Below are 144179 nucleotides of genomic sequence, written 5' to 3'. Positions count from 1 at the left end.
CAGTAGGCAGTTGTAGCCTTTGCAATGCAAGGCATTGAAAAAGGATTGGGAGCACCGCTAAGGGGATCAAAGGTGATCTTAGAGTGCCAGAAACTCCACTTATGCTGAACACACTGAAGTGCTTTTTGCAGAAGTCATTCTGAAATAGTCTAGTATTTTAACATCAAACGCATTTCTAGACTTCGATAAAGAGTGGTTCAGACAACAGACATCATGATGAAAATATCAGAAATAGTTTGATGCAGCTGAAGCAAATGAGTATGTACTCAAGAAATTCCAAACAGCAAAAAGAACATGCACCAGAGAATGCTGACTGCCTAGACTTTGAAGCTTTGACTATGCGTGGCACTACGTTCATTGGTTTTATAAGAAAGTGTACAGCACTTTAATTGGCTGTGCATCAACCTTTCCTTTCATGCAGAAAATGTTTTTCTAGGTTTAAAATAGCCACATCGACCCTTCATAACATACCTGACATGCCACGACTGCTGCTTATAACCCCCCATCCCAAACTCAAGCCAACCATATCATTACTTAACCCCGAATGATTAAAATCTGCCCCTTTGTGTTTTGCTTCAATGAATGAACGTGGTTCATGCAACATTTTTATCAAACAGAAGGACACTTGTAGTGTCTTACAGGCATGCATATTTATTATATACACATTGGCCCTTTTATTTACTTGCATTTTTATTTATTAGAGAGCCATTCTCAGAAAACTTCCTGAGAGGTTGCTGCAAGGAGCTGTTCCATGTCAGGCAGACATATGAGCTTGTTGAGTACGTGTCCAAGAACAGAGGCATCAGCCCCTCCAACTTCAGATAGCCTCACAGCCATAAGTTCTTGATGGAAGGACAAATGGGTGCCCAAGTCCACTGAAAGGGCTACAGTACCAAGAACCAAGCGGACACGCCCGGATTTCATCACTTGCAGCTTGCCAATGTATCCTTCAGGAAACTGTCTCAGCTTGATCTGGCCATTTTGTGACTGTTGTTCCTCCTGCACATATGTGGACCACAAGCATTGATTAAGGTTGTTTCCACAATACTGTGATCCCAGTAAATTAGAGGCATGAAGAAAACACCTCCATACACAAGTCATTTCAGTAACTACAGCCTCCAAGTATTGAGAACAGGGCATTCAAACAGGCAATGATAACTTTTGATGGCCAAATTTCACAGCAGTGGTAGGCATCAGATTTGTGTGGAAATCAATAAAAATGTTTGCTAACTGACTTTCTAATTACTCTTTTCAGTACACATTTATACTAATTGCAATACTGAAGCCTATCTGTGCTGCAGCTAAATCTACATGTAGCAATCCAGAGACTGGCACCAGTTTTGTACGACCATCCTCAAACTTCCAGCAAAATGACATTGGCATTTTATTCATTTTCATGCAAAGCCTTCATTGGGCCATGCAAAAAAAAAAAAAAAAAAACGACATGGAACACCTATGAGGCCTATTTTATGATAGATTCTAGAGATGAATATCCCAAAAATGGTGCTGTTGCCTGAATTCCGAAGTGGACATCGTCATCAGCACTGACCAGCTTCACTTCTGCTATTACAATAAATGCAACAGTTTCAAATAAATGTCAGAGAACCAGGCGCATTAGGCAGCAGCAAAAAAAAAAAAAACTCAGACATCCCAGAGCAGGAGAGCAGCCACCTGCACTGAGAGGCGAGAATGCATGCTATAGAAGGTAGCGACGTGACTGCAGTGATGCAACAGGCAGGCCGACAAGTTTCGGATGAACCATATATACACACGAGCCCACTTATAACAAATATCACCGTCACGCAAGATGCATTAGTTATAGCCGGGCGTTCATAATAAGTGGACACGCAAGAATAAGCCAACGAAATGGCAAAAACGTTCACTGTTTCGCTTCTTCAATGCCAGCCCAACAATTGCGCTTTCCAAATTGTTAAAAGCAGGCAAGTGATCATCAACAAGAGCTCTGCTGCAGATGAGCTGTTTTAGTGATGCAATGTATACTAGGCCGCTGTTGACACGCTTACAGATGGCGTTATCGGTATTGTCGTTTCCTCACTTCATCCAATTCACTGTTAACGATGTCTTTCACCTCACAGATGATACTCTCGTGTGTGCATGACTCTGCGACCCTGGTTTTATCATCCGCATTGATATTCATGCCAACTAATGTCAGCAGCACTCTACTGTGCTTCAACAATGTGCTGCCGTAAGTCTACAGGCGAGTTGTCATTGCTTCCAAGCTCTACAGTTTCAGGCTGTCCTGCCCAACACAAAAATTCAGCCTTGCGAAAACAGTTTTTGATCAAGGTGCTGTAGCCTCCATCCAAGAGCACTTTAGACAGTGGGCATGCAAGGTGAGTGGCACCTTCTCAGGAAGCTGAATGGGACTTCCACGATCCCTCCAAAGGAGCATGGAGCTATGACATGTTTGTTCTCAGAGGGGCTGCCATAGATCGCTTGAAAATTATGATCGTCATGCTATTTTTGTTCATAATATCCAATCATTCATTAGAACTGGTATTGTTATAAGTGGGCTCGACTGTACAGTCGAACCTCAATATAACAAACACGGGCATAACGAATTATCGGATATGAAGAAGTAAATCTAAAATTTGGTTGGCTATTCTTTAATTCAATGGGGTATTCTTCTGCTATCATGAAATCAAAAATGCAGCCTTTGACATGGTGTTACTTTTAGTGAAGCAAAGTTTCACTTACACAAGCCTCAAAATATATATTCTGGCACCAAAAATGTCACATCACAGTAATATTTCGGTAAACAGAAATCGCTTAAATGGAATTGCCGCTTAAACAGAACCGTGTCTCAATTGGCTGGTTTTGTATTTAGATAATGCAAAAAAAATTCCGATAATCGGAACCAAAATTTCCACATCACTGTGTAAATGGAAGCAAAAATGGAACTCAAATGTTGAAAACAGTCATGCTAGTAAGACCAATCGCCATGAGCATCAATTTACTTGTAACCTAGTAACTTCACTGGCGTTCACCGGCGAAGTTACAAGGCCCAGCCCCCACTGTTTCAATGGTGACAAAGAAGCGCACACACCATGCAATTACTTTGTAAAAGAAAGTGTAAACATTGACGACTTCGAAAGAGGCCGTTATACGAAATCGGCGCTCGTGATGAAACATGGGGTTCCGAAAAGCAGCTTCACAAGGAGTCATGAAAGTTCATGATTCGGGCCTGAAAGGAAAAGACTACGACTCGCCGGCCATGAAGAGCTTTGTTCTTCAGCTTGGGATAGAGGCCTTCTCGTACAGCGAAGGCTGAGTGACAAGGTTTAAAAAAAAAAAAAAAAATGGCCTCATTTTCTGCACCATTTCAGGGGCAGCCACTGTAGCTGACATCACTGCATGCCACGACTGGCGTGCACAACGGCTTCCGGAGACCCTGCACGAGTTCAAGACAGATGATATCTACGATGTGGATGAAACCCAACCCCTTTTTTTCAGCCTCCAGCCGTTGAAATCTCTCACCTTTGAAGGTGAGGGGTGCACAGGCGGAAAACTTCGCAAAGAGAGTTCTTGTCGGCTCGAAAACATACCTGGCAGTGACAAGTTGAAGCTTCTAGTCATCGGGAAGTCAAAGAATCCCTGCTGTTTTACGGGTGTTACAACCTTGCCCGCATGTACAAGCTAAACACAAAAGCGTGGATGACACAGGTACACTTCAAGTGAATCCACAGCGAGGACGCGTGATTTTCGAGGCAGAAGAGGAAAGTCCTTTTCCTTGTTGACAACTGCTCTGGACATGGAACTGTAAATGGACTGTAGTCGATTCAGTTAAGAGTTCCTCAGGAGATAGCTACCACAGAAGAAGCTACCACACTTCCAGAAGCAGAATTAGCTGTGCAGGCTCTCAAAAATTTGAAGAAACCAGGATCTGAAATGTTCACGCAAAGCTTGCATTTTATAGAGAATGCAATCATAAATAAGCAATGGCAAGGACTGAAGCAAGCAAAAATTGATGCATTCCTTAATGCATAGCGACTAGTAGTTGCATAATAAATATTGTGCTTTGCCCAAACCCTTTGCAACTTTCTCTGCTTTTTGAACAACTATCAACTGCATTCATCTCCTGGTGCTTACTATTTCTAAAAACAGTATTAAGAGGGTGTATGCACATAGTACTGCACCCTTCCTCATTTTTCTCAGTAAACAGAACTCCTGTTAAAAGGAAATAATTTCTTTGGTTCCTTGAAGTTTCAATTATCAAGATTCAACTTTAAGTCACCAATCGATTTTTCAGACGCCTGATTTTTCAGACCTGCACGATTAATCGACTTCCAGGCAGCACCGCCACTTAACTCAAACACCAATGAACACAGTGATGCCTTGTCATAACGAAACAGGATATCATGAATTAAATAAAGGTCCCCTTAAAAATCTTTCCTCTTTAAAATGTATTAAAGAGGAAACTTGTTTTAATTAAGTAAAATTGTCTTGCCTATGAATATAACAAGCTACATTTGTCGCCAAAACAAAAAATAGCCGAGCATATAGCTTTCTGCAGGGTTCAGCACTCGTTTGGCGGGGCAGTTCAAAACTCTCACATCCCGTTGCACACAGCCGTGCACAAGCAGCGGCTCATCATCACCATTGCACTTCTTTCTTACTGTGGTGCCACGCACGCTGGCGTAGCCTCTGAAATTGCACCGGTGCAATCTTGGAGGCAACACGTAGCTGTGCCCAATCTGCGCAATGTGTCACAGTGAGAGAGACAAGTGCTATGGTGAGTTGCTCCTTGTGTGCGACTATGCAAAAGACCAGTGCATTCACTTTTTCTCTCTCACTGTGTCAAGCCGTGCAGGCTGGTGCAGGTAGGCATGGCCTTCAAGATGGCATCGGCGCCAGTGCAACCTCAGAGGCCCAAGCGGGCTAAGCTAAGCCGGAATGCCAACGTTTGCTGGCCTCCTTGTTCACACAATGGGAGCCACGTGAGAGCGGCATATCAGCCTGGATCAGCTGCGTAGTCGGCACGCAATGTTGAGTGCCACATGCTGCTCAATTACGAAAGCTATACTCCATCTCACAAGCTGTTGACAGCCCTGTGGAAGGTAGTGGCACCCCAAACCAATCATGATAGAGCGCACTACATAATTGCATTCCTACGCGCCTGTCACCTCCGTGAAGTTGATGGTGGCTCCACCTGTGTGGAAAAAGGTGTACTATTGTATTTAGCTTTTTATTTTCGCAGCAGGTGGCGCTTGGTGTCTTTTTGACTTTTTGGTTTGTTTTTGGACAGTTTTTGCCGCAGTCTCGTGACAGGCGGAGGAGTATGCTGAAAAACTCGGACGCCAGAACTGGAATCAAGTGTGCGACCAATTACAGGGAACCCTAAGCAACTGAAAGACCTGTGCCATTCTAAAGATCCTTCTGGCCAAGACGGAATCAAAAACTGTCACGGGCAACACATACAAAAACTTATACACAACTTCCAGGGCACCAAGGAAGAAATGCTCGAAGCCATCACCGAAAAATACCTCGGAGACAAGCAACAACGAAAGGCGCAGCCCCGACATTCACGCGGAGTAGGAGGAGGAACCCTATCCGGATCTAGACCAACCTTTCACCAAGTTGGAGATTGTGGCAGCCTTAAGAAATCTCACGAGAAACACGACGCCCAGCCGGGATAAAATTAACAGCCGGGATAAAATTAACAACAAGACCCTTCATAACCTGGACGACGGGGCAACGGAGAGCTTACTAAAGTATATTAATGAAAGCTGGGAGACCGGCAGTATGCCGGCTTCCTGGAAGCACGCGGACATAACGATGATCCCGAAACCCAGCAAGCCCATCAAGCTACAGAACCTGCGCCCGATCTCTCTCACATCTTGCGTGGGAAAACTCTTCGAGCACATGGTCCACAACCGACTCTCTCCCTACCTGGAAGAAGGCGGGCACCTGCTGAAAACTATGTTCGATTTCCGGCCTAACCTTTTCACCCAAGACATTCTACTTCAGCTAAAAGAAGAAGTCATCGACGGCCTCAGCACACGCCACAAGAGTGCCATCCTGGCACTCGACATGAAGGGAGCCTTTCACAATGTCACAGATGAAGCAGTGCTAAACAGCCTACAACATACCAACAGCGGACGGCGGACATACAACTATGTCCGGAACTTCCCGATGGGTAGAACGGCGACCATAGGCCTGGGGAACCTCAGGACCGAGAAGGTCCTAATACCGCAGAAAGAAACCCCCCAGGGGTCGGTGATCTCCCTGTTGCTGTTCAATATAGCGATGAGGGGATTGCCGAACCTCTTGGAGAACATCAGGGGTATCCGTCACGCAATGTACGCAGACGACCTGACTGTGCGGACGTGCACGGGATCTGCGGGCAAACAATAAGAGGCCCTGCAGGAAGCCATCGACGGGACCTAGCATTATCTACACCGCTGTGGTCTTCCACGTGCCCCGGAAAAGTCAGAGCTCCTGATCCTCAAAAAGAGGACACGAGGGCGGCCTCCCCAGGAGACACCGGACCCAACATTGACCCTACATGGAGTCAACATACCAAAGGTGGACGTACTCCGTATTCTGGGCCTCACTTTCCAGAAGGACCGCTTGCCGCCATTAAAAAGCTGCAAGCGGCAGTTACCCAAGTCGCGCACATGGTGCAAAGAGTGACGAACAGAAAGCACGGCCTGAAAGAGCAGGACACGATCAGATTAATACAAGCCCTGATAATCAGCAGAGTCACTTACGGCACCCCGCACCTGGGTCTCAAGAACAGCGAGAGAGACAAATTGAACACACTAATACGAAAGACCTACAAGCTGGCACTGGGGCTTCCACCGACGACATCGGTGGAGAAGCTACTCAGCCTGGGCATCCACAATACCTGGGAGGAACTAGCTGAGGCCCACAAAACGAGCCAGATAAAGCGACTCAAGCTCACCAGCACAGGCAGGGACACGCTAAGAAGACTGGGCTACTTAGTCGAATACGAGTCCAGAAAACAGTGGCTTCCTCTACCCCTGTGGGAGAAGATCACGGTGGCCAGCATCCCGAGAACAATGCACCCTGAATACAACAGAGAAAGGAGTCGAGCGAGAGTGCAAGCTCTACGTAAGGCCTACAAAGGACCAAAACAAGAAGTCAGATACACCGACGTGACAAAGTACCAGAACAGAGTGGCCCACGCTATCAGCGTGATCAACGGCCAAGGATAAGAGGTAGCAGCTGCCTCGGTAGACACTCCAGACATTGACTGCGCGGAAGAAACGGCGATAGCCCTCGCGGCCACTAAAGGCAAGCAAGAGGAATATCACATCACAGACTCACAAACAGCATGTAGAAATTACCAAAAGGGCCGCATTTCCAAACAAGCCCTGAGCATCCTTGAAAAACTAAATAATTTTCAAGAACTGTACATTGTCTGGGCCCCGGGACACGAGTCCCTGGCTGGTAATGTAACGGCTAACGCTGCTGCCCGAGATCACATTCTCCACGCTATCCCACCGGGTTCACGAGCCCCGGTAGACCAACATGATAGCGTCCCCAAAAGATACGCCGATATCCTGAGTCATTACAGACTGGGTAGGAGGATCTACCCACCCCCACATCCCAAGCTGAGAAGAGAAGAGGCGGTGATGTTCGCAAACTACAGACCGGCACAGTCTCGCTCGGCACCCTGCTACACGCCATGTATCCTACAAGCTACATTCACAAGTGCGCCTTCTGCTCTGCGCCCAATACCCTCTACCACATGGCATGGGAATGTGGGCAAAACCCATCGACACCACCCATCACCGGACCAACCGTCGAGCAGTGGGAGGCCCAGCTCACAAGCCCGAGCCCTGAAGACCAGCATCGCCTGGTGAGCAGGGCCAAGCTATCGGCGCAGGCCCACGGCATCCTGGACTAGGGACGCTGCCCACCTCGGGCTATTTTACCCTCTGCTCATTTCTGTAAATAAAGTTTATTCCTCCTCCTCGCCACCTGTTCGTGTCAGCTCTTGCCACGTCAGAGTTTTTTTTTTTTTCCAATGTTTCTGCCACGTGTATATACAAATACTTATTTACTTCAGTGTGGCCATGGCCCAAGGAAGTTGCGTCCAATACAGGCCGGGGCAGCCATATGTTGATGGAGGCGAAATCAATCAATCAAACAAAAAGTTTATTTTCCAACAGTTGGGGTTTTCTTGTTCTCATTCTCGCAACTCTCGCTGCAACAGTACTAAATTATCCCGGCACACATGTAATGAGTCCCATTAACCCCTGCGAGCGGTTCACATCTCATTGTCCTCATCACAACTCGAATTAGCACTGCTCATTGTTTCGTCCTCCAGGTTGACTACGTACGACAGTTGGACCATGGTCAAGAACATCGCGATGATGTGGTCCAGTTTTCTCATCGCATCTTCCTCATTGAGAACATGCTCCACATAGCTCTTCGACTTTTCAGCAGTCACTTGCATGATGCCTTTCCAAACCAGAGGCTCCACGTCTCTGAGCTTAAACAAATCTTGTTTTCACTCGCCACAAAGCCCTTGATGTCACTCCAAGCAAGCTCTATAGGGTTCAAGTTGGCAATGGTAGGGTGGTAGGCGCACAACGTGGCCAGCAGCTTCAGCGATGCAGTCTACACGGTATCGGTCCAGTATGTGTTCACGTTGTCAACAAGCTTCATGAACTCCACCTTCACCATGTCGCTGCTCCACGCAACACCTTTTGCGGACAGCCAAGCCTGTATGTCCTTTTTTTCGAGGCTACTCATGCGCGGCACTTTATCCTGTTTCACAGAATGATATGGCGCGTTATCCATCACTATAACACTGCCTGATGGTAGTTGTGGGAGCACATTATGGAAGAACCACTTTTCGTAGTGGTCCCCGTTCATTTCCTCGTGGTAGTCACCTGAGCTTTTCCTAGCGCGGAGAAATTCCCCTGCGCCTTCGACGAAACCATGTTTGCTGCCGCAATGTGTAACAATAAGCCTGCCTTTGTCACTGGGGTTTAGAAGACCAGTCGACAGACCGGATCGATGTGCTTCGTGCGCAGACTGGATGGTGGCGTCAATCCACACCCGACTACACGTGTGGCCGGCGTTGACCCACGTTTCGTCGGTGAAGAAAATAGGCCTACCTTGGCGTCACATCTCCGCTACCTGGTGCAGGTACCGGCGGTGACACTGCACAATGTGTGTCGCCTCAGTGAGCATGCATTTCAACAGCGTTTCTTGTACTGGAAGCCAAGCTTCTTCAGCATCCTCTGCATCATCAATGTGGACACACTTGGTAGCATATCGTCCTCGTCGAAATGCTGCACCACCTTGGCGATAGTCGGAATTTCTCCTCTCTGGAAAAAGCCGTGCACCACCGTTCGCAACACGTTCAGGTCAAAATCCTCCAGCTTCTTTGCCCGCTCACAGCCTTTTCCACAAGAACGCTTCATCGGTGACAGCACTCTGCCCGCCTCCTCCGTCTGCTTTGTCCACCGGTAGAGCGTTCGCTCGCTCACCTGGGTGAGTTTTGCCGTCCTCGTGATGAGCGAACTCGGAATTGTCCCCACACTCGACGCGAAGTGCTTTAAAAACGTTTGGACGAGAGAGCTCTACCTTTCACAGTGCTGTCAACAACTTGTGAGATGGAGTATAGCAAGCTGTTTTCTTTAAATGCATCCCCGTTTCACCGCTAAATTTATACGACCGCCACATTCAAATGCAACGTAAGATGCAGGAAAATTACAGACTGACGACGTATCAAGGGGAACTTAATACATGGAAGTAAATATAGGATTTAGGTCGGGATCGCGAAAATGCGACGTATCAGCCGGGAAAACGCAGCAGCAAAGAACGTATCAACGGGGTTCCACTATTAGGAATTTTTTCTGCTAAAAATAAAATCATTTTTTCTTGATTTTGTGTATGCTTTGATGATACAAATATTTCACACGACCCTGCGAGATTCGTATCACCGAGGTTCAACAGTATTGCGCTATCACCATCAATGCTTCGCCTTTCACGAAAAACTGCTCAACATTTTAGTAACTTCGGATTATACATTTTTTTTTAGTACATTCCTTGTTGCTTTTTTTCTTTTTGAACGTTTGAGGTTTATTGCATTTAGGCAGATTTGGAAATATAGTTGGCACGAAGTATTTAAAAAAATATTTCTACTGCATAGATTCGTCAGCCCTTTAGATGGCCCGCTCCCACCTTGCAAACTGCTCTTGTATGCCAGTGCACAGAAGAGGGACACTTTCTTCACACTCTATTTATAGCCAGAATGGCACCTTGGCTCAAAGCCCTATCACCGAGTTTCTTTCTTTTTTGGTTAATGGTAATTTTCAGAACGTGGCCACGCTGACACCAGCATGCTTTGCAGAAACATATGCAGTGGCAAACAAAACTGCAAAGCAATTGTCGTCTCTGCACCTGGTTAATCTGTGTCCCCCCACGTATTTCTGACCCCTCTTTGATGGCATTCCTGCTTGCACCCTCCTGTCTCACCCTAGCGCAACAAATGCTCAAGGCGACCTCTTTGGGCAAGGGGAATGCTCTGCATTCTTCACATCTCAAAACCACCCTAGTTACGGTATATGCCAAATACAGTACACCCCTCTAATACGCTTTCATGAGACTGACCTCTTTGGGCAAGGGGAATGCTCTGCATTCTTCAAATCTCAAAACCACCCTAGTTATGGTATATGCCAAATACAGTAGAACCCCTCTGATACGTTGTCATGAGACTGCTTGAAAAAATTGTAATATCCAGCAAATGTATTACATGAACATGCTTTAAAGGGCCCCTAAACCACCTCAGATATTTTTTGAACATTTCAAGTAAACACGCGCATCGAGTTCAGAATGCAGTCATGATCAACCATGCTAAACGCTGCAGCGCTACACGCCACGGGCGCGCCACAAAATAAAAAAAAACAATGCCATCCTCCTCTCCTGGCCTTTCCGGTAGGTATCTCCAGCAGTCATCACGATGTCACCAGGGAGCATCTGGTGATGTCAACAGCGGTGACGATGTCCATTGGTCGAACAAGAACCCACGACTTCCGGTTTGTCTGCTAGCAGGTACGCGCGCTCCCTGCTCTAGCTCATCGTGTTGCTCGCTTGTGCGCACTTGTGAATAGGTAATTACAGCCCACAACACAAGTGCCAAATTGGTCACATTTGAACACAGTCGTGCTTAGCGGTCTGATTAGCTGCGTGAACGGAGTCCGACGGTGTTCGCCTTTCTACGCGTGCGCGCAACACAGGGTCCATAGTGGCACGCTTCGCATTAGCACGGGCCGACACAGCAGCAACAGCAGGTGGCCGAGAAGCGCCGAGTTACTGAGTCGCGGCTAAGGCCCGTCCATGTTACCGGCACGGTAACTCGCCGCATGCCATTTGCCATTTGCGGGCCGCCGTTCGACGGCAGTTTTGCTCGCGAACGGCGAGATTTCCTTGCCGTAGAGAGGATGATACTGGGACCCATTTGTGCGGCAGCCTCATCGCTGCTGATCGCTCGACGGTGCCGATATCGTCGCTAGGCCTTTTCCAGTTCACTTCAAAGCTAAAGCGGACGGTGCTTTGGAATAAATTACCGATGCTCACAAGCTGCAATATTTTCATATTGTTGTTATCGCTCTTCGCAATAATTGTACACAAAGAACAAAAATACGCTGATATTAGCGGTGCCGTCGGCTGCGGTGCGAGCACAGCCGAGCCGATCGTTTCCCGTCGGTAGCCGTGCACTGCAGCTGAGCTCGACAAGTATCGGAGCTCTCGTTCATGTTTAACATATTATAGTGGATATCGCTTTTCATAAAATGTACAATTTATGCATCACTTTATCTAGCGGAAATTATTTTGCTTGGAACAGAAGCTGCAGCCAATGTATTCGTCGCCAGCGGTCGTCGACTGGCCTGTTGATCGTGCTGTGGGCGGTGCGCCGGCCGAGCCATCTACTTTGGAGACCTCTCGTGCGGCAGACGTTCTACGGCACTGTAGGCCGGTTCACCATCGCTATATTTGCCGCTAGCATGGACGTGCCTTAACCGGAAGTGGACAGTGTTTTGAGAAACGCGTTGGCATTGACGTATATCATGTGACATTTGGAGGAGCACTCAGCGAGGAGGAGAGACCAGCCGATGAGGAGAGTAGCGAAGGAAAGAGCGAAACGAGCAAGGGCCGTGTTTCAATCATCAAACGCGTGTAACTCCGCTATTACGGCACCATTTCGAAAAATTCTCGCGGCTACGTGTTCGTTGTAGACTCTGTGCACAACTGCAACACCACAACTAAATTTCACCCTCTGGGTGGTTTAAGGGCCCTTCAAGTATTAAAACAAAGACACTATGCACAGCTCAGCCTCTAAACGATTTACAGTCACTGACAGCTAATTCGGACTGGACAGGGATGTGATGTCCAAATAATTGGGAGTCCAAAGTATCGGATTCGGCAGACAATGGGCGACTTATTCCACAAGAGACCGAAAAATATGTCACATTCCCGGATGATCACTTTCAGCGACACCTTCTCTCTCGCAAGATTTTGCTCGACTAGTGCCAGACTCATCGGTGCCAATGAGCGATGGCATTCTTGGCACGGTGCCAAGCCCGCTACATTATCACAGTACCAGGATCGCTTTCACCGTAGTATGTTTGAAATTGATTGTCAGAGAATAAGACCCAAATTCGTCAACACGTTGTTGTGTGCACACATGCTTGCCTGCAACCTAGTCAGTCTATATTTCGACCATTGTCAATGCTGTCACTACAGATAGACGAAAGTAGAGTCAATGCATGCAGCAAATCATCTCCTGGCAACACAATAGAAGTCGACCGAGTTGCGATAACCGAATTATCGCAGGTTTCGTTGCAACAGTCATTGTCTAGCGCTTCCCTCACTTAATCACTGCCCTCGTCGGTGCACACATTGAGAGTGAAGTTGGCGCCACTTCGGACTGTTTGAAGAAGTTTCCCAAGACCATGTTGCTATGTGACATGTAAATGAACACACCCTGAACACGCGGAGCTCGCTTGACAGACAGAAAATGCAGCCGATGCAGCCTTTCAACAAATTACAGCTTTTGTTGGCCTGCCCTGTGGTTTGCGTGTGGTTGACGACTACTGGATTGACGAAGCTTTCCTAGTTTCGGTTTTGAGGAGGTGCCAGTGACACATTAAAACCAAAATATCGCTATTTTTGCTCATTTCTGTGGCCAAATTGGCCCGCCGTGCAGGAGGAGTCTGAATGTCGAACAACGAGCTGTAAGGTGTCACAAATTTCCGCCAATACCGTGGCACCTCAAAAGTGCACATTCGTGCTGTTCGGATGTGCGCAACCAACGTCCCTAGTGAGATTGACGTTTTTCTTTCAGATTTTTTAAGTTTAGAAAGTACACTTGATATTATTACACGTAGATGATGTACAAGCCTATTTACAACATATAGGCTAATGGTGGCCAAGATGGCAACCCTATACCAATTGGGAACACATAATCCCTTTTTACTTCTAAAATACTGCCTTCAAAAATTTCCTAGTGTCTACTGCATTTTTGACACCAAAATTAATTTCCGCCAATACGAGAAATAGCAATACGCGGCATGTTCCACGGTTTCGTAATAAATCTAGCCTACAGTCACAACATAATCTACCATACATTTTAAATAAATATCAAAGTATATATATTTTCTCATCCAAGAACTTCGAATGCATTTTTTAAACATGTGATTACTGATTGTTTATCGTTTATCAGAGCCAATTGTGTTACCTTTTTGTAACACACACACATTTTTTTTCTTCTGATGTAACGAATATGTTTACTCTTAGTCTCTATATTATTTTCGGTCTTGTTTTTGTGCATGTATGTAAGTAATTTTATTTATTTTGAGTGTGTAACAATGTTACTATTTTTTGATGCAACCACCATGTATGTCTTGTAACAGACCATAGGCCCAGTCAAGCTATTTTTCCAACAGCTCTTAGCCTATGGTATCCACCAGAACTCTTGTATTTCTGGAAACAAATCTGTATTGTATTGTTATATCTGGCAAAACTTATGAACTAGGAACATATCAGCGGGGTTCTTTTATAATGTGGCTCTGCGCACTGCAGAGAAAAACAGAGGGCGCTCTTTCCAGCACTACCCCCTACTTGTGGCCCGTTGAGAAGACTGCATCTTTGAGAAACTTTAATACACCATGTGCAGATTGGTTGATCATCAGTGTAGTGTTTCAACAAACACCAACCTAGTATATTAATTTTTAAAACTTTAATATCTTAGACGGTTGAGGTCCTGGCCGCCGCTGATACATTTCTATAAGCTGAAGCTTTCACTATTTCGATCCTGAAATTGGCCCCCACTGGATAATTCGAACTTGGCTGGTCAGCATGGATGCACCTGACCCCAAAATCATCACCCCAACGGCTACAATGTCTCGACAGCTACAGGGGACAGTGAATGCATCGAAGACAGGTTATCTCTAGCTGAAAACGCCGACGGCCTTCAGCAGATTTCTAAGCAAGAACAGCAGCTCACAATCAATCATTAGTATCTATCTGATTCTAACACAGGCATTTCTTACAAGAAAATTGTTCCAAAAATTTCCTGCACCCTTAAAGTCCCATACGAAACCAATACCAACGTCGCAGCGCTAGCATCAGCATACCGTTAGAGCCAGTATCATCACCACTGTCATCAAAAAGTGGAACCAGAACAAGTTTTCTCGAAGAATGGCGATGACGACACACCATTTTCAGGGTATAATTATGAAAGCTAATTCAAAATATGTTATTTTACATGCTATGCTAACGGCAACAGAGTCATGTCGCATGTTTTCAGCCCTCAGGACTTGCACGTATTGCAGGACAAACTGGCAAACAGGTTAGTCTAGGCGTGGGTCACCATCCCATTTGAGATTGTAACGGAGTGTTTTGAGAAATGTGAAACATCAAACGCAATTAACCGCAAGGAGGACGACATGTGGAGCCTAATAGCTATCAACAGCTGTCTGAGACTAATGACGGACATTAAGTATAAATAAATTGCCATTCTGTGAAGGTAAACTCTGCAGGTTTCATCTCATTTCTGATTGCCAGAATCGAAGGCATAGCACTAAAAGTGCGAGTGCATTAGGTTTAGGTGCAAAATATTTTTTACTATAAACCCACAAAAACTTGGAATGCATTAGATATGGGTGCACATGAGAATCGTTTAACTACTACTCTGCCAAACAAAGCAGTGGTATGTTTGAACTTTTTTTCTGCATCTTTCTTTTTTACCTGCCAGATAATTTGATCAATTCCAATGGTCCCATCAAAATTGAATTAATGTAAATTGACTGTAATGAGATAGAATACTAGCAAAAAAAAAGCAGGTGTAACTTTTTTCAGGCCTGGTTTGCAACGAGCAAACACTAGTAGCTTCTGCTTTCATTCTTGAAAACGCAAGCTATGAGACTAGACATGCAGTGTTTGCTTTCACATTTGCCTACTGTGATGGTCTGCACCTTCCATAGTTATGTTTTTGTGGGCAGCACATGTCCCATAGTCATTTATTCCATGTGAGAAATGTTTGTGGGAAACGAAAGCAGACAATGCTGATTGTGGAAACACCTTGCCACTGGATGTGGAGTTTAGCACAAGACAATAAAAAAAAAAAAAAGTGCAGCAGAGAGTTGTAGCATGTGGTGTAATACTCGGGTGGAATGGCATCCCTATAATCACATTCCCTGCCAGGAAAATTGGGTAAAGGCACACACTGCTGAGAAGATGTGATGACAAATGCACTGCTCTGCATCATTACTTTACATGCATAGTGGTTTGGGTGTGTTGGTACTAATTCCCGATTTGGCGTAGGCAAAAAGCAAAAAAAAAAACGAAAGGAGAAACCTAAACACCATCGCGGGATGAAATCCCAGCCACGGCAGCTGCATTTCGATGAGGACGAAATGCAAAAGCACCTGTGTCCCGTGCATTGGGGGCACGTTAAGATCCCCTGGTGGTCAAAATTATTCCACAGTCCTCCACTACAGTGTGCCTCATAATCAAATCATGGTTTTGGCATGTAAAACTCCAGAGTTCATTTCAAACCAAAAAACCATGCAGAGCATGGTGTCTGTGTTCATTCATTTGACTTCATTTTTCATGCACTACCCGCACCTGAAAGAGTTAGCCCTTTCAGTTAGGCATCTCCATATGGAGACGTGACTTACTCTTAAATGTACTGAGTAGTGACAAGAAAAAAATCCTGAACATGGCACTGAATATAAATGTAACTATCTGCTAGCCAAAAACAATGTCGTAAGCCGCTTTAGTATGGAGAGTAATGAAAAACAATTGTATTTTAACAAGTGCACTACCAGGTTTGACGAGAAGCTGGACTTGTTGCTCTGTATCGCTGCTGTCATTAGTGTTCTTTCTTGCATCAAAAGACATTATACCCAGTAATAACCAGCAGATCTATTTGTATCGAATATTTCTGTTTGTTTCATGACAGAATGCAATATCTATAATAAGTCAATACCTGTAATAAATTATTTTTGCAATTATGACGACTGTTCTGATCCTACTTAAATATTCATGCTACAGGTCTGAAACTTTTTTTCTGCAAGGTTCGCACCTTGTTTCCAGAAAAATACACACATTTGAAGGCCCCCTTGGGAACACTCAGTCATAATTTTAACGGAAGGGGCTAAATCAACCACTTCAACTTTTATATCACTGAAATTCCACTATTACTTCACCTGATAAAAAGTTTTTGCAGAGGAATGTTCATTAAACAGCGCCTTGCAATACTAAGCAAATTTTTATGCTGTGAGTGATTTAGGGCCCCTCTAAGCTGAATGTATAGGACGGATGTCCATAGTCAATTTTTGTCTACTATAATTAGGCGAATAAGTGACACCTGCTATTACCACTGTGCGCTCTTCTAATGCATTCCTGTTTTGCACAAGTTCTACATAAATGCCAGTAGTATTGCTATGTGTTGTTTCATAGGGTGCCTTCTGCTCTACATTCTCGGCTGAGACAACCAATGCATATCTGTAAAACAGAATACAACCCATATAACCCATAAAGGTTTTACAAGTTTGAAAGATATAGAAAAAACAGAAAGAAGAAAAATTCATTACACATGTAAAATGGCACCTACAGATCAAGAACAAGTGTATGTTGCTCTATTACTGGCAGCTTGAATTCTGAAACCTCACTTGATAAAAAGAATTTTCTTACTTACAACTTTCACAATACTGCCTGCAGCTTCTTTTTGAGATGACTCTGCTGGAAGTTGAAGGCCAGGTAAGCTATCTGGAAGCTGAAAGAACAGTAGCTGTCCAATTTCTGCAAAGGGCAACAAAGACAAAGATATGCTCAGATAAAAGTATCTTGAATGATTTCTCATGACTCAATTCTTCTTTGCTACACAGAAACTGGACACCACTGAACAGTCAAAATCCAAAAGACAATTTGTTTAATAAAAAGTCACACAGAAGCTAATAAAACCTTAAGAATTAATTCCACAAATACAATTATTTAGAAAAACAGCAATGCTGCCTTTCGTAGAGCTTTACACCATTACCTTTAACCTTGTAAGGGCCAAGTGATTCCAACTGTAATCATTACATCTGAAGGACAGTGGAAGGCTTCAATACAAAATTTAAATCTTTATTGACCTTTATTTGTCATACACATTCTCTATTGCACCTAAGCAAATAAATGCTTGTGGGTAGGTAGGCAGAGCAGTTGCATCAGACAGAGATCTGCAACAAACAAACAAACAAACAAACAAACAAACAAAAACAACAATAGAATACATATACAGGATGTCCCAGCTAACTTTAGCCAGTTTAAAATATGCCGAAGCACTCTAGGAGGATGCAACTAATGTCGTTTGCTGCTATATGGAGCAAGTCAATATTATTTTTTTTGTATTCTGCTTAATTGCACTATTAATCACAATTATTTACCCTCTTGGTAAGTATTCACTTCAGGGCAAAACTTCCTGAGCGCTCTAGGAAACATCTAATAAGGCAGCGTATAACTTCCCACTTGTTACGTAATCATTTTTTCTGCATCCTAAGGAAAGCCAGCGAAATAGTGTGAAAAAAAAAAGAATGTGACATATACGACAGAACATTGCAACTGCAGTGCTATTGCGCTAGTTGGATTTTATGGCAATTAACTTCTTTACCAGAGAGAGAAAACAAACCATGTGATTTATGCGACAGAACATTGCAACTGCAGTGCTATTGTGGTAGTTGGATTTTATGGCAATTAACTTCTTTACCAGAGAAAACAAACCCACTCAATCATAAGGTCACAAGGTCATGCCCATCTTAGTTAAGTACTATATCCCTTGCGCAGTAATCAGTAAACCTATATTCTCAGTTACAGTTGCTTGCCCTTTCTAGTACCTTTAAAATCCACACCACCATGCATGGCTTCATGCAGAATTTTGCTTTATGTGCATGCACCATGGCAGACTTCCACAGGCTGGATTTCATCATGAATGCCACAGCTCACAGGAAGTAAAGCTTTGAAAATGACATGGCAAATGAATTAAATGCACAGGTCCCACATTTAAACCAGCAGCAGTAGTGGAGGCACAAGGTACATTATAACGAAAGAGAAACAAGTGAAAGTGCAATGCTTTACCAAGAGGAGGAGCATCACAAACATTATTGTACAGTACACTTCTGTTAATTTGATTACGGTTAAGTGATGTCAACCGAAAGTCGCGGCTGGACCCATACATTTCTATGAGCCACAGTAAGTTTTGCCAATTCAATCCTAAAATTGGCTTTCGCCACATAATTTGAACTTGACTGGTCAGCACACAAGTGTCTGACCCCAATAATGAATCCAGTAGCGACCCTTTAGTGGCAACGCCCATCTTGGCGGAGCTTAGGGTACAGTTAATGCATCGAACACATCATCCCCACTGAAAACGCAGATTTTCAGCCTGCCCTATGAAGATTTTAAAGTGGGAAGCGTAACTCACAATGAACTATTATAGTATTCACCTTACTCTAAAGCATGCCTATTTTTTTCAAAGAAAATTTGCGCGAAAATTGCTGGCATGGTGCTATCATATATGAAACCAAAACCATGTTCGCAGAATTTGCAACAGCCTACAGTCAGAGCCAGCCTAGCATGCGTCATCGCCATTGCCATCTCAAGATCGTGACAAAAGTATAGTTCGTGTAGCGCGAAACGACAACCGCTAACCTAGTGGGTGACGCTTAGCACTAACCTAGCAGCAACAACTTGTATCCCGTGCTTTTGCCGTTCCAGAAAATTGCACACATCGCAGAACGAACTAGTGAATTCGTTAGTCTAGGCGTGGGCCACCATGTTGCTTGCGATGGTGTGGAATCGTTTTATAAATGCAGAATATACACGAGAGCACTGACGATGTTCACCTCACTGACCTAGAGGATACAGCGTAGATTCGGGCATTGTGATAACAATGCGACAATACAAATTCCATGCTGCATGTCCCTTTTTCTCTTTTCTTTTTACACTCGTTCGAAGCATGGTACGCGCCGCTTGGATAAACTTCTTGCATTGCTGCCATTTTCACAAATTTATCGATGGCTTTTCCGAAAATGAGACATCGGAAAGCATCCGAAGCAGCTTAATAAGAATGGGTGAAGATGTTTTTCGTTACAATGTGCAGTTTGCGAATGGATTGCAAAGTTACAGGAAAATTTTTATCTACATATAGATACGAGGCCGCTGCAGATAGGTGCCGCCTCAGCGTGGCTGCAGTGAAGAGGAGGAAGACTAAGTGGTGCCAATCTCTTTGACCGCCATTTTGATTCCGCTTGCACTAACACTGTAAAGATATCTCGTAAATAGCTTTCTGTTGGTGTTTCACATAACATCATTGGTGGAGGTGCGCGTTAACCACACCCGCATAGAACTTCACAGCAGTTCCGCTTTTGGTTCCTGGCGACGGAACATCATCTACATCAGCTGCAGTTACTATCTTCGTGGTGGTTGCACAACCTCTCGATCCTGGAATGTTCACCAGCATGGACAGTCCTGATGTTGCCGACTGGCTGAGCTTAACGAATGTGTCAGCACCAATGACAGGTGGGATCCGACGGTGATGCTCGCCAACATTCTATTTTACCTCGGCGGTACTCCATAGGTGTGGTTTCAGACCCATGAAGAAGAGATCATACACCAGGATCTCTTCAAAGAAAACCTCCGTAACCTTTTTGGTAATCCATTTGGTCACCACCTTGCTACGAAGGCCTTTGCTAACTGGGTACAGACATCGATCAAGCCCTACGTCTCTTACATTCTCAATGTTGGCTCTGTCACAAAGCCAACCAGCACATGTCAGAATAAGATGAGGTTGCCCACATCCTAAAAGGGATTTTTGATGATGCCTTCAATTTACTGGTGTTCAACAATGTCAAGAGCACCGACACCATCCTCAAAGAATGTCGCCGCCTGGAATAAGCAAAAAGCCGCCGAGTCTCTCAGCCCTTCACATGCCTCCAAACACGCAACATTTTTTATCTTGACAATTGGCTCTCGGGCCAAACTTCTGTCGTGAACCATCATGTGAATGACATGAAGACTCACTGGCGATGCGAACCTGATTCACCGACGGCGCTATCGTGTTTGTGTGTCAGAGCGCTTGGCTATCCAACAGCAAGTAAAGAAGATGCTAGCAAAGGATATTATCGAGCCTTCCTCTAGTCCCTGGGCTTCTCTAGTCATACTCATGAAAAATAAGGACGGAACATGGCACTTCTGTACAGATTATCACCACTTGATCAAATTCTCAAAAAAGTTGTTTACCCTTTGCCACCTACTGATCACACTCTGGGTAGCCTGTACGGTGCAACCTATTTTTCCTCCATAGACCTATGATCCGGATACTGGCAGATTGCTGTCGATGACATGGACCAGGAGAAGACCACTTTTGTCACCCCTGATTAGCAGTTCAAGGTGATGCCCTTCAGTCTCTGTAACGCATTGACCACCTTCGAATGATGGATGGACTCCCTGCTTCATGGTTTCAACTAGTCAATGTGCTTGTGCTACCTGGACGACGTGATTGTTTTCTCCCCTATGTTTTACACGTATGTAGATCGTCTATCAGCAATTCTTGATGTGTTCCGCAAGGCCACTTGCGCTCCACCAAGGGCCACTTTGGTAACCGCCAAATCATCGTCCCTGGGCACCTCGTGGACACAGCGGGAGTAAGACCCAATCCAGACAAAATTCGCACTATCAAACTTTCCTGTCCCGAAGTCCACCAAAGATGTTCAGAGTTTCATAGGGCTGTGCTCTTATTTCCGCCATTTTGTGAAAGACTTTGCGACCATTACACGCCCCCTTACCAACCTTTTAAAGAAAGACATTCAGTTTTCCTGGGGCCCTGATCACGCCGCCACTTTTTTGCAGCTCACCTCTCTCCTTACTACACTGCCAATCCTGGCCCACTTTGATCTATCAGCCTCAACCAAAGTTCGCACTGATGCCAGAGTCCCATCATATATGCAGTGTTAGCCCAACTCCAGCTGTGATATCTGGAAAATGCCACGCCAGCGCTGGTATGGTGAGGTGACCGTCGGGCTACCCGAACAAAGAGAAGCCCCAAGCACGGAGGCACCAAGTGAGAGGAACGAACGAGACGCTTACAAGGTTTGTGGTGCGACTCCTGGCCAGCCATGTGATCCTTTATAATATATACAGAAGGGTTACGCCACCGTGACGTCGAGTTACACACAGTGGCCAGACTAAAGTTCTGGCTTAAGCAGAAGTGAAACCAAAACTGATACACCACGATACAACACCAGCCAGCTTCTGTCAGCCACTGAGCACATTTTTTCGATCACCAAGCACGAGTGCCTCACACTTATGTGGGGAGTCTCAAAGTTGCACCCATGCTTATACGGACGCACCTGTGTGATCAGAGATCATTACGCGCTCTGCTGGCTCTCCTCACTCAAGGACACGACAGGCCAACTAGCTCTCTGGGCTTTACGCCTGCAAGAGTATATTTACTCAGTTGTATACAAGACGGACTGCTTGCACCAAGATGCAGACTGTTTGTACCACCAGCCCATGGAAGAGCCGGCTGATACCGATGCAGTGTCGCAGTTGCTTCAGATCGGCGCCGAGCAATGCTGCGATCCTTCTTTACGATTTTGATTGATGCGTAGTTTTTTGCCGCAAGGGCTAGATATGGCCAAAGAGTGCCATGCACGTAGTGATGAGTTGTCAATGAATTATTATTAAAATGAAGAAATTAGTTGCAAATAATGGGTGTAATGTGGCTGAAAAAACGACTAAAAATCACTGACTGTAAATAGCGTACAATACATAGTACATATTACAATAATACCAATGATTAATAATGTGTGCTATGACAATCCTTCTTTACGAGATCTGACTGGCTAATGTAATGCCTCCTTCCAGATGTTCCTCCTCAAGGATGGGACATTATACCGCTGTAACTATCACACCTACTTTCGACTATCTTCCGCCAACTTCACGATGCTCCCATGGCCGGGCACTTGGGCATTTCCCGCACGTACGACCACGTGCGCCGTCATTTCTTTTGGCTTGGTCTCACCCGCTCTGTGCATTGTTACGTTGCCGCCTGTCAGCTCTGCCAACGCTGGGAAGAGCCTTCTGCACTGCCTGCCAGGTGTCTGCAGCCGATCAGCACGCCACCCAAACCTTTCTTCCGAGTTGGTCTAGACTTTCATGGCCGGTTCCCTCTCTCTGCCTCCAGAAAGAAGTGGGTTGCTGTCACTACCGATTACGCCACACGGTATGCAATCACATGAGCACTCCCAACAAGTTGCGCTATAGGTGTGGCGGACTTTCTCCTCTATGACGTGATCTTAGTGCATGGTTCTCCCCGCCAATTACTCACTGACCACGGCCATAACTCCCTCTCTACGGTCATCGATGACACCCTGCACTAATGCTCAACCAAGCATAAGTTGACCACATCATACCACCCATAGACCAATGACCTCGCTGAGTGCCTCAACCAGACCACCACTGACATGCTCTCGAAGTACGCTGCAGCCGACCACCATGACTGGGACCTTCATTTCAAAATTTTCCATATAACTTGCATATAATTCATTGCACCACGACACTGCTAGCTATTCATCATTTTATCTCATGTACGGCCGAGAACCTGCCTTACTCTTGGACACCTTGCTGCCTTCAACTGTACCTTCTGCCAACGAACATGAGCGCGATGCCATCGCCCATGCTGACCCCACACAGAAGCTTGCCCATGCTCGCCTGCATGTCTCTCAGGAAAATCAGAGACCCCTCTATGACTGCCGAAATCAAGATGCACACTTTGCTCCGGGTACTCTCGTGCTTTTTTTTTCATCCACCCGCCACGTGGGGCTTTCCGAAAAGCTGCTGTAACATAATACTGGTCCATACCGCGTGCTGCAACAACTCACTGATGTAAAATATGAGATCGTCCCTGCCAGTCCCTCAGCATCATCATCAGCAATAAGTGACATCGTTCACGTAGCAAGGCTCAAGCCTTATCACACTCCATCAACCACTGTTGGATTGATGATGTACCGGGATGGTGCTTCTACCGATGGGGCTCATGATATGGGACCGCTGCAGATAAAAGCCGCCTCAGCGTGGCTGCAGTGAAGTGGAGGTAGACGAAATGGTGGCAAATCTCTGTCGATCGCAGTTTTAATCCCACTTGCACTAACACTGTAAATATATCCCGTAAATAGCTTTTTGTCAGTTGAATCCAGCTTTCTGAAATCTGGACTCAACACACTCAATTCATCTGAAACACCCAAAGGGCCCCTCACCAGGCCATATAGCAAATTTTGGTTATATGCTGGAAGTTGTTACGTGCACTCTCGGGAGCGTTCTACCGCAAGAATTTTCCAAATTGGTTCATTAATACCTGAGATAGAAATATTGCAATGCCGCGAACCCATGATTTCAGGAGGCGAGTGTCACCGCCAACATAGACACTTTCTCCATTTGCCCCCGTTTAGCCTCCGCAAGCAAAATTCCTTCCCTGCGTTCTCCCATACTGTGATGGAGCTGGAGGATCGTGTGATGCATATGTCACAAGCCCCGCTTTTTTTTTTTTTCTCCCTCCCTCTCTCTCTCTCTCCTTTTTTGCTGTGTGGCACACCTCCGCTGACAGTCTCGCGCGCGAGCTGTTGCATTTGTCTTGTTTCACACAGCAGACGATTTTGTGCTGGACAGTATAAGTCAGTGCTACACGAACACTGAGGCAGACGCAATCAGATCACAGAGCATGATCGCGCGCTGAAACAAGCAGACGAAATAGAAGTACATCTCTATACGAAGTAAAAAACACGCAGAAATTCGATTTGTATGTTTGATTATTTCTCTAAACTTTAATTCGTCTACTGAAGCAACAGATTAAACAAATAAGTGCTGCTGCCTTGAATAATTCTCAAAGTCACGAGTCACTATGAGCGACGTCACAGCACTGCCATGTACACCCGTGAGCAAAAGTATACGGACCACAGGGTCGCCGAAAAAAGTTAATTTCTTCGTAATTAACAACCATAAACTGGAATTGATAAGTATACTGAAAAGTTCGCAATGCCAAGTTTAGGCTGCAGTCCTCAATTTCAAGGTGTGTTCACAGGCAGAGGAAAGAATCGGCTTTTTCGTGCAACCCCTGGTCCGTATACTTTTGCTCACAGGTGTACATAGGCACAATTGCCAATAGACGTCAACTCTCCGGCTGGGGAGCACGGCGACCGCAAGGAGAAGGGCAAATGACATTTGGTTTGAAATTTAAGCTCTTTTAGCAGCGCACAGCAGTGTAATACTTTGCAGGCACAATCGTTAGCGCAGATTGTATACACTGAGCTTGTCAGTTCAAAATAGCCAGACCTGGTGAGGGGCCCTTTAAGGCCCATCAGTGTAATGGCTGCCAATAGAATGAGGGCTAGAGATACCAAAAGGCCGGTAACTTTATGCGTCACGCATTGTGACGTGATGTTGTGGCAAGCAACATCAATTGCAAATTGTTATGTGCTCTGTTTATCCCTTTCAGACCCCACTTTATCCTGTTTATTGAAAACTTACTTTCACCTCACTTTTTGCATCTTCAGAATCATAGAAAGTGTACAGCTGCCGAAAAGAATGAGAATTTTCAATTCTTTAGTGAGTTTTGTCAAGTTTGCAGAATGTGGACTCCATGCGAAAACTCTCGACAGCAATGAAAGAAGTGAACCCGCTACATACAACAACATACTGGCACCAAGCCATAACACTTAACAGTCTACCTTCCCACTCATTTTACTAAACCATTTTGCACATGTTATTTAAAATTGCAGCACGATTCCAATCATAAGTGTTTCAAGGTACTATCTGAGACACATTTTAAATATCATTACTTTCATCAGTGTTTTTGCTGTAGATGCACTATCTCGGTGTACACTACTGTGTACACAGCGTCTGAAGGGGTTATGTTCTAACCCAATGCAATGGGGTGCATTGTGATGAGTGTCATGAATTAACATAGGTCATGTAATATTGTCTAACAGACCATTATTCCTGCCTGTTACGGTGGAAAATTAAAATTCAATGCTTACAACGCTTTCACAGCAGTGCACTAACCACTTGCCAAATGCGCACTGGACTTTTTCCAGCCTGGGGCATGTCCATTCTGGCACGCTGCAGTTTTCAATGGATATGAGCTGCACCTTAGCAGCTACAGGGGGCGACTTGGCACAACGAGCCTCAAATGGGAAACGTTTATTTTTCCCGCCTAGAAATCACGTTCAAAAAATTTTGCCATTCAAAAATAGCGAGATGTTAGATAGCACAGCAGAGCCTCACAAGCTGCTATTACAGGACAAGAAGACTTCTATGGAAGTTCGTCGTCGCACTCCTGCGGACTATGCTTGATGCACCGAACTATACACGGGGCAAATTTTCGCCGCGCCTGGCGACGCCGACGTAACAACGTACATATGCGGCAAAAACGCTAAACTATATTCTCGTCTTAACTGTCTGTGTGACCGCGATACAAGCTGCATGTGGTGGCTCCTTGGGAAGTTCTGCTGCTAATTATTCTCCACCACTCACAAAAAGTACGCAGCATTAAGATTGCCATTATGCTATCCCATTATTGCTTTTTCCTAAATAGAGACCCACACTAAACAAGAATTTACCCCCCCCCCCCCCCCCATCCCCACCTATGCCCGGAGCTTTCTGCTTCTACTAAGGCAGCTTTGTCTACTCTTCGCCTACTTCTGCGAAGACTATAATGGCTGTCAGGGTGACAAGCCAGCGTGAATAGGTACCGTATTTATTAGATTATAAGGCGGTCATGACTATAAGGTGAGGGTGCAGCTGGGGGACCCAAGAAATGATGATATATGGAGTTTTGTGGTGCAAGGGGGGGACCCAAGAAAAAGAACTTATGTAGGCACACTAATATCAGGCGATAAAGAGTAGCCAATGGATTCATACTCGGCGGGGATTGCCGGAAATACTAATTACTAACACACCCAAAACGAAAAACGGCAACCATGAAATAGGGGGGAAGAAAGCTTCAACACGCGGAGGCAGGGAGAGGGTGGGATTCTGTAGGAAAAGAAAAAAAACTGGATGGGTGAGAACTTTCCCTTGAGATGTGGCCACAACCCTGTGAAACCACAGCATAAGGCGAAATTTGCGCTGCCGCAAAGCCACCCCTCAAGGCGAAATTCACATATAACCCGCACTCCATATTTACTGTTAACTTTTTCGAATTCTCAGTGCAGGTTATACAAGCAAAAATACAGTACTGCCCCACCCCCCCAAATTGGTTGGTACAATTTGCGCTGCTGTTTAACATCTGGATCGCCAGAAATTTGCCCCTGCTGCTGCCATATTAAAACAGTAACATACAGCTCAGACCACTTATAATGTAAACGCTTATAGTGCAGGAGCGGATATATAGCGGTATTTTCTGACTCCCACTTATCTTCCAATAGAACTCAATGTATCCGCACACTGCTTAAAGTGCAGCCACGCAAGACCAAATACTGGTTATTATGCAGCTGCCAGAAAATCCCACACACAAGCGAGGCAGCGCTCACACTTCTCAATGTGGTACGCCGGACAAGGGCGATGTGGAGGAGGAGACGCAGAACGAGCGAACGAACATGAAACAGAGGGAAAAAAAAAGGAAAAAGACCGCGGTGGCAGCGTGCTGGCTCAGTAGGCACACAGGGGTTGCCTAGGCGACAGAGAAGCCTTTTGCTCCAGCCGCTAGCCAACAACACACGGTCTGTACTGAACGCGTGCGAATTGTCGCTCTTTGGATCTTCAGTTTGTGTACAGAAACTAAATACAATCGCCGACTGATTTTTTTCAGACAAAATTTGGGTTGCAAAAATGGCTGAATTATTGGGCAGGCCAGAAAAATTAATTTCAACGGTAAAATCAATTTGTAGTCTTTTTTTACAACTCCAGCACCATGGAAAAATCGGTCAAGGCTGCAAGTGCGTTTCACATCCGCACATCGTGAGGTGTGTCTTTGCGCAGTGCAGATATCACGCGTGCAAACTTGACTCTGCGATACTGTTAGTTTTAACTGTGTTCCCCAAATTCCTTAGTTTGGAACATAGTCCATGTGCGAGCTTTTGCCATTCCTACCAGCACACGCACATACAAACTTTTGCTATGCACATTCGGGGTAGTTGCTGGCAGATCGCCCGCGAACTCTTTTTTCACGTGCGTTGCCGTCAGTGCAGCCTGTGCACGTGCTCTCACACCAGATTAACATGTATTCACCTATGGGTACAATTATATATCAAGAGCGAGGGTCCCACGATGGCATATCGCCGACCACACCCACCGGCTAGGCCTAACCAGCGCCGTCTCGTTGCAAGTCGGCGGCCTGTTTGATGCAGAAATAATAAAATGATTTGCAGTGGCTGTACGGCACTTGGAAAACGGACGAACCACCTTCCCAACGAAAGTGAGGGCACTTTCCGATCGTATGCTTCGATTCCCGGACACACGCAGCTGCTTGGCCTACATGTTTTGCACGTGCAAGAACAGCCTTTGAAAAATGTCAGCTAGGTTATAGTGCCGGTACCGCTTACAGTGGGGATATTCACGCCTCCGGTGACTTGCATTAATCGCATGTTCCGTAGACTGTCACGCTGCCTCGCGGCCATTGGCGAATTTTTTTCAATGAGTATCCGAGTAACCGCAGGTGGCGCGTCGGCAGCGTTTGCTTGCTTTCTTCGTAGTGGCCAGGAGGCTTGATTATCTGTTTTTACGCATCGTTTGTGCAAGATGAAATTCAAAAACAATCGCATGTGCTGCGTGCCACAAAGTGGCAAGTGAAGTGAGCCTCCACTTGTTCCCCAAATATGTGGCAAAGAAAGAATGGGTTGTCAAGCTGCGAATTGGCACACTGGTCACACCACCGATGAAAGTGTGCAGTGTGCATTTCGTCAGCAGTGACTTCTTCGGGAGCCACGTAGGTAAGAAAACTACAGTTTTTTGCTTATGTGCAATATTTTGCTTTTCTACAGAGAATCGATGCGTTAGTTAGAAAACTAGAGCCTGCGACAGTGTATTGCAGTAGCACGAACAACGGCGTAGCTTTGATCCCGAGTAGATGTACGTGGGCGAGCATTGGAAGTATTTTCTCAGGTTTCGCCTGCATCAACTTGTAGTATGTGGTTGCCGCGGTGTCTCGTGCCGCCAGAAACGCATATGCTTACGTCCTGAGCTGCACCCTGTGTGCCAATGCGTGGCCAAGCTCGAGCTGCGCACTTGTGGCCGGCGCAACGAGAACATATGAGTATTTACGGCAACAATCAATATGCTCTAGAAAGATGCTATGGCTTGGAGGATACAGAGACCAAGTATTGTGTAGTGCCGAATATCAATAGTTCATTAACGCCTTCAACTATTCTTGTAAAGAATGCTCCTCAGTGACACTAATTCGTTTTTTGGTATGCAGACCCACAGGTGTGGAAGCCTGTTAGGAGACGACTGACTAACATATGTGCCTTCCGAATGCTTACCTGTACGGCCTCATGACAGAAAGAACATGTCGAGGACGCAAGCAGCCCAAGAATGTAATAAACGTGCATCTGCAAGGCATTCTCAAGTGCAACAAGCTTCTGTCGTGACTCCTCGTCACTCGAACGCTACTACAACTGCACCAGTGAAAAATAAAACAACCGACATCTTTTTTTTAACATCTGCATGCACTAGCATAGTGATGCAGAAAAAATATGCCTGAGAAATCGCAGTTGTGATAACCTTAGTGATATCCTTCCTTTCAATTATCTAATATAAATATCTGCTCATAACAACTCATCACGTGAAAGGAGCTCGAGAACATCACAGGGCAATAAAATTACTCTTTGTCGCAAAACGGCAGTGCGCGAAAAGCAGCTTTGCGGGCCGTCGCGATTAGCAGGAAGAAAAAGACAAGCTAACGTACCTTGACAGAACCTTCCCGGTCATAAATAAATTACAGCTCGTGTGACTTCTGGCGGACATGCGACGTCTGCAGGCAAAGCTATTTGCACAGCGACAGACAATGCGCTGCAGGCCTTCACGCCGCAACAAATAATGTGCTTGGGGTTCATGACCTCTTCCCCTTCAATGAGGCACCGTATTCGCGTTTCTGAGGCGTCTATGTGGTGATGATGCCATTAAGCGGCAGTGATTGTGAGAAAGGTAGAGCCAACTTCAAGCGCTAAGCCAAATATGAGCTGACATGAAGGACGCGCATGTACTCGGGGGTTCCCATACTCTCTGTGGGCGCCATATTAAGTCACCTTGCACGCCACCTATAGGCGACAGAACTTGTGGATAAGCGGTCTATGCTGTATTAAATCAGCCTGGCATATAAGGCGGGGGGTGACTGAGGCTCAGGATTTTAAGAAAAACCTCTCCTTATATTCGAATAGAGGGTATTTCTGTCAGCAAGCATTTCTGCTATTAGATCGTTTGAGGAACCCAAAGATTTTACGAATGCCCACTCAAGGCATGAAATAGAATGTGCTGATGCCAGGTTCAGGAACCCATTGCTGTCCATTCACAGGATGCGTTGCCTACATGACCACTCACCAGGCAGGTTTGGGTCCATGCATAGGTCAGCCAGGGTAAGTCTGTTCACAGCTGTACTTGGTACAGCCTTATCCAGGGCAGGCCCATCCAATGGCTCCTGCTTGATGGCTGGCCCCCCTTCGGCCTTGACCATAGGCTTCCGCTCAGAGGCCGGAACAGACGGCGTTATCAGCGGTAGGGTGGTTGGACACAGACGAGGCATTTCCACATGCCCATCATCTATGAACTGCGGACAAATTCCCCACAAACAATTAACATGCAAAACTACCTGCCCCACATTTAAACATATTAATGCTGACAGTATCTATATGAAAAGGCATGATAAAATGACACTTCTTTGTGCCATGTAACATTAGTGGTGCATTGCATAAAAGGCTTTATAGCAATACAGAGTGAGTATATTTTGTGTTACTCAGAAATGCATATAAATTTTTGTAAAAATTATAGTACCTCAAAAAAGAAAAAGTAACGAAAGGTGCAACTGCATATATTAACAGGTGTTTTTTTTTTTTAGATTATACAGAATATTTTAAAGATTGCCAGTGGCAGAGATAGCCCAATTTTAGTCCTTGAGCTAGATTACTTGATGAAGTGGACATTGCTTGAGGCGTACATGAGGTGGACATTACAAGAACACGGTGGATGTATTTGCAATAGAGTTTTTAATGGCCGGGCCAAGATGGAGAAGACAGTCTACACAATCAACTTTATCATCTACTCAACCTCTCATGTCCTCATGACCTGCAATGCAAGAAAAGGAAGGTGATTTTGCCCACATTGTGCTTTTTGCAGAACAAATTCCACTCTCTTTGAGAGCTGCACTTGTTTTAAATCTGTCAAAACAGCGCCGTTTCGAATTTGCCAGCATTAAATATGTCCGACGGCGCGAGAACTGAGTGAGTCTCCGTTAGGAGAAACGCACTTACAGGGATATGGCGTGGCACAACATTCTATATATAAAATGTGGCGGTGAATGGGCATCTGATATAGTAGTGGTACATCGCTATGCAAGGGAATTTTACGACTGTTCGATATAGACAATAATTCAATATATCTGGGATCGACTGTAGCAAACCTGTACTAGCTGCGAAGCATGCCTTTGGTATTGTGGAGCAAAGAATTAAAAGTGAACACCCTTTTATCACATATACCAGACCACGGCACTAGAGGAGTACAATGCAACTGCTGCTGTAGGTTTCACAAGTCGATTTCATAGCAATTATGCAACAGGATATTTATCCAGTATGAATGTCAAAAATATAAATGCAAAAAAAATGCAGCAGGAATGGCTGAAAAAGCACTTTACCACTATATTCTATTCAGCTCATGGTGCATATGCACATATGCACCTGCCACTTACCCTTAGCTGCTGTAGTGCCCCTAACAGTAACAAGCCCTATCTCAAATCAACCTATCTCAATCTTTGGCAAGAGATTAAAGAACAGCATAAGCATTGAAGAGCTCTGGCAATGCCAAGCACAGAAGCATGATGGGACAACTACATAGGACACACTTCCCATCTACTTACAGCATAGGCATCAATACCCTGCATCCTAAATTCATGGTTCCTGGTTCATAGCAAAATTATTACCTCACATTGATATCAGTTGTGAAACACTCACATCACTCCTAAGAAGCAGCTCCAGTTTCTTTTCATCCTGAATCTTCTCTTCCGCTGTCTGGGTGATGCCGCTGGGACCCTGGTACTTGGGTCTCTCAACTGGTGTGGACTCGCATTTGTTCCATTTGACAGATGGTGCTGCAAAAATCCTCCAATAAACATAACCTCTTCACTCAGTACTGCTCAGTACCTCATAATTACAGTACAGCTAGCAACTAGGAGCATCTTCTTCTTTAAGGGGTTTTACGCGCCAAAACCTGCTCTGATTATGAGGCACACCGTAGTGGAGGGCTCCGGATTAATTTGGACCACCTGGGGTTCTTTAACGTGCACTACAATGCAAGCATAACGGGCATTTTTGCATTACGCCTCCATCGAAATGCAGCCACCGCGGCCGGGATTCGATCCTACGACCTCATGTTCAGCAGCGCAACACCTTAGCTAAATCAGCCACTGCAGCGGGTCACTGGAGCAGGCCACTGGAAGCAGCGACAGTAGTACAAGTACATTACCTAAAATATCCTTTTTCAGTGGGTGCACTATGCCTGCTATCAGAGCATCAACAATTCATGCGCCTAATTTGGGAATTGCCTATCAAACAACATAAAAGGCTAATGCACTGTGATTATACAAAACTTCATTAAAAGGAATAAAGGTAACAATGGGAAACTTTAGCTGGCCAATTTTTAAAACTTGAACTTGCTCTAAACAATGCATTATTCAAACGCTGTCACAGCACCACAACACCCTTCATGCAGACAACATGCAGGATGTTTCATTTTAGCTGCACCAAATTTTTAAAAATTGCCTGTGGCAGATAGCACAATTATAATCCCTGATCTAAGCTACTCGATGAGGCAGCCATTACTTTCACGAGAAGTCAAAATGTCTAATTGAATAATTAACATAATTACGCTAATTAACTTTGTTAATTATTTTACAGCACATCTTTCAATCTACAAATTATAATCGCTGAGTTCACAAGGCGTATCCACTTGGAATGAATTCTCAGGACTGAACCAGTTTTGAGATATTAATTTTCAAATTGTCCGACGAAATGTACGGGTGTTCCAGTTAACTTTGTGCTTCAATGCATAAAACAGCGTTTTCCTCAAAAAGTTAACTGGAATGCCCATGCATTTCGTCAGACACTTTGAAAATATCTCGAAACTGGTTCAGTCCTGAGAATTTGTTCCAAGTGTCACCTTGCAAACTCAGCGGCTATACTTCGTAGATTGAAAGATGATTGATTAGTGTGGTTTATTGGCGCAAGGGCCAGATGTCGCCAAAGAGCGCCAAGGCAATGATAATGTCTTCTCGTGCCGTAAAATAATTAATTACAAAGTTGATTAGCATAATTATGTTAATTATTAGCATAATTATGTTAATTATTCAATTAGGCATTTTAATTTCTCATGGAAGTAATAGCCGCCTCATCGAGTAGTTTAGATCAAGGATTATAATTGCACTATCTGCCACAGGCAATTTTTAAAAATTTGGTGCAGCTAAAATGAAACACCCTGTATACTGGCAACGAAGAATTTGTAGAGCTTGCAACAAATTTTTGAAGTTTTTTGGCAATACCCACATGTAATACATGGCTAATAATATGTCCACTCTACATGCACAGGACAAGATAGCCAAACTTTGTATGGTGACGCACTTGTTTTTAGCTTCTTAGTACAGTTGACCTTTGTTAATTCAATCTTGGTTGATGGAACTTTTCACTTAAGGGGGGACCTGGGTCTTGGACTAAAAATTTTGTATAATCTTTATTCTTTGACATATAGTGCTGAAAACTTGTACATATATGTAATGTTATGTGCTTATTTCCAATATAAGGTCCGTTTTCGTATATGTCCTTTGGTTTCAAATTTTATGCAAGTTTCCTTCGCCAAGGTTGGTCTTAAGGTAAGACCAACCTTATTGCTCTGCCTTATCTAGAACATGAGCTGCGAGGTTTTGAAGCTGGAACTCGAAGGAGTGTTTTTCTGGTGGTTAACTTTGAAGTCTCGCTACTCGTGTTCCAGTTAAGGCAGAGCAATAAGGTTGGTCTTACGGCATTCCTTGAATCATACAGAAGCCAATGACACCCTATTTTGAGAAATCTAAGCATAAGATATTTTGCAAACCTATGCAAAAAATTATTTCAAGGAAGCTCATATAAAATTAGAACCAGAGGAGATAACCAAAAATAGACTACATATTCAAAATAAGCACATATCATTGCATATATGTACAACTTTTCAGCACCGTATCTTGGAAGAGTAAAATTTTTTTTTTTCTAAAACCCACTTCCCCCCTTAATTCGAATGCACTGGAAAGCCCTGGCGAGAAACCAAGCATTGCTATAAAGGAAAACACATTTAGTTCGAATGAGAAAGCATGTCGCTTCATTTAATTCAACCCCGCACAGATGCACCCTCATGAGCAGAGCGGCTATTGACCCTTTTCGCCGCGATCCCGTGGGTGCTGCCATGTTTCATCACGTGGTGACACGTCCATTACTTTACTCAACTGCCTCCGTTGCCTCCTTGTTTACAATGGAAAGTACGACGCCCCAGCGTGGCTTAGAAAACCTCTGTTTCGGGAGATATCGTAGACGGTGACTGGGTGGACGACACGAAGCTTTGGCCACAGCTTCAGAGAACATGTGAAAGCGCTTTCGGAGCTGATTAAGCTACGTCCAAACAGCGTGAGCAGCGTATTGGTGCTTGCTCTGAAAGCGGGGCTAAATATGCATTTCAAGCTATCCAAACTTTCCGATCATGAATTGAATCAGGATTAGCGTGTTTTGCTCTTCGTTCTTTATTCGGCAAATATTTTGAAGCAGTGGCATGTCAAGTTTCCGACTCAGTAAGGTTCCTCGGTGCGGTCACTATCTGATCATTTTCTGCCTAATCACTCAAGGGTGTGCTCAGTTCCGTTAGATTTGTTCTTGCTGCACACAAGGCTTCAAACGTAGCTGTTCTGCACATTGTAATACCTTGTAGCAAATGCGTATTATGCGAGTAACTCGCTTACTCTTCTGGACCGTCACAAAACATTCAGCTTCAACCATTCGTGCGCTATCGGTGTAGTACCATCACTTATTGTGCATATACAGTGGGCATATATTCAAGTGTTCGCCCATTCACTTATTCTTGGCACGTAGGCGAAAGAGTGGGTGTCAATGTTCGTGCTGGTTGGGGTAGATGTGTGTAGATACCGTGAGCGAAACCTACTATGACAGAAAGCGGCACTACTCCCGTTATCATTGTTTATTAACGAGCGGTACTCACTCTTGCCGACGTACCGGGGCTGAAGCCCTTTCATTGAAGGTTAGCAATACAACGCTGGTGGATTAGCAAATTTGTATTCTCGAAGAAAGCCGTACATCTCGAAGTGCCGGAAACATGTACGGACAATTGCAGCAGCGGTCCGCGAACTTGGCCCCACATATTCATTACATTCCTTAATATGCCAGTCACTATTTTTGCAGCCAACTACTGCACACATCTTCAATCCACATGATTCAAACCTGCATGAATGGAGCACAGTGCGTTAGCGAAAACTCAGTTGCATTTTCGACAGCTCATCGTACAGAAGCTAGGTAGAAGCGGTAATGGTTTCGTATTCGTGCGCGGTCGCTGAGGAGACGTATGGCGCGCCGCTGTAAGCGCCATCTCGTTTCTCTACAACAAACTGCTCCGCGAAAAGGGTCAATAAAAGTTTGAGAATGCAAGGAATTCAGTAGACGGTGCTACTGGTTCCCTAGAGGCCTAGACAATGACAGTGATGGCAGCAACCTGTCCTGCAGTGATGATGACAACATGCACTGTGCCCTGGGCAATGTCTCTTTTAATGCTTTTGTCAGGGATGACAATACTGTTGAGGTCTGTGGGCCACTGACCGATGACGACATGTATAGTTATTATAATAATACTGTATTGAAGTAGCCTGTCGATGACGAAAAGCTACTTCAAACAATAAAAAAGATTTCAATCCTTTCATTTTGTTGCCGTTCGCTCATTTGGTTTTTCGGAGAATTCGTGCATAACTTAATCGCACTAGGGTCAAATTAACGAGAGTTGCGTGTACTGCTGGGTGCCTGGCGTTATAGCACAAATCAACACAAAAAAATGCAGGTACAAGTTTGGCTAACTTGAAAGATACCCCTGCATTTTACATCTACATACCTGCCAACCTGAAGACTACCAAATTCGTACACTTGTGACGGAAGGAGGGGGGGGGGGGGGGGTAGACGACAAAAAAAAGATTGCTTTCAAGGTCTTTTCCTTTGGGCTTTCACAACCACATGTTCAATTTCACTGTCTCGTTCTCCTTATACAGCGATAAAGAACAGTCCCTTGTGTAACTATTTTTGCAGCGATTTTGCTGTTGCCGACTTAGCTTGCTTTAGAAACTTCTCTGTGTAATTTTGTTCAAAGCAAGTTCCACTCTGGTGTCCTTTAACCATCAGGAGACTTTCAAGGGAAGTGTCAGTGACAGATGAGTGAAACTCTGTTCGCGTCTTGTTCACTGTGCTGAATATTCGCTCGCACTCAGCATTACTGTGGGGAATCGACAGTATCTCCAGCATAATCACTGAAACTCTTTGGAACCTGAGCGTTCCATCAACACCTTGAATGTTTCCAACTTTGGTCCACTGCACGTCACACCTAGGCTTGTTCAATATGTCTGAAGGAAGCTTGTGTGCTTGTAAGGTGGCAAATTCGACTTCGAGTGCGTCGATGGCTGCTGCTCTTGATTCATCGCTCTGCCGAGGCAGCATTGCAGGGAACAAATCAAGAAAATAGCGTATACTGCTGAATGAAGCAGTTTCTAACGACTTCACTTGGGCAACTTCAGCCATGTTAAGGTTGACGTCTTCAAGTGGAAACTTGTGGCGAATATAGTCCCATGCCGTTGCAAAGTAAAGACGTACGGCAGAAAAGAACTCTCTCTCAAGAGCGCTCAGCTTTTCAACAACGGAGTAGGTTGTGCTGCCAATTAAGATGTTTCTATCTTCTTTTTGGTTTTCTGCAGCTCCATAGACAATAGAGAGCAATGATTGAGATCCCTTGACAACACCTGGGCGCACAAATCTTGTCATAAAATCCTCGAGAAGTTGGTTCAAGAGGCCCCTCAGTACATGAATCTGAGGAGCCTGTGCCTGAAGAAGGCAGTTTGTCTTCTCAAAAAGCGGCACTTTACTTTGCAGGAAAAGACAACACGCCCTGCTGAGCTCTGATGATAAAAAATAAAACAGGCATTCCTCACGGGACCCATGGCTAGCTTCAGATTCCCCAGTCTTAAGTTTTAGCTTTTTTGCTTGAGGTGCATTACTTCCTTTGTTTCTCTTCAATGAGGGTCCATCTTCATCAGTATTTTTTTGTCCAAGACCCACAGCACTCCTGGGGGTTTGTGCGCAGCCCTTCGGTGTTAGTACAGAAGTCCTTGGGATTTAGTAGGACTCCAAAAACAAGCTCTGCTTGTCGCACTTTTTGGATTCACACACAAAAAAAGCTGAGAAGTGGCTTCCACTGGTTCAGTATGTTTAAGCACTTGCCCAAAGACAGCCAACGTGTAGGCGAATGCTTTAAGATCTTCCTGACATCGACGTCATACATCTTTTGGAATTCTTTTAGTTGGTCTTTCCGTTTCGAGCTTTTCTCGAGATAAAAAAAAATTGTCAACCAAAAGCTCATCAACTTTACAGGAAGACATGAAGCTGCTGTCTGGGCGGCCAAGTTAATGAGATGGCACGGGCAACCAACTCTAATCAAACTTGGCTGAGCTTCTCTCAGCACTGTAGTTAAGCCGTTTTTCTTGCTGATCATTACATTGGCATTGTCTGAGGACATGGCCAGAAGGTTTTCTATAGGCAGATTCCTAGACTTCATTTCGTCAAGAATCAAATGTCTGATCTTTTGACCGGTCGCCTCACCTTCGATGTTCCCGAGGCAAAGAAGGCGGCTTTCAACTCTAGCAGCTTCCTTAACATAATAGGTCGCAACTATGGGGTAAAGCTGCGAGTCCCTACTGTTGCTCCAGTCCACGGCGATCGAAAACAGCCGCTGTTTAAGCGCATCCAGCAAAGGAGCCATGGCGTTCGCGGCTATTTCCCGAACGATCGCCGTCGTCTTCATTCGTACACACGCGTAGCGCTTAGCTTCGTCGCACCTAGGGAACATTTTCCGGAAAAGTGGTGCAGCGTGGTACCACCACTGACGCTCTGCGGGATGTTATGTTCAACTAAAAATGGAGTGAAAAGGCATTCAGTCTGAATAACGCCAAAGTCGCTCTCGTTTCTCACAAAACTTGTCAGGCTTGCCTGGTTGTCCGTGGCTCGCAGAGACGCCTGGTGCTTTTTCGAAGCGATGTGGACTTTGATGTCGGCTCTACCACCATGCGAAACGTTCACATCACAACAACACACGGTGCAAAATCCGAACTTGTCCCCTTTCTTTGACGGCACTAAACAAGGGAATTCCGTCGTGTACGATTTCAAGAACACTTGAAAGTACTGCCAAGGCTTCGAGCACACCATCGCCAGTCGTTACGAATCCAAAGAGTCGCACTGCGCCGAATGCAGCTACGATGCAGCAGCTAGTTGCACAATAGAAAACGAGGCTAACACAACTGGCACACCGGCAAAAAAAAGAAGGCCTAACGAAGACGACACAGGGGTGACCGGAAGTGACGACGGGCTGCAGCATCCTATCCAGAAAATGCATGTTGCATCGACCCAAAATCACCGTCGTCCCTGGTGGCGCCACTATCTTGAGAGTGGTTTGAGGAAAGCAGCGCCCCCTTCCAACAAAAACACTTTATTAGAAAAATTTTTCGTGAAAAAAAAAGTTTTCCGTACGAGTTGAGTCTATATTCGTAAAATCGTAAGATGGTTCCAAATTCGTCCATTTTACGGAAAATTCGGAAGAGTTGGCAGGTATGCATCTATGATAACTTATTTTCTTGTTGTGTTAACATCGAAATGTTGCATAAACAGGCCTTTGTGCCTGTTGGTGTTGTGGGGATGCGCGCCTCTCACGCGTCCCCTGATGTTGTTTTCCTCGCATGACTCCCGTAATCCGGCTTCGCCGCGTAGCTTTACGGCGGCGGAGTTGCAGCGTATTACGAGAGATGGCGCTAGTCTTGCGCTGCTAACGCCACCTGACGGCGGGGGGTTAGGCGGGCGCAAAAGGGAGAAGGCTGTTGCTCTTCAGGTTGGGGTCGGTGAGCGATGTGGATATTCCGCGCGTGCGCCGATCCACGCTTCGCGAGACCGTCTCGCGTGACTAGGAGGAGGGCACCGGTATGGACGAACACGGATCGTTCGAACGCGCCACCGTTCGCATGACCGTACACAGGAATGACTAGGCAATGGTGTCATAGCATGGAGCGAACATATTCGCTCGCTATCCGGTCGCGGTGAGTCGGACTTACTTGATTTGTTGCGCACCCATGTGAATTTTCTATACATTGTAACTCGGCTAGCGTGTATTAGTGTATGAGAGATGCAATAAATGCCCTTTTGATTGTTAGCACTACTGTGTTGTCGTTCCTTTGTCCCAAGAGCCCGTGTGAGAGCCCGTGTGAGACCCCACATCTGGCGCCTAACGTGGGGCCTCTCGGGGCATCGGACGATAACTTTAACAGTTTTGCTCAGTTCGAGACAACCTTTGTTTCAACCGAAGCGTAGTCCTAGCGTGGATTTTGATCGCAAGTGTCAGCGGCGGGCTTTCTTGAGCGAGGTGACGGTTGCTGTAGCGTGTTCTTCTCAACTTCTCAACATACTAAGCCTTTTCCCGAGTGTTTTGTTGAAGTACTCGTCGGTACGAGAGCCACATGATCTGCATCCTGGGAGAGCGAGGCCTAGCGCCCGCGGAGCATTGGCAAGCCTGAAGCGAGTGAGTACGGAAGCCTCGTGGGTGGTCCGAATTTCTTATGTAAATAGCTTCTTCTATCTCTTTGACTTCGGAAGTCGCTGCTCAGGGAGCCAGGTGGCCGTGGGCCACGGGTGCCGCTACGGGCTGACTGGTATTGCGGCCTGGCACCGGGCGCTCCGACACCGTCTGGGACGGTGGGTGCCGTCAACTCGGATGCTGTGTGCACCGAGCGGGGTAGGACCACCTCACATAGCTAACGTCTCCTCGCGGCTGCCTGTTGTGTCCGTTTTGGGTGATGTTTTTTTTTTTATTTGTGGATGCCAGTTGTTGTCAGGGTAGCGACGCATTAGGCCTAAGGCTTCACGAAGCCGCCTGTCGCACGTGGAGGGACACAACCTGGTGGACCGTTGTGTTGAGGTGTCGCACTTTGCTTCCCTCATTTTAGTTAGCCTCGCACAAATTGAAATTACTCGTTCGATTCAAGAAAGCGAGCATTGTTCACGTGAACTTAGCATATGAAATGCCGCCCGAAATTTTGCTAGCCGAACTGAACGTCATACCACGTGGGCGATGCGCATGCAGAATTCCTCTCCCTTGCACTACTTTAGTGTTTGTCGAGTGCGTTGAGTGTACGCAGCATGAGCGGAGTCAACCCTAGTTTGCTGTCACCTGCACATCGTCTGCACTGCTGCCCCGGCCTACGAACGAGCCACCCCTGGCAATGGAGATGCCTGTGGCCAGTTCGGCGCAGCGACTTCGGCAGCCGCCTATGTCCGGCTTGCAACGCTCGGAGGCTGGGAAAAGAGCCGGCAGTCACCAACGGCTGCTGCGGCTCTCGTCAGCAGGGCGCGTCGGCGTGAGTGATGCTTGCTCGTGCCGACTTCTGCGTCGCCGTTTCCGGAGTCCTGGGCTGGAGTCGTGCCGTCGAATCTGCAGAGCTGGTGCTGTGACCAGCGGAAGCCAGCGGTGAACCCCAGAGACAATGTCGGCTCGCATGTTATGGAAAGCGTGTGGACATTTCCTCGGTGCGGCCACTGCTGCATGTACTACCTTTTGTTCGCGAAGCACGCGTTGATGTTAGACAATGCTGACATGTTTCGCCGGAGTATGCAGTGATTTAAGGTTGGGGGGATGTGAGGATGCGCGACTCTCACGCGTCCCCTGATGTTGTTTTCCCCGCATGGCTCCCGTAATCCGGCTTCCCCGCATGGCTCCCGTAATCCGGCTTCGCCGCGTAGCTTTACGGCAGCGGAGTTGCAGCGTATTACGAGAGATGGCGCTAGTGTTGCACTGCTAACGCCACCTGACGGCGGGGGGGTTAGGCGGGCGCAAAAGGGAGAAGGCTGTTGCACTTCGGGTTGGGGTCGGTGAGCGATGCGGACATCCCGCGCGTGCGCCGATCCACGCTTCGCGAGACCGTCTCGCGTGACTAGGAGGAGGGCACCGGTATGGACCAACACGGATCGTTCGAACGCGCCACCGTTCGCATGACCGTACACAGGAACGACTAGGCGATGGTGTCATAGCATGGGGCGAACATATTTGCTCGCTATCCGGTCGCGGTGAGTCGGACTTACTTGATTTGTCGCGCGCCCATGTGAATTTTCTATGTATTGTAACTCGGCTAGCGTGTATTAGTGTATGAAAGGTGCAATAAATGCCCTTTTGATTGTTAGCACTACTGTGTTGTCGTTCCTTTGTTGCAAGAGCCCGTGTGAGACACCACAGTGTATGTCAAGAGAGAGTGATGACTTGAAGCTCAGTGGTGATGAGAACCCTACTACATGTTAGGGAAGCATAAATCTGAAAAAGCAACTGACAGATGCTATGTGCAATGGTGAAAATAATGAAAAACCAAAGCATTTTTCATCCTGAAGAAGGTTGAGAACTGCATCCAAGCAGAAAGGAAACAGATACACTGTAACAACCTTAAATGGAAGGTAGAGTTGCCAACTATCGAGACAAAGTCATGATGGCGCCCTGTCAATGCCAGGAGCCACCAATGTAGTGATTTACAAGGAAGGTGCAGTAGCTGCCTGGCTAACATGGCTCCCAATAATGATAGTAGAGGCAATGTATGTTAAACGGTTAGTACCTACAAAAGAACTAGAACCAACAACAAAAACACAATTATCTTTCTAAGTATGCAACAGGAAACAATAGGGAATAATGTGGAAATGAGCTGTCAGTCATTACAAAAAGAAAATCTGGTTTACTGATCATTATTCAGTAGAAATAAAAGCAAAAGTCGGGATATTTGGCCGTCCCAACTCAGTCAAGTCGAGACTCGGGCTGGTCCATTAAATTTGGAATGGTTAGAAACCTTAATTGAAGGGCAAGCTATAGACTGCCTTGCATGACTTCTGTTACCTTCAGGTGTCCCCCTCACTTCATAACACAGAGATACTGGTTCGCAGTCCACAACTAGAAATCACTGAGCTTAAAATCACAAGGCCAATCTGCTCAAGTAACACGTATCAGTGCATTGTGCACTGCCACTCTACACTGCAAGTGTCCACCTTCACTGAACCCTGTCTTCAATGCCACGAATACTTATGATGGGTGCAGTGCAAATCTTTCATTTCATTGTCCTCTGTGTTCTTAGCACAGAGCACTTGACCAATGCACTTGCAAGCAGAGACCATAGGAAGCACACCTAGGACTTGAGTAGCATTTTTACTTTCAACATATTATAATGACCTCTTTCTATCTGCACTATTTCATGTCTGTTGGTTATTTCATTCTCCATATTTTCTTCTCGCTTATCTTTGACCCCCCACCTTTAACTCCTACTGCTACCATTTTATGCAACTTTAATTTCTTTCTGGTGTGCCATTATACAGCTGGACAAGTGACTACTGCAAGCATGCTAAGACTTTACTGTAAAGGTAGGTCATTTCATGCTCAGTAACCAGCATTTTTTCGACCTTCACAATTTCCACGTGTTTGTTGAAGTTAAAAAATCATTCTCCACATAATTTTTTTGTTTGCCAAAAATTGTCTGGCACTTTGGTGAAAACTTATTTTTCTTGCCCAGCTAAGCTAGAAGGCACCAATCAACATTTTTTTTTTCAAAGGCATGTTGTATGATGTAGAAATTAAGATTGTGTGTATGGCAAGACAATGAAGTGGTGTGACTGCCAAAATAGCCAATTTCTCAAATATTTGGATACTTCGAGTGCTTTTGACACCAGCAAAAGCAAGCAAAATTGCAAAGCTTGCATTTATTTTTCGAATGCAGCGAAACACAGAAGGAACAAATTAAATATAGAATGGTAGCCCGGATGACATAGTATAGCTGAAAATTATTTGAAGTTTTCAAGGTTCACCCAATCAGCCAGGGAAAAAAAAAAACTAAATTTAATCTTTTTTGCGAAAAGCTTTGTGGTTAAGGTAAAAAAAAGTAGCTTTAGTGGTCGGCCTAAAAGTATATGTGATGCATCACTAAATAGCTCTACATGTCTGCAATGCATGTGAGAAGTTACAAAAAGGTATGTTTTAACAGCGAAAAGTTATTTTTTGAATTTTTTGTCAGCACCATCTTTTCTCCGACTTGCGTCCAAGCTTACGGGCCTCAGATGCAAACAATAAAGCTGGCTATGGCTGCAACACTGATGACAGAGAAACTGTGTTATGGTCTGCGTTTTATTGCCAAGAGATGCATGTTCTACCACAATGTGCCGTGTGCTTGGTGTGCACCAGGTAAACCACAGCTATTGCACATGGAATATCACAATGTGTGAATTAGAGGACACGTCATTGTGTTCATGAAGACGGGGTAGAGAACAATTTTTCACAGTCGTTTAGTGGTGCACTGAGGGCTTTTGCATTGACTTACTGGTTACCAACAGCCCTCCTCTGCTGGAAATATCTGTCGTGACAGTGGACAACCATTATAATGAATAACGCATATAACAATGTTATTTCAGCTTCCTCTTCAACTTCGTTATAGTAAGGTATTACTGTACACATTTTCTGGATGCCCAAGAAGTGCAAAAAAAAAAAAAAAGAATCCATCAGATATTTTTTAAGGTGGTTTAAAATGTATCAGACTATAAGAACAGCTGAACACACTCACCACTTGTCTTTGTGCTTTCCACACCCTGAGAAAATGTGGCTCCTTGTGTCTGGATGAAACGAGCTCCTCGATCTGGGTGGTGGCCGCCTCTGCCTCGCCGTGAGCCTCGCCCTCCATGGTTGTAGGATCCACGACTGCCTTCATAACCTTTGCCCCTTCCGAGCCTGTGTAAATTCTAAATTCTTAAACAAGTGTCTTTCTTGTCTCCACAAATTTAAAAAACTTATGATTATACAGTGCCCTATATTTACCTTTTCAACAATAGACCAGTTGCATCATAGAACTATTTTTACTACAAGCTACTAGTTTGCACTGTTTTTTTTTTTAATCGAAACCCATGCCATCAGTGCTATCAAACCGCGTTTTTCATGTCATATCTCTGAGGGATGGAAAAGTGGAGCACAGGAAGAAACGAGAAACGTGTTGTAAAGCCTTAACCAAGCTGCAGAGCTACACATTTTCAACTTCAAACATGCAGCAATTCAGCTGGACAGTCAAACTTCAGAACGTGTTGAAGTGAAAAATGAAATGAGGCACTTTGCACATAATGCAGGAGATAAATAAAAAAAAAAAACCCCTGCCATACAATACAAACTGGGAATTAATGTATATTGGCCAAACACCTTTGCCCAAATAATATAAAAAACTTGTTGGTATGACTATCAGAAAAACAAATGTCGCAGATAGAGGTGTCTGTAGATGGCACAAGTTCACAACACATAGACAAATTTGACTGTACAAACGCAACCACACTAATAGCTTCAGTAGGCAGGAAGCATTTGCTGTACTCATGGAACGAAACGCAACAGAGAGACAGTGGAAACAAAAGTATGTACTTTAATTGCCTTAAATTGGTGCATTTTATATAATGAGTATAGTACACCTGTACACTGAAGCTGTCAGAATGGGTAAACAGCAAGAAAGCTCAAGTACTTCGCAGGCCACTTTGGAGTTGAAAGCATAGGCCTCTAACTCAAGTGCAGAACACACCCCTCCATTTGCAGGCTACATGACTAAGCAACTATAAATTACCAATTTTCAAGGCAGAGAAAAACAAGCCTTATCCAATTACCTTGTCTGAATCCCACAAGCATATTTAGTAATGCACAACAGTTGACAGAAATGCATAGTATTAAAAGCAACTAAAGGTGACACCACACCACAAATAAGAACACACTGATTGCACTAATACAATAAAACCTCATTGGCACATTATCTGAAATTATACCGATTTGCAGTAGCATAATAATTATAATATATGATAAGAGTTCTGTATACTGTACTGATTTCCCACTTGATTCGATGATGTTCCCGTGCATTTTGGGAACGTTGTATCACCTTTCCAACAAGGTACATTTAAAGTAACTGCAATGCAAATATGTCGTTTACTACACTGCTGTGCTACTTGTTCACTGTCCAGGTTACTACTGCCAGCACGCTTGTGCTGATAGCAGTACATATTACTGCCCATATATCTGCCTCCCCAGTAGCAGCAATATGGGTAGAAGAGAGCAGCCAGAAATGGATTTAAACCATCTCGGTAGATGACATACAAATACTGGCATTCACAAATGCCATCATTCCACTAGATGTTTTGTGCATGTTCACTTGTGCATGCACAGCACACCGTGTACTTACAGTCGCAAAGCACTCAGCTGTTGGTCAGAAATGGTGCGCTGCCAGATAATAAAAAAGAGGCAACAGATATTGATTGGTAGCTTCTTTTAACCCCTCAGAGCATGAATTCTTAATTTCTTGTGAAAAAATAAGACAAGCCTTTGTTTAGGCCAGATATGCCCAAATAAGCTTAAATTTTCAAAATAACGCATAGTTGCAATTTATAAGCAAAAGTAGAGTATCAGATATGACACACCATGCAGTAACTGAAATATTTTGTTGCCATGAAGAAAAGCACTTGAATTACACAAAACTTGCAAAAAATATCCGGGCCATTGAAAAGAACTTGAAAACATTTTTGTAAAAGATAGGGCATATTTTCTGCAGTTCCAGTTAGTAGAAGTTTCTTTCAACTCTATGACGGCTTGCTTCATTGACGAATTGGTAGCCACAATATCTAGGCCAGAACGTTTGGAATGCTTCCTTTCATATGAATTTTTGCTTTGCGAAGTCTCTAGAAACATGCACTTTTTGAATGCACCACAACAAAGATGGTGTGGATACTTGTCCAGAGGACATTTGATGTGCAAGGGCTTCCAGGAGCCTGAAGGAGCAGGGGGGTCTTTGCATACTTGATGATTATGTGCACTATCTTTGTTAAGAGACTGATGCAAGCCAGAAGAATGCATCCTTCTTCTTCCTTCACGAGGTTTTCGTTGCTGCTGTAAACTCTTGGAACATGGCAGGCCCCACACTATGTTTATTTTAACACTGCTAGCATGTTCATTTTCTGACATATTCATGAAAACACTGGTGCTAAGAAACAGTATAGCATGTAAAAACAATATATTTTTTAATCAAATTTGCTCTCTCGCAACGAAACAATTATCTTCTCTCCCCTGAAAAACAACCCATAACTGCATGCTATATCATATCATATTTTTATGCCCACTCCAGGACGAAGGCCTCTCCCAGCGATCTACAATTTCCCATATTTTGCACTAGATGATTCTAACTTGTACCTGCAAACTGCCTAATTTCATCACCCCACTTATTTTCTGCCGTCCTCGACTGCGCTTCCCTTCTCTTGGTATCCATTCTGTAACTCTAATAGTCCACCGGTTATCCATCCTACGCATTACATGGCCTGCCCAGCTCCATTTTTTCCACTTAATGTCAACTAGAATATCGGCTATCCCTGTTTGTTCTCTGATCCACTCTGCTCTCTTCTCGTCTCTTAACGTTAGGCCTAACATTTTTCGTTCCATCGCTCTTTGTGCGGTCCTTAGCTTGTTCTCAAGCTTCTTCGTTAACCGCGAAGTCTCTGCCCCATGTGCTAGCACCAGTGCAGTAATTGTACTTTTCAACGACAGCGGTAAGCTCCCATTCATGATTTGGCAAGGCCTGCCGTATACGCTCCACCCAATTTTTATTCTATAAATTTCTTTCTCATCATCAGAGCCCCCTATGAGATAACATACTAGATAAACGTGCTCCTTTGCAGTCTCTAGAGGCTGACTGGCGATCCTGAATTCTTGTTCCCTGGCCAGGCTATTGAATATTATCGTTCGTCTTCTGCATACTAATCTTCAACCCGACTCTTACACTTTCTCGGTTAAGGTCCTCAATCATTTGATGTAATTCGTCTCCATTGTTGCTGAATAGGACAATGTCATCTGCAAACTGAAGGTTGCCGAGATATTCACCGTTGATTCTCACTCCTAAGCCTTCCCAGTCTATGAGCTTGAATACTTCTAAGCATGCAGTGAATAGCATTGAAGAGATTGTGTCTCCTTGCCTGACCCCTTTCTTGATAGGTAACTTTCTACTTTTGTTGTGGAGAACCAAGGTTACTGAGCAATCCTTGTAGATATATGCCAATATATTCACGTATGCATCCTGTACTCCTTGGTTACGTAATGCCTCTATGACTGCTGGTATCTCTACTGAATCAAATGCTTTTTCATAATCTGTGAAATCCATATATAGAGGTTGATTGTACTCCGCAGATTTGTCTATTACCTGGTTGATGACATGGATATGATCCATCGTAGAATATCCCTTCCTGAAGCCAGCCTGTTCTCTTGGTTGGCTGAAGTCAACTGTTGCCCTGATTCTATTTGAAATTACCTTGGTGAATATTTTATACAATACTGAGAGCAAGCTAATGGGTCTATAATTCTTTAATTCTTTAACGTCTCCCGTCTAATGGATGAGTATAATGTTGCCGTTCTTCCAGCTTTCTGGTACACTTGAAGTCGTGAGGCATCGCGTATAAAGGGCCGCAAGCTTTTCAAGTATGATATCTCCACCATCCTTGATTAAATAGACTGTTATTCCATCTTCTCCAGCAGCTTTTCCCCTCGTCATGTCTTTCAAGGCCCTTCTAACTTGATCGCTAGTTATGGAAGGGGTTTCTGTATCCTGTTCACCACTACTTCGAATGAAAGCTTGGCTACTTTCAAGAATGAAAGTAGCTTGGAAGTACAGAATTCTTACACTGCTTTTACTATGTCATCGAAATTGCTGATGATATTGCCCTGCTAATCTTTCAGTGCATACATTTTGCCTTGTCCTATGCCTAGTTTTCTTCTCACTAATTTCATGCTGCGTCCATATTTTACTGCCTTCCTCAATCTTTTCCACGTTATAATTTCGGATATCATTTTTTTTTTCTTGTTGATCAGTTTTGACAGTTCAGTGAATTCTATCTGACCTCTCAAGTTTGACACTTTCATGTTTTGCTGTTTCTTTATTAGGTCCTTTGTTCCTTGGGAGAGCTTACCTACTGGTTGCCTTGGTGCCTTACCTCCCACTTCAATTGCTGCTTCTGAGATCAACCAAGTTACTGTTTTAGTCATTATCTCTATGTTGTCTTTATCTTCCTGTTCTAAAGCTACATATTTGTTTGCGAGCACCAACCTGAATTGGTCTGCTTTTACCCTTACTGCGTCTAGATTGGCCTGTTTCTTCATGACTAACTTTATTCTTTCTCTCTTCAAATTGAGAGAAATCCTAGACCTCACTAACCTATGGTCACTGCACTTTACCCTTGCCTAACACGTCTACATCCTGCACTATGCCGGGATCAGCAGAGGGTATGAAATCTATTTCATTCCTTGTTTTTCCATTCGGGCTTTTCCAGGTCCACTTCCTGTTGCTGTGCTTCCTGAAGAAGGTATTCATTATTCAAAGCCTATTCCTTTCCGCAAATTCTATCAATATCTCTCCTCTAGTGCTCCTAGAATCGATGCCATAGTTGCCAATTGCTTGCTCGCCAGCCTGCTTTTTCCCCACTGTTGCATTGAAGTTGCCCATGACTACAGTATACTGAGTTTGCACCTTTCTCATTGCTAATTCGACATCTTCATAAAACTGTTCTATTTCTTCATTATCGTTACTGGAGGTTGGGGCGTAGGCTTGTACAACCTTCATTCTATACCTCCTATTCAGCTTTATTACGACGACTGCTACTCTCTCATTAATGCTGTAGAATTCATCAATGTTGCCCGCTATGTCCTTATGGACTAGAAATCCTACTCTGAATTCTCTCCTATCTAGAAGACCTCTGTAGCAAAGGACGTGGCCGTTAGTCAGCAATGTATAAGCCTCACCAGTTCTTCTCACCCCCCCCCCCCCCACCAAGGCCAATAATATCCCAGGCAATACCTGATAATTCTTCAAATAGCCCAGCTAAACTAGCCTCACTCGATAAGGTGCGCGTGTTCAACGTTGCTAGGTTCAGTTTCCATTGGCGGCCTGTCTGAACCCAGATTCTTAGCACCCTCTGCCGCATAGCAGGTCTGACCGCCGCCTTAGTCAGGTGCTCCGCAGCCGCTGGGGACTGAGGGCCGTGGGTAAATTGTTGGAGTCATTATGGAGGTAGCGACCGAATACTGCATCAGGGAGGCAAATTCCTGTTCTCGTGAGGGAGTGACTTTGTTGAAGCTAAGTGGGCCTTCCTAATTTGGTGGTACCTTGACTGGTATAGCCCCACTAGCTCTCGGCGATATATATATATATATATATATATATATTTTTTTTTTTTTTTTTGCCAGTGTCAGGTGCCATTCCATGCCTGAAAATGAGGTGGACTGGAGGAGGATTCGGACTTACGACCTTCAGCTTACTATACCAAAAAAAAAAAAGAGCAGAACATTACACGTCTAGGTATATAACACCATAATCCTCCTACTTAACTGCAGGATGACCTTAAATAAATGGTCATTGAAATATCATATGCGGCACAAACGCCCTGAACTGTCTGTTCGTACTCTACATCCGCTATTAACGCACAAATTAATGCGCAAATTGCACGTTCAAGACTACAAGAAGATTCACACTTATTTATAAGTACTTTCACGCACTAAATGAAACTGAAATGCTGCCATCTTCTAAATACACGTGCGAGACACGCACAGCCTTAGACATACTCTTACATAATACGTCGAAGAGAAAAGAAATCTGTAGAGTATACCATTACTAAAAGCAATCCGCGCAGCCCGTTTCTAAGGCGTGGTACTCTCTACGTGTGTGCGGGAACAACCATCCAGTGATTTCTATGCTATATCATATATTGTCGGGATATGGGGATTCTGCCCGCAAAATATTGAGTTCATCTGAACAAAATAAGCTTTCTGTTTCGAACAAGGTTTCTCCGCTCGGGCGAGTATAGTAGAACTAGCGAATCCGGTTGCACCCGCTAAATGTCACGGCATGGTCGTCTTCGAACATGCGACCGGCAGCTCCGCAGAGCCTTAGGCCTAATCGCGTCCATGACGGATACCAATGCCACAAAAGACCCATAAAGGGTTCCCATGAGCCGCCGCGAGGAAATGCAGGCCTAGCTAAGCGGTCCCCGCTCGCTGCTCAACACGCAGCTTTCGAGCCGACTCCTGGGACTGCGCCCCGCTGACGTCCTAGCCAGCGTTTCCGGCGCCCGGTTCCCAGAGCCAAAGATACAGAAAGGAGGCTATTTACATAAGTACAGGGAAAATCGACCACCGCACCGGCTGCTGCACTCACTCGCTTCGGGCGTACTCTTAAAAGAAAACTTGCTGCAAATCTCAGCGTCTACACGAGTTCGGCGACACTGGCGCAGCGTTAACTCGCCCTCAAGAATGCACACACAGATCTAGCTAGCAATCACGCCTTCGGCTGAGGCCTAACGCTGGTCCGGACAGATCGTCGTCCCGTTTTCCAAGAGCTTGCCCCACGTTGGGCGCCAAAATGTCGGGATATGGGGGATTGCCGACGGCTCTCTCCTCGACACACCGAGCCGCGCGGTTGGCGCATGCCTGCGCATCAACCGCGGTCCGGTACAAGCTCGAGGAAACAATAGACGACAACCACGTGTACACCCGGAAAGCATTTATTACGACTGCAACTAACACTTCGAGCAGGCCAGCTAGCTATAGTTGACATCGCTGAGGGTTCCCTCGAAGAGAATAATACACTAGGTAAAGAAGGGCTTCCGACTTACCAACTGGGGGAATGCGGGGGGGGGGCCGCGGCGTTTGCCGCGGCAAGAACGTGGTTGACTAACCACGTGCGGGAATACGGGAGCGGCGGCGGAGACTTCCGCCGTCGCCGCTTGCTGGAGACCAAAGAGACCCGGGCGATATCAGCGGGATCTCACGTGACCCACCCGGTGGCGCTGATAGCGCTTGCGATTCCCGCGCGCCGCCCGCGGAAGGAAAGTTTCCCCTCTCCCAACTCTCCCTGGCACGCATGCGCTTGACGCGACGTTCGCTGCCCGTGCGGCCGTTATGGGACCCGAGGGTTCCCACAATATGACGCAACATTTACCGCTTATTTCACAAAACAACCTGAATGTCTTTTTCGTTCAAAACATTACAGTAGGCTGATAAACAGCAAACAAACACCGTAGCAATTTTTGCATGCTGATTTGAAGTGTAAAACTTGCGAAAATAACCTGTCTATTTACTCACTTTTTCCACGTTCAGTAATGAACTGCTGTCAAATTCAAGAAAAAACTCAAACTATTTCAACAACCCCCAAATCAGCCCTTCATTATATGTCTCTACATTCAAAATAGATAAAGCCTCATCCTCTGCTGTCGCTTCTCTTGAAATGCAGGGGAGGTCCTTCCCCTCTTATCCCGTTCAGTGCGAATAGACTCATCAGCTTCCAGTTGCCCAGCTATTGTGAGTGCGCATGCTTCAGTGGTGTGTAGCACCACAAGAACACCACATCAGGTTTCTGTGAGGTACACAGTCCCCAGCTTCATATATCAAGCCACAATGTACTTAGCATTCGTTTTGAACTGGTCACATTTAAACATGATGTAATTATTTATTGGTTGTGCTCTCAAGGAACTGAGGCTCTATAGAGTCGACAGCTATCTAATCAAAAAAAAAAGGAAAAAATTTTTGTGCCAGTACCCATTTATGTTCCCATCGATTTGTTATTTTCAGAGCTGTTAAATACCTCAGCACTTAAGCAGCTGAGCACCTAAGCAGCAGAAAATGACTGTAGCTGTAATTCTCCATTTCATGAGGAGAACATTTCCTAACTCACCGAACAACTTGTATGACCAACACCTTAACACCATAAATGGTAGTGAAAGGTACTCACCCTTCGTCATCTCTACCTGAAGGGGCTTTTCTAGGTGCATCAACCTTAGGAGCAAAGGTTCTCTTCTGTCCAGGGCTTCCAGATAAGGTTAGGTCTCTGGGTCCTCTCAGGGAAGGTAACCTGGAGGTAATAAAACAGCCCTCCTGCTTTGGCTTTCTGCAGCATGAACAAAAGCACAAAGATAAGTACAAAAGTTAAGTTCTTGCATTTAAAGTGCAAGCGAGGCAAATAAGTGAAATCTGTTCACAATTGACAAAGTTCAATAGACTTTAAATTGTACCAATTACTTGTCACCTGCATATTACAGCAATAATAAAGTATGTGCATGCACTGTCAGGTACTGGTTTCAAAGCCAGTCCAGAAATTGTAAATAGCTACCGTGTCCCAGGGAGCAGGGGTGTCCCACTTCTACCAAGGACACCACGTGGGAGAGGAGGACTTGGAGCAACCTTTGAGGGAGACCCGTTGGGAGTGCTACTCATTGCAGGCCCACCTGGAAGGAAAATTTTATAACCAATTTCTAAGCAAAGTAAAGCCAAGGGTGGTGCCTCACATTTAACATAACTTGTATATCCAAGCCAAGTTCAGTGATGAAAATTGAAACTCGTTTGCTTGTGCACAAATGGCAGGAGCAGCTCCTCAAAAGCTTTTCACCATAACATTTGCATGGAGATGGCAACCCCCCCCCCCCCCTCCCGAGTAGTCTGCTGCAAGTTTATATAGTATCTTAATGAAGTGCAAGTAATGTGTTATTTTTTAAAACACCAAGGACAAGAATATGACAGTCTCATTAACAGCATTTTTATCAACATAAAGCAAAGAAAAAATGCCTCATTCTGGCGTAATGAGGTTGCTATGTCTGTCTCAACTATTTTCGTGTAAATAGGAGTTCATTAACTGCAAATGGGACATTAAGCATAAAGTGATGTAATTACTTTAATGAAACACCTGTGGCAGCACACAGTGTAGAAATGGTGTTTGTAATGCTACTTGCCACAATCGTTTCAGGTTTGTAAATGGTACGAATGATGAACTATTCAATTAAATTGCAGGGCTTAATATCCTGAAACAGCACAGTCGGTTGTGAAGGTCACTGCATTGAAGGGCCGACCACTTGGGGCTTCTAAACATGCACCCAAAGTACAGTACACGAGCATTCTTTTTTTCATTCTGCTCTCATCAGAATGTGGCCACCACTGCAGGGAATCGAACCCGCAACCTCACACTCAGCAGCAGATCGTCATTAGCCACTGAGCCACCCTGGGAGGTGCGAATTATTTCATTCTAGGGGTTTTATGCTGGTCAGCATTGAAATGATGCAAGCAAAAACAAAACAAAAACAATCTTCAGCACACCAAGACACTAGTGAGGAGAGCTTTCCACAAAAGTTGATAGCAGTTGTCAGTCTTGCCTTCACTACCATCCTGAACACCACACATTGACAGTGACCCAAGCTGGCATTACAAAACTATGTCTTTCTGTTCGAAGCACAATGAGCAAGATTATTACAAAACAAGCAAACATGCCATTCAATACCTGTAGTGTGTTGTATTCAAAAGCCACTGAAACCCCCGCACAACACAGAATGAACCTACATACAACTTTTAAATGAAATAAACAAAAATATTTTTTGACAGTTTTTGCTTTTATTTTGTTTGGAATGCCTGGCTCTCTATTTATTTTCTTCTAAAGGTGACCGAGTTAATCAGTCTCTAAAAAGGTCTTCCACAATATCATGACATGATGAACAAAACAGTTCATGGTCTTTAACAGAAATGAAGTTAGCAAGTTAGTTCGGGATCTCAAGAAATTTGTGCAAGGGTGCAACAGCTGCAGAGTTACACTGTGAAGTGACTCAACCACGACTGCGCTTATGCTCCTAGGTTCCAAAATACAAAATTCGGTACTTATAAAGAAAAGTGTCCAAGGGTCATTGCCATCTGCTTTTAACACTATCTACTAATTATGCTATGTTTATTACCTCCACCGCGGCTTCATACAAACGTTTGCATGAAACGTGGTCAACACATGCCACTCGCGGCCGCTTTCAGTGGTAGAGACAGCCAAGCACGTAATAAAACAAGAGGCAAAGAAAGCGATAAATACCCTTATTTTATGTATAGTGAAGCGATACACATATGTGTAACGACGAGGAAATGCAAGCTGACCGGGACAGCGGCGTTATCACAAATCAAAACTATCGGCAATTGCAGGCAAAGCCTCCCGAACAACTGCCGCAACATGGTCCAAGCATAACTATAACGTGGAGAGAAAAGCATACCTTCCACAGGCAATCGTTGCACCGCGTCGGCCGCGCTGCAGTGAGCTGCGTCCCGATCACGGTCCCGATGCAGACGGCAGCCGCCGCGAACGTTAGCTGTGGGCGCCGCAACCGCGTGTCACGCAGTAACGCTGGTAACGCCGACTACTATTTCGACGGTGGACCGGCGGCCGCCTGCGACGTCTGCGACGTCGCGGAGGCGAGGAGGCGACATTGGCCACTGCCTTCTCTCACCCAAAGCAGCCCCTGCGCTTCCATAGAGTTTTATACAATAATTATTGGATGTGATTGATTGTATGAAACGGTGCCCTTCGGCCACTTCGCCCTCGGTTGTAGCCACCACCATATGGTTGTGGCACCGCGCTGAGGTGACCATGTGCCCCGACCGGGTAGAATAAAAAAGAAAGAAAGAAAAAAAAGAAAACGTTTTTTGAACGTTTTCAAAAGCAGAACATAATTAGTAGATAGTGTTTAAAGCAGATGGCAATCTTCATTCCCACTTTTTTTTTTTTTTTGCACAATTTGTGTTCAAAACCCGACGTTTGTGACCATAGATTTAATACAACCATCCACCTCCTCCATGCAACCTAGTCTAGAGGAAAAGCTCCCCACCGCAAGGGCGCCGCCGTGTTGCTACCACGACCTACTGAACTACAGACCTGCACAGATCTCCCTGCTCCAGCACGCCTGGTCTAGTTCACCCCTTTTGCCGCTAGGGATAGAACGTACGAGCAGAGTGGCACTAGTTATAACCTGTTCGCTGTCGTCTGCTTCTGCGACCTGTTCCAGCGCTCGTGCCGCTATTTCGGCAGCCACAGATCGTTTACATTGTTTGTAAATGCATAAATTCACGAAAATAAAAAAGAAAACAAAATTTGCAAATGATTGCTTCTCATTTCAATCACGAGATACAGTAGGAAGAGCGGTGCAAGAAAGAAAAACGAGTACAGCCAGCAGACGATAACATTTGTTCCCGTTGCCTTCGCAGAAGGGGGAAAAATCTGATTACCAGAAGATTCGTAGGATAAAATATAGTACAATAGAGTAATAATGAAATACAATAATAAAGAACTTCATATATTGATATGAACAAGGAAATTTAAAAGACTCACGCAGACGATATGTATACGCAGACCACGCACAAAGTGCGTGAATCTGCAGACGCTGCAGAAGGCATGTAACTTCAGCCTTGGCTACATGCAGCTTACTTGAGTTAATTACAGGTGGGATAACGTAAGCGATCACATTATGGTATAATGATGTGTGCCATCATGTAAATCAGAATAAAGCAATCCCAGTAAAAAAAAAACCATTGAGTCCAGTTGGATTTTTCAATGGGACCCAACTGGTTCCAATTGGACATCATCGGAGGCCCAAGTTCCAATTGGGCTTCATGAGAAGTTCAGTTGGTTCCAATTGGGCATCATGAGAAGTCCAGTTGGTTCCAATTGGACATCACTGGAGCTTGGTATGCCAGTTGGTCCCAACTGGACCCAATTGGAAGTCACTGAGTAATCTCACGTACGAAACAGCAGAATAGTTGATAATAATAACATCACAATTATATTGTTAGTTTTAAAGTAAAAGATCTTTGTATATTGGTGTGATCAATGGAGAAAAGTATTTAGCTTTCTGTCAAGTTAAAAATCTATCTTGAAATTTTACGAATTTCTCATGAACCACTGGCACCACTTGGTCAACCAAATTTTACTCACATATATAGCACCTGACATGCACCTCCCATAGTAAGCGCTCAGTGTTGGTATATTTCAATGAAGATAATTGCCGTAGTGTGTTCATGCGTGAGTATGCTTCTCGAAAGGAGTTTCAAGTATATCCATATGTCATATCAAGGTTAAGGCCTATCTAGGCGTTTGTTTTCCTTTCCTTCATTTTTATTGTTGGTCACAGCGAGCCCAGGTCAGAGACCAATTGGGTCCAATTGTGTTAAAAAAACAATTGGTCCAATTGGACCTGTTGGATTTTTCCAATGGGTGTCCCAAAACACAATTGGAAATATCCAATTGGTTCCAATTGGAAATTTCCAACTGGTTTGAGGAACTTTTTTTTTTTTTTTGACTGGGTTAAGGACTCTAGCATCAGTTTTCACAGTTTCATAAAAGCTTTGCGATGCATATTTGACGGGCCGAACAAACACGTAAGCAATCACTCGATCAGTTAGTTTTTTTCTTTTTTTCTTGTGTGGAGCAGCGCGAAATTTCCGCATAATGGCAAACCGAGAAAGAATTCGTGCACTATTTTACGTGTTATTACATACCACTACAATGAGTACAGTTAACCAATTTTGACATACTAGCTGTTGTCTTCGTAAGAAATTGTCACATTGTAAGAAATTGTCTGCAGCCCGCTACAGAAGAGCAGGCGCACACATTCGAACGCCGCCCAGCCGAGTAGCAGACGATGATGATGATGATTTATTGGCATCCCCTTTGAAACGGGGTGGCGACAAATAGTCACCTAGCCTGCTTGATTTAATCAGGTGTACTACACATGTTCTTTATCTAGCATTTTTGTATACCTCCCCCCCCCCCCCCCCTCTCATTATCTTTCTTTTTCAAAAATTTAGCTTGTAGCGCTGCCTATGATTTTAAGAGATCAGGTCGTATCCATCTTTTCCCTGCTTTTTTTTCCACCAGTACTCTAATCGTCTCTTGCTGATCTCTACGGCTGATCTGTTTATGTTTCCTTCCACTTTAAACCCAAGCGCTTCTGGGAGTTGCACGTTACCTACGGTTCTCGCTGGGTGGATCCCGTCGCATTCCATTAGGATGTGCTGAGTGGTCTCTGGATCTTTACTGCAGCATACACATGTCTTATCTAGTTCCGAATATTTGTTCCGATATGTTTTCGTCCTTAGGCAACCGGCTCGAGCCTCAAATAGCAAGGCACTGCCCTTTGTGTTATCGTACAGATTTTCCCTTCTAATTTCTTTCTTCTCATTCTTGTAAATCTCCATTGTCCTTTTCGTTTCCATTCTTTGCATCCAATTCATGGTCTCTATTTCTCTCACTTTCTTTCTGATGACCCCTGGTTGTCTATTTACAGTTTCGATTATCCTGTACTTGGCTGCCAACTTCCTTGACCTCTTCCTCCATTCTGTGTCCACGCTTTTCATGTAGAGATACTTGTGCACTTTAGCCGCCCATTTATTTTCATCCATGTTCCTGAGCCTTTCTTCAAAACTAATTTTGCTTTGTGCTTCTCTGACTTCAAAAGAGGCCCAACCCATGTCTCCATGCACTGCCTCATTTGTCGTATTACCGTGTGCTCCCAAAGCCAACCGGCCTACTGATCTTTGGTTAACTTCCAAACCCGCCAATATATCCGATTTTAAGCATATAATGGCATTTGCGAATGTTAGCGCTGGCACCATTACTCCTTTCCAGATTCCACGCACCACCTCATACTTATTGTGGCCCCACAGTGCTCTGTGTTTCATTAATGCTGCATTCCGCTTCCCCCTTATTTTCAGATTATCTTGGTGGTTGCTTGAGTAATTCTTTCCTTCGTTAATGTGTACGCCGAGGTACTTATATTGCTTCACTATGGGTATTACTTGCTGTTGAATTGACACCACGAAGTTACTCGTGTGTTCATTAAAGATCATAATCCCTGATTTCTCTGTGCTAAACTTAAGGCCTAGATTTGTCGCTGCGTTCCCACAGATATTCGCAAGTATCTGTAAATCTTTTTTATTGTCCGCTAGTAGCACAATGTCGTCTGCGTACATCAATCCAGGGACCTTCTGTTGCACCATTTGTCCATTACGCATGTAGGATAAATCAAAACCTAATTCGCTGTTTTCCAGTCGTCTTTCTATGCCCTTGACGTAAAGCGTCAACAACAATGGTGACAGAGGGCATCCTTGCTTCAATCCTTGGTGAATTCCCACCATTTCATTTCCTTTTCGGCCTTCCCATGCCACTTGTACTTGGTTGTCTCGATATATCTCCCTCAGCAGCTCCACGAAATCGTCATCTATGCATTCGTATTGAAGAATATCCCACAACAATTACCTGTCTACGTTGTCATAAGCTCCTTTAATATCTAGAAATGCTACCCATAAAGGTCTTTTCTGAGCTACTGAAATCTCTATGCACTGAGTTAGTACAAACATATTGTCTTCTAAGCGTCTGCCTGGCCTGAACCCATTCTGTAGTTCCCCCAATACACCGTTTTCCTCCACCCACTTCGACAGTTCTAATTTTATGGCTTGCATTGCCATTCTATATATCACCGACGTTACTGTAACTGGCCTGTACGAGCTCGTCTTATCCTTATCTCCTTTGCCTTTGTAGATGAGATTCATCTTGCTTTCACGCCATCCAACGGGAATATTCTTTGTTCTAATCACTTGCTCTATGGCATTAGTCAGCAGTGCCTTGCTTTTTGGACCGAGGTTTTTGATTAGCTGTATTGGGATTTCATCGGGTCCTGCTGCCGTGTTGTTAGGGACATTTTCTGCTGCCTTTTTCCAATAAAAGCTTTCTATGCTGAATTTTGATCTCTCAAGCCTCTCTGTTGTTGCTGGAGCTGTTGTCTGAACTACGCTTTTTCTCGTACCGAAGTTATGCCTGATAACGTCTGTGATGTACCGCAGCGCATCATCGCCTTCATAGATGTTACAGGTTATAAAAGCGCCACCTATGGCCACCGGTTGAACGAAAGTGGGCTCAAGAAGCCGGACATCTGTGCAGGTCTGTAGTTCCAGTAGGTCGTAGTTCCAGTAGGTCGTGGTTGCTACTCTGTGCAGGCGCGCAGGCGCAGATGCGAATGTGCGATGTGCAGATGCGCGCAATTACAGTGTACTGTAGCGCAATCAACGTGATCCAGAGCCTCCGATAGCGACTGCAAACGCAGCCTTTTAGACACCGTAAATTTTACATGAAAATTTTCTAAATAGCCATTCAATCTTTCTGAAAAATATACGGAATTAACTTCAAACGTTGTCCGTGGCTACGTGCTACGTGCAAGTGCTTGCTTTTGTATAATATGTTGAATATATTGAGTGTTACAAAAATGAGTCGTAGCAACGCCCAGCTTTTCCTCTAGAGTCAGTATACAAACTCTATGTCTGTGACGTGTTTTCGGCTCGCCATAGAGTTTCATATTTGTATTTATTTAGAAACTCTATGCGGCTCCCAAAATCGCGTCCGGTCATGGAGGAAAGATGCACTCTAAAAGAAACAAAACAGGAGAGGCCCTGACGTCATGTTTTTGAAGCCGGAAGTGCAGCCATGTTGGTGTGCCATGCCATCTCTCTTTGCGCAGCTCGCCGGAGCAGATGGCGCGAACTTTGAACTTGCATTGTTACGAGCCGCTGGAAGTGTGGGCTGCCGACGCGCGTCACAACAAAGCCTACGAAACTTCTGTAGCAGTTAGTGAAGCAGACGCGCTCCTGTGTTTTTCCGTGGCACGTTGAAGACGACGACGAAGACCCGCGCCGTGATTGCTTGAGTGTATCTGTTGTTGGCTAACACTTACACTTACAGACCCAAACACACAACTTTTAAGCTTACACACCACACTCCAAAGTAAGCTTTTCTCGCGAACAAAATGTGCTGCGAAAAAGACACCGGCGGATAAATCTTATCTTACGTTTCAGAGACCGAGAGCAGCAGCGAAAGCTTCAGAAGAGCGGTTGCTATGGCAACGTTGACATTTGGGGTACCCGTCCCAGTGCTCCTTTGCGAAAAACAGCACGTGACTTCCGCCACACTTGTCCGTGCTTTACTCCCTCTCACAAGCTGTTGTCAGCGCCGAAGGTACGAGGCGTACATAGGCAACATCCTTGCGCAGCGATGTATAGTTTCTGGAGTAACTAGCTGATTTTTGGCTACACTAGAGAGTTTTATTTTTGCTTGCAACAAAAAACGGTGCAGCTATACGTGACATGTTAGGACCTTTGCGCATGCACGTCGTATACTGAGAATTACTGTGGTAGTTACCGCCGGTAACAATAATAGCCACCCTAACCGTGATCACTTATAGAAACAAGGCAGCACCCAAGGCAGCACGCATACGATGCTGACCACCCGCTTCGATCCGAATTCACGCTTTTTGCTGGCTCTCCTCCCTGTCAGCAAGAAACAAGGGGCAAGATTCGTCATCGCTAAGTCTCATCTCAAGCTGAGGTCATATCATTATGTTTTGTCGTAATTATTGAGATCGGCTGTTTGTTTTCACGATGCTAGGACTACAGACATGGCACCGAACCGTAAAACAGGTTTGATTTCTAGTTAGCAGATGGCGCCATAGCAGTAGCGCACCCAGGATCTCTGCCAGGGGGGGGGGGGGGGGGGGGGGGGGTTGACAGTTTGCCAATACCATCTAAACAGCACTAATTTCGATTTCTTCACGGGAAATTGTCAAAAAAATGCGCTTTTTGCGAGTGTGCAGACGATTGCGCGTCTTACATCTTAGTTGCAGCACTCAAATGCGTAAGGGAAGAACATGGGTTAAACAAAAGGGGGGGTTAAGTCGGCCTCAGGGGGGGGGGGGGGGGTTACAACCCCCGAATCCCCCCCCCCGTCGGTGCGCCACTGCGCCATAGCACTAGCATTGGTGATGCGTTGACGATGCGGAACGCTATAAAAGCCATTGCATCATTAATTTACTACCCCGCTCTAGCATGGTACTGGATGACGGTAGCGAGCAAACGCCAACTATAGACGCAGTGCCGCATGTGAACATTTATGAGGGCGTTCGTCCTTATTGCTTGCTAAGGAGGCTGCAAGGTAACTACAAGGAAAGCGTACAAGTAAAGCGAAGCCCTGCTGTCGCATGCATGTGAGAGAGCGACAGAGATAAATGAGATGCGAAAGGCAGGGAGGTTAACTGGAAGGTAGATATCCCGTTTGCTACCCTACACTGGGGAAGGGGTAAGGGGAGACAGAAAGATGAACGCAGCTTATGGTTACGGTGTTAAAATATGTTTTGCGGCAATCTACCAACCATGGAGCAAGTAACAGGATGGCAAGCAGACGCTGAGCAGACGACGCGGCGCGGATGAGCACATTTCGAGGGGCATTCGGCCTTCCTATTGGCTAAGAATTCGTGTAGCTTCCACAGTGCTGACAACAGCTTGTGAGATGGAGTATAGAGTGTACTTGACAATCTAGAACACTCTAGTCCGTGCTGACCGGGGCCTCTCCTGGGTTTCCTTCCTCCGTGCGTCCGGCGCATTCAACCAGCAAATACAGAGTCTCTAGAATCCGTAAAAGGCTACAACGCAGAACCGACGAAGACTGGAGAAGCACACTACAAACACAAACACAGCGCTGACTCTCCACGGCGGCCGCATTTCGATGGGGGTGAAATGCGAAAACACCCGTGTACTTAGATTTAGGTGCACGTTAAAGAACCCCAGGTGGTCCAAATTTTCGGAGTCCCCCACTACGGCGTGCCTCATAATCATATCGTGGTTTTGGCACGTAAAACCCCATAATTTATTTTTTTTAACAGCGCTAACTTTCAAGATTAATATTGTTGACTTTCAACAATATTATAGTATTATTGCTGAAAGTCAGCGCTGTGTCTGTTTTCTTTGTGTGCCTCTCCTGTTTTCGTCGGTTCCGCGCTGCAGCCTTCTACGATATTCAACTAACACGCCCAACTGGTTACTCTGCTCAACTTTAGGATCCGCATTTTAAACCTAGAGGGCGCCACCCTATCAGGCGTGAATTAAATTCGCGTACGGGAATGGGCGTTTTTCTCTTAAAATTGTAAAAAAAAAAAAAAAAGATTTCGCTCTTACCACTGTTTTGTTCTTGCTTAAATTTCCCGTAAAGATCGAATTTTATCGTACGGATTGTTCAATATGACACTTAGCAATGCTGCTTGCCTGGTTTGCCAAGAAAAGCTTTGAATTTTCCTTCATCTGCACCCTAGTAGTAGGGTTATTTTTTTTTAAATTTATTTACGTACACTTCGTGCAGGTTGGTGCAGACGAGTGTAGTGCCGGGCCATGGAGGAAGGAAAAAAACTAGGAGGGACCGTCACGTGATTCCGCTAGCCGCGGTACAGTGTACTAGAAGGGGGCAGTGGGCTTACTCTCCGGCGGAGGCTATGCGATGCGGCGGCTCCACGAATGTCGCAAATATGAGCTTCTCCGATAGCCCGAGGGGCGGCGCTGGCGTCGGTTTCAATGGCGTCGGCACTAATGTCACATAGGATGCACGATAGGCTAAATGTAATGAGCATAGATGAATATGGCTCCAGAAGTCTAGGTAGTGATCACAAACGTATTAAGGTGAGTTTTAGAAGGGAAATGAAAGTAAGTAGGAGGCAAGATGAACAACCAGGTGGGATATGTTACTCGGAAAAGCAGCTTGAAATAGCAACCCAGCAAATTCAGGAAGTAATTTCAGAGGATACAAAAAGAGAATGGGCATATGCAAATTTAACAGGACTATTTGAGCTAGAGCTTACTAAGGTACGAGTCAGGACAAAAGGGAACAGAAGACGTAAACCCAAGAGCTGGTGGGATGAGGAGGTTAAGAAGGCCATAGAGAAACGCCAGGAAGCATCCAGGGAACACAGATATTCAAAGCAGAGGGGTGAACCAGAAGCTGATGTAGGCAGAAAATGGAACAACTTCTTAAACTGTAGAAGGGAAGCATCCAATTTGATCAATGAGAAGATCAGAAGAAAGGGGAGCCAATGGTTGTCAGAAGTAAACAAAAAGGATAGAAAAGCAGCGAAGAAATTTTGGAAACATCTCAACTCCTTGAGTAATAAGACTAGCCTAGAGCAGAGGTTTATAGTTACAGCTCAAGGTGTTCGACTAGAGGGAGATGAGGCAATGGAACATATAAGAACAATGATGACAGAAAAATTTAAAGAACGAAACATAGCACGTGCTCAATCAGGTGAGGATGGACTAGTCAGTGCAGTGGCTCCACTGGCACAAAGCGAGTGGGAAAGGGCAGAGAAGAGGGTTCCTAGTAGCATGTCGACAGGTCCTGATGGCATCCCAATTATGTTGATAAAGACATTGGGCCCAAAATCTAAGAAAGCATTAAGAGAGGCAGTGAGCAAAATGATAATGGACGGTAAAGCCCCTGACGGGTGGAGACTGAGCAGGATGAGCATGATATATAAGGGAAAGGGGGACAAAGCCGACATAAACAACTACCGTCCCATAACAGTGACGTCAGTGGTTTACAGGGTGGTGATGCAGATTATAAAGGACAGACTGCAGGCATGGGTGGAGAGCGAGGAGGTGCTGGGGGAACTACAAAATGGGTTCCGAAAACAAAGAAGGTTAGAAGATAATCTGTTCTCATTGACACAGTGTATTGAAATAGCAGAAAAGGAACACAGGCCCCTATGGCTTGCCTTTCTGGATATCAAGGGAGCCTATGACAGTGTAATCCAAAAGGATTTGTGGGACATACTGGGCACTCTAGAGGTGGAAGATGGAGTAAGAAATCTTTTAAAAGATATCTATAAAAGTAACAGGGTGCTTATAAAATGGGAAAACAAGGTATCTGGGCCTATAGAGATACAGCAGGGGCTTAGGCAGGGGTGCCCTCTGTCACCTCTGTTGTTCATGCTGTATTTACAAGGATTAGAGAAAAAATTAGAGAGGAGCGGACTTGGCTTCAACCTTTCCTATTTCAAGCAGGGAGAATGGATTAAACAGTCATTACCAGGACTGATGTATGCAGATGACATTGTACTTATGGCTGACAGCAAGGAAGACTTGCAGAGATTAATGGACATCTGTGGTGAAGAGGGAGATAGCTTAGGTTTGAAGTTTAGTAATGAAAAATCGGCAGTCATGACTTTTAATGATAATCAGGGCAGCGAGCATAGGATACAGGAGGTTACGCTGGAGGTGGTGGATAAGTACAAATATCTTGGAGTGTGGATAAACAATGGGGCTGAGTACCTAACGGAACATGAAAAATATGTGACGGCTAAAGGTAGCAGAAATGCAGCTGTGATGAAAAATAGGGCACTGTGGAATTACAATAGGTACGAAGTGGTGAGAGGGATTTGGAAAGGGGTGATGGTCCCTAGTTTGACTTTCGGCAATGCGGTCCTGTGCATGAGATCAGAGGTTCGAGCAAGGTTGGAAGTTAAGCAGCGAGGGGTAGGTAGACTGGCTCTGGGAGCACACGGAAATACACCAAATCAGGGGGTACAGGGTGACATGGGATGGACGTCATTCGAGGGCAGGGAAGCCAGCAGCAAGATAGAATTTGAGGAGCGATTGAGAGAGATGGCAGAAAAGCGGTGGGCAAGGAGAGTTTTCAGTTATTTGTACATGAGGAATGTTGATACAAAATGGAGGAAGCTGACCAGAAAACTGTCAATCAAATATTTGGACTGCAGGAGGGGTGCAAACCAGGAAACAGCGGTTAAGAAAAAGGTTAAGGAAACAGAGAGGGGTCTGTGGAAAACAGGGATGCAGACGAAATCAGCACTGGGCACATACCGAACTTTCAAGCAAGAAATTGCCAAGGAAAATATCTACGATAATTCTAGGGGAAGCTCTTTGTTGTTTGAAGCCAGGACGGGAGTATTGCGGACTAAGATGTACCGAGTCAAGTACCAAAGTATAGACACGTTGTGCTGTGCGTGTGGAGAAGAAGAGGAAACGGCTGAACACCTCATACTTTTCTGTAAGGGGCTTAACCCTACAGTGCAAGGCAACGGGGCTGATTTTTTCAAAGCATTGGGGTTTAGGGACAGTGAAGGCAAAATAGACTTTAAGCGTGTAGAAATAACCAAACAGAGGTTATCTGATTGGTGGATAAAATTAAGGCAGGGGTGAAATTTCACCCACCACAAAGTACAAATTATGTTAATAGCCATGGCTAGGTGGCGTATGCCACCACCCGATTTAAAGGGTTCAGCCTCATCCATCCATCCATCCATCCATCCATCCATCCATGGAACGTGGGTGCGACGGCGCAGCTGCCCAGTGCCCGCCCGCCCAGTGCCCGATCATATTAGTTGGAGTTGCTGAGCTGCGTTGCTTTTTCTGTGGAGGTCGTCGCGTGGTTTTTTTTTTTTTTCCTTCAGTGTCTTTTTTTTTTTCACATAGCCTGCAAGAGATTAGTATACCTTGCAGTAACTGAGCCATGCCGCGGCATCGACAAAACCACTGTTAAGCGCATGGGTGCCAAACAAGCTATGTTTATGTGAAGGATGGGCCGAAGTTGTCCTTGCTTGGCGTCCCGAAGGATAAAAATAGGCGGAAAGAGTGGGAAAAGAACCTCCATAGAACCTCCCCTGGACGACACGAACGCAGTATGCGAGCTCCATTTCGAGCCACGTTTTGTGCTCAACTCGAACGCAGTTCCTGATCACTGTGATTTGTTTTTCTTTTTATGGTCTAGTTAGGTCAGTTAGCGAAGGAAACTGCGAGGAAGGTACACTGGCCTCCTTACTGGAAGTTGACTCTCTCGAAGCATCAGGTGACAGAAGTGAGTGCAGTCAAACTGCTGCTAGCGCTACTGCCACAGAGGCCACACAAACGTGGTACCCCAGCATTGCACGGGCGTGCGGGTTTCAAACGACCATAACCAGCACGTGGCCAGAAGCGACTCGAGGCTCACTTACCACATTGCGGGCTATGTTGCGCGGAAGTGTATTGTCAATTCCAGCACAAAATGCCAAGAATGCATAAAGCTGCTCACTATGACGCCACCAGGCGAAAGTTTTCAACTTGCCCGGCTAACAAACTTCTGTGGCCGAGGAGGCCTCCTTTATCCCTCCAGTCGGCTGTACGGCTTTGTGAAAATTCTAGAGGATCTTTTCACAGAATGCTTCTCTCAGAGCGAGCTACACTCTGACAGCGTTATGGATATGCTGGAAGTTGTTAAGAGTAAGCTTTCCCTCCAAGTTGGCTGCAATGTCCACGCTCTTAGCCTCACAGCTAAAATAATTAGCTTTTAGATTGTCACACGTCTGCGTTTTTATGTGAAAGGAATTAACTATGACAAGGCAGGAAAGCGGCAGAGGGCCAAGCAGCTGAAGTTGAGCCGTTGCACATGAGTTGAAGTGCATGAAACAATGGCTTGCTGTACTTCTTGCAAATAAAAGCTTTTTGTCAGCAACAGTCCTGTTAACTTCATTTTGCTTACCCTTATATAACTGTACATAAGCATAGGCCGGAGCCTTTGTCAAGTGAACGAGTTTTCACTTTTTGTTCAGGCCTCCCTCCATTTCTTTATGGAAAAAACAAACCTGATTTGATTTAACAAATGTGTGCCAGCGTAATGATGGTTAATAATAAACGCAGAAGGCTCACTGTGAAGCATGGAACAACTAAAGTGGAACAATGAAATATTTAAGCCATATATACATATTCATTTTGGCTAAGCAAAGACACAAACCTAGTCAGCATGCCTGATTTCTTTCTTTCTTTCTTTCTTTCTTTCTTTTTTTTTTTTTTTTGAGCCCAGCTGCAGGAAGTATGCACGCACTGTTTTCTGTCTGACAAAATTTTACATTAGGTCGACATGGCATGAAACCATTTTCAACATTTTTTACGATTGCCCGATAATTCGGAAAATTCGAAGGCCCCTTCCGCATAAGCAGCATCCGTCAGCGACGACCTCTTTGCACAAAAGGTCTTAGAGTTAGGATAGGCAGCAAATTGCCCAAGAGTTGCCGTCTTCCTTTTCCACAAGGTACTATTATGGCAAATATCATGTGGCCTAAACAAATATAGTGCTTGCTAAAGATATGTAAAGACTGTCAAGTATGCCAAAATTAAAAACAAATAAGAGTGTTATCTGCTTCGAACTGAAACAGTCAGAAACGCAAGGAAAATCAACGCTTCTGCAAGCAAAGCTTCCATTGAAGTTGCCAGTGGCGCCACCTCTTGGATGCGACGCTGACTGCGTCAGAGGAGCGGCTGAGTAAGCCCACTGCCCCCTTCTAGTACACTGTAGCCGCGGCAAGCCAACCTCCTCTGAAGCCGCCCCTCCCGCTCCCGCTCTCCGGGGCCTTGTGCGCGGTGCCTTTTGGGTAGGAATAGGCCCACAAGGTTGCCGGACCGTTCGTGATTGTTTGGTACGTGGTAACAATTAGTGGCGCCTGCCGTCAAAGGTATGGAGGCACGTAGGAAGCACAACGCGTGGGTTTCTGCTACCGCCGGTGTCGTAATTCGCTTCAAATGCGTTGCCTTGAAACGCGGAGAAAGACTGGGGAGCCAGATCTACGACGACACAATTTTCAAAGTATCACTTGCGCTTAACGCCACTTTAGTCAGCGCTCTCACCTCGAAACCCATCCAGAGTATGCCCGAGCGTGGTTTATCGTTTCGTCAAATCAGCTGTTGTGTACCTTATACTGCGGTGTGTATTTTCTTACTAATTTTTGTTCCGCAGCTTTGCACCTATATGAGACGATATGTCTAGCGGGATAGTTATTTGTCGCATGTGTGCTTAATAAAATGGTCTGCTGTACGTCGTTTGTTATGAAAGAAATAGCATTAGCTTGTACTCTAAACGCTGAAGTGGTCGCCGTTCCTTGAGATTTACGTGCACTATTTTGTAAGATTGTGTGGTACGACGTCGTTACGCTGTTGAGACGCGCCTATTGAGTTATCGCCTGTCTGTTGAGAGGCAGGAGGCACTGAGCTGAACGACAGCGTCGACTAGGACCGTCTGCCTTAAGAAAGGGCCGGCACGGCGTTAAATATATGGTCTGGGTCCTCGGTTCGCCAGTCCACCGTTGGGCACAAGGTGGGGCGAATTTTTTTCACACGGGAAAGCAGTCGCTGCGGACCCTGGACGCTCGCTTGATCGCGTGCACATGTTTGAGGGGGGCGAAAGACGCCATTGTTTCCCAGAAGATGCTCCCAAACGCGACGAATCACCGTCGGAAAGGCGCCTTCACACGTTTGCAGGGCGAAATGTTTCATCGTTTCCCTGAAACAGCACCGAAACGCAACCAGTCGTCCTTGAGGTGGTCCTCCCGGGTAGTTGGGCACAATGCCGGTTACCCGACGCCTTCGTTCGCTACAGCCTTGAAGTCTGTCTACGGCGAGCCGCGTGGTGGTTCGGTGCGTTACCTGACTGACATAACACAGACGCGACTGCTTCACACACTTGAATTCCTTCACTATCCTCGGCGTGCGTTTGCCACGCCTACTATTGACCCTTTTCGCGGAGCAGTTTGTTTTAGAGAAACGAGATGGCGCTCACGGCAGCGCGCCATTAAAGCCCCTATATTTATAAAAGTAGCGCCATTCTTAGATCTTGCCGCCACCGCGCTCACCCCGGCGCTTCCTCCTCGCCCTCTCTTAGCCGCCTCCTGTCGCCCCAGCCTCCTCCGCTCCCCCATTGGCCAATCCGTGTCACGTGGAAGTTCGCGTCGCGCTTTTGTATATTTTTTTCTTTCCAGCGCGCTCCGACTGCCATTCTCGGGCCTGTGCGACGAAAGTGTTGTACGCACAAACGGATCAAACGTGTTAGGGACAAGAACTTCGTTGTGATGGCATGCTGCTGCGCCTTAAGTTGCCGCAACCGACAAGGCGAGGGCAAAAGGCTTTTTTTGTTTACCATCCGGCGTGCGCAAACGCTTGCTGCACACTTGATATTTGCGCCGTCTCGCATCGTCGCGTTGCTACTTCCAAAACGGCATTATTAAGACCAGTTACTGACTGACGAAGCAAAATCACGCCTCAAAAACGTCTCCGCAGGGCGCGATCGAAGTTTTCCTCGGATTTCCTCTGGTAGCGCATTAGCTGTCGTCTGCCACGGCAGGCCCGACGCAGGCGGCGCCACTGTCGATATCGCGCCTCGATCGCGCTGGTCGCGCCGAGCGCGATAGTGGAACGGAGGAGGAGGGAAGTGGATGGCGCTACTTTTATAAATATAGGGGCTTTACGCGCCATACCTCTCCTCAGCGACCGCACACGAATACGAAACCATTACCGCTTCTACCTTGATTCTGTGCGATCAGATGTCGGAAATGCAACTAAGTTTTCGCTAACACACTGTGCTCCAATCATGGTAGATCGAATCATGTGGATTGAAGACGTGTGCAATAGTTGGCTGCAAAAATAGTGACTGGAATGTTAAGGAATAGAATGAATCTGTGTGGCCAAGTTAGCGGACCGCTGCTGCAACTGTCCGAACGTGTTACCGGCACTTCGTGATGTACGGCTTACCTCGAGGATACAGAAATTTTCCACATCCGCCAGCCTTGTATCGCTAACCTTCAAAGAAAGGGCTTCATCCCCAGAACGTCGGCAAGAGTGAGTACCACTCGTTAAACAATGACAAAGGGAGTAGCGCCGCTTCCTGCCATAGGAAGTTTCGCGCACGTTATGTATACACATCAATCCTGGCCACGGCGGCTGCATTTCGATGGTGGCGAAATGCGAAAACAGCCGTGTACTTAGATTTAGGTGCGCGTTAAAGAACCCCAGGTGGTCCAAATTTCCGGAGTCCCCCACTACGGCGTGCATCATAATCAGATCGTGCTTTTGGCACGTATAACCCCATAATTAATCATTTATTATCTATACACATCTGCCCCAAATGGCAGGAAAACTTACGCCCACTCTATCGCCGACGTATCAAGAATAAGTGAATGGGCGCACACTTGAATATGTGCGCACTGTATACGCACAATAAATGACGGACTACACCTATGGCGCACGAATGGTCGAAGCTGAATGTTTCGTGACGGTCCACAAGAGTAAGCGAGTTACTAGCTGTAATATATATTTGCTACAAGGTATTACAATGTACAAAACAACTACGTTTCAAGCCTTGTGCGCAGCAAGAACAAATGTATCGGAACTGAGCACACCCGCGAGCGATTAGGCAGAAACTGACAAGCCACTGCTTCAAGATATTTGCCGAATAAAGACCAAAGAGCAAAACACACTAATCCTGACTGAATTCATAATCGGAAAGCTTGGAATACATATCTAGCCCCGCTTTTGAAACAAGCATCATATGCGCTGCTTGCGCCGTTTGGACATAGCTTAATCAGCTCCGAAAGCGCTTTTCCATGTTCTCTGAAGCTGTGGTCAAAGCTTCGTGTCGTCCACCTAGTCACCGTCTACAATATCTCCGAAAACAGAGGTTTTCCAAGCCGCGCCGGCGTCATACACTTCCATTCTAAACAAGGAGCCAACGGAGGCAGTTGAGGCAAGCAATGGACGCGTCACCACGTGATCAAACATGGCAGCGCCCACGGGATCGCCGCGAAAAGGGTCAATATGCGCATATTCCGAAACCGCCGCAGCAGACGCCACCAAAGCCAGCCGAGTAAAATCTACCGCTTGCCTATCACGTGAGGGCCCATTTCCCATCATCCCATTCCTCTAAATTTTTTATGGCTAGGCTTCAAGATTGTCACGTGACGCTCCCTCCTAGTTTTTTTCCTACCTCCGTGTGCCGGGCCATCAAGTTAATATAACCTACTCTAGAGGAAAAGCTCCCATAGCGCCCATGTTAGGGTACATAGGCGCCGACTACGGGGAGGCTCCGGGGCTCGAGCCCCATCCGGAGATTTCTAGGGTAGGGGGGCTCTGCCCCCCTCCGGCGATGCCGAAACTGCCCCCCCCCCCCCCCCCGCTCCTAAATTGTCATTACCAGAGTCCTGTTACCCAAATCGTTTATGGTTACTTTTGAGTTGCCTCTAGCTTTTCAAATAAAATGCTATTGTGGCTAAAAGCTAACTGCATCATTGTTGACGCGGACGTGCACGGCTTTTATTCATACTTTCGCTTTGTTTCTGAAAATCCTTACAATTGGAAAACAAGCGCATTAGAAGCACCAACGGCGGCTAGCCTCATCCGTATTTTTTCACTTTAAAATGTTATTTTAATTTCCAGTGTGAACACCATGCAAGAAACATTATATTTCAACGTGTACACAGGAAAAGATTTATTGCATTTTTAAAGAGAAAGAGGTAGCCAACTAACAATTATTTGTAATAATATGGATAGCCTATGTCAAGAGAATAAATATGTTGCTGCATGTTCAACTCGCTACAAATTGCTTTGCGCGCTTTTTTTTGACACTGAAAAAGAGCTGCAGACTTCAATGGCCCCTTCGGCAGTCTTTTATCAACGGTGTGTGAAATGCACGTGAGTGATATGTTTCTCAGCAATGCTTCTCTTTCCAGTAGGTAATGCTGGCGACTCATGAAAAAAGCTTATAATAATTTACAACATTTATTGGGGATGGAAACATCGCAACGTACATTCAGATGTCATAAATCTATATAATTAACTTAGTAACCGAAGTGAGGCCAAGCCGGATTCACTCGAAATCAGAATCAATAGCAGTCATGCGCAGCAGAGCTTTTACTAAGGAAGATTCACGAAGGAAGATTCTTCCCGTATAAATCCGTGTAAGAGCGGCACCCCGAACTTGAAAGCAGATATTTTTGCTTTATCCAACCCAGAAGCAATCGCGTTCAGCGCTGATTCCGATCGCGCTCCACTGCGAATTTTCCCGCTCAGCATACTTTCGCGCGTCACAACTATATTAAAAAAAAGTCGGTTACAACTTAAGAAGATAAGAGAGGCGCCCCGCCATGATCACTGAAGCGCAGCAGCCGATTGCCACCGCGACTAAAGAAATAGTCCCGCTGACGCGACTCGGCCCATGCTCGAAGCGCGGGCTGCCATGTCCTCCGTCGGCGGAGTCACCGGCCGTCCGGCTCATGACGTCAGTCTAGAGTGCACGCCCATTGGTGGAAGCTCGTGTGCATCCGCCTTTGAGGGGCAAATGCCGCTGCCTTCTAAAGTTGTACACGACTACATGATGGCGAGAGGAGGCGATTGCGGAGGTCTACGGCGGATTTCATACTCGTAGTTGGAAAATTATTATTATTATTATTATTATTATTATTATTATTATTATTATTATTATTATTATTATTATTATTATTATTATTATTATTATTATTATTATTTACAACATATCCTGCAGCGCCGAAGCATTACAGCATGAGAGTGCGTACAGATAATAAAACACAAATAAGCAAAACAGACAAACAGTTCAAGGTATGATGATTATAAAACGAGGCATTCGTAATTTCAGAAACTGTTATACAAACCATAAAAATGTCACAGTTTCGCCCTAAGGGCGAAGCAATGAATGCGATAGCAACACAGCAATGTCATACGAAGTAAGGTGAGTGGCCTTGGTAGCAATATGAATTGTAGTAAACATGAGCTGATAAAGTAAGCAGGTGTGCTGCGGCGTAAGTAGACCGACATGAAGAGAGACTCGATGACCACGAGAAGGCGCGTGTGAAACGGTGGTGTTGATGAGAAGCGCTTACCGTGGGCAGCGCGTGCGAAGGGACACACCTGTAGTGCTGCACTGCCGATCTGGGCAGCATTGCATGTGTAGCGTGCGTTGGAAAATGTGGCCCGACTATTACTAACTGAACGAACAAGCGTGGTGTGAGCGCGCACAAACATGAATAGATCACACTGAATGACTGCAGCCAACGACTGTCAAAACGCTGGCAGCGAGCGCATACGCCGCGCAGCGGGCGAAGGTACAGCGGTGAGCACTGTTAGGGTGAACACGCGAGCGCGTGGCCGACGGCACTATCAGCGCCGCGTAACAGCCATCGTTGGAAACATTGCACATGCGCAGCATGTGCTTTGCGAAACACTCTTTCCACCGCGCGCATCACGTCATCGATACGCTTGTTCGTCGTCTGCTAGCCGCATTTTTTGTTCGCTGAGCTGATACCTTCTGCATTTCAAGGTCCATCTGGATTGAAGATTGGCGCGTGAAGGAAAGAAGTGAGTGTAAGAGGGATAATTATTAAACTTTTTATTCAAGAAAATTGCACTTTTGCAATTCAAGTTAAACAAGACCATGAGAACAAATATAAAAACATGAGCAAATCTAATAGCGAGTCATGTGACCACTTACAGCAACGACTGCAGCTATTCTGGACGGTAACGAGTCGTAAAGTGATCGAACATATTCCCGATCGGCTTTCAGCCTTTCCCACTCGTTGCTGACTTGCGCCCACAACTGGTCCGAAGTCGCGGAATAAAGGGGCTTCCTTGCCAAAGAAGCTTTCAGACGGCCCCACACGTTTTCTATCACATTCAGGTCCGCTCCTTTCGGAGGCCATTCCAGTAGCTGCATGTGCTGCTCCGCCTGGAACTCCTTGACAGCCCGCGCCGTGTGTATCGGTGACCGGTCCTGTTGGAACAGGTAATCACCGTCTGGGAATAAACTGCTCGCATATGGCAACAGCACATTGTTCAAAATGTTGCAGTATTGTTCCGACGATAAGTGCCCACGTATACGTTGCAGGGGCCCTAAACCATATCTTGAAACAGCACCCCACACGTTCACACTCGATCTCCCACTGGCAGAAACACCTTGCACGTTGTCCGGGTCGTTCCTGCGTGGCATTGTGACGTTAACTAAAACAATTGCTTTTCAAAGCAGGAAGTTTGCCTCACCGTGTGCCTGGTAGTCTCCAAACACGCAATCTTTGGTCTTGTCGCGTCGAAAACGTCGACTCATCCGAAAAGATGACGTGACCCCACTCTTCTGATGTCCATGCTTCGTGCAGGTCAGCGAACTGCCGTCGTGCGTCCTTGTTTGCCGCCGTTAGTAGTGGCTTCTGCGCTGCGACGCGACTGCGAAGGCCCGCAGTACGCAGGCGACGTCGAACAGTGGTGTCCGAAACGTCCAAATCCAAGTCCTCGCGTATTGCTGGGGCTGGCAAGAAAGGGTTACGAACAGCAGCTGCAACTATGAGGGCGTCTTCATCGTCTGTGGTAGCTTTAGGGCGGGGCGCGCGGGGTGCATCCTGAATGCGACCTTCATACTTGTAGGCTTGAATTATCCTGTTCACAGACTTCAGGGGCCTATTAACTAAAGCGCCAATATACCGCTGGGAATAACCTTTCAGGGAAAGATCGACAATTGAGCGCCGTTCATCATCGGGAACCCTAGCCATAATACGATCTGGCGACAGAATGAACGGCTGCGAAAGATGTTTGGTTGTTTTATATACGGCGTTGCATACACAACAACTTTGAAGGGAACGAATAGACACGCCCCATAGATATACAAGTTTTTTTGTCTTGTTCTGTTCAAGCACAGATGTTTAAAGAAATCTTAAAATGCAGGATGCATGGGCTTAGAAAACAAAAATGCGGCTAGCAGACGACGAACAAGTGCATTCATGACGTCATGCGCGCGGTGGAACAATTATTTCGCGGAAGGCGTGATGCGCATGCGCAATGTTTCCAGTGATGACCGTAACGGGGCGCTGACAGTGCCGTCGGCCACGCGCTCGCGTGTTCACCCTAACAGTGCTCACCGCTGTACGTGCGGTCTATCGCTTCAACGGAAACTGAGCGGCGAATGCACGGCGCATAAAGGTCGGAGCCGTGTGGAGATAAGAGACGGTGCCGGCAAGCGACGAGCGCGGTTGTTGGCAGAGTATAAGTAAGCCCCCCCCCCCCCCCCCCCCCGCGCTCCATCCGGCGCTGGCATCCCGCTTCCTTGCTTGCGCGTGGGTGATTGAGTGCGTTCGCTCTCCGTGATAGCGCGCGTCCCCGCACGCTTCCGCTCGGGCATACGGCGCGCGGCGAAGATTTTATCTATAGGGAACCTCACGGCGACGGCGACGGCAGAAATCCGGTTGAAGTGTCCATATAACTGCTATCGCAATAAAAGTCCTCGCGTGCGAGCGCCGCGGTGCGGAGAAGGAGCCGGCCACGCCCACCACTGAAATTATGGTATCTCCGTGCGAACGGGACGGTGGGAGCAAAACCTGTCAGCGCGCACAAATCTCGGAGGCTATGCAAGATTGGTAACAGCGCGGCTTCCTGCCGACAGAAGGCAAGGAGGAGAACAGCTTGCACATTAAAGGGTACCTGCATTTTCTCCCTCTCCCCCACGCTAGTTCTAGCTACAGTTACTGTATAGACGAGGCAACCTAAAGTTTGCCCGCGCGGCACCAGCGCCGAATACTCCCCTGGCGGAAGGATGGAAGTGTCGAACGAAGGTCGTCGCTGGGCCAGCACGCCCCAGTGTTCTCTACGGCGCGAGCGATCGTGCGCCTTCGTTTCGCGACGGCGAGCGCGACCTCATCAACCAAAAAAGGTGGCATGCAATACTGCTGTGCCTTGAAAGGTAGAAAGCCACACGTGAAGTCCTACAGAATTCCGGGGAGGTGGTACGAGAAGAACAGACGACAAGCGTGGATAACTGCAGTGCGTTGAGTCAAGTATAACTCACGTACTTTCGCATTCGCGTGCAATATCACGGCCGCTCGGTAAAAACGCCATAGTAATATGCCTGTATTTAGCGCATGGCCGTTTGTTTTAGACGTGTCGCGTAGTTGAATCGTCCAGTGACATCCGCTGTGTTAGCTTAGCGGTAAATGCATACGTGTTGCGCCGCTAGGCTCGACGACGCGAGCTCGATTCCCGGCCACGGCGGCCGTATTTCGATGGGGGCGAAATACAAGAATACACTTATTACCGTGTACTTTGATTTTTGTGCACGTTAAAGAACCCCCGGTGGTCAAAATTATTCCTGAGACCCTCCATTACAGCGTGCCTCATAATGATATCGTGGTTTTTGCACGTAAAACCCCCCAATTTAATTGATTGTACTGTTCGTTCACTCGCGATCGGCCAGGACGAGCTCAAGAGAATTATATCCCTTTTCCAAACGCTACAACTTAAATTGCTAGTTGCGCAGGCAACAAAAGGTCCGCGCGCGACTTGTCTTTTGTGTGGTGGCAATCCGTATTTAATGCAAGCTGCGGTCATCACGTGCGTCGGTAAGCGGCAGACCGGAAAGCAGCTGCCCGAGACGTGCGCATTATGTTTGTTGCTTGCATGGCCATGCTTTCTAGGCTCACAATGTCCAAGCCTGCTTTAAAGTGGTTGCCACCTTGCACATTCTTCCTGCTTCACTCTTCCTGCCAAGAATCTTCGTTTCGTGTAGTAGCCGGTCATCGGTGCGAGCTTACTTTAGCTGTGGCGGGGACGTTTCCCCGACGAGAAACTAGATTTGCTTTGATGAGGCGTGCATCGCTAATTCTTGCGCTCGTGCTATGGTCCCAAGGTAATCGCCGGTTATCGTGATCTGGGTTCATTTCGCGGAGCAGTTTGTACGAGCGATTTCTCATGAGCAGTGAAAAGATACCTTGCTCACTGATGCAATGAGTTGCCATGACTCTAACATCCGCATTGAATAAGGCATGATATACATTAAATGTTTATAGAGCATGATATATAAGGTATTATGCGCATATGTAGTACTTACATCGTTAAATAATTTTATTGGTTTATCGGTGCTATAATGAACGTGCTCTTTCTCTGACAGTGCGAATGCCACTCCCTGGGAGCCAAAATGAGAGCAGCCGTGTGTGCGCGCCCAGCGACCAATGAAACCAACCGCAATCGTCACCGTCTCTGCACATCTCTGCAAGCATGCTTGACCGCTTTGTGACTGCACCATAGAGACATAAAAGTGATTAAATTATTGAAATCGGTGTGTACCTCTAACTCGATGTCGTACACAATCTTGTTGGACACCTCCGACACGCACTTGGCTTTCACTGTCACATCACCGTCCACAATTTGTTCACCGCCATACACGTGTGGAAGCAGACTCTCCCCTTTCTTGAGGTTGCCGCCACGAAAAAAGCTGTCGGCGTCGGCAACCTTCTTGAAACCGCACTGCAGTCTTTGCATCGCTGTTCAGCAAGCACGCGATCTGCCGCCGTTGAAAACGGAGCGCCGTGAGCACGAGCAGCGAAGGAAAGCGTGGGCGAAACAATGTAAACAAAGCGGAGACTGCACCACGGTGCGACCGTGCTGCTTGACATTTTCACATTGGGGGCTGTCAGGAGGCGCAGTAGCGCCTTCTGGCGATCGTTTTCTCGTCTATATAGGCATACCAAATACAGTAAATTTAGTTCTAACAACTCTATCTGCGCCGTGCAGGGTGGGGATAGCGTCCGCCATTAGGGCTACCGTTCCCTACGAAACGTACAGCCGGTGCGCGGGTATGCCACAAGTTTTCACAACCAAAGGCTTTTCGCGTGAGAAAGAGCGGTGTTAATACGCGTGTCTGCACTCACTGACAGTTTCGAGGTTCGCAATTTCATCTAGCTGTCGTATACTTAATTAAAAAGCTATTTAAATTTCTGTTACCACCTAGTATACATACCACCAAATATATGATCATCAATTTCGGTGACGAAATTAGCGGCTTTTAATATGGTAAGAAGGAAATGATCGCTATTTACTGAATAAAGTTATATGTGGGATGTCAAATAGCTTTCGCTGTAAATGTAGCTGGCGGTTTTCTATGCGACATCGAAATTAAAATATTTTACGTGCTTCTCATTTGTTTCTGACGGCGACTATGTGCTCACTCCTAATGCCAATGCTCTCCTGCTACGCACAGTTGCTATTCCTCATACCATTGTGACTATCGCCAGCAACCACATATTTCTTCCTGTTTCAAACTTTGGTTTATGTACACAAGTTATCTCGAAAGGCATGTCGCTCGGAAACGCTTCTCCCGTCGACGATACTGCCATCTCTGTATTGAATGTTCCGTCCTCGTATGCAGCCACCTGCGGTCCCATCAGTTCCACAACGTCCGATCCTGGCATATTTTCAAAGATGATCGCTCATGACCTGCTTCCCGAACAGGCTGCGGATCTCTGTCGCGTCCTGGCGTCTTATCACGAAGTCTTTGAGGATCGCCCGCTGGGACAGACTTCCGTTGTGGCCCATAAGATTGACACCGGTGATACTATAGTCCTATCCGCCGACGTCCTTATCGTGTTTCACACGCAGAACGCCCGGTATATACAAGATTCCATGGTATACAAGATGCCAGAAATAGACAAGATGCTTGCCAAAAGTGGCATTGAGCCCTCTTCCGAGTCCTTGGGCATCGCCGGTCGTCTTGGCCAAAAAAGTCACAGTTTCGCCCGAAAGGCGAAGCATCAATTGCGATAGCAAATTTACTAGTAGAGCATACGGAGTAGGGATAGTAGTTTTATGGGCTGCATAAACTTGGACACATTCGCTGACTAACTGAATTAACAAGCATGGTGTCAGCGCGCTCAACCAAACATGAATAGATCACACTCGATGACCCCAGACAAACACTGTCAAAACGCTGGCGTAAGCAAGCGTGGTTTGAGCAGTGACCGAATGTTCGTGTGGTCTATAGCTTCAACGGAAACTGAGCGGCTAAAGCACAGCGCATACAACGGTCAGAGCCGTGTGGAGGTCGCTTTCAAGATATGGTGCGCGCGACAGTCCTCAGCCGCGCAAAGTACGCAGTTCCTGGCAGAGTAGAAGCAGCGCACACTCAAGCGCGGTTTGAGCAGTGACCGAATGTTCGTGTGGTCTATAGCTTCAACGGAAACTGAGCGGCGAAAGCACAGCGCATACAACGGTCAGAGCCGTGTGGAGATCGCTTTCAAGATACGGTGCGCGCGACAGTCCTCAGCCGCGCAAAGTACGCAGTTCCTGGCAGAGTAGAAGCAGCGCACACTCACTCCTGCGCTGCCTTCCCGCTTTCCTTCTTTCGCGTGGGAGATTGAGTCGCCAGTTACCCTTGCGCCCGGTCGCAAGAGGCGCATTTAGTGCCGCAGCTAAACGTCACCTCCCCTCCCTCCCATTCTCCCACGACCTTTCGCACGACCGGAGACGTCGTGTTTGCTCTCCGCTGTGCATTCGCTCTCCGTGAAAGCGCGCGTCCCTCGCGCGCTTTCACTCGCACATGCAGCATACGGCGCGCGGCGACGAGTTTATCGCCGTTGGACTTTATACGGAACCTCACGGCGACGACGACGGCAGGAATGCGCTTGGAGTGTCCATACAATTGCTATCGCAATAAAGGAACGATGACAGCTGGTGATGTTGTGTAGACTACCGTCAACTGAACAACATTACGAAAAAAAATGATGTGTGCCCTCTGATATAATCTCGGCCGGGTGAGGTGGGTCGTCACCGCAAGAATCAGGAGACGGCGATGAAGGCGGGTATCGTGATGATGAAAAAAATTTGAAAAGATTGTATTCACTTCATTGGTACATGGTTTTGACTCTATCCGAGTCTCGAGCGGTTCTGCTTAACACGAGGGCCAGGACGGCCTTAAATAACCCCTCGTGGTCTTGTGGTAGCCGATGTCTCCTTCGGGGAACTTGTGGAAGTGTCAGTCCTCTGTCGGGTGGTCAAGTTGACGACCTCCTCCCCCTCGGGTCCTCTCCTTTGGTAGCTCGCCTTTTGCGTCTGCTCAGGTCGTAGAGGTGTGACGCTTTCTCGGGGATGAAGGGGATTATCTCGTCACGGGAAAGGCGCTCGGGCTTGTTTCCCACATTTGAGAGGTACAGTTTCCAGGAAGATCATAACCGCCTCTTGGGGATGAAGATAATTGCCCCGACACGGGAACGTGCGCGGGTTTGGTTTCAGACAAGTGAGATGCAGAGTTCCAAGCCGATCATAACACCTCTCCCGCGGATTGATGACGCTCTCGACTGCCTTCATGGATCCAAATATTTCTCTTCAATCGACCTGCGATCCGGTTACTGGCTGAATTCTGTTGACGAACTCGACCGTGAGAAGACCGCTTTCGTTACACCGGACGGCCTTTACCATTTCAAGGTTATGCGCCTTTCGGACTTTGTAATCCCCCAGCAACTTTCGAAAGAATGATGGACTCCCTCCTTCGGGGCTATAAATCGTCCACCTGCCTATGTTACCTGTACGATGTCATCGCATCTCCCTCTACCTTTGGTAGCCACCTCAGTCGCTTGTCCGCTGTTATTGATGTCTGTAGGGAGCCTGACCTTCAACTTAACTATTCTAAGTGCCATTTTTGACACCACGAAGTCAAAGTTCTTGGCCACCTTGTCAGTTCTGCCGGTGTATGTCCTGATCCTGACAAGATTCACGCTGTGAAGAGCTTTCCTGTACCCTGCTCAGCAAAAGATGTGCGCAGCTTCGTGGGCTTATGTTCCTATTTTCGTCGGTTTGTAAAAAAAATGCGGATATCGCCCGGCCACTGACGGACCTTCTCATGAAGGACACTGCGTTCGTTTGGGGCCGTGAACGAGCCGACGCCTCCTACCCCCTCATCCGCTTGTTCACAACGGCAACGATATTAGGCCACTTTGATCCATCTGCACCAACTCAAGTTTGCACAGACGCCAGTGGTAATGGATTGTTGACAACGCCACCGTTATTAGGCCACTTTGATCCTTCTGCACCAACTCAAGTTTGCACAAACGCCAGTGGCCATGACATAGGTGTTCTCACCCAACAGCAAAACGAAGACGAGCGCGCCATTGCCTCCGCCACCCCCCTCTTGTTCCCTTCAGAGTGCAATTATTCTATCACCGTGCCCGAGTGTCCTCGCTCTGGTGTGGGTAGTGGCTAAATTTCGCCCTTACTTGTTTGGCCGCCCATTTTCTGTTATCACGGACCAACATGCCCTGTGCTGGCTGTCGTCACTGAAAGACCCGACTGGCTGCCTTGGTCGCGGGGCACCCAGACTCCAGGAGTATTCTTTCGTTGTGATGTACAAGTCCGGCCGCTTACATCTGGACGCCGACTGCTTGTCTCGTCATCCCGTCGATTCTCCTGACAACGATGAACAGGATGCAAACACTTGCCAGTTTGGTCATTTCTGACTTTCGCGACATCGTTACTGAGGAGCGAAAGGGCGACTTTCTATGGTCGATCATCAAGCGATTCACTTCTGGCCAATCAGATCGCTCAATCAGAACGTTCGTGCTACATGACGACATTCTTTATCGACGCAACATCAGCTCTGACGGACCAGATCTACTGCTAGCTGTCCCTCGTCACCCCCGTTCTGCTGTTCTTGCTGAGCTCCACGACGCACCCACTGCCGGACACCTTGGCACGTACCACACCTACGACAGAGTGCGGCGTCGCTTCTTCTGGCCAGGCCTGTTACCGCTCTGTGCGACGTTACGTTGCGGCTTGTGACCTCTGCCAGCGGCGAAAGAGGCCATGTGCGCAACCTGCTGGCCACCCTCATCCAATCGATGTTCCCACGGAGCATTTCTTCCGTGTCGGCATGTACTTCTTGACCCCTTCCCTAAATCTATAAAAGGTAACAAATGGATAGCCGCTGCAACAGACTATGCGACGCGCTATGCTATTACACGTGCCCTGCCCACCAGTTGTGCTACAGGTACGTAGCAGACTCTTTACTTCAGGACGTGGTTCTTCACCCCGGCGCGCCAAGGCAGCGGCTGACAGATCGTGGCCGCCACTTCCTGTCGCAGACATACTTCGTACCTGCTCCACCGAACACAAGCTCACAATCGCATATCACCCACAAATGAACGGATTGACTGAACGACTGAATCGCACCCTTACAGAGACGTTGTCTATGTACGTTTCAGCAGACCATCACGATTGGGACAGCACTTTGCCCTTACAGGGCACAGCATAGTCTTCCAATGGATTCCTGCTCACTGTGGCATCATCGGCAACGCCATTGCTGACAGGGCTGCCCGATCTGCCCACGAAGACACCGAGACGCGTACAATACCTTGGGCGAGGACGGACACTGCCAGGGAACTTCGTCTGCTTGCACGCAAAAAGTCCCAAGCGTTATGGAGTTCGTGCCTTCAATTGCCGATTGTAAATGTTGGACCCCTTGCTACGGCTACAACTGCCATCTAGCCTTTCCCACGGCGAAACAACCTTGGTGTGCCGCTTGTGGCTGGGAGTGGCGTTCACGAACGCTTACTCATATCGTATGGGAATGGCCGCGAGCCCGATGTGAGACTCCTGTATGTGTGAAGAAACCATCGAACACCTATTGTGTACCTGTCCTCGCTACGACGTACAACGCCTCTCTCTCTCAGGACAACTTTAAACCGGCTGGACTCGAGACCGTTCTCTGAGTTAAAGATACTCGGACCGTGGCTACACCCGTCACTGGCACAAAAAGCGATGCGTGCATTAGTACAGCACTTGAAGTGCACCGGTTTAAGAGACCGCCTATAGTGTCCGTCTACATCGTCCCACGTGTACTCAGTACTCATTCTTTCCCTGTTTTTCTCCTTCTATTCCCTCTTTCCCTTGCCTCTAGATCCGGGTAGCAAACTGGACGCTCTTCTGGTTGGCCTCCCTGCCTTTCCTCTCCTTGCTCTCTCTCTCTCTTGAGTACAATTCGTCATGTCATGATACAACCGGTTTCTCACCTTTCTACCTTTTGTTTGGTCGCCATCCGACTCTGCCTTTTGACACCCTACTACTTTCGGTGTCGAGACACACTACGGAATACGCCCATGGCGCCGTTTGTCGGGCTTGTATCGCTCGCCAGATTGGCTATGATCGACTTACAGCGTCTCAAGCGTCGCAAAAGACTCGCTACGACAGTCACCATCGGAACCTTCAGTTCTCTCCCGGAAATATCGTTCTTCTGTGGTCTCCAAGTCGCCACGTCGGCCTGTCCGAAAAATTTAGAAAGGCCTCGGTTTTCAACATTCCCCTCAATGTTGCCTAGAACATAAGTACAGCGAAACACCACCAGAATTGCAGGACGCTTAAGCTTCGCCTTTAAGAGTGGAACGCGATAGCATTCAAAGATCCCTGGCTGCTTATCAGGCTTTTTTCTCTTCAAATTACAATCAATATCAATCAATACAGTCAATATTCAAATTACAATCCGACGTTATCACGTCTGTAGGTTGTGGTTAAGTCGTACTTTATGATTTTTTAACAGATTTTACTTTGAGAAATTCCATTTTTGTTCACTATCGCCTTGCGCCACGCGAAGGGCCCGCCCAGTCGGGGTGCTTCGCGATGATGTGGTTCGGCAGAATTATTCCGCCACACGCCGATGCTTACGCCGACGCCAACGCCGACACCGACGCCGGATTTTCTGCGACACGGGGCCCTTAACGCTATCGCGTTAAAACTGCTGTGCCGTTGTACCGGGCCCTACCGGGAATTGGGACGATTAAGTGACTTAAATTACGAAATCGCCCCTATTGAAGACACCACGTCCTCATCCCAGCTATGAACTGACGTCGTCCACGTGTCCCGTTTAAAACTATACGGTTCATCTAGTTCGCTATTATTTTATCAAGCGCCGTCCCGGAGTTCCAGCCCCCGGTGGTTATGTTACGGTGCATTTGGAGAGGACCGTACGGGCAAGAGAGAGACGAAAAATAAGTGGTAGACTGTCTACTGCATCTGTACCTGTGTACCAGCCTGCGCGTTTACCACCAACCTTTCACTTGTAAATAGTTGTATACCTGTATCCGTTTGTGCATTGGGCTTCCTCTTCGTAACAATGTTTCTTGAAAGTAAATGGTAGGTTATGGGTGATATGTAGGAAATTTTCAAAGTTTGTGGGTTAATTGTGTCCTTTAGATTTTTACGTATAAAAAGAGCTCCGGGGCGTGATAAGTGTGTTTTACGAACGGCGCAGAATTTAGCCCACTGCCCTGCGGGAGAACTATGTACGCCACCGAGATCAAATTTAGTGAAAATTTGAGAAAAATTATGGCCAATGTTTGCGAAGTAAAATGTGTGTGGATCAATTGCTGCCTTTGTAATAAATCATTCTTAATAACTGCTCGGAAGCGTTATATATGAGCAAGGTTTCAAACGGACATGCAGGCAACGTCTTAAAGTATGTGGTTTAATGGCAGGCAACTGTCATTCTCAATTTAACTGCTCGAAAGAAAGAGCTTCGCTGAGAATTGAGTTGTGTTTCTGCAAGGGCGCACATGCCTTCTGCGTAAGTATTTGAGCAATCACGTTAGGTGATTTTTGCGCCATTTTGTGGTTTGCTGTTTATCTGGATGAATTATTTTATGGCCATGCGGCACTGTGCCCAAGTAGCACCTACAGAGCTTCTGTTTCTCCAAGCATAAGCGGACAGTTCTAATTATCCCGGGGGGGGGGGGGGGGGAGGCTGGGGCCTGACCAGCTTTCCGAACCCCACCCATGTATGCTTATATATATATATATATATATATATATATATATATATATATATATACTTTACAAACAGTTACACTGGAAACGTCGTGTGACCTCGAAGGATGGTTCTCCAAAGTGACGAGCTTATATGAGTGTTTGCAAGACCTCACAGTAAGAGACAATTCAGTTTTACAGCCTGAGACTCTGAGTCTCCTCGCACCGCCAAGAGACTGACGTCTCTTGGTTGAGCCATGCGACAAGAGGATTTAGTTAAACACGTTAGGGAGATAAGTGTGTTTTGTGCGTGTTAAGTCGCACAAGTACACATCTATGAAAAAAGCAGTGTAACGCCTTGTAAAAGTTTTAATACAAAATATACAATCGATAAATCTTTTCCTGACGAAAAGGTTTCTGAACACAACTTATGACTAGAATTATTAGCATAAGTATAATGTGATTCAATAACGCCATAGCTTCATTACTTGTCAAAGCATGCCTTAGGCCACTGGTTTCGTTTATTTTCCGGAGGCAGAATAAAGGATTATAGAGTAAAAATCCTCAGGTGCCCAAATAAATAAAAATATTAAGAAATAAATAAATAAGACAGCGATATCTCAAAAGCGCGAAAGGACTCGATAGCAAATGTGGGAACAGCGTGTATTGTGTTATTGAGCGGCAAATTCAGCATATGACAAATAAATATTAATAAGGAAAATGCACACATAGACTAGGGAGTTTTACAAATACCCCAACCACGCGTCTTTTTTTTTTTTTACTTAAATGGCCTCACTCTGCTTGGACTGTTATATGTACCCCATTTTCATTCCTTTGTATAACTTTTTGCGATGTTTTGTAAGCCAGGTGGTTTGCTTTGACTTCTAACTTGGTGCCTTTCTCTCTCCTACCAAAGACATCAGCTCGTTGTCTGATGCGACGATTTCACAATCCTTGGGGGTGCAATGATCAAGGGCGAGCAGGGATGGCTGCTAACTTCGTGCGCACTTTCTTCCTTCTTAGGCTGTTTTTCCGCGACCCAAGTGTTGCAGATCGCATAGCCCAAGAGACAGGGGTAATTGGAGATCGCTGACAGAGGCCGTCCTTTAGTGGACATAAAAATATGCAGATGGTGATGATGAAGGTAATTTTTGGAGTCGCGGCGAATCGCGGTGAATCGCATGGCTGTGCGAACCGTTTGCCCCCGCTGCCGGCATTCTTCATAATGCCAGCGCTGTGATAGCGACTGCTCGTGGTCTTCCAGCGAGATATTTACAGGATTACATGGTCCGTGCATTGCACGATGTTTGTTATTTTAATTAGTAAGTAAATGTTACTACAATTTATATAGGCGATATAACCAACGTACAGACTCGTGTGAGGGACGCACTTTTTTGCCGCAATTTAGACGAGCCTTACATGGGACTGAGCCATTTTATATCATTTTTCCAACTACAACTATGAAATACGCCGTAAACTTCCGCGATCGCCTCCTCTCACCATCTATAGTCGTGTACAACTTTAGAAGGCAGCGGCATTTGCCCCTGAAAGGCGGATGCACACGAGCGGCCACCAATGGGCATGATGCACTCTAGACTGACGTCATGAGCAGGACGGCCGGTTACCCCACCGACGGAGGACATGGCAGCCCGCGCTTCGAGCTGGACCGAGTCGCGTCAGCGGGACTATTTCTTTAGTCGCGGTGGCAATCGGCTGCTGCGCTTCAGTGATCAGGGCGGTGTGCCTCTCTTGTATTCTTAAGTTGTAACCGACTTTTTTTTAGAGTTGCGACGCGCGAAAGTACGCTGCGCGGGAAAATTCGCAGTGGAGCGCGAACGGAATCAGCGCTGAACGCGATTGCTTCTCGGTTCGATAAAAAATATATATATTTGCATTCTAGTTGGGAGGTGCGGCTCTTACACGGATTTATACGGGAATAATCTTCCTTCGTGTAATTATCTTATATGCTTCGCTATCACTAATACTGCTTCGCCTCTCCGGTGAAACTGCAGCCTCTTTTTTTTTTCTGAGTCCTAGTAAAAGCTCTGCTGCGCATGACTGCTATTGATTCTGATTTCGAGTGAATCCGGCTTGGCCTCACTTCAATTACTAAGTTAATTATATATATTTATGACCTCTGCATGAACGTTACGACGTTTCCATCCCCAATAAATGTTGTAAATTATCATAAGTTTTTTTTTTCCTTTGATGAGTCGCTAGCATTACCTACTGGAAAGAGAAGCAATGTTGAGACACATATCATTCACGTGCATTTCACACACCGTTGATAAAAGACTCTGCCGAAGGGGCCACTGAAGTCTGCAGGTCTTTTTCAGTGTCAAAAAAGCACGCAAAGCAATTTGTAGCGAGCTGAACATACAGCAACATATTTATTCTCTAGACATAGGTATCCACATCATTAGAAATAATTGTTAGTTGGCTACCTCTTCCTCTTTAAAAATATAATAAGTTTTGTCCTGTGTACACATTGAAATATAATGTGTCTGTGCATCGCGTTCACACTGGACATTAAAATAACATGTTGAAGTGAAAAAATGCGAATGAGGTAGCCGCCGTCGGTGCTTCTAATGCGCTTGTTTTCGGATTGTCAGGATTTTCAGAAATAACGCGAAAGTAGGAATAAAAGCCAGGCACGCCCGCGTCAACAATGACGCAGTCAGCTTTTAGCCACATTAACATTTGAAGGGAAAAGGCAGAGGCAACTCAATAGAAACCATACCGGAAAACTCCGGAAGGGGCTCGAGCCCCGGAGCCTCCCCCCCCCCGTGGTCGGCGCCTATGTCTCCAAGTTTGGATGTCTTATGTCGCAAAGTTACATCAAACTACAACAATGGTCTGGTATCACTTCAAGTATACCTGTACCAAGAAGAGCAAACGTAAGCCACACACAAAATTCCTCGGAGGTTTAAATAAATAAATAAATAAATAAATAAATAAATAAATATATATATATATATATATATATATATATATATATATATATATTAATCACGTACGTATTTTGTTTGTAGAATAAACGGAGGGCTTTCCATGGCAGTATTGTTTCTTTCACCTTCATTGTGACATGAAGCACTAACGTACGTCACACTTAATTGACGCCAAACACAGCCACAATGAACGTCAGGAGTTTCAGCTCTGTAGATTTTTCTCATGAATATAGTTGGATTACAATTGCAGCACACCGAGAGCGTACAGCAATAAAATAGAACAAGAAGTGGAACATAATTGTTATTGCCCCTTTGTGCGAGACGCAAAGAGCACCCGAATTTTTTATCGCATGAAAGGCATCTTTGGTTGCACACAAATTAACAACATATATAATGAGTGTCAGAACTGAGCTGAGGTTATTTGAAGTAATTTTAGTATTAGCTTGGGTATAGTTTGCCGACAATGGGAGGTTTTGAGCCTTTGTCCAGCGTTTCACGTACCCTTCATAAGGTCCACAGGGCCTTCTCAACCACATGTCAAACGGGCTAGGAACGGTTCCTCTAATAAGTTCCGGTTGGGTTCAGCTCCAAGGTGGCGGGAAAATAACAGCTCGGTTCGTTCGGTTCGGTTCCGCTCCTGTGTTCTATTCAGTTCCAATAGATCGATTCGACCTCCTGGTCGCAGTGCGAAAAGAGCGCAGTAATGGCGGGGACGGCAGAGCGAAACTAGTCGAGGTGGCATGTGCCCCAACAGTGAATGTCCCTACGCTGCACGGAGCGGGGGCGAGGAACAGAACATTGAGGCACCCTGTAGCGCACAGGCACTGAGGCACCTCAGCATAACGTAGATGTTCCGTGGCCCTATACATGGTGGCGCCCCGACATTAGAGCACTGGTTGCACGTGGTATCCTCAAACCTAACAGGGCAGCCGACTTCGGATATTTAGATGGAAACCAAAGCAGCCATTCCAGCTGTCTGGTTCACTTGTCATTGAGGTGAAAGATATAATTTTCATGGTATGAGGGCGTTAAACATCTTGGTACGCTGAGGTTTTATATGCGTCGCATGCACGAACGATGGCATGAATTCTACGAAGATGAATTCCACAGCATTAATGAGAGGGTAGCAGTCGTGGTAATAAAGCTGAATAGGAGGTACAAAATGAACGTAGTACAAGCCTACGCCCCAACCTCTAGTCACGATGATGAAGAAATAGAACAGTTTTATGAAGATGTTGAATTAGCAATGAGAAAGGTGCAAACTCAGTATACTGTAGTCATGGGCGACTTCAATGCAAAAGTAGGGGGAAAGCAGGTTGGTTAGCAAGCAATTGGCAACTACGGCATTGATTCTAGGAATGCAAGAGGAGAGATGTTAGTAGAATTCGCGGAAAGGAATAGGCTCCGAATAAAGAATACCTTCTTCAGGAAGCGCAGCAACAGGAAGTGGACCTGGAAAAGCCCGAATGGAAAAACAAGGAATGAAATAGATTTCATACCCTCTGCTGATCCCAGCATAGTGCAGGATGTAGAAGTGTTAGGCAAGGGTAAAGTGCAGTGACCATAGGTTAGTGAGGTCTAGGATTTCTGTCAATTTGAAGAGAGAGAATGAAAATGTCCAACTCAAGAGATCTGACAGAATTGCCTGAACTGTCAAAACTGATCAACAAGAAGAAAGTAAGGGATATTCGAAATTATAACGTGGGAAAGATTGAGGAAGCCGTAAAATATGGATGTAGCATTAAGAAGTAAGAAGAAAGCTTAAGAAGAAAGAAGCAGTAAGAATAAAGCTTGGCATAGGACAAGGCAAGATGTATGGACTGAAAGATAAGCATGGTAATACCATCAGCAATTTCGATGACATAGTAAAAGCAGCGGAAGAATTCTATACTGACCTGTACAGTGCCCAAAACAGCCAAGCTACTTTCATTCGAAATAGTCATGAACCGGATACAGAGGCTCCTTCTATAACTAGCGATGAAGTTAGAAGGGCCTTGAAAGACATGACCAAGGGAAAAGCTGCTGGAGAAGATGGAATAACAGTAGATATAATCAAAGATGGAGGAGATATCATGCTTGAAAAGCTTGCGGCCTTTGTACGCAATGCCTCACAACTTCAAGTGTACCAGAGAGCTGGAATAACGCTAACATTATACTAATCCATAAGAAGGGAGACGTTAAAGAATTGAAGAATTATAGACCCATTAGCTTGCTTTCAGTATTGTATAAAATATTCACCAAGATAATTTCCAACAGAATCAGGGCAACAGTTGACTTCAGCCAACCAAGAGAACAGGCTGGCTTCAGGAAGGGATATTCTACGATGGATCATATCCATGTCATCAATCAGGTAATCGAGAAATCTGCGGAGTGCAATCAACCTCTCTATATGGCTTTCATAGATTATGAAAAGGCATTTGATTCAGTAGAGATACCAGCAGTCATAGAGGCATTGCGTAATCAAGGAGTACAGGAGGAATACGTGAATATCTTAGCAAATATCTACAAGGATTCCCCAGTTACCTTGGTTCTCCACAAGAAAAGTAGAAAGTTACCTATCAAGAAAGGGGTCAGGCAAGGAGATACAATCTCTCCAATGCTATTCACTGCATGCTTAGAAGAAGTATTCAAGCTCTTAGACTGGGAAGGCTTAGGAGCGAGGATCAACGGCGAATATCTCAGCAACCTTCGGTTTGCAGATGACATTGTCCTATTCAGCAGCAATGGAGACGAATTACAGCAAATGATTGAGGACCTTAATCGAGAAAGTGTAAGAATTGGGTTGAAGATGAATATGCAGAATACAAAGATAATGCTCAATGGCCTGGCAAGGGAACAAGAATTCAGGATCGCCAGTCAGCCTCTAGAGTCTGTAAAGGAGTACGTTTATCTAGGTCAATTACTCACAGGGGACCCTGATCACGAGAAAGAAATTTACAGAAGAATAAAATTGGGTTGGAACGCATACGGCAGGCATTGCCAAATCCTGACTGGGAGCTTACCACTGTCGTTGAAAAGAAAAGTGTACAATCATTGCATTCTACCGGTGCTAACATATGGGGCAGAAACTTGGAGGTTAACAAAGAAGCTCGAGAACAAGTTAAGGACCGCACAAAGAGCGATGGAACGAAAAATCTTAGGACTAACGTTAAGAGACAGGAAGAGAGCGGTGTGGATCAGAGAACAAACGGGGATAGCCGATATTGTAGTTGACATTAGGCGAAAGAAATGAAGCTGGGCAGGCCATGTAATGCGTAGGACGGATAACCGGTGGACCATTAGGGTTACAGAATGGATACCAAGAGAAGGGAAGCGAAGTCGAGGTCGGCAGAAAACCAGATGGGATGATGAAGTTAGGAAATTTGCAGGCGCAAGTTGGAATACGCTAGCGCAAGACAGGGGTAATTGGACATCGCAGGGAGAGGCCTTCGTCCTGCAGTGGACATAAAATATAGGCTGATGATAATGATATTGCCCCTGGAAAACGTCTTTCCAGCAATGCATTACAGTTTAAAAGTGAAGCCGACTTTAAAGGGATCGGTGTAAGCTTGGTCTTTGTAAGCTGGCTTTCCCACGTTCAGTGTTGCAGTGAATGAATCCTACTTGCCGTATGCGAACGATGCGATGTTTTCGCGCACCACTGCTACAACTGCGCTATCGGGCCATGTGAGCTGGCCCGATAGCAGTCCACACACCATTCGGCACTGAACAATCCTGGGTATGGGCTAAAATTGGCCTGCATGACAGGCAAAATTAGATAGAATAAACATGAATGGGCAATGTGCTGACTGAATATTAAACTCAATGCATGCTCCACAGCGGCAGAGGCAACTTTCAGGTAGACTTGGTTTATGTTTAACAACGCGTGCTTTTTTTTTTTTTTTTTTTTTTTTACAAGGGAACATTATCTAACTTGTCAAGGCGAGGTAGAAGAGTTCGCATCACAGTTTCTCAAACAATTTCTTTAAAGCTGAATAAAAACAATTTATTTCACTCTGTATTCGTTGTGCGCTAATGTAAAGCGCTGTATTTCGTAATTTTGTCTAGCACCACGTCCGAGAGTGAAAATGTAAACAATTTTAATTGTGCCCCGCGAAGTTGCGCAAGTGGTCTGACAAAGCATATCGTCTAACTGCGATCGGCCATGGTTTATTTGAGCCATGGTGCGTATAGAACGCGCGCAAAAACAGAAAAAGGCCCTAATAACGTTTGATGTAGTACAGCTGATTAGAATCACTTTCAAAAAGAGTTTTACCGCGAAGCAGCAACCTACTTCCCTTGTGAGCTCAAATGAAAACGCTATTGCGAGCTAGACTTCCTAGTTTCTGTTGATCGCGGCACACGAACACAATATATGGAGTACTCGGGCCATACATTCGAAACTATGGTAGAACGGTTTCTAATAAGAACGGCAAAAGTATATGCAAAATACCTTCTGTTTTTCTTGTTTTTACCTATAAATAAGAATACATGTTGCATCTAAGGTTGCCAACCCTCGAGTGTACGAAGTCGAGACGGGAGGGGGGGGTTAGCTGGTGACAACCGCCACCCTGCCGGAGCTAGCATACGCCTGTCCGTACGTCCAACAAAGTTGCACACGTTCTTTTAGTCCTGCCATTACGCAATTTAGATCAAGAAAGGTACAGTAGTTACCTAGCTGGCTAACGCGACCACTAATACAGATAGAGTTTCGGTGCACGGTTAGGGCCTACAGCAGAATTAAAACCACGACAAAAATGAAACCACCTTTACATTTATGTCAAGCTACAGGGCTCGATGATATCAGCACTGACTAGTGTTATTTCTTCGACCTTTCATGCTTAAAGATAGAAATGCAGATGCTTTTGGACGTGTGCACTTATGTCGTGAGGAGCGTCAAGAAAGAAGCGGCGCCTTGTTCTTTTTTTTTTTTTTTCATTTCGTACTCATCTGAATGCGTCATCAAAATGCAGCTGCCCAACCACGACGTGTGCGTCCTGAAAACGATGCTTGAACGCCTCATGGCAGGTACACAGCGAAGTCTTTATCTGGGCGTGGAGGTTGTGCTCTTTGGACACTCAATTTAACGTGTTAGACGAGCCACTAGCTGTTAAATGAGCAAATTCGTCGATGAAGAATTCATCGATGCCAATTCGCCGAGCCACCAGAAGATCTAAAAGCGAGCTGCAGGACTACACTCGCCTTCATAAGATTCATATCAGAATAAACCGGCCGATCGCAGCACAGGTTGAGTAAATATATTAGAGCATCTTCGGTAATTATTAAAAAAAGAATAACGCTGATGATCTGCCAACACTTGAGCTCAAAAGCCCTGTAATAAAAGCGCAGCGCTTGGTGACACAAACGAACGTTTCATTTAATAAATTGTTTAAATTCAAACTTATTTGAATTAATTTTGCGCGTTTGCCAATCAGTATGCATTATTCCATAAATCTCTTTCACAAACATCGAACAGTGTCCAACAATATGCGACGTCAATAACTCATCAGGGCCAGCAGAATAGCTGAAAATTCTTCAATATTGCTAGCAGCTCAAGAATAGGACGAGGGTGAATATCAGGACAACGGAGAACACATAATATGGCCAACAAGTCCTCTTGCAGGCACTTAGGTTTCTTTTCTTTCCTTCTTCCTCCCCCCCCCCCCCCCCCCCCCCGCCATATGATGAAAATCGCTTCGATAAGAGAGTTCTCATACGGCTGCCGTGCGCGCGGTTTCGGGCACGAACAGCCAGTCTCTGGCCTTATCAACATCTTACGCAACAACTTCCAGTAGAGAGGGAGGCCGTTTGAAAACTTCACCACTCGACGTCTACTATATTGTGCCATCCAATGCTTAAATTATGGCAGCGCTCAGCTGTAGAAAACAGCTTTAAAAGTGTCTTCATTAATGCGCACGCGTTCATTATATAGCACGAGTTGCACGACGTGCGAAAGTGCCGACACAAAAGTTGTGTGCATTCGTCCGCGCAGGTGCTATCTTTCTGAACTATGGCCCACGCAGCAGCGATGATCACGCGCGCCCATGCGGTCTCGCACGTACGGACAGCGGAGGCGAACGCTGTGAGGCCGATCCCTGCTGGCGCAGGCCTCGGTGTAAGGCGCAGGCCAATCGCACCGTTCCGTCCCTAGCCGCGATGCGCGCTGGCTAAGGAGGCCACCAAGGCGGGGCTGGCGCTATCTTTAGGGCAGCGCTTGGGCCCTCTAATTTTGGACAAGGAGAGCAGTGAGCACCCGCGGTTCGCGCAGCCGCCGCCCACCGCTGTTCAACTGCCGTGCACGATCAGGGCGCGCACGGTGAAATAACGTCATGGCAAGCACCACGACCACGATCAGGACCACGGTGGTCGGGGAGGGACCAACCATCAAGTTCGTCTCTGTGCAACAGGGCTTCATTTCAACGATAAGCGGCCTGCTGACATCCATCGAAATGGTACGCCCACCCCGCCTGTCGCACAAGGGATCAGCGGCCTCGCGACAGTTGCCAGCTCGCAGCCGGTCAAGAGGCGCGTCGATCCCTTGCGCGTCCCTGGCGTGGTCACCGTCAGTGGACGCGCTACTGTCCCCACACTAGGCTTAATCAACGCATGGGGTGCATTGTCACTAATTATCAACAGAGTGCCCACACTTATGTTTCGTGTGTGTATACAAGCTGCGATCGGTTGTGCAAACGCTATGAAGTAAAATTAAACGAGTCGCGCCGCGCATCTTTCCACCCGGTGGCACGATAGGGAGCTTTCTTATATACTTCCGTGAAGCACACGTATAGAATGAATACAGTAGAGTATCACCACAGGACAGCATACGTGTCGAATAAAAGGCACTAAGGTAGCGCCTCCCAAATACTAAAGTAAGCTACAGTAGGTCCTGCGTATACATATATGATGTCATTGCAAAATAACTATATCTGACCGGAATGAAACGGGAACGGGGAAAATCATAACATGTAGGCATGTATAAAGCGCGCGATTACTAGGATATGATGTGGTTTCGATCCGTAGCCGGCCGCGCGAAGCATGTTATAGTCCAGAAACTCAACATACGAGAATAAACGGCAATATAGTGTAACACATACTGGCGACAATGGAAACATAAATACGCCTTCAAGGTAGACTTTGAAGTCTACCTTGAAGCGGCATTGGTAAACTTGAAGCGGCATTTTGGAGCGGCATTGGCGGCACACGTTTAGATTAAATGTGATTAATATAACGATGATGGTTAGTGTGCTTTTTCAGGCTATCAAATAAACTTTTAAAGAAAATACACATGTAGTAGATGCTTACATTAGTTTTCATAATATTCCGCTTTAATAATAATAAATTGCAGTTTTTATTATGGTTTATCAAATAAGAAAGGTGCCAGCACTGAACAAATTATGCTTTATGGCCATGTTTGCTATCCAGGCTTTCTGAGATTTTCGCTTTCATGAAACAAAGCGTTCTATTAACCCTATATGAGCAAAACTGAGAAAAGACGTTCGGTAATATATATTTCATTCTTCTCCGAAATAAATATCGCCGAAACAACTATTTCAAAGGTCTCGTAACGTGTTATAATCCAAGTGTGACGGGATGTCATTATAGTTTGCTTATAGTTATGTTACGCACTGTACGATTACTACACGGTACTTCCTGCATGTTCAAGGAGTTTTCATTGGCATCATAATGTATTTCTTTTCTGCGCCGCTGTTGCTGCCTCGCGTGCAGCACCATGCCGTATACGCCAGAATACAGCTGCTTGCAACCTGCTTCGTTTTCCCCATGTTTCTTATTATGGATTATATTATTAGTACACTATGCGTGTGCTAGAGCACTACACGGACCGTTTATTTTTCCGGCCCAGGCCTGGCCTGAGCCCGAAAATGCCATCCGCCAGCCCTCCCGAGCCCGGCCCGCGGAATTTTCGAACCTGGCCCGTACTCGGGCCAGGCTAGCCATTGAGCCTAAACAAAGCGTGGTCCAGTTCTCGATTATTGTGAAGATACCAGCCGCACAGGCATTCTTTGCTATAGAGACAGGTTTGACTGTGTAAGGATTTCCACTGGAGGTCTTGCTGAAAAGTGAACAGGTAAAATAGAAAGAAAAAATACATAATCTGTTCATTATGCTCGTTCGTTACTGTGTTATATATAAACGCCCGTTCTGCATTTGCCACATAGTTTTACAACGATATACAGGATGTTTTTTCTTAGCTGCACCAAACTTTTTAAATATTGCCTGCCGCAGTTATCATAATTCTAGCCCTTGATATATATAACTCGATGAGGCGGTCAGTACTTCTACGAGAAATCAAAATGCTTATTTTAATAATTAACATAATTAAGCTAATTAACTTTTTAATTAATTACTTTACGACACGTATTTTAATCTACGATTTGTAGCCGGTGAGTTCACAAGGCATATCCACTTGGAACGAATTCTCGGGACTCCACCAGCTTCAATATATTAATTATCAATGTGTCTAACGCAATGCACTACCCGCCGTGGTTGCTCAGCGGCTACGGTGTTCGGCTGCTGAGCACGAGGTCGCGGGATCGAATCCCGACCACGGCGGCCGCATTTCGATGAGGGCGAAATGCGAAAACACCCGTGTACTTAGATTTAAGTGCACGTTAAAGAACCCCAGGTGGTCCAAATTTCCGGAGTCCCCCACTACGGCGTGCCTCATAATCAGATCGTGGCTTTGGCACGTAAAACCCCATAATTTAATTTCAATTCAACGCAATGCACTGGCGTTCCAGATACTCTTGTGCTTCAATGCATAAAACTTTTTTTTAAGAAAGTCAGTAGATCAACAGTGCATCTTTACCGCAACTTTGACGGCGCATATCTCGAAACCAGTGCTATGTTAAGAATTCGTTCCAAGTCGATATACCTTGCAAACTCACTAGCTACAATTCGTAGATTGAAACATGTGCCGTAAAGTAATCAATTAAAAAGTGATTAGCGCAATTATATTAATTATTAAATTAAGTACTTTGATTTATCGTAAAGGTAATGACCGCCTCATCGAGTAATTTAGATCAAGGGTTAGAATTGTGCTATTTGCCACTGGCAAGTTTTAAAAATTTGGTGCAGCAAAAAAAAAAAAAAATTAGGGACAGCTTCACACTAAGTGGTGCGAAGACTGGGCAAACAGGGAAGCTGGTGGCCCTTCCCTAGCTTTAACTTTGCTTTCCATTGCTTAACAATTGGTTTGGCTTGGCTGGTTTTATCTTTGTATTTGCTTTCCTTTGCTTAACAATTGGTTTGGCTTGGCTGGTTTATAGTCAAACTTAGCCAACGCCGAGTATACTCGAGGTCGGCGCGCAGTCTTCTAATGCCGCACTCTAGTCCGGCGCGAGGCGCGGCCAACGTATCCGGCGTTCGTCGTCATGCCCCGGCTGCAGCCGGTGTCGAGATGCGACATGCTGCCTCGTCACCCAGAATGTATTCTAGTACACTCTACCCAGAATGGACCGCATCCGCGTCTCGCCGAGCAAGACGGGCTGATGGATACTGGTGGCGGCACGTGCAGCGAGTTCGCAGTTTCGTATCATCCTGAAACCCCTAGTTTCGTATATAAAATGCGCATGCGTCTAGGCAGTGCGGCGCAGCGCACACGTTGGACTATATAGAGGGGTCGGTTTTCGCCTTCTATTATCACTTCTATCCATCAGCCCATCTTGCTCGACGAGACGCGGATGCGGTTCACTTCTGGGCGACGAGGCCGGCGCGAAATGCAGCATGTCGCATCTCGACGCCGGCTGCAGTCGGGGCACGCCGACGAACGCCGGATACGTCGACCGCGCCTCGCGGTATGGAGAGGGCAACCTGGGAGAGGGTGGTAACCTCGCCGAGCGACGCACGTGACGTCATCGCTCGGCGAGATTTTCCAGCGTACAAGCGTACATCTGACGGTAAACGCCCAGGTTAAACAGCTTCGCTGGTAAAAAATACACCATACATACAGCGAATGCATACAGTAGAATATACTCTTGTACACACCGCCAGCCAGTTCATCTCATGCTTGAATCTCGAAGAAGAATTGCAACGTACAATATTGGAATTCGAGCGAATAAAATTGACGGGAACGTAAATTTAAATGCGCTATAGACTATTGGTTTTCACAATTCCGTAATACTCTGTCGCTATAGAAGCTCTTCTATAGCTCTATTGTGCATAAACAGGTGACACGCAAGGGTAACGCTCACGTGCGATCATATTGTCACATGGAACCATGAATATTTATTGCTTTATTCAACTTCATCACACTGTCAATTTTCCAGTCAGCAATTCAAGTATATCCGTGTTCGTAACGTGAGCGAATTTCGGCTCCGTCCACTTTTGTTTCAAATGTATGTGAGTTGTCAAGCCAAGTGCACATACAGCGTAGACAACGTGGCTTCTGTTATTGCGATAGCAATTATAGAGAGGCACGTTCACGCCGTCGTGCTGCTACGATCGATGGCGCATGCGTGGCCCGCGCGCGGAGGGTTCAAGGTCTTCAGAGACGCGAGAGACGCGCAGTGCGTTCTGGTTCTTTATTCTGTGGTGCGTTTGTGCTGTAAAAGCGAGGGCAGCTGCTGTGCTTGCAGCATGAGCGGGGCGCGCACAAACAACAAGCATTCCTGCTTTGCAGATATATATATGTGCATCTATACCACACCGCGGTGCGTGCAGTGGTCTATGAGCTCATAGTAAACTTCAAGTTTCCCGCAGAACTGCATCTCGCGCGCCATCGATGCGCGCCGCCTCCAACGGCGCTCCTCATCACGCCAGCATTGTCAGACGCCTGGTCACTGCTGCCCAGCAGCAGAAGTTACCTCGGGATCTGCGTCGCGCGTACCAGCATGTCGCCCCGCGTATATCGGCAGAACACCCGCGGAACTGTGGCGCGACGAATTTCAACTATCAGAGCGCGCAAGAACGAAACTGGGAGGCTGCAGGGCTGCAGCGCGCTCGAAGCCTCGAGGCGACGTTCTGCTGCACGTCACCCTTCCGCGGGCAGCCAGCACGTTGCGGAAAAGCTCTCTACCAGTGCTGCCAACCTCCGAAACCAGTTTTCCCCCTATAGCTCAGATTACTAATTTCTTTATAGAGTCCCCTAGATTTGCGCAAAATGTCGTTGTTCAGTTCGTGAATTTGATTTCTGTAATGATAAATGTTTGTTTGTGTTATGCAAATGACTGCAAATTTTATAGTTTGATTTTATATCTATGCTCATTTTAAAAGATTAAAATAATGAAGTCACTGGACTCAACCTGAAATGATGTCGCAGTGCAGGTTGTGCTAACAACACGGCCTCTTAGTTGAAGCCATATTAACACAAGAAGACGTCAGCACGTGTGCACTTTGTTGTTGTCCAAAATTGTTTTGCACCTAGAGCGACGTGCCAAGATTACACGGAACCTTATTTGAATTGTAAGACTGGCAGCTGACCTCCCTTACCAATGTAAGAGTGTCGAAACAGTGCCCAACTGCACCACAGTAATACAACAGATATGAATGTTCTCTCTCTTTTTTTTTTTTTTCATCATGCTGTGTACGATCTGGCACCACCACATTTACGAACTTGCACGTCATTTTCAGCAACGCACAAAAATACGCAATCAACTTTTATCTTTCCTACAAAGCAAAACTAGCCCAATCACATGAATATGGAGCTCTGTCTAAAGTTGCCCTGCCTATGGGCGGTTCCACGTTAATCTAGGGTGCCTCGATGCCCCGCGGCGCTGGCATCGAGGCTCCCTAGGTTAATCAGCTGTTCAGCGCCATGACCACGTTGTCGTGCTAGTTATGTGTCTCCGGTTGTGCCTAGATGTGTTCATGCTGCTTTTTTTTTAATGTTCTCGCATACACATGTTTCGCCGTTTACAGATAAATATTTGATTCAGAGTTTCAGAGTGCACAGACATGGTCAGCACTGCTAGAGGTATAATAACGGCAAAATCGTACTAACAGCACTTCGTTAAAGGACCCAGGGCATCCACACCCTGTCGTTTGCTTGGCGAGATGTGTTCACTCCACTGCTGTACGATCAAGTCATACTTCCCGTGCTAATGAGAAGGTAGTTTGATGTGACTGACATAAAAACACGGCGTCACGTCAGCAGCTTAGCTGTTTCAATGTCCTAGCGCCAAAACACCCTAGATTTGAACAAATTTCTTTATTTCCCCGAACAATGCTTGAAATCCCTAGCTCTAGGGAAATTTTCCTAGAGTTGGCGGCACTGCTCTCTCTGCCCCCTATGGGTGACCTAAGCAAAACGTCTCATTGAGAAGCGCTGCTTTTTTTACAGTCAGTTTCGATTTCGTTTCCCAGGAGGTGTCTGTGCCCGCAGTCACAACGCAGCATTAATAATAATAATTTTGGGGCCTTACGTGCCAGAACCACGATCTGAATGTGAGGCAAGCCGTGTTGGAATACTCCTGATTAATTTCGACCACCTGGCGTTATTTAACGTGCGCCCAATGCACGGTACACGGACGTTCTTGCATTTCGCCCCCATCGACATGCAGCCACCGCGGCCGGGATTTGATCCCGTGACCATGTGCTTAGCAAGGCAACATAACGCCACAACCACTAAGCAACCACGGCGGGTCACAACGCAGTAGGTGGTCACGTGGTGGAAGGACATCGTGACGTTTTGACACTTGCTCGGTCGTCTGATATGCTGCTATATCGGGCCCCACAACTAGTATATCAGCATGGGAAACCAGCGTTGGAGAGGAGGCGCTACGGCCAGTTGAAATGGACAACTAAAATATCCCAACACCGTCCGGTGGGGACGCCATGAAAATGTCACATTTTGAACGATAACAGAGGCGCGCCTGTATCAATGTATCAATGGCCCGATGCGTCCAGCCAAGCTCTGTCAATGGCTATTAGCGTTGCGAAGAGTACATGCGCTGTTACGTTGGTGCCCAGTCAGGTCAGAAGCTTGACAGATCTACCTCAAGATGAGCGGCGAATTTACGGACGCGAGATCGCAACATGTGCTACCGAAAACTGTTTCCACCTTTTGATAGGCTGTGTGTTACGGTGCTGCTGTTGACAAATGAAGTTCCAGTGCTGGTTGCCCTAGAGCGAGCGCCAAAGCATTGCGGTGTCCTGTTTTTACGTGACCAGCTAGTGCGTTGTGACGTCACGGCATAGAGGCCACTTGGGAAACGGAATCGATTCTAGCTGTAGAAAAGCTATTACATTAAATTATTTAGGGCGCTCTGAGGCTTACCACTATTTTTTCTAGGATTTAGAGATCTGGGACCTTCATTTAACAAAAAAGAAAAAAAAAAAGAAAACGAATTCAGAGTTGTAATCACGTCCATACAACGCAAAGTCATCCTGTCAACTGATCCGACCTGGATTCACTTGTCCGCCCATATCACATACTGAGAACGCTCCTGGAAATAAGTTCCAGAACATTTTCACGACTATTGTAGCATGTTTTCAGGATGTTCCTGCCTTCATACAAGAGAGCAATGAATGCAATTAAACGTGCAATAATGTGCAATTATCTAAGTTAATGTTATTATGTCTCTGCTAATATACTACCATCTATATGTAGCAACACGTCGCAGTGTAACAGTGGTGATGACATGCATCTTTTCGTGAGGAAGAGAAGCTTAAATATAAAATTTATTATCACAGAATCAGTTAATACAGGTACATAAATCACAGTCTTTCGGTAATGTGAAAAAATTTAATTATTAATTAAAAATCTATTAAAAATAAATAATCACAGTTTTTGGTAACATGAAAAAAAGGTCATTTAAAAATCTATTGGCACAGTCAAGGGTTCGGCAAAAGCTCGTCTGGTCAGGTAGTATGTTTTACAAAAAAGCGAAATATTATGGTCACTGACCAAGTCAAAATATAAAACATTTAGTAATATGAGAACATTAAAATAATAACCAAGAAAGTGATCATAAAATGCTAGTATGTATAGCTCGTTGATGAGTGCAGACGAGCTATAACGGCTCAGTAAAACAATAACTAAACATGAATGCGTGTTGCACGTTCGAGCAAGTGAGGCCCCTTACCGTGACTGTGGAGTCGTCGGCTATCCAAAAGAAAGAAAAGCGAAGCAAACATTTTGTGTCGGTACTCTTCCAAAATTAATCGTTCAATCGTGCCCCGCCAAGTCCCTATGAAAAATGTCTTCCCTGTACTGTCTCGGAGTGCTGCTGGCGACAAACATCCAATATGCGTGAACTCTTGCTTATGGGATAGTTGGTTTCTAAACTGCCTGCGTTTTGTTGTTGTTTATTACCTGCGATAGAAGGGGATGCTTGTCTACGGAAGAGCCCGCTATCCCAAGACACGCATACAAAAAAAAAAATGCTACGCGAGAGAACAGTATATATAGCAAAAAAGCTGCAGTTTCGCACGAAAGGCGAAGCATCAATTGGGATAGCAAACTAGTGGACATCTATGCGAAGTAAGGATAGTAGTTTTATCGGCCTTATAAACGTGCAAACATAGGCATACTAACTAAATTAATAAGCATGGTGTCATGCGCGCACAACCAAACATGAATGCACCTCACTCGATGACCGCGGAAACTCGGTGTCAAAACGCTGTAGTGATCGAGTAAGCACTGCAGCAGCAGCGAGCGAATTGACCTTCGTCGCGCCGATCGCATCAACGCGAACTAAGCCGCGAAAACACAGCGCAGGGAAGAAGGACTCTGCCCCCGCCGCAGATGGCTTTCAAGATACAGCCGCCCGGGTGGAAGCGCGTGGCGTAGTACGCGGGCTCCTACCTCCCTGCTCTGCCTCCGGAGCCTTGCGGCCCGGCAGGCACGTGCGGTCGCTCGGGTGACGCGCCCCACCTCCCTCTCCCTACCCTCCCTCCGGAGCGTTGTGCGCGACTGGAAGACGGCGCGCTTCCTTCCCGCTTCCCGCTCTTGCGTGCGCGAGATTGAGCCGCGATTGCCGGCTCACCCTCGCACGCTTTCACTCATACATAGAGCATACGGCGCGCGGCGATTTTATCGCATGTGGACTTTATACGGAACCTCAGGGCGACAGCGACGCCGACGGCACAAATGCGCCTGGAGTGTCCATATAATTGCTATCGAATAAAATATGTACAGAAATAATAAAAACCTTTCACAATCATATGCACCGTGCACATGCGTTGGTAAACGCAGTAGATTGCCAATATGTCGCGATTTAATTATGAGTCAAGTACGTGATGAGTTCAGTTCGGGTAAACCTAGAAGCCTGTTTGCGCGAAAATGAGAAAGGGTGTATGTTTTATCTTTCCAGGTTTTGGGAATCATTGTATTCTCCTTGGCGATGCTGTGGCTCACCAAGGGTGCCGTCCTCTTCCTCGTTCTGATATCATTTGCCTTCTGGGTAATGTCGTTCCTGATACTCATATCATCAGCGTTTTCTGCCACTGGAACCCTGCTACCAACGACGCTATTCGTAAGTAAACCTGCTGACTTCGTTTAATTTAACTCGACGCGAGCGGGTCGAGTCAGTTGACCCAAACCGACCCAACCGCGGTCGTCAAGCGGGTCGAGCAATCCATCTCTCCCAATGGGGCTGACCCAATACGCCAGCGTTCACGTGAATCCGACGACCAGATATCGGCCCGACAAGCCAACTCGCCTCGACGTTGTCGGGTTCATGTAAGCATACAACGTCTCAGTAAGCTGCCTTGTTTGAAAATTATCTGATCCGCTGAAGTGCGGTAATTGAAATGGGTAAGCCACACTTGTAAAGTGATATATTAAAAAATTGCAGAAATGTGAATGCTATTTACGTTACGGCGGTTCCTGTAGTATGAGGATACTCGTACATGCTTGCTCTGAATTAAGCTATGGAAGAGAGACATACGTATTAGGGCACATGTCTTTCAGAGTGACAGCGACGATGATAATCCTCATGCACTCGGAAATGAGTATTCTCCTTCCTAGTAATCATCATTTCCTTCATCGTCACTCTAAGTCTTCTGTCGGACAAGGGCCTCTCCCAAAGTTCTCCAATCACCCTAGCTGTCTCGCGCCACATGCGCTCATCTGGCATCTGCGAATTTCCTCATAAACTGTTTCCTGCCCTCGAAAGCGGTTCCCTTTCATGTCGTCAGTCATCCTATCGACGTACCATACGTCTCACATAAGCCCCTTTCTTCCTTTCAGGGGAAATGGTATCGAACCGCGTATGTTTTATAATCCATGCTCTTATGTCTATGTGTGTGTGGTTTCGAAACAGGCGCCTAACAACCCAGTAGCCACGCCACTGAACTTGTACTGCGCAAGAGTAAAGCAAATAAATCCCGAGGAATTATTTAGGTTGTCAATGACGAGACGTCTCAATATCCCGAGGACGTCCGACACTCTTCCGAAGAGACTCCAGATATGATGCCCTTGTCCATATAAAACAGACACTACAAAATTTACGAAGTTCTTTCAGAGCCTTTTACAGCGAAGCTGTTAAGGGCTCAGTCTTCGATGGTCGCGTCCGGATGTAGAAAAAAACTCTCATTGGCCGTATGCTGTAGGTGCGAGTGAAAGCGCGCGAGGGACGCGCGCTTTCACGGGGAGCGAACGCACGACGGAGAGCAAACGCGACTTCTTCTGTCGCGCGAAAGGCCGTGGGGGGACGGGAGGGAGGGAGGGGAGGCGACGTTTAGCTGCGGCACCAAATGCGTATCTTGCGACCGGACGCAAGGGGAACTGGCGACTCAATCACCCATGCGAAATTGTTTCGCACTTTTAATATTTCAGTCTGAGAAGCTTTAGCATAAAAGGCATGCGATGCCGGTGTTTTGTTTCATGACATTTGTTTATGGACTGTCATTCTCAAAATTCTGAGGAGCTGTATAAACTTGGACATGTAGCAGCACCAGCAACGCGCAGAACCGTTTTTGACGGCGGCGGCGTTTTTCCCGCGTTCGCACCAAACGCGCGCGGCGTTGGTGACTTGTTTATGAAGAACTAAAGTCCCTAGATATTATTTTTGAAAAGACAGCAGAACATCTAGGGACTTAATGAAGAACATGTCAACCTTTGCCGTACATCCTATGGCGGTGTGCCGTAGCGACCATAAGGCCATGGTCCCTGTGGTCACTAAATAAATGAAAACCACCGGATCATATATATTTCCCATTCTTTAATAGTTCAAATAACCAATTACACCATCACATCCTAATAGTCATAATAGGAAATACATAATTCCCACCATAGTACAGCTTCGCTGGTCTTCCATCTCCACCCTAGTGGAAGGGGTGACAGATTTTTAGCTACCTGTTATTGCGGGCAGTGTATATTTACTGTTTAAGACTAAAATGCAGAGTAATCACATTCTACAGGAATTTTAAGATATTTCTGAAACGCACATTGCTCGCGCGCATGACGATATGAAATTTGTACGAACGTACTACTGCTTTCTTTTCATATTTGTTGTTATTCTAGTGGACACGAAAATTATTTCAGAGAGTTGCTTCAAGATTGTTTGTACAAATGTTTCGTGCCCACAAGACGTTTTCATACTTCGGCGGGTTCCCAATAGTTTAAATGCTCACTGGTAGAGCTAGTGCAGTATATGTAATTTGTAACGTTAATTTAAATGAATCAATATTTTTAACCCATTGCGCCACAAACGCATTTGCAGAGAGCTACACAGACGCGCCTTATATATCTAACACTCCTCCGTGTACCCGCGCTCTTGCTCGGGGCGGTGCCGCCGCCTACGAGCAGAAAAGAGAAGTACTGCATTATGACAATAGACAGTTTTAGCAGAGCGTTCACGGTCCGCTCCGCTCAGACCATCGTGTCCGAACGATTCGCGCAGAGCCGCTCAGCGGAACGCTAGCGGGAACGCTAATGCGCGTGCGCACAACGCTCATATCGGCAGCGGAACGAAGAACGCGGCCCACGGTGCGCTACGAAGCCATTTGAGCGGAGCGTTTGGGTGCGTCTACTGGTGGCTTTGCCGTTTTACAGTCGCGCTGAGCGCCCGTGGCCGGCGTCTCTGGCAGACGCGCTTGTCAAACAAGCCAAATCAACGCAGTTCACGCAGCCAGTGGTGTGCGTGAAACGTTAGCGGAGCGGAGCGTAAGCAACGCTCTGCTAAAACTGTCTACTAACGCGCACCGACAGTGAACGCTTCGGTGGTCTCAGCACTACGACGCCTCGATGCCAGCATTCGAAGGGACGCTGGCATCAAGAAGCACTACCAACGCCACCTAGGTGGCGTTCACCGTACTCAGCACAGCGGAGCGTGGCCTCCGCAATTAGCTCTGAAAATGTTTCTGAAGTTGATCGCGGAGGCTGCAATTACGACGCGCTGTACGCGCTGATTTGACTCGGTGACGATTCAGTTACGTGCTTTGTCTTGCGCGTTGTATTAGTGTGTCAGTTACGTGCTTCGTCTTTCGCGTTGTGCTAGCGTGTGCAGCGTAGTGCAGCTTCCATATGCACGACGGTTGCTCATGGTCAGGCGTCAGCGTGGGTGCATCAACGCCTAAGGGCGCTTTAGCCACAAAACACCAATAGACATTATATATCAATGTGCAATAAACATTACACTACTTCTGTGAAGACACGTTCACTTTCGTGTTCTATACCGATTCCTATATCTCCCTCTCTCGCTCTTTCATTCGGCGTCATATTTATCCAGCATTTTAGGCTCCACTAGACAAACATTAATTTTATGTGCAAATATTTGTATGTACGCGAAATTCTGCGTAAAAAAATTACTGCAATGCAGCGACGTCCTTAAATGGATGTTTGTCGCAGATTTCACAGTTATATGATCTGAAGTGGACATACAAGCCACATATTGAGAAAATCCCCCGACTGGATGCTTCAGCCAGGGTCTATACTCAGGGAAAGTTGCAGGCGCAAGTTCAAATCAGCTAGCAGAAGACAGGGGTAATTGGAGATCACATGGAGAGGCCTTCGTCCTGCAGTGGACATAAATATAGGCTGATGATGATGATGATGATGATGATGATGATGATGATGATGATGATGATGATGATGATGATGATGATGATGATGATGATGGTGGTGGTGGTGGTACTCAGGGCGTAACCAGGATTCCCGTGCATATGGAGGAGTACGTTCGGGCAATGCATATGGTGAATAGATGCATTCTCAACACAGACAATTCATTTGCAACACTTTCTAAGTCAACTGCTGTACGTAGCTTTCTTTTAACCAAAAATAATCGTCCACAGGCGCAATTGGACATTCCTTTACAAACAGAAGCAGGGAATCCTGCCATACGGCCTCAGTAAACAAATTCAATTTCTCGCCGGTTTGAGCTTGAATGGTGGTACCCCGTTCACAAAGCCGCAAAGAGGAGAGAGGGTCTTTTGAGAGGAAAAGAAAGACCACATCGTTCTGAGCAACAGGTGTGGGAGAGAAGGATCAAATTTCCGAATCGCCGCTCCCCCAAGGAGAAAAAGATAAGAAGTAGAAAAGCGTGACTAGCTTTGGAAGACCTGGGGTGCCGAGGCGAACCGGTCGTACGTACTGCCGGTTCAGCACGGCACCCCACGGCTTCTCACCTGAGGTAAAAGTGCAGTCCGGTGACATGAATTGACAGCTTACAAAATTCTGCAAGTCAGCTGCCCCACTAGGCTGCTTTTCAACGCTGTCTTTCAACCACGAACTCTCGTCCGCAGACTACATTTCCTATATATCATTGAGTATATATTTCTCCCTTTCTCGCAAGAAAGAAGCGCGAGCACGATTCCTCGCCTTTACCACCGCCGAAATCTCAGATAGTATAAGGGTGATTTGGCACTGGTGAAGAGAGAGATGTTTTAAAAATTCTTGCACCCTTTGGGGCTTATCTTGTCCCACAATAATTGTCATCTACCTTGCTTGCATTTCCTTTCTTGAAAACTCTGCGCTCGCTACTTTCCCGTCAAGAATGCAATGTCACGTTGTTAGGGCGCATGCCGTTAGTGACCTGGAAGTACCGGGCATGCAGCGTTAAAGAAAGGAAAGGCACGCAAAATAGGTGACGATTATAATTGTGGGCAAGCCCCACAGGGTGCGAACTTTCCTTAAAGAGTAGGAAATGGGTAGTAAATTTTGTTGGTGGTGCGAGTACAGCGCATATCCTGTCTATTTCCTTCCTTCCTCTTATTTTGTCTGTGTTCAGTCGCGCTGCCCAGGCACAACTATATGAACGTCAATTTTCATTGTAACGAAGCCTTGGAGGACAGCTGATTTCGAGAATTTTACAAATCGTACATTAGCGCTACCGCTGGGACACGAGGCTACGGTGCAACTCACGACACGCTTTTGCAAATACGGCTTTTTGTTTGCGCTGCGGCGCGTGAAAGGTGACACATGAGCGTGTTCAACGTCACGTTGGCGTGTGGATTATTAGGGCCACTCAATCTTGTATAAAAGAAATTAAACATCTCATAAGCAAGATGTGGTTGTAATACGCCGTGTTTCGCATGGGCTCCTTCTTATCCCTTGTTTCATTTGATGCGACTCATGCAGATCAGGGTTCATTAGGTTCAGAATCAGATGCAACATTCTCGCACAAATTACTTGAAACCTGCGCACGACAGACAAGCGTGTCTATGTGTCGCCTATGCCTATGTGTCTTTGTCTAGCAATCGCTTCTTCTGGTTTAACGAAGCGAGGCCTGCAGCTGTGCAGGTCCTTTATCGCAGACAGCGCATGCACACTGATTCCGTCTCCCGATCTGTCTCCTATATGCAGTACATGGTGTTTCACGGCACAGCTTTCTTGTTTTACCTGAGCGGAGGTGTTTCAACAATCATCAGCAGCCATCATGGCGTCACCATCGCAGCCGGGGTGAGCATTTCAATGACTAAGTAGCTAGTGGTCATTCGATTGTGTATTTCCGGTCACTTTATACGTCACACGGTTACTTTATACGCAAGTTCAACAATGCCTTCTGCATGAAAAGTCACTCGTCATTACGATCATTACACGAGTGACCTTTCGTATGAAAGGCACTGTTCGGTCACTGTCTAATAGAGGTCAGGAAATTTCAGCGTCCTTTTAGGATTTCAGTAACCAAAACCTGGAATTGAAGCAATGCCAGATAACCAAAGTCACGGAAAAGTTATCTATATATGAAACATGAAGTTCCTGAAAAGTGCAGCATTTTCTATTATCAAATGTTTCTTACTACCTTAGATTTCTTCTTTCTTTCTTTGAGTCAAGAGTTCAAAGTAATTTCACACTGGCATGAATAGCACAAGCAGCACAAGTACGAAGGTGTTGACAAGTGAACGGTGTCATTGCATGGTCTCAATTCAACGCTGCTTTACCTTTTACTTTCGTAGGTCACATTTCAACCCACTATGCTTCTACGATGCTTACGTGAACCGATGGCCCCAGTGCTTCTTGTTGTCACGTTACTCTCCACAGCACGAAGTTCGAGAGCTTCGAAGAGTCAAACCGTGTCGTAAAGCATACGCATAAAAAAGAAAGCTTGTTATAAAATCAATTATGCAGTTTTTCCTTCATCGCTATTTATTTCACGTTGCAGTTCACGCCAATAGACTGCATGCATTATATTCGGAAGGGATATTCGCTATTTTGCTCTCTCTAATTCGTTAGGTACTCGTGCTTCTCAGTCCACAAAATCACGTGCTAAGCAATGCTGAGTGCACGCGCTGCAAACCACGAAGTTTAAAAACGACAAACACTCTTACAAGCTCTGAAGAGACCACTGAGAACTACCTTCGACATCTTGGACATGTTCAGCAGCGTATGGGCGCCACGCGGGTGCCTATACATACGTCAGTGAAAAAAAAAATGGAAAAAATTTCACCGACGATTACGATGCTCCATAATGCGAATTTTGCGCCCAGCTGTTTACGATACATTGTGGCAAATTTGATTCTGAACGACAGGATCTTCTCGGCGGCGGCGGCGGCGCGCTAAGCCTCTGCTCGGGCAGCTCGTTTAGCAGCAGCGGCAGACGAAGCATTTCCGCCTGTCGCGTCAGCCATTGTTCAGAAGGAAAGCGTGAACACGTGAACGCGCGCGCGCGCGGAGCGCATTCTCTAGCGGCGGCAGCGTAGACGAAGCGCATGCGCAGTAAGTCCGAAGCCCACGCCAGAGCTTTGTTCCCATAGCGCTCGCCGCATGCCTGGTCGCTGCCGTTGAGCTTGTCTCGTGCGGCACTGCACTTCATCCTCACCCTTTCGTCATACTCTCCTCCTCCGCTCTCCTCCTTATGCTTCGCGCTCCTCCGCTTTCGTCCTCGCGCTCGCTTCGCTCTCGCCGTCTTTCATCTCCCGCTGCGCTCTGCGTTCGCTCTTTCATCCTTCAGTACACTCGTTCCCTCGGTTACGAGGGGCGCCCACTCCGAGGCCGACGCCAACCCCCAACGCAGGAACGGGAATCTAAGCGCTGCGCTCTACAAACAGCGGGAAATAAACACGGGACAAGGGACGAACACAGGACAAGCGCTGACTACCAACTACTTGGGTTTATTATGATCATACGCAAATATACCTTTGGAAGGGGGTTTCTGAGATGGGGGAATTATCATGCACTACCAGCCGCGCATGCGTAAAGTGATTAAAAAGTGAACTAGTGAGAACGGCAGTAAAATGCACTATCAGATTAGAAGCGGAGATACTTAAACTCTGTGTCATGATGTGTAAAGGTGACGCATGCGTCAGCGCTCCTTCGATCGCTCTTACTGACAAAGAGTTTAAGTATCTCCGCCTCTAATCTGACAGTGCATTTTACTTTCATTCTCACAAGTTCATTTTTTAATCACTTGACGCATGCACGGCCTGGAAGTGCATGATAATTCCTCCTGCCACAAACCCATTTTCAAAAGTATATTTGTGTATGATCAATTAGTTGGCAGTCAGTGCTTGTCCTTTGTTTAGGAGTTCTTGTGGGAGCTACGTGCACGAACAATTATTTCACCTTCGCAGACTTGCTGAAATTGAAACTGTCTTGGCCAAAGAGTGACTGTGCCGTCGATAAGCACAAGGTGGTCGTAATTAAGGTTACACTAATTTTAAACATTTGGTTGAACTAAAATTTAAAAAACGAAACACCGTGATTTCTCTAAACGACGAAATTGAAATGTTTCGTGATATTTTGAATTATATAATTTATCATTGCAATTGGCCGTACAAGTTATGCCTGCTGTCCATGTAACCAAGCCGAGAAAGCGGCATATAACAGGCAAGATTTGTATAATTTTGTGAGCGCTAAATGGCCCAGTATATTCCTACCTTTGCCCCACTGTCGCGGGTCGTGTCATATGTCAGGTCTGCCGTACTTGATTTTACCCACTCGTGAGTCGCGTGAGCGCGACAGTTCCCTTCGCGCTTTGAATTCCCCGAGCGGGTCTAACGTGCCAAGTGACTTGCTGCAGACCTAAACTCAACGCGCCCCTTTGTTCGCCCGATTCGACCGACCAAGCAACTCGACCCGATCCTGTGGGGTTCCAGGTAAAGGCCGCTCTGTGATACACGTTTTCATGCTTAGTTGGAGCGTACGAAAGGGTTTTATTTGATCGTATTATGCTCTTCTAGCAATGCGTGCAAACTATTTCTTTCACTGTTGCATGTGTCATGACCTTGGAACATACATCCTACATTTCGTTCTTTTTCGCAATGAATATACAGGGTGATCATTTTTAAAGTTTACTGAATAATGAAAAGTCGTCTGTGGCAGTTAGCATAATTTTTGTCATTGAGCTCCATTATTCAAAGAGGCGGACATTATTGTCACGAGAAATCGAACACATATTCAACTAATATATAACAAAAACCAACTGATTAACTTCCTAATTAATTACTTTTTGTTCTACCCCTGTTTATTCCATTACTAATTTTCAGTTATCTGTTAATACATATAAATACCTAGGTGTCCACATAGATAACAATTTATCATGGAATACTCATTAATTACGTGATTAACAATGCGTAGCACACTCTTGGTTCTTTGCATCTCAACTTTGGCTCATGTTTCCTTAAAACTTCTTTTAAAAATTTAGGCAGGTCTAAACTCGAGTACGCTTCTTCAATCTGGGATCCTCACTCTTCCACACTTGTAAACGTACTAGAATCGAATGGAAAAACTTTATTGAGGTCCTTCGGAAATAAACTAGTGGCCATCCAAAATCTTTCAGGTCGGTTCATTGTTGATAATTATTCTCGCGCCGCCAGTATTGCTTCAATAAAAATTGCGCTAGACCTCCCTAACCATTCTATCAGAAGGAAGCAGGCCCGCCTATGTCTCTTTCATAAAATCTTCTTTACGAATCCTGAACTGAAACGTACATTGTTCTCGCCACCTTGTTAGCTTTCACACCGCGTCGACCATAACTTCAAAGTTCAAGTGCCGTTCTGCCAGACCAACATGTACTTCCACTCCTACGTGCCGAAGACATCATCCGAATGGAATCACCTCCCCGCCTCCATCGCCAGCAACCCTGAGCATACATCGTTCAAGACTGCCATTTTGAACTTGTAACCCCACTCCTCTCTGCAACGCCGCAATGGCATTGAGGGTATTTTAGTAAATAATAAAATAAATAAATAAATATTGCAATTTAAAAAAAATTATGGAGTTTTACGTGCCAAAACCACGATCTGATTATGAGGCACGCCGTAGTGGGGGACTCCGGAAATTTGGACCACCTGGGGTTCTTTAACGTGCACCTAAATCTAAGTACACGGGTGTTTTCGCATTTCGCCCCCATCGAAATGCGGCCGCCGTGGCCGGGATAAATATTGCAATTTACGAGTTGTAGGCGGTGAGCTTACCAGACGTATCCACTTGAAGTGAATTTCCAGGATGACACCACTTTCGAGCTATGATTTCCCAAAGTGTGGGACGAAATGCATGGGCGTTCCAGTTACTTTAGTGCTTCAATACATAAAAGAGCGTTTTGTTAAAAAAAAGTGGAACAACAGTGCATTTTTAAGGCGAGTTGGATGGCGGATATCTCCAAACCGGAGTTATTCTGGAAATTAATTCCAGGTGGATACGCCTTGCGAACGCACTGGCTACAATTCGCAAATTACGATATGAGTCGTAAATAAATCAATTAACAAGGTAATTATTGAACTTTTGTTAATTAGTCGGAATATGCGTTTCGATTTCTCATGCAAGTAATGTCCGCCTATCTGAATAATCCAGCTCAAGGACTAGAATTATGTTATCTGCAACAGGCGATTTTTTAAATATTCCATTAAACTTAAATATGATCACCCCGTATATATATATATACACTGTTTCGCTCATTTGCTTTACTGAACAGGTCCTCGGCCTGGTGGCCTCTATCTTCCACCTGATTCACACTGGATTCGCTTACAAGAAGAAGATTTGATCGAGACAGGGCAGTGCAGTGCAGTGCAGTGCGTCCACCGTTCACTGCTGATGTCTCACTGCTAAGAAAGACCAGGCAGTGGTGACAGGTGCTTTGCAGTGAGGAGGGGAGCTCAGGCCGGCGGTGCCCGTCAGTCGACCTGCTGCGCCGCGCAACAGCTGTGGGCGGCATGAATACGCTATGTAGGCGTCATCTGCGCACAATCCGTTGTTTTCATCGGGCGACTATGAGTCATGCATGTAATCCATGCCCAGGTGCTGGCTATCGTCGAAGCACTAGAGCGGACAACGCGGCGAATGTTTGTATATCGTGCTTGTTGTGCAGTGTGAACCGTGTGTTTCTTCTTCACGTCGCAAAAGCTAACCAAGGAATGTCTCTTGTGCACTGGTGAAAATAAACAAAAAAAAAAAAATGAAAACTGCAGTCTCACGACACCTGATTGGATAAGCTGAAATTTCCCTTTGCAAATGAATACAAATTGTCCTGAGTATTCTGCGGTCAACACAGCCGTTGCCTGCTTCTGCATTTGTTGTGCCTAAAGTACATTACTATACGGACACTATTCTTGTTTCCGCCTTTCTAGCACAGGAAAGCCCTCTATACATGGGCTACACTTCTAGTATGGTGCTTTATCGTCAATAAATCAATCAATCAATAAAAAAGAACGGAAATGGTACGAAACGAAATGTACAAATCTACAAACAAAAATTATAAGACGATCGAGTAGCACTGTCTGGGCTGTTCTCAGGAAAAGTTACTCTCAATAGTCGACAACTTCTGGTATATTAATCTCAGCATAATTAACCGAGAACTACAATCGACTGCAAATTACGATGACGATTAATTGTCAGCATGTTTTCGTATTTTCTCTCCCATCCTTGTCTACAGAAGGCCTCCAAGCGGCCAGTTGGGCAGAGCATCTTGAGGGGCTAGATGGTTAATCTTCAATGACTGTTTACTACGTAATTGCGCCAGGCAGCAAACTGACGACAGACAAGGACGGACACGCTTGAACTTTCTTGTTCCTCCTCGTGTTGTCCGTTCCCGCCTTGCGCAATTAGTAAACGGGCAGTTGCAAATGGCTACTGCTTGCACCAAATTTAAAAACATTGTGTGGTTGTAATCACAAGCAAGCAAGCAAACAAACAAAAAACTTGTTATAGCAGCGTGCGTTCATTTTTTTACAGTCATAACTTGATGCTTATATGTTGTTCTTCCATTACGCACTCTTAACCTTTGAACACGAGTGCAGAATATAACTATTTGGTTTATGTACTGACTGCGGGTTGCATGCTTGCGTCATGACGCAAGCATGTAACCCACGCAATTGACACGGAAATGAAAACTGTGCAGGATTTCTCTTTTTTTTTTTTCTTCCTTCCTTCCCGTTTTTCTTTTCAGCCTATGGATTGTTTCGTGTTTTGTCCGTTTGTTCTCTTTCTCTCTCTCTTTTTCCTGATTCAGTGGCGTAAGCGTAACAGTGGGGTTTTGGGACGTTCAAAGCATTAAGACATGGACGAGAGACAGAAATTGAAGGTGAAATCATCATATAACCCAACTTAAAGAAAATAAATATAATCGCGCAAATGGGTAAGTATCAGCAATATTATCAAGTAAAAAATATGGCATTCTACCAGTGCTAACATATGGGGCAGAAACTTGGAGCTTAACCAAGAAGCTCGAGAACAAATTAGTTGTCGAATACTTTGCTATCGATGAATGCTTCGCCTTTCGGGCGAAACTGCGACTTTTTCTAATCCCCTTCGCCTCCAATAGGCCACGAGTACGTTCTTCAATGAAGTTTTAGTCATTGGTTCATTTTTCCCCACCGGCGATAACAAACCGCTGACCCGAGAAGCAGCTATGGGGGTGAGCGTGCCTCGTGAGTTCATGCTTTCAATGACATGCACGAATAACTGTGTGCCAAGTCTACAAGTAACTTACCAAACGAGCAGACATTATCGCCAAAAGGTGAGCTAAGGCAGTAAACGATGAGTCTAAGTTATTTACTCGTTCAAAAGTATCTGTAGGGTGCTCAGGAAAATAATCTTAAAATTGGAGGACACTTAAGCTCCGCCTTTAAGAGTGAAACGCGACAGCATTCAAAGATCCCCGACTGCTTCTCACGCTTACCGGCAACTGCAGCTTATGTAACCGTAATGTTTACCGGGAAACGCTTGCGGCGAACGCTACGCACGAAGGCGAGCTTTCTGGTAGAAACACGGCCTCTTGCGTGGGCCGATCCCGGAGGTTGTGCACAGGTGCGCCAAAAAAATTACATCATTGTCAGGTTTCTGTTATTTCGCACTTTTAATATTTCAATCTGAGAAGATTTAACATAAAAGGCATGCACTGTCAGTCTTTTGTTTCAGGACATTTCTTTGTGGGCTGTCATTCTCAAAATTCCGAAGAACAACTTTGTCAAGAATGTAAGATAAGGTATGAGCAGCTTTAGTGATAGAATGGTGTGGCAATATAACCCGCATATATCGCACTTCATATAAGAAGGTGTGCGCTATACATATACCTAAATATAATTTTCTCTAACGGACAACGACGCCGACGGCGACACCGGATTTTCTGCGACGCAGGGCCATTAACGCTAACGCGTTAATACATATTTTAGGTCGATACCAGCGCTCTGTGCCTTCTGCGGGCTATGTATACATATGGTAGCGCTTGATGTTTTCCCCGAAAAAAAAGTGAATGAATGAAAACTTTATTGGTTTTATAATGGTGCCACTAGGTCAGGGAGCCCTCAGCCCCAGGACTCCGCTCGTGAATTTTTCCAGGCGTTCCTGGATGAAGTCTGCCGGGTAGTATTTGTCGTGCGAGTCTTGACGAGAATGAGCCGGCCCGGTGTAGGGGGAACTGAAGGCTAGAGCCAAAGAGACAATAGGGATGAAGGGATGCTGCCATACAGGGTGTTTCACTTAACTTGGGCCAAACTTTAAAAATATGCGAATGCTACGTAGTTTGACAGAACCAAAAGGTAATGTTGTTTTCCGTCACTTGTAGATACTCAGATGATTTTTGGCATTCCGCCTAATTACATAATTAGTCTTAATTATTCAACTTCTCAATTATTATAATTAGATGAAAGGTGTTAGTGAGAAAATTGTAGAGCAACATGAAAACCTCCTGATACAGCTTTCTGTTGCTCAATACGTGCTACTTAAAAGTGTTTTTCAGAGCGTGAAAGAAGCCCACAAAGTGCCAGTCGCGCGGCCATTTTGCGTTTATTCGCGGGCTTCTTTCACGTTCTGAAAAACAATTTTATGTATAGCACGTATTCAGCAACCGAAAGCTGTGTGGGGAGTTTTTCATGCTGCTCTACAATTTTCTCATTGACACTTTTCATCTAATTATAATAATTGAGAAGCTGATTAATAAATTAAGACTAATTATGTAATTAGGCGGAATGCAAAAAAATAATCTGAGTATCTTCAAGCGACGGCAAACTACATTACCTTGGTTCTGTCCAGCTACGTGGCGTTTACACATTTTTTTAAAGTTTGGCCCAAGTCAAGTGAAATACCCTACATATGTGGCACTGGTTTGGGCATGCACATCGACACTCAAGGTCTCGCTCGCCGAAAGGCCCCGAGTGTCCTCAAAGTGTTACTGGCGGATGGGACCTGGCAGTGTATATGAGTTCATGCCCTTCGCAAGAGCGTGGGGTTCTCTCTGACGAACGGGAACGCGAATTGGACGAAGTCGGAGCTGCATTTTCTCAAGGTGGGCGCAGTGATGTCGGGATCACCTGATGGCCGGCAATGCTGGGCGTCCTGGATAACTTTTCGAGCCAGCTGGGTAGCTGCTTCCTTGCCCAGCATCCCTGCCCGTTCTCAGATCCATACGATTTTCGTAGCGACCTTCAGGTGTGCCTGATAATGAGTGGTGATACTGATTCCTAGATGTTATGCGCCTGTGGAAGATGTCGGGAAATGTGTACGTTGTATACCGCAAGTATGCCAAGATAAGTTTGCCGTTGTTGCTCACTCGTTGCTGCGCTCAGTAATTCTCTGTGCAAAACACTTTTTATTGCGACAGCAATGATATGGACGCTCTAGGCGCATTTTTGCCGTCGACCGGCAAAACTCCAATTATCCGGACCGGCCTCGATCGCGAACAGAAGTGTAGGTGTGACACCAGTATCAGGAAATCCGATCCGGACCGGCCCCGATCGCGATCAGAAGTGTAGGTGTGACACCGGTATCAAGAAACCGATCCGGACCGGATTCGATCGTGATCACAAGTGTAGGTGTGACACCGATATCAAGAAATTCGATCCGTATCGGCCCCGATTGCGATCAGAAGTGTAGTGACACCGGTATCAAGAAACCCGTACCGGCCCCGATCGCGATCAGGAGTGTAGGTGTGACACCAGTATCAAGAAAACCGATCCGGACCGGCCCCGATCGCGATCAGAAGTGTAGGTGTGACACCGGTATCAAGAAAACCGATCCGAACCGGGCCCGATCGTGATCAGAAGTGTGGGTATCAGAAATCCATCCGGTATCAAGAAATCCCATCCGGAGCGGCCCCGATCGAAATCAGGAGTGTAGGTGTGACACCGGTATCGAGAAAGCAAGCCTCGCACAAGTCTACCCATGGCTATAAGCTTAACCATGCCCGAGTTCCGTAGCCCGTGAACAAAGAAAAAGATGTCGCAGTTTCACCCGAAAGGCGAAGCATCAATTGCGATAGCAACTTAGTAGAGAGCTATACGGAGTAAGGATAGTAGTTTTATCAGCTGTATAAACTTGGACATGCAGCAGCACCAGCAACGCGCAGGACTGTTGTCGACGCCGTCGCCGTTGTGCCCGCGTTCGCACCGAACGCGTGCGGCGTTGGTGACTGTTGCCAGCGCCTCTGGGGGCGGTTCGGAGGTTTTCGACGAGATCAGAACGGGAAACTCGTCGAGCAGCGCCGGAAGTATTTACCACCTTCTCGCCTCGCAATGTTTTTATATACATACGCATTTGGTGCCGCAGCTAAACGTCGTCTCCACTCCCTCCCCCCCCCCCTCCCGCGGCCTTTCGCTGCGACGGAAGAAGTCGCGTTTTCTCTCTCTCTCTCTCTCTCTCTCTATATATATATATATATATATATATATATATATATATATATATATGATGATTGTAAAGGAGGAAAGAGATGCCTAATTCTGCAGGCCTTCGGGGAACACGGCGCAGAACACGCGTTTGTTCTGCGCCGTGCGTTCGCTCCCCGTGAAAGCGCGCGTCCCTCGCGCTCTTTCACTCGCACATACAGCGTCCGGCGCGCGGCAACGATTTCATCGCCCTTGACGTCATACGGAACCTCACGGCGACGGCGAGGGCAGAAATCCTGTTTGAGTGTCCAATTATTGCGATAGCAATTATATGGACACTCAAAAGCATATTTCTGCCGTCGGCGTCGCCGTCGCCGTCGCTGTCGCCGTCGCCGTCGCCGTGAGGTTCCGTATGACGTCATTTGGAGATGAAATCGTCGCCGCGCGCCGAACGCTGTATGTGCGAGTGAAAGGGCGCGAGGGGCGCGTCTTTCACGGGGAGTGAACGCGCGGCGGAGAACAAACGCGCGTTCTGCGCCGTGCTCGCTTAAGGGCTGCAGAAGTAGGCGTCTCTTTTCTCCTTTACAATCACCATATATGTAGAGCAAACGCGCCTTCTTCAGACGCGCAAGAGGCCGTGGGGGAGGGGGAGGGAAGGGAGGCGACGTTTAGCTGCGGCACCAAGTGCCTATTTATATCAGAGGCTCCAGCAACAGTCACCAACGCCGCACGCATTTTGAGCTAACGCGGGCAAAACGCCGATGGCGTCGACAACAGTTCTGCGTGTTGTTGCTACCAAAGCCGCTCACCTTACTTCGTATGACATTGCTGTGTTGCTATCGCATTCATTGCTTCGCCCTTAGGGCGAAACTGTGACATTTTTATAAAAAAGCTCTGTTCGCGCACTTTCGCACCTTCAGTACACTTAAAAGCAATCCCTGACATAAAACAATAACAGCGTTCTTCATTGACGCGGGTGGCCAGGAAACTTAAAACACATCAAAGCCCTTGCGAATGCCTCGTCGCAGCAACTCGACGGCCAATTGTGCACCGAGACGCGAAAAAAAAAAAAAAGAAAATAGGGAAAAGGGCGCGAAAAATACCACGTGATGGCGCTCAACCAATTGGGAGACGCAGACCTTCTCTTCTGCCGCCTCCCATGCTCCTCGCCGCAGCTGCGGCGACAAGATAAAAGAATGTCGCTACCTTTTTTATTCAGGGGGCTTACCGTATAAAGTCCAAGGGCGATAACGCGGTCGCCGCGCGCCGCATTCTGAATGTGGGAGTGAAAGCTTGCGAGAGGAGCCGACGATCGTGGCTCAATGTCAGCTGGTATACGCCCCAGGTAAACGGGAATAACGTCACGAGCGCCAGTTTCTTTTCTGGTGCTTGGTAGGCCATGCAAGGTCGATTCACATAGCTAGGTCGCGAAGCTTCGGGCGAAAAGCGGTTCAGAATAAATTGTCACCGACATCAGCAAGGGTGGTTATGGGAGCAGCGATTGAAGCGCGACTATGTTTGGAGGGAACAAAGATTGCGAAAGAAAAAAAAGCGTTTTATAAATAAAGAGGGACACAGATTCATTCAACGAAAATAAAGTTCCTAATCAATTTTATATACGCATGGCGAGAGAAGAAGAGACGATCTGGTTTTACTTGGTCATTATTAATAAATACCTTTTTTTCAGCGCCGAGCGCCCATCGATAGCAGCGGTCGTTCACGCCGCTATCACTTGCAATGCAATGGAGCTCTTGAAGTGTGCAGAAAGGCGCGCTCGTAAAGTTCACCTGTTAGAATACGCCCCCCTCACATGTTGTGTTGTTTTGCTTGCTAACGTTTATCTAAATTTGGAGACGCGGGCAGTTTCATTCTTTCTTAACCTGTTCAGGCAAAAGCACTTAGTTGCGACCGCCAGATAATTGTTTAATTTAGTTGTTTTCGTGCGACAGCGCTGGCCGACGGGCTTGGCGTCCGACGAAAGGACGAGCACTCTACGCCCAAAGCATTCGGCGGCTTCGAAAGAAAGTATGTTCTCTGCAGGGATGCGATTTCGACACCCGTACGGGTGACCTTTTCCTGCATCGCTTTCCGTGCTGAAAGCTCGGAACGCCCATCAAGTCGAATGGCGTGGCATTTGAATATACAGCTGTAATGGCAGGCCTCCAAAAACAAATTTCGCGCCTTTGAAAACAAAATGACGTCACTTCTGTTTTTAACGGATATAACGTCACATTATTTTTTCTTCCGCCGGAAGTGTTCCCTCCTCACACAGATGGCGCTAAGCCCCATGAACCGCCGATGAACCGCCATGTTTTGAACGTATGGGCTTCTATGGAAGCTTCGCTACCAGGTATATCTACCTTGGGCCATGTATCTGAGAAACAAAATTTAAAAAATTAAGCCTGCTGTTATGGCAACGGCTTTGCTGATGCGCGAGAGGGAGACGGCCATCCCACTTGTCGGCAATGCGCTCGACGAGTGTGCGATTTTCTCGGCAGACTCAGACGCAAGAGGAAGCTAGCATGAGTTGCGTTTGCTGATACAGTCTGCATTAATCTAACAGCTGTAATTTTCAGCATTTTTTTTGTAAGGACCATTTTGTTTGGCGTGTGTAGTTCATGTATTCAATAAACGCCAGCAGCGCATCTGCGTTTGTTAAAATTTTACCCTACTCTGTTAGGATACGTGAGCCAGCATGCCATTGCGTGTGGCTACTGAGTTTCGGCAGTACAACAAGAGGCAGTGAAATATGCTTTATTTTTCAATTTTATTAGCAAATTTTGTACAGCAAGATATACAATACACAAAAGAATATTTCACACCTGAGTACCTAGCATCTACAGTTCAAAGTGCACATTATATAGGCACATGTACATAAAGCTTCTTACTATTTCTGAATAGCAAGTCGTTTTTTTTTTAACCTTGCATGAGACAATCCTACCAACGCAAATCATTTGTCGCAAAACAGTTATCTGTGATTACTCACCCAAAAAATAAAAAAAAACATTCAGCGACTCTGGTTGAAAGACTGAAGACAGCACATTTCGCATACCGAAACACAGACAAGGTAGGGTTGTCCGTGCTGGAGCTGTGATCTGAAAAAAACAATGGAAGTAATAAGTTTTATGCTTTCACACAATGCAATTGCAGGAACAAATTTCAGCACTATTTCCGCAAAAACAGTGCTTTCAATACATGTACGTCAACTCTTATATTTGGTTGTGGGATTTACGCTAAAAACTATGGCACAAAATTTCAACAAACCAAATTCTTATTTTAACCACTATTATATTGATGTAACAGGCTTGGTAATGCTACTTTCTCAACAGCTGTCCGAAAACACTGATCAGTTTCTTGCAGGTAAATTATCTTGATCCCTGAATTTCTTATTCACTTGACAATAAGGCGCTGACGGATTAGTTTGTTCAACCTTTTTGTATACTCCTTGTCTTCCTAGTTCTGCAGAATGTCTATTACTGGAAGATCTTCCAAAAGTTGTAAGCCACTGGTTTTGCACAGGGGGAGCAATACTTAGCAGCAACACCGGAGCGCGCCACTCGCTAAGCGCCGGCGTAAGCACACTTCGTACGCATTGCGCGCCAGCGCGACTTGACACGAAGGTAAATTAGCTCGTTCTGAACAAAATCTGCTCGTCTGCTTAGTTTTCAGTTAACCGCGAACATCGCACATCGCAGATGAATATTCGATAAAGAAGAACGAACAAGCAGGTTTGTTTGTTATTCGTCCGTGCAGCAAGCATTCAAGGATCTTCAGCAAAGTTAAGTTATCAGTTTTTTTTTTTAAATTCCATAAAGCGAACAGCAGTCGCCGAGATGTAACGAAACGCAATTTCCGTCAGCTGGTCAGCTAGCACTTACTCGTCTAGGGAGCTGCTGTCGATAGGTAGCTTCAATGTACTTATACAAACCACAGAGAAATGTACCGCGTACAGAATACCCTTCCTTTCGTCTTATATAGCCCTTTAAATAAGGTTAGCGGCTATTCACTACATAACTGCATAAAAAGCGTGCTTACCTTAATTTCATTCTCTTGAAAGCGGAAAAAAGGGGCCCTGCTGTCCCTTCCCGTGTTGTCCCACCATAGAGCCGCGCAGAACGTCTTGTGACCTTTCTTCTCTTTTTCATACATCGCTGGAGCACTGGCCGATACAGAAACAAAATGCTGAAGCGCACGGTAGAAGGCGTGCACGTGTGCAGCGGTGCAGAGAGCGGCAGGAGCAGACGAACGTAATGGCAGCCGAAGCGATAAGAGCGAAAGCGCCGCCTGTTGGCGCAACAAGTGAAGCGACTAAATAAAGATATAGCATTCCAGAAAAAAAAAGAATAGCCAAAAACACATTTCTACACATAATTGCATCACTTTATTGCTATGTAAGTTGAAAAGATATAGAGCCACATATGCAAAAGTTGTCGAATTTTCTTTTGTCTACCAGTGTCATGGCGATGCTTTATTGTCAATGCCGAAACTAGCCCCACTGTCCACCCCCTGTCTCAATCTCGCGCGAGCAAAGGAGGAAAGCGGGGAGGAAGCGCGCCGTCTTCCGTCGCGCGCAAGGCACCGGGAGGAGCGGGGGTGGCGTACTCCGGCCGCAACTGCTTATTGCGCGGGCTTTATCTTGCAAGCGATCTGCGTTGGAGGCAGATGCGAGGTGCGCCCTCTTTGGTGCGCCGACGGCTCATACCTATGTGCGTGCGGTGTTCTAGTCGCTCAGTTTGCGTTGAAGCGATACACAGCACGAAGGTCACTTCGTTCGCTGCTGCTGCCGCGCTTCCTGACGCCAGCGATTTGACAGAGTGTGTCCGCGGTCATCGAGTGTGATGTGTTCATACTTGCCTGTGCACGCCAACACCATGCTTAGCAGTTTGTTAGTAAACGAATGTTTACAAGGTTATACGGCCCATAAAACTACTATCCTTACTTCGTATAGCTGTCTACGAATTTGCTATTGCAATCGACGCTTCGCCTTTCCGGCGAAACTGCGACTTTTTTTTTTGGCAACTCGAAAAGCAATCAATCAACGTAATTGTCACATGATCGCCCTTATTGCTGCTTTTATATTTGTCTTCTCGGCTGCAGTCCAAAGCGAAGTCGACAAAAAGCGAAACGCCTTGGCATTTATATACGTCGTTGCACGATCTGCACTTGTACGAGAGAGAGAAAGAAACGTCGCAATTGTTTGATTTTTTAGGGTATTATGTAAATAAATCATGCGGGGTCCGAATAAAGGTTATCCCACATAAATAGGTTTTATTTGACGAAACACATATATAGCACAACGTGATGTTTGTCAGAAGCGTAGTATAGATTTGTAGTGCGGGCTGTTTGGTGAAACATGACTTATAGAATTCAGATAGCGCATAAGGAGCAGAACAGCACCACAACTCCAGCCAGCTGCCACGTTAACATTTTGGCGTTCTTGCAGAGATGCAGAGGCGACACATCTGGCTGCTCGCTAATAAAACAAATATCATACGGTAACAAAAAAGAACTGCGCGATATCAACACAGCCAACATTCGTTGTTGTCAATATATTTCTAAACCAAACTAAGGTTTCTCTTATATTAACTATAAACAAGCAACATAGCTGCGAGTCCAATTAGGTAAAAGTTTTGCCGTAGAAAATATATCCGTGCTTTTCTTTTATAGCTGTGCTGGCGATGCACAAATGGTGTAAATAGAATACAAAAACATACAGATTATGTTAAAAGCCGTATCCAACCAGCATGTCAGACGGAGTTATGCGCGACCACAAGCTTTCACATACGTACGTATCCATCTGCAGGCGCAAACTCCCGACACCGGTCGTCGTCAAATGGTAGCGTATAAGTGTAACAACAAATGTATAAATAAAAACAATCGTGCATCCCGCTGCAGTCGCGTCCCTGCGAGCGTTCGTCAAATGTGCGGTGCTGCTCGTTGTCCAAAGTCCACCTGAAACGAGAGGTACAGAGGGGGGCAACCGATGAGCGGTGGAGGACCCTTTTTACGGATGGAGCTTATAACGCCTCAAACCGATACAGAGCCAATGAGAGCCGCCGCAGTGCACGTGGACTTGAGATGTATTTTCACCATCTATACCGCAAATGATCATGACGACCGAAAAAGCAAAGGTTGCAAGCTGCGCCTAGCAACTTTCGGTTAAGATGTATTTAGCGCGAAAATCGAGACACAGCAGAAGAGAATATAATTTGTTTTCCCCGCCGGCACACTTGCGCTGGAACGTATCATCCGCCCGATCATCCACTGTTGCAGAGAAGACCCAATTATAGCGTGCTCAAGTCGATAAACTTGAGTATTTCGCCTGCATTACGGGGAAAAAGGTCGTGGCCAATGTGACGCCTATGGCAGACATTCATCAACAAGAACGACGACAAGAACGACGACAGGTACGTAGGGCCTTCACCTCAAATTTAATCTGATTTTAGTGCTGGGATGCTAATGAGGTGTTCTTTCCACAGTGGACGACCCCTAAAGCAATGACTTAAAAAGACAACGAATGAATAACGTAGCCGACAGTGTGTCGCTATCACTTGGGTGTCCTTGGCGTCAATATCACAGGCTAATTAATTAAACACAACAGAGTTTCGATTCGCCAAATTAATTACAAAGGGATCAGTCAGAAAGCGCCGAGTAACAACGGGAATGAATCGTCTTGTTCCGAGATACTCACTTTTGCATGAATATTTTCAGGCCAACAAAGTAAGCCAGCTGGGGCGCGCGACGTGTGCCAAAAATGGTGAATTAAGAATTTAACTTTGTATTGAGCGCACTTGTGCCTACAAAGACATGCAGGACTCAAATCGCAACGGTAGCGGCGAGCACAGTCGTCGAATTTCAACGCACGGGTTAAAGGTCATTTATACGTATCACTGTACATACGAGAGTAATCGCGCTCGCGCACATTCGAGAATGTGCAACGCTAACCGCGTCGAGCGAGCAATAAAATTTCGGATACAGTAGACGCGTCGTCAATCATGCCTTTCCCGACTGACTGACTGACTGACTGACTGACTGACTGACTGAATAAACTTTATTAAAACCAGCAAGAGGTGGTGGCTGGGCCTAGGCCTCCCACGTGCGGACGTCGAGGTGTTGCCTCTTCGCCGCCTCGCACGCTTGCTGGGTCGCCCAGAGTTGGTCGTCGAGGTTGGAGCTACGCAGGGCAGCGTGCCATCTCGACGAGAGGGTCGTGGGGTTAGTGTCGGGGTATTGTTGTGTACAGTCCCAAAGCATGTGTGTAAGTGTGGCTGGCTGTGTCTTGCAGATATGGCACGTGGGATTGGGGTAAATGTCTGGGTAAATCTTGTTGTAAAGGTGTAACGAGGGGTAAGTGTTGGTTTGTAGCGGGCGGAAAGTTGCAGCCTGCGCTCGGGATAGCTTGCTGTGCGGGCCGGGGAAAGTCCTACGCTCTAAGTAGAAGGATTTCACTACATCATTGTAGCGTGTCAGGCGATCCCTACCGGTGGGGGCAACCTCCCCGTCTCCCGCGCGGTTAACGAGCCCTCGCGATAGGGAGTGGGTAACCTCGTTGAGGTTGGGGAGGTGCGGGTTGACGGTGCCTACATGAGCTGGGAACCAGACGAGTGTAACCTGATGGTCGGTTGAGCGGGGTGCTTGTTGCAAGATGCGCAAGGCTTGGTGGGAGATACGGCCGTTGATGTAGTTGATAACGGCGGAGCGGGAATCAGAGACGATGGTATGGCACGTTGGGTCTAGTGTGGCTAGCGCGATGGCCACTTCTTCAGCTTCCTCAGCGTATGGGGTTACTAGGCTGATAGCATGATGGAGAGAGCCTTCACGTGTCGTGACGGCTGCAAAGCGGGTACCGTGAGGATATTCGGCGGCGTCGACGAAACTCACACCGCCGTTGCGAGCAAGGGCTTTGGTGAGAGCCGTGGCACGTGCTGTGCGGCGTGCGCGGTTGTATTCGGGGTGCATGTTTCTGGGGATAGGGTCGGCGTGAATCCAGGCTCGTATGGTGGAGGGGATCTGGTGTTTATGGCCGTGTTGATGGTGGTAGGTAATACCGAGCGAAGTGAGGATATGGCGGCCCGTCGATGTGAATGTGAGTCTCTCCAGGTGAGAGCGGCGTTGGGCCTCGATGAGCTCGTCCAGTGTGTTATGGACGCCTAGTTGAAGGAGGAGGTAAGTGCTGGTGTAACCGGGGAGGCCGAGGGCTTGTTTTTAGATACCGCGTAGGAGGATGTTGAGTTTGTTTTGTTCAGCCTTGTACCAATTTAGAAACGCAGCAACGTAGGTGATGTGACAAATTACGAATGCCTGGAGTAATCGGAGGAGATTCTCCTCTTTCATACCCCCACGGCGGTTGGAGACCCGCTTCAAAAGTCTCATGGTGTTGAATACATTGACATGGATTTTTGCGAGGGCCATGCCATTCGCTCCGTTCGCCTCTATAAGCATGCCGAGCACACAGATATTGGTGACGAGGGGGATGGGGCTGTCATCCGTGAGGTGAAGCGCGATGTCTTCGTATTGGCGTTTAGCGGTGGAATGTTTCGGACGGCGGCCACGGAGAGTAGGCCTGTAGAGGAGGAGTTCGGACTTCTCGGGAGAGCAGCGAAGCCCCGTGCCTGGGAGATAGGTCTCGACTGTTTCAATGGCGGATTGTAGTGCCGTTTTCATTTGGCCGTCACTGCCTTGATGGGCCCATATGGTGATATCATCAGCGTAGATGGTGTGGTTGACACCGTCTACGTACTTGCTGCAACTCCTTGGCAAGATCGATCATGACGAGATTAAAGAGCATTGGGGAGATAACGGATCCCTGGGGGGTTCCCGCGCTGCCCAGACTCCGGGCGTCGGAGCGGAGATCCCCCACTAAGAGGAAGGCCGTGCGATAAGAGAGAAAGTCTCTGACGTAATTATAAGTGCGCGCACCGAGGTTAAGGCGTTAAATGCGGTCGAGAATTGTGGAATGGGCTATGCTGTCAAAGGCCTTTTCGAGGTAGAGGCCGAGTATTGCTTTATTAGTGCGGGTTCTACCTTCAAATATATGGTGCTTAAGTTGTAGCATGGCGTCTTGGGTCGACAGGTGAGCCCGGAAGCCAATATGACTGAGTGAGGATACGCTGCAGTGTCTTCCAGATGGGTGTTAATTCGGGCGAGGAAGGCATGTTCCATAACCTTTCCCACACATGAGGTTAGGGAGATGGGGCGAAGGTGATCGAGGCTAGAGGGCTTGCCAGGTTTGGGAATAAGGATGACCTTTGCTGTTTTCCAGGCTGGGGGAATTGCATCCTTACGCCAGCAGTCTGATATAATCTGTAAGGTGGGTGACGGAGGCGTCATCCAGGTTACGGAGGGCTTTGTTAGTGACCCCGTCGGGGCCAGGGGCATTGCGGCTGTTTAATTTGTGTATGGCGGCTTGAATCTCAGCGACACTAAAATCTTCGTCCAGTGGGGTTTGGGGGGCCAGGTGTAGGAGCCGTGAGACTGCACTGGGCCCACGGGGAGATATTTGTTAGTAAGGTGGTCTAAGACTTGGGCGCGGCCGTTTCTTCGTTTCTGTATAGAGAAGTTTAGTGAGGCGATCTTGTTGGGAAGAGCGGGTGGTTTGACTATCGAGGAGGTGTTTGAGAAGCTTCCAAGAAGAGGCACAGTGGATCTTGCTGTCAGCAGCATTGCACAGTTCATTCCACTGTTGACGGCTGAGGGTGAGGCAATGGGCTTCGATTTCCTTGTTGAGGAGGGCTATTTTAGCGCGGAGGCGCCTGTTGAGACGTTGCCCTTTCCAACGGGATAGGATGGATGTTTTAGCCGCGAGGAGATGAGCTAGTCTGCTGTCCGTGCGCTCGACGGGGGCATCGGTGGTAACGGTGTGCGTGTCTGCATTGGTATCAGATTGGATATTTCGGGTCCATGCATCAATGTCCGCTATGCGTTCCTCGTGCGGGTCAGCAGATCGATGCTTGCGAAATGCATCCCAGTCAACCCAGGTGAACTCTCTGGGTTTGGCGGTGACTGCAGCTATCCGAGGGATAAGTATGGCAATGATGAAGTGGTCACTACCGAGATCATGTGTGTTGCTCCATTGGGCGTTGGTGACATTCTTGGTAAATGTGAGGTCGGGGGTAGTGTCGCAGGAAGTGGAGTTACCGAGGCGTGTAGGGAACGTGGGGTCTGTAATGAAAGTGAGGCCGAGGACCTGGGAGTCTTGCCAGAGGTTTTGAGCCGCCATCGTAGAGTAGCCATATCCCCATACCGTGTGGGGGAGGTTGAAGTCTCCACTGATAACGAGCGGATTGGTGCCAGCTACGTTAAGGGCCTTCTTGAAGAGGGTGAGAGAGCGACTTCAAACTTTGGCAAAGGGATGGCTATACACGTTAAGGAGAAAAATACTTTCCTCACGTTTCCTAATGGGTATAAGTTCAACGAGGTGTTCGATGTTTCGGACGTGCAGATTGTGTTCAATGGCGGTGATTCTCTTGCGGACGAAGGTGCAGAGGCGGCGAGAGGCGTCTGACGGGATGAAAGTTTGGTAACCTGGGAGGGTGACCGAATCGATATGGGTTTCTTGAATCATGATGACGTCCGGTTGCCGGGTGAGGGTACGTAGGTGTTGACGGATGACTGGTTGTTTGCGGAGATAGTCTCGGCAGTTCCACTGCCAGATAAGTGTGTCGTTGTTAGGGTGGGCCATGATGGGGATTGGGGGATGCCATCATGGGCAGTGCCGGGGTTTCGCGGGCAGGGGGAGCGGGCATGGGGAGAGTTTGTAGGTGGTTTTCAAAGTTTGTGACGCGCTGTGCCAGGGCGAGAAGGGCGTGTTGTACGGATTCAACTGCATTCTGGAGTGTTTCCATCGTGCTTTGTAGTGAGACTAGCATGTCCTTAACCTCTGAGCGCACTTGGCCCGCGGCTCCCTCTTGAAGGGCCCGCTTTTTGGGGGCCGGTGTCATTGGGGCGTCATGGCTAGAGGAGGGGGACGCTTCGGCGGGTGTAGGAGTGGGTGTTTTGGATTGTTTGAGGTCGCGAACCTCTTGCGAGAGCTTGTGAATTAGGTCGCGCATAATGGCGTTTTCTTTTTTGAGGTGAGCTATTTCTGCGTTATCATTAGTGTTAGTGGTGTTAGTGGGCGTTGGGGAAGGTGTGTTGCGACCCTCTCGCGAGGCGCCCGTAAGGGCTTCTGCGAAGCTCACCTTGTTGGTAGGAGGCTTGGCGGGTGGCGTAGAAGTAGATCTAGATCGGGAACGTCGCTGTCTCGAACGTAAAGGGGTCCGGGAACAATGTTGCCTCGAGCGTGATGCAGACCGGGATCTGGAGCGGTGCTTGTGGTTCCTTGCCGGGAAGTCACTTTCTTGAAGGGTTACTTGCATTGCTGCTCGCCGTTCCCCGATGCGCTTGCGAATAACGTACGATGTCTTGTAGCGAGCCGTGCACGATTTGTCTGCCGTGAGATGAGGGCCGCCGCACAGCGAGCATTTGGGGTTACATGTGTGGTCGGGAGGTGGGTTGCGGACTCCGCAACCTCGGCAAATCTTATTATTGGGAAAAGGGCAGACATCCATGCGGTGTCCGAGGCGGCCGCATTGGTAGCAAATTTCTATTTGCTTGCGGTATAATGAGCATGGGATTAAGGTGGCTCCGTAAGGAACCAGATATGGCACGTCGTGGCCGCTGAAGGCTATGACAACGGCGGTTGTCGTTCCAATGCGTTTTGCGGCTAGTGCGAGCGGGTTGCGGGTATTTACGATATTCGCGTTGATTTGCTGTGGGGTATCGGAGAGGGGGATTCCGCGGATGACTCCCTTCGTGATGTCTTCGGCGGTCGTCTCATACGCGTTAACATCGTGCGTGACCCCATTGACTTCAATGGATTTTATGCAGACGTACCGGTCGGCGTTCTGCGGGCTTGGAGTACTGACAACGACAATGTTTTGTTGGGTGTTGGGGCACACGGTGTCTTGTTGAATATCTGCTGGGCTGAGCTGTGCGGCTTGGAATACGGCTGTAGTCACGGTAGGACTACCAATTTTGGCGATGTTGAGGGCTCCCTTGGGGCGAATGATAATCTTGATTTCGTTGGAAGGTAGCGGAGGCATGCGTCCAGCCTTGAGAACTTGCGCTTTGACTGGTGGCCTGGTCTTGGAGCGAGAGCGAGTGCTTGAGGTTTGGGTGGAGTCACTTTGGGGTGAAGAGCCGACACTCAGCTTCGCCGGTTGGCGAAGGCGAGTTGTTCGCCAGCCCATCTCGGCGGTCTCTTCGAGATCGTCCATGCTGGTTGATGGGGCAGAGAACTCGATCGGTGATACGGAGCTCGCGCGAGTGCGCGCCACGTAGCCGGCACGCAGCCGGTGCACCTGGGAGCCCGGTGCACGCGCGGCGGCGACGTGGTCGATCCACAAAAATGTTCGTAGCACAGGAAAAATGGAATGTCCCACCTGAAAATGAGGTGTCCACAGAGTCCTGGTAGCTTCACGGATCTACTGGTGTAAAAATAGGCAACAAGACACAAGAAAATGCTGCAAAATCATTTCACGAATACGGAGCCGACGTGAGCACGTCTGCACTCCTCGGCGATCGAGAGGAAAATAAATCGGAAACACAAAGGTATGAAAGGAAGCGCAGATTGATGACGATTGTTATTGTGTGTCAATAAACCTCCAAGGGTGGAGACATTTTTATAGCCGAAATAGAACATAGTCGCGCATTGGAATACAAAATTTGGGAAACGCTTAAGCTTCGCCTATAAATGTAGAACGCGATAGCATTCAAAGATCCCTGACTGCTTCTCATGCTTCCCGGCAACTGCAGCTTATGTAGGCGTAATGTTTACCGGGAAACGCCGGCGGCAAACGCTATGCACGAAGACGAGCGTTCCGTTTTTTTTTATTATTATTATTATTTATTTTTTTCCTCCCCAGCCGGCCGGCACCACCGCTGCCGCGAATGCCGCGGCGCCGCGCTATGATTGGTGGAAAGCACGGGGCGCGCGCCGCTCTGATTGGTAGAAACGCCGAACGCGCCGCGCTAGAATTGCTAGCTAAAACCCCTCAAAGTAGCGACACGCTTTGAAGAATGCCGCCTCCTCCTCGCCCGCGCTGTCCGAGGCGGACGCCGCGTCGGCATTGGTCTAATGGCATCACGTAGGCCGCCGCGCCGCCGCGCGCTGGCTGCGTTTGTTTACGATCGCGCTCCATCGCCATTTTCGCCCGAGAAGCGTCTACCGACTGGCGAGGAGCACAACGATAGCGGTGAAACGCGTCGGCTTTCATACATGAGTCATCGAAGGTTCGACAGTAATCCCTGGTGCCCGCGTGTCTTCCAGAAAGTACTTCACAATTTGCGACACTAAAACAATCAGATTACATAAGCGTCGGTGACAACAGACATCGTATAGACGCATCGATAACGTTCGAGAAACTTCCGATACATGCAGGCGCGTCCTGCGCCGAGCGATTACGTTTAATACCCCTGACACACGGGCACTCTAAAGTCCTTTAGATAAGGGGACATCAACCGGAAAGGCGTTCAAGCGCAGTGACACACGACAAAGGAGTATCTCACTCCCAGAAAAGTTCCTTTGCGGCAAAGAAGATCGGGCATCTGCTTTTCGAGCGGAAAGGTGTACTCTCGCATACAGCGTGCAAAACTCATCAATAGAAGAAAACCTGTTACACAACTACGGTGCCCCGCAAGTATTTCTTTTACCTTGGAAAATGTATTAATCTGTAGCGGTAATGCGATTTGTCAAACAGTAAAGATTAACTCTAGCTATACTCTCAAACGCTCGCACCACGTCGCTATAGCGCCGCCATGTTGAAATCCGAATATGCGCATTAGAAGACATCAAAAATGAAAAAAAAAATGTTTTGATGTTCTATAATCCCTAAATGTAATCTACATGCGCAGCTTTTTGTAAATGTTTTATCTATTGCTGCTTTAACAAGCAACGCTTTTTTTTTTTTTTTTCGCGTTCATCTGAGGAACTACCTGAAAGAAGTTAGTGCGATGCCGTGTGTCATCGCCGCAACTCCTTTCTGCAAAGGGTCTTTCGGAGTAACAAAAGGGGTTTCCTGCAAAGGACTTTACTTTTGCCCGCGTATCAGGGGTATAACATTTGTTAGCCGGTGAAAAGCGGTCAACGGTGAAAGATAAACAAGTGCACGTGCCTCAAGCGGTGTAGGCTGCGCCACGGTCGAGAAAGGAGCGCGAAAGAAAGGAGAAACGAGGATGAGGGAAGGCGGAGGAGGAGAGTGTCGCTACTTTTTATATAGAGGGGCTTTATTGCTAGCAAGTTTTCGCTCACGCTCAACGCCGTGCTCACTGCGTAACGATGCCAAAATTCTGCTCCTTTCGATCAATACATCGTCACAAGACATTGCCGCCGGCGCTGCTATCTCGGTATATACGTAACGTTGCGCTATAACCATCAAAGACCGCGGTCCCCGTCGACATTAGTCTACTTACTCGTAGAAGGAAAGATGTTCATCGATGCGTTGCTTCCGCGCGTACGACTGGCAACTTGTCAAAAAAGAAGGGGGGAAAAAAGGAGGCCGACAAACGGAGGGAGTGCGGCCCCTGGTTGTACTTGTACGTCACCTCACTCTTCACCTCCTCTACGCTGAAGCCGGAGCTGAAGAAGAAGAAAAAAAAAAAAGACGGTTTTCGATTAGCGTAACAGTCAATCTGCGGTATACAGGAACACTAGCAAGACTAGCTCAGCAGGGCCGCGATTTTGTAGCGATGCATTATGACTTATCCTATAATAGTATTACCAAAAGTTATCATCCACCTCTCACGGCCGGCTGATCACGTTGATAACGCGAGCGGACCGTCACTCTGACCACTGACAAAGCGCGATAAGCGCGAAAAGGCATAATTACCGGAAATGCATCGCTACAAGATACCGGCCCAGAGCTCCAAAGCTATAGTAAAGTTTGAAATCAAGAATTGGACGGAAACCTGTCTCGTCGGGAACAAACATAATTAAAAGGGACACCGACCACAAATGTTTATAAAAGGAATCTTTGGTCTGTTGCTGCTCTCTAATCGCGCTTCTGCGAGCGCTTCCTTCCACGGCATACTGCATGCGTCCCTGCCATCACAACATCTTAATGCAGAAGCGCAGCCGCTACAAAACAAACCTGCATCTTCGTCATCGGATGAAAATATCAAGGCGACGCTCAGGCGGTTGGTTAGTGCTTGAAAACCCTGCGCGCCGGCGTCAAAACATGTTGCTACGACAACGGTTTGACGCTCTCGAACCGGCCGTTGCTTGCTGCTACATAAAAAGGGAGCAAATGCGTTTTATTTTTTCGATGACCAGTGTGCCGCAAGTATAAGTCAAGCACTCGTGTACCTGATCGTGGTGCCTAGTAGAGAGAGAGAAACGAGAAGGGAAAGCTAGGGAGGTTAACCAAGGACGTGCCCGGTTGGCTACCCTACGCTTAGGGAGAGGGAACGGAGAAGAATAGATAAGGAGCGAGAATATAAAAGAGTCAGTCATTCACGCAGTCAGTCACAGAGGAAGGTCCACTGTCACAAGCGCTCACACAGTCCAGTCTCCTTCAAGAAGTGAAGAAGAGCTTTTGTGGCCTTTCGCATGCAAGAATGCGTAGGCCATGGTCCTAGAACCTTTTCCTCTGAGAGCACTCTGCTATCTAACATGCTGAGTTGAGCTTGAAGAATCCGTCGTTGAGCGTCAAAAGCTGGGCAATGACACAGAAGGTGCTCTAGCGTCTCATCACACCCGCACGAATTGCTTGCCGCAGTGTTAGCTATTCCTATTAGGAATGAATAGGAATTTGCAAATGCGACGCCCAACCACACGCGACACAGTAAAGTTGCTTCGAGACGGGAAAGTCCAGGGGGCAGGCGAAGTCGCAATTTAGGGTCGAGAGAATGCAAGCGTGAGTTGCTGAAACCTGGTGAATTCCACCTTAGAAGTGTGATGTGGAGAGCAAGTGATTGAAGTTGCCGCGCAGCGTCCGTTCTTGAGAGTGGTATAGGCATTCGCTGATGTTTTTGATGAGCCGAGCAAGCAGCTTCATCGGCGCTGTCGTTGCCAACAATTCCGCAGTGGCTCGGCAACCACTGAAATACAATGCTGTGTCCTTTCTCGATCGCGTGGTCATTAGCTTGCCTTATTTCGTACACTAGCTGTTCGTGTAACCCGTGACGTAGGGCAATCTGCAGAGTTTGTAGAGCTGCTTTCGAATCGCAGAAAATGGTTCAACGATTTGGTGGACGTAATGGATTGCACCTTGAAGAGCCGCAAGTTCTGCTGCTGTCGACGTGGTGTTGTGAGAGTATTTAAATTGCAAAGAGACGGCATCCGATGGAACAACCACTGCTCCGGTAGAGCTGTTGGAATTGGTGGAACCGTCCGTGTAAATATGTATTCGGTCAAGATAAGACTCGTGTAGGCAAAGCAGGGACAACTGCTTCAGGGCTAAGGGTGACAGGTCTGATTTCTTAGCAATCCCAGGAACTGAGAGGCACACATGAATTTGCCGGAGACACCACAATGCCGATGTTGGGCGTTTTGCAGGCTTGAAGCCAGAACTCGTGTTGTCTCGTCACGATACTACAGAATGTAGCCTGTGGTCGTCGCGCTGGCAAACCGGCTAAATGGTGGGATGGTAGTCGTGAAAGGAGTCGAATGTGCGCTCTTAGCGTCTCTGCGACGATATGGGTGGTGATCGGGTGCTCCTGTGCAATGACAATCGTCGCAGCTGTCGAAGAACATCTCGGGAGGCCAAGACATGTCCGAAGTGCTTGGGCTTGTACGCTCTGTAGTGCAAGGAGATTAGTCTTGCATGTGTTCGACAAGACGAAGACTGAAGCGAAGAAATCCGAGAAATAGTGCCGTGTATAGCTGTAACATGGAGCGCACGGATGGTCCCCACGATTTTCCAGCTATGAACTTAAACATATTCTCAATACAAATTAGTTTTTTCTTCATGTAGGTGACATGGGGACTGAAGGTGAGGTCCTGATCCACAATAACGCCTAAAAACCTGTGAGTTTTCTTATATATGCAATTGAGTGGCCCTCGATGCACACCGGGTAGAAAGACATCGGTTTTCGTGTAAATGCCACTAGTGCACATTTTTACGTAGATATTGTCAGACCTTGTCGGCGAAGATATGCCACTGTCAGGGTTGCTGCTTTCTGTATTCTAGCGCGCACTTGTGGCCTTGTCACGCCGGACGCCCAGATGCAAATATCATCTGCGTAGAGCGAGACATTGGCTGTCTGTGGTAGCGTTTCGGTAAGCCCCACTAGAACAAGGTTGAAAAGAGTCGGACTCAACACTCCGCCTTGTGGGACACCACGACTGGAAATATATCTATTTGTCGGGCCATCTTCTGTAAGAACAAACACCGATCTCCTTGAGAGATAGCTCCTATTCCATCTGAAAACGTGGCCTCCAAGTTCTGCAGCCTCAAGAGTTTGGAGAATGACTTCGTGGGTTGCGTTGTCGTAGGCACCTTTTACGTCTAAGAAGAGTGCCACAGAGAGACGCTTCATAGCTTTTTGTTGCTGCACGGAGGTCCCAAGATCAATGACGTTGTCTATTTAAGACCGTCCACGTCGAAAACCAGCCATATCATCAGGGTAGATGTTATAGTATTCAAGGTACCACTCCATACGTGTCAGCAATATCCTCTCCATGACCTTACCGATGCAACTCGCAAGTGCAATCGGTCGGCACGATGTAAGGTCCAGCGGAGACTTTCCAGGCTTCAGTAGAGGCACCAGTCGGCTGCACTTCCACTCGTCGGGGACTATGCCGTCATCCCAAGATTTATTGAAGATATCCAGCAAACAGCGTTGCGCTGTTGAACCCAAGTGCCTTAAGGCAGCGTAGGTCACCCCATCGGGACCAGGTGATGACGACCGCCTGCACATAGCCAAAGCAGCTTGCATTTCTTCCATAGTAAAAGGCACTTCCATACTTTGATCTCTCGCGACACGTCATGTAGCGAGAGGTCCATCAGTAGAACGATGTCACCAGTAACCTTTGCACAAAAATCACCAGCGACTTCAAGCTCTGGTCGACTTTGATGTAGAGCGAGTGCTGTGAAGGGACGACGTTGTTGTGTAAGTGATCGAAGACCCTGAAGAGTTCTCCACACGGGGGATAACGGCTTGCGAGGATCCAGGGAATCGCAGAAGCTCTTCCATCGTCGGTCCTGAAGTTTGTTCATCTCACGCTGAATTTTCTTCTGAATGCGTCGGGCTTCCTTCAAGTCATAAATGGACTTAGTACGCCTATCGTCTCTCGGCCCGCCGGCGGATCGCACGAAGCCTCTCCAGTTCTTGGTCGAAATCTGTGCGTCTTGTCGATGGTGTATACGTCCGCGTAGAAGCCTGCAGCGCTTGTATGATAATGTCTTCAAGGGGCTCGGGATGTTCATGTCTGCACTTGTCCTCGATGGAAAGTCGGTACGCTTGCCAGTCAATCTGTCTTGACAACATAGGCGAAATAGAACTGTCAAAGCCTCTGACATTAATGTAGGTAGGCATATGGTCGCTGGCTTGAGTTTCAATGTCTGTGAACCATTGAACTTTAGAATGTAAACTATGAGACACTAATGTCAAGTCCAAACAGCTACTGTAAGTCACTCCTCGAAGATAAGTCGGGCTGCCATCGTTCAAAACTCTCAGTCCGTGCTCGGCAGCGAGATCAACTAGACTCGTGCCTCGTTGATTAGTCCTGAAGCTTCCCCAAAGTGGATGATGGGCGTTAATGTCACCCATGATTATCCAAGGACCTGGAGTTTTCGTGAGTATGTCGTTTAGTCTCTGTCGATCAAGTCGACGTGATGGTGATAGGTAGGCGCCTATTAGTGTGAATGAAACCTTCTTTTTGACACGGAGACATACGTAATGATTGTCGTCGTGAGGCTGCACTTTTTGTTGAACATATGTGAGCTCCTTGCGAATATACACAACTTGACTTCGTTCAACTCATGATGAAGAAACAAATTATTCGTAACCCGACAGTCGAATTGTTTTTGAAAAATGAGGTTCACAAATGATAATCGGGAACTTGTTCTCCAAAACATAGTGCCGAAATTCTGACATCCGTGACTGCAGACCTCTGGAATTTCATTGAAGTATGGAAGCGCACTTGACTTGTTCCCGGGAAGGTCGCAGAGGTTGTGGATGGCAAGCCATCTTGTTACTGTAGACCCGCAAGTACTGGTTCGAGGGAGTCGAGGACTTGCAGTGCGCATATTTAGCGGATGGTGTTTGCATGGTATTCAGAAGGGAGCGGATAACACTCACCAGTGACCTCAGAACATGAAGTTTCTTTACATGTTGATTCACGGTCACTTTAAGATTAATACAACGCAGTACTTTACAGTCCACCCCGACCAACCATCTAGACATCGCCACAGTATGTACATTCCTGTGCCACTCTCTCATAATAATTGTTTTAAATACAGTTTTATTCCTCGAGTGATTAAAGAATGGAACCAGCTGCCTAACTCCATCGTGAGAAGTGACTCTCTTGATGTCTTTATTGATCGCCTCGTACCATTCGTACACCACAGAACACCTAGACAATAGCACAAATCCCTGCCTCAACTTGTGTATTCTGTAATTCAGCTGTTTTTTTTTTTCTTCGTCCAGTACATTTGTTTGTATATTATGTTGGATGTAGTTGTTGAGCTCATGTCCATGTATACTTATGTGCTTTTCTTCCACTCCTGTAATAGCCTGCAAAGGCTGTGAGTATTAATAAATGAAATGAATGAAACAGCAACGACCTGGACATCTTGGGCAGCTTGATTATCTGCTGCCGAATTAGCGCTCGGCGGTAGTCGATGCTGTCGATCTTCTGAGAAGTGTGCCTGAGGTAGAGCAGGCCAAGCAGCTTCAGATTTTTGCTGAGCTTCGGTATTCGTATTCTTCTGACCATGTAGGTGTAGGGTGCTTGGCGGTGGCGGCGGTGGCGTGAAGGAGCGCTCTGGGGGCAAAACAGTACTTTTTTTTCTTTCGTGGAAGTGCGCCGTCGACGGGAACGTCATCTTTTAACAGTCGTTATGGCTTCCTTTCGTGACGAGCCGTCCTTCACCATTTGCCTCAAGATTCTCTTCTTGATTAGTGGACAGTCGTTTGATGAGGCATCATGATCTCCATTGCAGTTTCTGCATTTCAGGGTAGTCGCTTTGCAAGGCTCTGCTGTGTGGGGTTCGGCGCAACGCGGGCAAGTTGGTTTGTTGTTACATACCCCACTCACGTGGCCCATTCTCAAGCACTTGTGGCATTGAAGAGGTCTTGGAATATATGCTCGAACGACATGACGAAAATGACCAACCTTCACATGTGAAGGAAGGCAGTCGCCATTGAAGATCACCTTGACGCAACGGGAGTTGCCTATTCGGCTAACTTGCAGTATGTCCGTAGTGTCAGCAGCTGGCTTGACCAGGACAGGAAGGTCAGCATTCGGTATAGAGACGTCGATATCATATATGACGCCCGTTGTCATGCCTCTGTCCTGCAGGATGTAAGCACGGACTCTGATGTCGCCAAGCTCCGTGACAGTTTGCAAGGTATGCAAAGCGGCCGGTTGCTCGACGTTAATGGCCAGGACATTCTTACGGGGATTAAGTCGAATGTCGATTATCTGATTCGGCACGAGAGCTTCAAGACGGACCAAGATGACTTGCCTATTCATGCTCCTCAAGTTGGCCGAAGAATCAACGGGAACAAACAATACAGTGTGGCGCGGCGGATCACAGGAGGCCTTCACGGTTGACGTACTTCCCGGCGAAGGCCCACCGAGGATCCTCCTCTTCGCCTTGCGCTTCGCCATAGGGACGAAGCCGTCCTCGCTGTCATCGCTACTCGCCGTATACAGTTCAGTGCTGTCACTGGCGGTGTCATCATCTCGGCTGTTCCGCTTCCTTGAGCGCCGACGTCGAAGGCAATGCCATGTCGGGACTACGTACAACGGGGTCGGGATCCATCGCCGCCCGCAGGAGAGCGATGATATCCCCCCCCCCCCTCCCAGATTACATAAAAAACCACGAAAACTCAGGAGACAGAAAGAGCAGCGTTCCACAGGAGAGGTGCCTAGTATTTGTATAATGTACTCATGTACCTTATCAGTGCAATTTATATATGTATAGGGCACACTCGCGAACGGACATATACCGATGTCTTATAACTTGGTAGCAGTCTCCAATTAGCTGATCACAGCGCGTGTCGTGCGTCAGTAAAAACTGCACACGCACGGTGTCTACACCGTACGTTGGACTGATTACTAGCGCTCACTGTATAGTATTGCATCGTCACCCCATTTTCACCTATTCCTTTCTCTGTCTCTCCCTAACCTACAGTTGTGGCGTAGCAGGCCAGAGACAAGCTTCTCCGGCCAACCTCCACCTTTCCCATCATTAAACTGGCCCTCCCCGATGCGACCTGATTGCCATCACACCCTTCGCGCTGATGCATCCATCACTTCTCATGAAACATGGAGACTTGAGCGTTGAGAGCGACAGCCTGTAAACTATCCTTCTCTGGCACTTCTCTCTTTTTAAAATAAACAATTGTACAACAGTAACATAAAATTTACAAAACTATAAAATTTGTGACATACGACTGATGAGCACAGATCCAATGAAAATAGTCGTCGCGAAATCTTCGTACCTTTTTACTCGCATCTCTGTCGGTGAGTTCCCCATTTCAGGGCTGGGCAACTGATTGACTAGCCTTACCATTAATCAATTTATGCATTAATCACGAAAAAAAATTTTCTAGTCAGGTAAATGGCAGCTGAGCCAAATGAGGAACGCATGCCCTTCTCAATACTCTGCATCCGTAAATGCATGTCTGGGGATCGACTGCGTTCGCACGCATTCTATATCGCCGCGGAACGTCGACTGCAGTTACTTAGCCCTTTCGCCGGCAGCATTCACGAAGAGTACAATGAAGACAAGTAGTTATTGCAAATATATAAACACGAAGGCCGGGCCGTACCCAGGAATAAATTTCTTGGGGGGTTCTCTGCGAGAACAACGCGCCCCTTTTGAAATATTTATACTTGTTTTTGCGTGTTAATCAAGCTCATCACTGACATATATTAAATACATATATTCGAATATGCATATAATATATAATGGCATGCGTATACGTAAGTTGTGCTGAGTAGTATATCACCGCAGTAATAATTTCGGAGGTTTTCAGAACACCCTAACCCTCCCCGTGGTTACGGCTCTGCATGAAGGTAAATGTTTTGTCAACGCCATGCACCGTCTAGGCATGTGTCGAAAAGCCTGACGGGAAGTACAACACTCATACACAAACCATTTAGTTTGGTCGTTTCTGTAAATTAATGTTGTGCATGTAAATCAATACAATCCGTTAAGCGACCAAAAACCTGATGATTGGCACAGTTGAAATTTTTAACTAACATCCGTTCATAATTTCCACTCGTACTTCGTTCAAGAGCGAAACGCGATCTGAACTGCCATATTGGTGGCGTCCACCGAAAGCTCTGGTCACGTGCACAGTGAACTTCATAGTAAATATGCGCCGCATTGCGACCGGCTGCAGCCCATGCACGCCGGCCTCATTTGCGCATATATAGGCCAACCGCAGCGCCCAAGATGCTCGCCCTGCGCACTGTTAAACGGGCGCTATATATGTGCACGTCGGTTCTATTAACACAAACGCGCGCATGCGCTAAAAGAAGTGTTTACTTTTGACCTCGTTGCTCAGAAGTACCTGAAGCGCAGTCGAGCACGGCAGAAAACTAGGTGGGGTGATGAAATTAGGAAATTTGCACGCGCAATATTGGAATCAGCTAGCGCAAGATAGGGGTAACTGGAGATCGCCTTCGTCCTGCAGTGGACATAAATATAGGCTGATTATGATGATGACCCGCTTTATAGCGCGTGTACAGATGTGCCACGGCGTCATAATCATGCGCAGTCTTCCGCACGTACTGCTTCCCGCTCATGACACGAACTCGTTCGCCGTGTACGCGTCAGTACGCGTCAGTAGACACAACAGTGTCAGCGTACTCGTCAGCAGTCGATAGACTGCGGACGAGTACACTAAACCGAGCATATGCGACAATTAAAAATTACATCAGGCTACTTTGAGGGACACTATAGAAGGAACGACCGGTAATTGTAGCCGTCATTTGTGAGGCAGCGTTTGAAGCCCCACAAAAGCCTATCGCATAAGAAGCAACAGTTCACAGGAAAAATTCAAATTCATAACTACCTATACTAAACGTTGAGTAAAATAGTTATTATAATGCGGGCAGACACGGTAAGAGCCATCGAGTATTCTTCTCTTATAGGAACGCACCTGTGCCGGCCTGTGCGCTGTACCCGCGGTCGTCACCATCGCTGCCACCCACGGATGGCGCAGCAGCTCGGCTGCGGTTAGTCTCTGCACTGGGTTACGCTGCAGTAGTCGGCGAGCTACGCATTTGGCCTCCGGGGACACGTGCTCCCAGCCCTGTGCGGAAGAAGAGCGCTTTCAGCGCTACAAGGGTTCCGAGCGAAGAAAGCCCAAACTCGCAATCGTAGAGAGCTCGGCATGATCGGCGACATGATAATGTCGCCGCAGGAGGAGCTTCGAGGAGAAATAAAGAAGAAGAGATAAAGAGGAAAGAATGTTCAGCAGCTACGCATCATAGAGACAGCGATCAGTTATATGCCGCAGGTGCAGCGATGACAAATTGTATCGAACCAGCGACCTCGAGCTCAGCAGCGCAACGCCGCGGGATATTATCCGCAGCGGGCGAAGCGCAATGCCTCAGTGATCGCATATAGTTGCGATAAAGTGCAAAAATCCTGGCAATCATGCATATTCACTCTTGCTTTCCTTCACAGCAAGTCATAACGATCGGCTTATTTGCGCTCGTTGCTTTTAGAGCTATTTCTGCACCAGCGCGGCTGGCAGCTGGCATACCGCTTCCTCTGAGCAATTTCGTGTTGAAGGCGGAGTCCGCCGCTGGCTTGTTATAGGCTTGATGTAGCAATTTGTCCAACCTTCAAATGTCTACGATTGTAAAAATCCAGGATTTGAGATCGATTCGGCATGAATCAAGGGCGTTATTCTAAATTTTTATTGCTCGAAATCTTGACAACAGTATACAAGTGCGAATCGAACAGCAAACACAATTCGCAAACTACTTCTTAATATAATAATTGTTTAGTATTGGAACACATTTGAGTTGATAAGCGTTCGAGATGGGATATCGCGCATCTGCGTAAGTGAAATACGATTGGGCAACATAAGGCGCAAGACAAAGAAATTGTAGAAAAATAGCCGCAGCTTGATCGCCATATCGGCGCTGCTTAGTTCCGATTACGGTTGACACCAAAAATAACTGGTGGCATTTACTTCCTAATGCAATAGAGAGCGCCGCATATTTTTTTTTTGTTTTTGTTTTTTTTTTTTTTACTTGCTGGGGCTCCTAACGCGTGAACTTCTGAGGCTATATAGTAAAAGCAAACCCTTTCCTCTCAAACGAAAGCACCAGCCGCGACAGAGAATCAAAGCTGCAACCTGCACCCCTTCCACATAAAGATAAATTAATATAAACAAACAGAAGTCACCACGATGCGTCATAAATCTGTAAATGCGTGCATGCGCCCCGAGTAACCTTATCTGCGACAATCGGAATAAATACGGTAACTTCAATCTTAATTAAGTTCTGGGATTTTACGAGCCAAAACCACGATATGATTATGAGGCACGCCGTAGTGTGAGACTCCGGATTAATTCTGACCACCTCGGGTTCTTTAACGTGCCGCCAGTGAACGGTACATGGGTGCTCTCGAATCCCCCCCCCCCCCCCCCCCCATCGAAGTGCGGCCGCTGCGGCCAGGATTATTCAAGGATTTATTAGCGCTGAAAAGGTTGAACTCCAGGACTACGAAGAGAAAAAGGAAACAGACCTAAATGTGGCGCTTGAGAACAAGTCCTCAAATTCCACCTTTGCAGCGCTAAAAAAATCTCGTAAGTTCCAACCAGCCCGCAATCAGACCCTGTTAACACTTTGCTCATCATTCTTCATAGGCTGGGTTTAGAACGCACATAAACGTCCGAAAGTCACAGAGGCACATTTTTAGTCTACGCGTCTGCGTGCGGCCGAAGCATGCTCACCCGCTCCGCCGTAGGAAGTTGTGCCCTCAGGATGAGCCGCACCAAGTCGGCGTCGTTGTCCGCGTCGAAGGGCAGCGCGCCAGTAAGCAGGAAGCAGGCGATCACCCCCAACGCCCACATGTCCACGGCGCGGGTGTAAGGCCGGCGTGCGACGAGCTCGGGAGCCGTGTAGTGAAGCGCCCCTCCACACACGGTGTGCATGTGCGCCTCCCGTCCCGATCGGGGCGCACAGGCCTCCCCGAAGTCGGCTATCATCACTTTGGCCCCTGCTCCTGGATGTGCGTAGAGCACGTTCTCGGGCTGCAGATTCCGGTGCGCGATGCCCAAGTCATGAAGGTGCGCCAGGCCGCAGGCGACCATGCCAATAACGCGAGCCGCGTCGGCTTCGACGAACGGGGCACACATTTCCACTTTATCCAGCAGGTTGCCGCCGGTTGCCAGCTCCATAACCATGTATACACGACACCCAACGCAGAACACTTCGTCGAGACGCACCACATTTGGGTGCCGAACGCGTCTCAATACAGCCAGTTCGGTCTCAACGTGCGAGCCGTCTCTTGTTTCGATTACTTTAATTGCGTACGGCTGTTTTGATAGCCTGTTCTCGACTCGCAGCACTCGACTGAACCGTCCTTTGGCTATTACTGCCTTAACCGCATACTTTGCCGACACACGAGTGTCAACACGTCTACTCCCACTACACGAAGATGCCTGTTTCGCCCACCTGATTTGATGTTTTCGTCGCTGGTGACGTGGTCGCAGCACCGTCTGCACAGAACCGGCTGATATACTCGCGGTTTCGTCAATGATCTTGGACTGGCGACAGCCCATTTCGCACAGTACTTTCACACTTTCATCTCACCACCTGAAAAACACAACGCGCAAGTCACGTACGCGCATAAAATTTGCTGGCCGAAATTGCGGTGGGCGTGAATGGGCCAGACGCTGTCGGCAGACGACTTGATATTTGGCGGGAACGGCAGATAACCTGCCTTACGATGACGATAGTGCCTGCCTCACACGCGCGTGCGTCAGAGCCCACTTCAAAGTTATCTTTTATTTATTGCGTTAAAAAAAGCTGTTAAACCTCAAAATCATAGAAAAAAAGTACTGGTAAGCCTAAGAGCGCCATAAATAATTACCTAAATAACTTTCCGGCAACCCAGTTTCGGTTTCGTTTTCGAGAATGTGTACGTGGGTGCAGCGGGATTTGTCGCTTTCCGCGTTTCTACGGAGCGTGTTTCGCGTTGGTGGAGCAGCTTATGCCAGCACAGCTATTAGCTCCGAACGTACTCTTCCTTCCTATCTCTGTCTTCGTTTCGTCCCGTCTCCTCCTTCCAAACACTGCTGACTGACGTTCAGGCGTCAGCCGCGCGCTAGACAGTTACGGTGGTTTCGGTGCGGTCAGCAGGCTTTCGTTTTCTCTGTCAACCAATGTCTTTCCCATGACACCGAATGGGGTCACGTGGAAGCAGAACAGTGCGACGTTTCGGCACTCGCTCCTGCTCACTCGGTCCAACACCTCCTATAAATGTGGCTTGGTCGTCTGCTACGCTCGTTGCGCGGGCCGTCACAAGGCGCGCAGACGAAGGCGAATTGGCATTTTCCCCCCTTTAAAACCAGGCGTCGGTGCCAAGTGTTAAATTGAAC

At 46.6% G+C, this 144179-nt stretch overlaps 3 protein-coding genes across 5 annotated transcripts; 1 reads left to right on the top strand and 2 right to left on the bottom strand.

Annotated features, from left to right (window-relative positions):
- Window positions 1–634: 634 nt before the first annotated feature.
- Window positions 635–54502, bottom strand: LOC119434991 (DNA-directed RNA polymerase III subunit RPC4-like). 3 transcript variants are annotated; one of them, XM_049672324.1, is made up of 8 exons: window positions 54144–54502; window positions 52241–52355; window positions 51863–52018; window positions 43652–43812; window positions 31701–31837; window positions 30079–30304; window positions 17207–17310; window positions 635–999 (listed from the first exon to the last, which is right to left on the bottom strand). In XM_049672324.1, exons 2-8 carry the CDS (start codon window positions 52342–52344, stop codon window positions 712–714), a joined length of 1176 nt encoding a protein of 391 aa, XP_049528281.1. In that variant the 5' UTR covers window positions 52345–52355; window positions 54144–54502; the 3' UTR covers window positions 635–711. The 3 variants fall into 3 exon arrangements, with proteins under 3 accessions (XP_049528281.1, XP_037557908.1, XP_037557915.1); XM_037701980.2 differs by having other exon boundaries at window positions 43649–43812; window positions 54144–54501; XM_037701987.2 differs by having other exon boundaries at window positions 43649–43812; window positions 51863–51982; window positions 54144–54500.
- Window positions 54503–93266: 38764 nt separating this feature from the next.
- LOC119434978 (uncharacterized) lies at window positions 93267–112727 on the top strand. The gene is made up of 4 exons (XM_037701972.2): window positions 93267–93475; window positions 102296–102457; window positions 107728–107823; window positions 112277–112727. Exons 1-4 carry the CDS (start codon window positions 93353–93355, stop codon window positions 112343–112345), a joined length of 450 nt encoding a protein of 149 aa, XP_037557900.1. The 5' UTR covers window positions 93267–93352; the 3' UTR covers window positions 112346–112727.
- Window positions 112728–122134: 9407 nt separating this feature from the next.
- Window positions 122135–143513, bottom strand: LOC119434965 (serine/threonine-protein kinase H1 homolog). The gene is made up of 4 exons (XM_037701963.2): window positions 142530–143513; window positions 140721–140873; window positions 131853–132018; window positions 122135–123353 (listed from the first exon to the last, which is right to left on the bottom strand). Exons 1-3 carry the CDS (start codon window positions 143358–143360, stop codon window positions 131986–131988), a joined length of 1017 nt encoding a protein of 338 aa, XP_037557891.1. The 5' UTR covers window positions 143361–143513; the 3' UTR covers window positions 122135–123353; window positions 131853–131985.
- Between the last annotated feature and the right edge of the window lie 666 nt (window positions 143514–144179).

This window comes from Dermacentor silvarum, chromosome 1 (assembly GCF_013339745.2).
Source record: "Dermacentor silvarum isolate Dsil-2018 chromosome 1, BIME_Dsil_1.4, whole genome shotgun sequence".
Lineage (NCBI taxonomy): Eukaryota > Metazoa > Arthropoda > Arachnida > Ixodida > Ixodidae > Dermacentor > Dermacentor silvarum.
Note: the sequence above shows the minus strand (reverse complement) of the source record. Positions and strands in the feature narration are given on the sequence as shown.

Bases quoted from the DNA above. Each gene is read 5' to 3' on its own strand.
- LOC119434991 (XM_037701980.2), bottom strand. From the start codon at position 52,344: ATGAGTAGCACTCCCAACGGGTCTCCCTCAAAGGTTGCTCCAAGTCCT. The intron at 43,813-51,862 runs GTGAGTACCTTT...GAATTTACACAG, and splicing joins TCAGGTAGAGATGACGAAGG to GCTCGGAAGGGGCAAAGGTT. The intron at 30,305-31,700 runs GTGAGTGTTTCA...ATTTGTCCGCAG, and splicing joins AGCTGCTTCTTAGGAGTGAT to TTCATAGATGATGGGCATGT.
- LOC119434978 (XM_037701972.2), top strand. From the start codon at position 93,353: ATGGCAAGCACCACGACCACGATCAGGACCACGGTGGTCGGGGAGGGA. The intron at 102,458-107,727 runs GTAAGTAAACCT...TCCTATATGCAG, and splicing joins TGCTACCAACGACGCTATTC to TACATGGTGTTTCACGGCAC. The intron at 107,824-112,276 runs GTGAGCATTTCA...TTTACTGAACAG, and splicing joins GCGTCACCATCGCAGCCGGG to GTCCTCGGCCTGGTGGCCTC.
- LOC119434965 (XM_037701963.2), bottom strand. From the start codon at position 143,360: ATGGGCTGTCGCCAGTCCAAGATCATTGACGAAACCGCGAGTATATCA. The intron at 140,874-142,529 runs GTGAGCATGCTT...TCTTCCGCACAG, and splicing joins AACTTCCTACGGCGGAGCGG to GGCTGGGAGCACGTGTCCCC. The intron at 132,019-140,720 runs GTGCGTTCCTAT...CTTCTTCTTCAG, and splicing joins CAGCGCACAGGCCGGCACAG to CTCCGGCTTCAGCGTAGAGG.